A 110864-nucleotide genomic window follows, 5' to 3' on the forward strand; every position below is an offset into this window, starting at 1 on the left:
GAGGTCACTTTTATCAATCTGATGGTATAGATGTGACTTGTATAAACGCATTTTTATACACAACATATCTTAGCTTTAACATTTTTAAATAGGTTTTTTCACGATTCCAAGCCTTTACAGTTAAAAAAAAAATTGGGTTTATGTTAGCAGTTGTTATCAAACAGACGCTCATCTTATATATGTTTATTTGTTGTCCTCTTCAGTTTAATTTCTGGTTCACTGAGATTCATGCTTTACCCAGGCGCTTGTAATTATCACGAAATTTTTAAGCAGCAATTAAATATTAATTTTAAACATCATTTTTAGTTCATATCCAGCCTTCAATTTTATCAATCTGGCGCCCTTCATTTCTTATCGATTCCTTGTTTTAGACACATTGCTTTTAAGGATTAAAAACTTTTTTCATTGTGCTGTTAGAATCTTTGTGTATGTACTCTAGAAGTCATTCTTATCAATCTGGTGGTATATCTTTAATGACTTGTATAAACGTTTTTTTATACATAACAGATCTTAGCTTTAACATTTTTAAGTAGTTATTTCCATGATTCCAAGCCTTTCCACTTAAAATATATATATATATATTTTTTTTTATTTATGTTAGTAGTTGTTATCAATCTGGTGCTCATCTAAAGTTCATATTCAGATTTTGGTTGGAGTTTTTATTGTAACTCAAGTTAATTGTATAGATTTTAAGGATTTTTTTTTTCATCGTGCTGTTTAAATTTTTATTTTCTGTAGAGGTCATTTTTATCATTCTGCTGGTATACGTTTAGTGACTTGTGTAAACGGTTTTTTACACACATCAGCCGATTCCAAGCCTTTCCACTTAAAAAAAATATATTTTTTGGGTTTATGTTAGCAGTTATCATTCTGGTGCTCATCTTATACAAGTTTATTTGTTGTCATCTTCAGCTTAATTTCTGGTTCACTGAAATTCACGCTTTATCCAGGCACGTCACATTAAAAAGTATTTTTCATCGTGCTGTTAAAATTTTTGTGTAAGTCATTCTTATAAATCTGGCGGTATATCTTTAGTGATAAGTTTCTGCAACTTACACATCCTAGAATGCATGTAAGTGGCTACACCCAGCCGTATTTTATTGGCAAAAAGCTGTAAGCATTTATTAATATTTAGCCAAACTTGTATTTTGTATATTATTATTACTTTTATTTAGGCTTATTTTTGTACTGTATCAATTTATCTTCAAAACTTCCACATTTATTTTAGATAGAATTATGATAGAGTGTAACAGTGGATGTTTCCAGCCTGAAATCATTGGGTAAAAGGGCGAAAGGCTAGGAAATATATTTCACGCGATACCTTTTCTGTCTAAAACCACCCCATTGATACAAAATAAATTGTTATCAACACTCGATAGCTCATCCATTCATTTCGCCTAATTCCTTTGACTATGCGGCTCTTTATTTCAGGAAGTGAAAATCCTACCAACGTTGAAATATTCAGCCAATTATTTTGAGAAATTTTACTTTTACGGAAAATTTCATAAATGTTTGGGATTCGTTTGACTGCATATATGCTAAAATTAAAGTTGATTTAGTTACAACCATGGTTTTTTTTAGTCACAATTTATTTAAAGCGTCTTCTTTGAACTGAAAGGATTCAATTCCAATTTTATGATTTATCTTAAAAGAAATATCTATGTTTACTTAAGTCATCGATCTGAAAGGATTGAATTACAATTTTTTTGACTTTTTATCATAACAGAAATATTTATATTTACTTATGTCTTGTTCTTGTATTTATTTTGTTTTTATAATAAATAAAAATAAAGTAACACGATTTGAAAATTTTCTGTGATTTAAGTGAAACTTAAATAAATACAGCCTTGCGTTGGTAAGATTTTGGAATGTGGCCAGATAAATAAAATAAAAGCATTCGACTTTTATGTGTTGTCTAGAGCATAAATAAATCCTCAAACCAGACTCTTCTTTGTGCTCCAATGCATAAAATATATTAAAATATCGGGTTTTAAAAATTAAAAAAAAACCTCCAGCGTGAGTTGTAAAGTAATTATTTCCCTTCCATTCCTTTGTGCACCATTGTATATGTGCCTAAGAGCGTTGCAGGTTCTTATTTCAAAACAGCAATTATTGGTCAAGGCCGGGATTTCGACGTTGAACGATGGTCAGGCAGAAAGAAAAGAAACGAGTCAAAATTACCTCTATAAAGACACCAATGCACAAAACACTACCGGCACACACACCACCGCACTCTTTAACATCCCCGGACGGACTGATAAAAAAAGGACCGGCAGTGATTCTTTTCAACTGGAGGGGTATGTTTTCTCTCGGTTGTGTAATCCTTTGATCCGGCCGGCTCGTATGTCTTTGCAAAGGCCGCATACTTCTAATCTATTCCATACTCACACGAATCTTCTGTAGATTTCAGCTAAATCCAGGTTGATTTTTTTACAGTTATATTGCTAAGTTTTGCCTTCCACCGACCTACACGTAAGTTTTTATTAGGTTTTGTCTCAAAATCCAATTTGGTTTTTTTAATTTTACAAATTTCACCTGAGGTTTATGTCAACCGATTGCAGTCGTAAATCGCACAAACTGCTTATCAGATATTTCATTGTCATATATCTCTTTTCTGTTCCAGTGACGCAACGCAGTTTTAATTTCACAAAATTGCGATATTTTTTGTGTTTGCGTATCACACTCATTCCGTGAAAATACGCCATGGAGGGAGATTATTTCACAATATTCGCCAGAATTCAATACACCGTCATCAATTTACGAATAATGCTAGTTGGCGTTTGTCAGCGAATTAGTAATTAAATTTTAAAACTTAATTGATCTTCGTAACAACAGCCAGACTAAGTTTACAATCTCTGCCTTTGTTTGTTATTGTTCTTACCGCTTGATGAACATTTAGTCTTAAATTATAGCAGTAAGTTTTGTTAATAGAGTGAGAAAAACGTCTGAAGAGTAAGAATAAAATATTTATTTATTATTATCAATAAATTATATCCCATCTTTGAAACATAGCCCATCGTAATCAATGGACGTTTTCATACTTAAACCAAATTCCTTGGGAGGGTTGTTCACTTCTCCCGATGAATTATGTGTCTCTTAAAATCAATGGAACAATGATCGGATAGGTGTGAAGGATTGTGAACTGATCCCGATCTGTGGGGTGATGCACGTGGAAGGTTTTTACACCGATGGAAAAGAAGTCTTCTCCAATTTTCTTTTCTTCCAAAGTACGCATTATTCGGGGAAATTCTCTTCTTAAAAGAAGGTATACGATTAGGTACACCGACGGATGTAGGACACAAGACGGTTAAGGCTTTAAGAACACAAATGAAGACTGCTATCATGTCAGACAAGTCAAGCAGCTTAACTTTTTTAGTTTTAAATTGTAAGGCCATATACATAGAAGCATAAGCACCTTCCACTAGAATGCTACGGGAGCAAAAGGATACTATTACAAGAAAAAAGCGTTCACAGCTGCAGGTGCGGGATAGATAATACATCAAACAAATTTGAACAAAATAACTACAAAATTTTCCAATGCTCTTAAAAGCTACCGCCCCATCAGCCAATTACTTTTGTTCACCAACAACATTCCACAATTTTAAAAACATTAGAAAAAAGAAATCTGTGAAGCTGTATTTGTTGACACGCAGTGGACCTTTCGTAGGGTCTGGCATTCTTGACTTCTATTCAAAATTAAGGTGCCAGAATCTTACTACCGGACTGTGGAATCATATATGAACAATAGAAGATCTATCCGATCCGGGGTTGCGCAGGGAAGCGTTTGTGGGCCCTTTCTATACTTATCTATGCCCATATTTATGAGACATGCCAAGATCTAACTTGACAACGACAGCTATGTTTGCAGATGATCTTGCTGTAGTAAGTAGAGGCAAAGATGGTTTAATAACGTCTAAGCACTTACAAATCACGTTAACAAAATTGTTCACTTGAATCAAAAATGGCGTATGAAAGAAATCACGAAAGTCTACCCTAGTTGCATTCGCCTATCGCAGAAGATTTGAAACGACACCGATAGTCATGGATAAAGTTCGGGTGCTTGAAGTTGATTCCGTCAAATATTTAGGCTTCACACTCAATAAAAGATTAACATATTCAAAACGTATCAATGATCTGGTTAAACGACTTTTGAAGCGAACCCGTCTGCTAAGCCCGTTCTTGACATGAGTTCTTAAGCAAATGGTTGTTATTCCTTACTTCTCCGTCCCATTTGGCAGTATGCGTCACATTTTTTGAGGTTTGCAAGTGCTCAATTAAAAAGACTCCGACCAAAATTAAGTTCTGCGGATTATCACGAATGCGGAATATTCGGAACTCTAGATCTAAATATACCATACGTCTAAGAAGTGGTGAAAGAAGCGTATGTGAAATTGTATCAACGCATAAGCACCCGATTACCATCTTCAGTGATTTTGCCCAGTTGTTGCCGCCGACACGTGAACTTGTTGGGTTGATGCAAAAAAATTCAGGTTTTGATATTCAGAAAAAACAAGCTACAATTTAACTTCAGTAAAATATATTTAATCGAAATAACTTCCATTCCATCCATACCGCACAACCAATCCCAGAGAGTAGAATGTAGGCCTCTGTAATTCACGAACTACCGAAATGCATTTTCAAACAAAGTTGTTAAGATGTTTAAAATAGAGATAATCTGTAGGAAAAAGATACGTGAGTATGATGGATGTGGTAAAGCCTCGTAACCCAACTCATAAGTCGTGCCAGAGTCCGTTGTGTGCGACGTGTGGGCGTGCCTTGTCGTGAAGAAGGATCAACCCCCTTCCGATTGATTAATGCTGGCCATAAATGTCGCAGTTTTCGGTCCATCTCCATTAATTTCATTACAGTGCTTTTCAGCAGTGACGGTATCACCCGGATTGAGGGAGCTGTAATGAATGAGACTTGCATATAACCACCAGACAGTGACCATAATTTTTTTGGATGTAAGCTTGGCTTTGGGAAGTGCCCTGGTTTTACATTCTTATCTGCCACTGTCTAGAACGTTGACTATTGTCGTATAATATCCATTTTTCCTCACGTTATATATACGACTGATAAATGGATCATTTTTGTTGCGTACGGAAAGCATTGAACAGATTTCATACCTGCAATCCTTTTTGCGGACGTTCATGCAGAACACACTTTGGAGCTTCTTTGTTTTCCCAATAGCTTATGGCGAACGACTGTGGATTGGTCAATATCAAGTTCTTCCGCCGAGTCAGCTTCAAGTCTTCTGGTTGTTGTCAACAGCAGAAGGACGGCCACCAACTCCTTTGCTCTTAAGGGCATATTTTTCATTATTTGCCAAATTGTATAAGACTTATGCCCGATAATGTCTACAGATGGCACAGGCAATCCTACGCAAGTTTTGAAAAGAAAAGTTCATATGCATTACAGGGAGGAAGCTCGAAATTTTTGGTTCATGAAAGAGTTGATTTGATCGCGTGTCGGTTATAACTGTACCGGCCATTTTTAAAGGTGACACAGTCCTTATAAGTAAGGTAGAGGATAAAATAGCGTAAATCGCTGATAGGTGGTTCACTCGTCAAACAACTGACCTCGTTTCTTTTATGTTGATCTTGACTTATCTGAAGGAATTGTGTTGACCAGCTTAGAAAGCGAATCTGTACTTTATCTGAAAGTCAAGGACTGTCTTGATTCCCTCGGGACAAAAATTGTTAAAAACTATTTTCAAAAAATGTTTATTTACTTGTTTCACACGGTGCCGTTCATGTCGCAGGCCTTGGTTGAAAATTGCTTCTTATTCATTAATTAATTAAGGAAGGCCGAACGGATAAAGCGTCCTACAATTGTGCCCGTTTCGTTGCCGTTTCTCAGTGCAATTTTTCCCGAATGCATTCATTGTTCAGATGTACGTAATGTATCAAGTTTTCGCAAGAAAAGTAACTTGCGATTTGCTCATTACCTATGTGTTATTTTTCCATTGTCCGCCCAAATGCGATCGAGGTTTTCTAGCGTCATTCTTAGTGGCGTTGGTGATATCCGATTGTAGGGATTGTCAGGAGGAAAAACATATTTTCGCTCTTTATCGCGGTAACACTATTGCAGTGAATTATGTCCGCCCTTGTCAACTTCCTTCCTTCGATCGACAAAGCGGGGAAACGCTTCCCGCGTGTATTGTGACGCCTTTTCAATTCCCAGATAATGCTGCGTCCATTTGAATTCTCAATAGGGTCTCATCTATGTGGGAATTGACTTTCAACCGAGATCCTTCGTCCACGGGAAATCATAATACATATTTCGCGAGCTGAAACGGGTTTTGTTGTGTAGTCGACACTTTTGTGCTGATTCAGCTTAAACAACCAGTCACCAACGCCAGTCGGTATATTTATAAAAAATCAGGTATAAGGCCGATTTAAAAGAAAACAGTTTACCTTTAAGTTTTTGGTTGTTATTTATAAAAATAAATATCCCTTGTGAAGAAAGAGTGCTGCTCGGATGTCACATAGGCTCCCACAGGGTAACTCCTTAGCCCGCTACTCTAGTTACTACTTATAGTACTCTATATATACTGCTGATGACACTGCCATTCTATCCTCTAACTCTGACCCCGTCCTAGCTCACCAAACCGCGTAGACCTTTTATTCCACCGAACAAGATACAGAAAATGGCAAATCAAACTGAACACCACATAGTAGCAAAACACAACTTTAACTCTCCATCGCTCTACATCCAATCTATTATATCCTCACTCTCCTTTCGAAAGCGTAATCCACTACGTAGGAGTGCATCTAGACAAACGACTCACCTAGAATACCATTGCACAACTTAAAGAATACATACCAATATGAACATTATGGCATAGAACTATGAGGTTCAAGCTTCCAATCTCCGCGAAATCCAGACGAATAGATATAAATCTATCAACTAGGCCCCTATCTATGTTTCCCACCGTACCATTCATAATGACGTAAATGTTTCCTTTGTAAATTAACTGTAAGATCCAGCTTCAAAAAAACCCACATTAAACTCCAAATCTAATCCAATCCCCACGTACAACAACTTTCCTCCTGATCTCATCCTAACTATCCTCCTCGACATCTAAAAAGACAGACGTCCTGAGACCTGCTCTCAGATAGGGCAAGCGATTAGGGGATGATTTTTCTCATTTAGGAGTGCTATCACTGTACAGGGTCAGATCAATCCAACTGTCGACGATGATCTTGATAGGCGAGAGCTTCTGTCGATACGGCCCATCGACGCTGCCCCTTTTCTTTTAATCATGTTTTTCGTTTGTTAGCGTCAGAGAGTCGGATCGATGGAAAGTAGCTGGATTGCATGTATATTTTCTGAGTTTAATTAATTAAATTTAAAAAAAGTGTTTATTAATCGTTAAGGATAATCTCTTCCCTATAAGAGTAATTAGAAAAAAACTTGTCTTAGAAAATTGTATCTAAAACAAAGTTTCCTTCAGCACTTATCTTTTGTAGCAAGTGATTTCACGGTCTTTCTCGTGTTTATCATTCCTTGTTGGCAAATAGATTTTGCATATCAAGTCCTTTTATTGCAGAAATGAGAAAAAGAGTTTTAAACTCAACCCGTTGCCAACAGAGAGATTCTGACTGACATTAGCAAATCTTTATAAATAACAATCATCGAGCATTGAGGGAAAAAAGGATGCATAATCAAGCATGTTCTTTTATCGCTCCTAAACGTCAACCAAGCAGAAATCTAATTTTTGTAATAAATATCCTTAGCTTAATATTTTACTAATATTAATTTACAATGCCATTCTGTTAAACGTATTTCGTATGCACGTATTTTTCCTGTATTTTGTACAACAGACTATACTACCGAACCAAAGTACTTAGGTGTTTAGTTCATAAGCATCAGGTATTTATTCTAGATGTACACCTAAAGACAAAAGTAAACGAACACTATTATTTATTTGTTTATTTGAAATAATGATTGGGTGTGAAGGTTAATAGTTGACTTCAAGCGTAAACACAACATTAAAACTATAGAGTATTACTAACCCTTTTACATTCTTTAAATTAAAAAAATAAAGAAAATCAGTTCAATTTCGTCCTTTCTGGAGCCAGCTCGAATTGAGTTGTTTTTTTCTATGATGAAACAAAAAAATTGAGTTAAAAACAGTTCTTAAAAGCTAGTTTTAAGTCGAGAAGATCCGGGCAGATGCTTTGTCAACTACAGACGTAACCCAAGTCCTGGTCCGCGATGGTCTAGGTTTAGGGCCACCGGAAGTTTCGATCTAGGAGACGGTAGTGGTAGGCTGAGATGTACGACGGCTAGGGACAATTGTTTTGTTGATTTTACCATATTAAGTATTTAACGGCTTCCTTGATAGGTAGTCAACTCCAAACGGTCTGTGATGTAAGGGTGAGCTGTAAAACAGCCATCAGCAGGCTTCGGGAGAATAGCCTAGTCTCTACACGTCATCAGATTATCTAAGGAGAGGCATCGAAGAGAAACGGGATTAAGAAGAAAAATAACTTTATTCTGGGACTGGTGTCCCCTAAGAATAATTTACATGAAATAAATAAAGGAAGTTCCTTCTATGAAGTTAAAAGTAAAAAAAAAATAGAAATCTTGACACAATGTATACCAATAAGGCAGGACAGAAGAAAAAATTACGAGAATATTAGACAAAAATAACAAATGTTAATGTGAGGTCTCTGCTTGGAGGGAGAGGAGGTGATTATACAGGTGGGATTTAAAGGAGGAAAAGGAGGTAGCGTGACGAATAGAAAGGGGAAGGGATTTCCAGAGTTTAGGGGCTCGGATCAGAAAGGATCTTTCGAAGGTATGGGTTGTATGTTGCGGAAGGATAAGGTCGATTGGGGATGAGCGGGTCTTACGAGTTCTCATGTGAGGAGTTGAATTGGAGGGATTGGATGATGTAAGGAGGACGACGAGTGTGGATGGACTGGAAAAGAAAGCAACCTAGGAAATACTGTGCACGGAAGAAGGGGAAGAGCCAGGAAAGTTGGGAATCCAACCCCGACACCCGGGATCCCCGTGGGGTGCCGTATACAAACCTTACGCAACAATTCATAATACGCTTCAATCGCGCGTTCTCCCCCTCCGAGAGACCACCGTATGCCAAACAGCAGAAAAACAGAAAAAAAGGATTATTCGCAAATGTGCATCTCGCTTGAACTCTCTTAACAGACGAGTGCTGGTTTGGTTTATGGCAATGACAGGACAGTGTGTGGAGAACATGCCTCATGTGCCATGAGTCGCGGGCTTTTCAAAGACAGTCAGTATGGGATGGCATCAACGCCAGTGCTGTTACCGAACTGATTAACATACAGGATGGATCTTTGACTACATTCCGGTACATTGAGGAAGCTCTTCTGGAAGTTGTGGTTCCATTCGCTCCAATTTACTGAGCGCAACTTCTTGTTAATTTAGAATAATGCTCGAGTTGTCTTCCATTATCAGGAGCATGACGGGATTACCACAATGAATTGAGCAGCACGTTCTGCTGACATGAATCCTTATATAGTTTGAAAAAACGACAAAATACAAATGGCCAGTTTTTGCCTTTGAGTGAATTTCTATATGTGAATATGGTAGTTGTTGCTTGCTTAATAATACCTCATTTTACTAATTGATTATAAAACATTTCCTCTGTGAAAATTAAGAATTGACCAATAATTGTACAATAACCAAATAATTATGAAAATTATGTAGCTTAGAAACACTAATATGTGTGGATGAGGTTGAAAGAAGAGTGCGTACATAAGAACTAGCCGCTCATGCAATGCGACTTTACATAAAATGCAATCAATTTCAATTCGATACCATGTGACCAGCACAAGGTACTAACATTATTAACAAGAAATAATTAGTCAACATAAAATTCTACCATTTTTTTCGTATTTGGTAATGAAAATGGTACTAGTTATGAAGTGTACGAACTTGTCAGAGTGAATATCATTAAATAAAAAGTCCAGCATAAAATCAAGTCCACAGTACGCCGACTATAATTTGTGATCGTTTACAAACCAACAAATTGTGGATGGTTTGTAAGGAGTGCTGCTTCTATCCATTCGTTGCGTTTGCCACTCGTTTAACATCACAGCATCACATCTTTTTTATCAATCATCTCATTACATCATGCCTCGAGTATTAGGAACGGGTCTACGCATTCGCCGCTTCTGAGTTTTCGCTTCATCCATGGTACTATTTTTCCGACCGGTTAATACTAACGGCCCGTCACTTATTTTATCCTTCTCGCGTTATTTTTACGACTCGTCGTAGTTCATTTCAACATATTAAAATGTTGTAAAAAAATGTTTAAAAAGTATCTTCTATTACAATTAATTAAGGTTTTTTAGTTGAGATAAAAAAGTCCATGGCACGAGCGGGATTCGAACCCACGATCTTCGGCTAGATACGCCGCTCCTCTACCACTTGAGCTACGTGACCTCGATCCACTCGGACACTAACTTCCCATCTCAACCCCACCTTTTGAATTTTCCCTCCTTTTTGCCATTTTTCTTCTTTTTTATCTCTAAAAACCTTAATTAATTGTAATATATTAATTGGTCAAGAGGACCACGAAATTAGTGAATTTCTCTTCTATCTTGTATGACTATCGGTGGCTAAAGGACTATTTTCTTTAGACCAAAATAATGGGATAGTTATCTTCCAACACAATACACACACAATTCATGCTTCTAAAAATGTTAACTTAATCGATACTTGCCTGGGTCTCACTGAGGGTCCACACGTACAAATCATTGTAATGGCAATATGTCCATTACCTCGATGACCTCCTTGCATTCACGCCAATAAATACGTTTATACAAGGTAACCTTTTGACATTGCCCGCTGCCCCACCAGCCTTTCATACTCCACGCCATTAAACTAACCTGACTTGTTCGACGAGCCTGTGGTGTACTTGATATTTCTCGATACTCCCACCATACAAATCACTCACGCTGATAAATACATTCAATCCTACCTTATACCACACTAAAAATTAGTTAGACTAAATCGTTGGGCCTTTAATCGTTCGGTTACGACACAATCCACGCATATTTCAAAATTTACGCAAATAAATACGTTCATACAAGTAAAATGAGAGAAGAAAAAAGAATTGCAATAAGATTATCTTTTTAGTCAAGTTAGGCCTCAGTATCCTGTGCTTGTTCATCATCTTTATTTGCTTTTACTCCCAAGAACTGCCAAATATGTCATGTCCTTGTAGTCTCGTCTGGTTTTTTCTTTCTTTTGAAGTTCTTTCTATTTATCTTGTTTAATAACTCTATTGAAGTATTATGGGCTTTTTGGGACCTACAGTCCATGCCTTGTTTATATAATTTTCAATGAACAAAAGAACGGTCTCCCGATCCCAACCCATGTTTAAAAACCGACTTGTATACCACGAGACTTTCTACTATTAGTTGAGGAATATTTTTCACGCTTGAATCAATCCGTTTCAATGAATTTGTATATTTTCCTCTTGATTCATTGTTTTAGGACAGAAAAGACGAGAATACAACTTTAAATGAATTAAGCTTTCGGATGACCTTCGAATCCCTTTCAAAACAACTTCCATCAAACCACTTTCGATTCCGTGAGAATCCTTTTGCGCGTTTTTAATATATTCACATCTCCAATTATCATCCAAGAAAAAAAGATTGCACATATCTTGATGGTTTTATTGAGGAATGAGTCTTATTTACAATTGTAGATAAAGTTTTAAAGTTGATGTTACATAATTCAACAGTGGTTGTACAGATCTGGGTGAAAATAGTATATCATCCATGTTTCTAGAAGTCAGTTTTTATCAATAAAAAAAATTCAGGATTATTGTTCTTCAAATAAAAACAAAATTACACAATTTACAACACATTAAACCGAATCATGCACTCTTTTGTATAAAGAAAAACGTACTTACAGAAAAAATTCGAAAATCTGTAATACTGGTTTTGAATCGAATTTTAGTCAATTTTTATGTAGTTTGCCAGAGTCGAACCACAAACAAAAAATGTTGAAGTAGTGCAATAAAATGGGGCAATTTGAAACTAAATCTACGAATATTTGACGCTTTCACCCCAGGATTCCCGTTTCGCTCTCATAGAATTTCCTCCTCGTTAGGTCTCGTCCCAGGCCCATTTGCACAGGTCGATCTGGGCCAAACGACTTGTACAACATAAGTGAAAGTAAACTACAAAGGTTGAAAATTCAAGTTCCGGACAAGCTAAAATTAATCCGTTAACTCAAAGAGTCAATGATAAGTTAAAAATAATACTTAATACTGCAACTACTTGAAAATTCTGCGGATTTTTTGCTGAAAATGCACGATCTTCCATGTGAACTAGAAAAGAAGCAATAAAAAAATCTAGAACGTAGATGTAGGCCAGATAATAACATTAGCGTTCTTGAGAATGCTAGGAGCCAAGCGAAAAAATTAAGTGAGTAAAGTCCTGCTTAAACAATTCTCCTCATCCTTCATTCCTCTAATCTTACCACTGACTACCAGTTTGGGTTCGGACGTTCTCATTGTTGCCACCGCGTTGTAGACATCATCGCTACCGCTCTTGAGCAAAAGGAGTGCATGCTCCGGTGTTTCCCTAGATGTGAAACAAGCCTTCGATCGGGTATGACACTGGAAGATACCTACCTGATACCTCTAACCGACAGATACTTTAAGTCATCAGTGGCCCCTCTCTAACAGCCGAGATGCAGGGGTACCACAAGGAAGTATCTAAGACCCATTCTCGACACAAACACCGCAGACATTCCTACTCTTCCTGAAACGATCATACCCTATGCGGATGACACCGCCATCCTTTGCTCTCGTAAATCTTGTCATCTCAACCAGAAACCCACAAACCCATGACATATCCCTTGAGCAGTGGTTCAACGGTGTAAGATGATAAATATACAAAAATGTAAACATGTCACTTCAACCCTTTGGAGAATGATCACTACTCCCATCTAATCATCCCGCTTACACTAATGTAATCTCTACCTTGAGCTATACATTGACGAATGACTTACATGGAACCGACACACACTAAACAAACGTTTTAGACTTTTTAAATGCTTGCTAGACAAACGATCCGAACCGACTCTACAAAACAAACGACTCCCTTTATAATACTATTTTGAGACCCATATGGCCATTGTATCCATGGTATCGAACTTTGCAGTTCAGCATAATGTTCCAACCTTCAACCCCATTTCCTACAATCCAAAATCCTCCAAACCATCGTCAACGGTACTTTCTATGTATCCAATCTTACCATTCACAACGACCTTAATATCCAATATGTCCTTGAAGTGGCGAAATACCGTTACGAGAAGTTTAACAAAAAATTACTAGTATTACTCGGCACTGCCCAGGGCACATAATAAAGAATTCTATTTTACACATTATAAATTGTAAATACTCTTATATTTACATCATATTTGAACTCATGTCATATTAATCTCCTAACTAACAACCTAACCAACAGACTTTGTACATATTGATGGCGTAAAAGTCACCTACGCAGTATAAAAGCCAGGGGTCTCCCAGAGGTCTGTTCTTGGAACAACCTTGTTTAATATATTTATAAATGACGTTTACAAGCTAAAACTACAGCTGAAAAGGCTCTCTTTGTTGATAGTACTGCGTTTATAAGACCCTCCTATGGGGTTGATTCTATCTGCAGGGAATTGTCAGTCACTCTAGATAGGTGTTTTAAATATTTTGAAAAATAGAGAATTAGACATAATGGTAGCAAGACTGATGCAATACTGTATACTCGACGCCTACCATACATCATAAATCATGTCAAAATAAATAACTCGCCAGTCCAGGCTTAATTTTAGTTACAACTGAAAAAAGTTTAAAAGCACGGAGCATCTTAATCTTAACCAGGTCTTTATAAGCGTTAGTGTATGGACAGTTAAAAAGCTTAGTTACGAGTTATATATACGTCCAACGACAATCAATGACCTAGTACTTCTTAGAAGAAGAATCGAGTCGATTGCATAAAACTAGGGAACTAGGAAGGTACAATAAACCGGAAGGCTGCAGTGCCTGGGTAGCGGAAACCCCCATTTCCTAGTACCATCATGCGACCATTGATAACTTAGGTGCTCTCATTTGGGGAAATATGTAAAAATCCAATTTTGTTTTCAGTATGAGAAGCATCGACCAGTTTTTCACTTACGAACACTCTGGATCATGGTATGGTCTTAACATTAATCTTAGCTTTCTTCTTCAAGACCATACCTTGATCCATAGCGGTCGTAAATACAATTTTGCTAAACTCCAGATAATAAAAATGCTGCTTTAAGAATTATTGGAGGGCTTCTTCGTTGGGCACGGATAGACTATGCATGTAACCCCAAAACATACTTAGCTTAAAAGCCCACATCTATAGAGAAATTAGATATTTTTATAATTTATGCATAAGTAGGCTAATTGAACATGTAAACAAAATTTTTAATTTATAATAGGGATTTGAACTGTAGTTGTAAATACTGTAAACACAAGAAAATGTGTTAAAAGGAATGTGTGTCTGCCAATGTAACTAATTAACTGCCATTGTAACTGATCTAATCGATTGCTCTGATAAATAATATTTAATTATGGTCACGGTCGCGATAGCGCAGGTGGTAGAGCAGCGGCGTATCTAGCCGAAGGTCGTGGGTTCGAATCCCTCTCGTGCCATTAAATTTTTTTCATCTCAACTAAAAACCTTAATTAATTGCTTAGTCATATGGATTTTTATTAGCGAGATGACTATTTTCACCATGTTAAATGTAGTATGCTGGCCATGTGCTTCATAACCTTAAACCCAAGACGCTTTTACAATAACTTTTCCATGTTAATAGTTTTCTGCACTCTTGGGAAAGCCCTGATGATGGCACTATAAGTTGCCGAAAGCTTGGTAACCGAACAAGTAGTCTTCTTCTTCTTCACCTGTCTAATGACCTCCATGAAGATTAAAACTCCATAAAGATACATAATGTTAAAGATAAATAATGTGTAAATAGACGCTGCCTTTTTCGCTAGTTGATTTGTTGTGTATAGCATATATTTGAATATTATTATTGTCTTATTTACTTATTTTCCTATTACCTAGACTCATGTACCTATCTAATGTGTTTAATATCTTTATTGCTTTGTGTAATGCGGCGGGTTTTTTTATTTCTTCTCCTAAACTATTTTCTGCTTAATGCATATATCAAGTTAAACGCTTCTTATATTCAATGGAAGTGAAAGAGCAATAATGCCCTGGAGTCAACTGAATACAACTATATAAATAAATATGTAAATCCAAAATTATATGCAATAAATTTCATACATACAAACATACATCCACTTTAAGGTAATTGTAACGCTCTTGGATATATAACGTATTTTTGTGATTCCATTAGTCGTATGCAAACAAATCCCTTGGTTTTCCCTATTCGGAATGTCCATGAGAAAAGCTTGGATTCTCCAAATTCAATCCACACAATTTGAATGGTTGACGTTGTGATTTGTTTATCATTATTGCAAAACCAGTTTAATAGGAAATTTCAATCGGCTGAATTGGAACGGCATATCTGCCGGTATCGCCAGTATACATCGTAGCACGACATAAAACTAAATTTGCCAGTGGAATTTGTTGCTTCGATGACATCCTTTAATAATCGGTCAATGCTTCTAAGACGAATGATAGAAACACCAACCTTCAGATTAATCATCTGTGGTGGCAATTCAGATAAATGAAGTCAATTTGAGTATTCAGTTGGATAATTTACAGCTTCATCTTGATCTATAACTTCCATTGATTTGTAAGTAGCTGTTTCTCCTGGTAACATGTGCTCAATATTGAAATTTACATCCACCTTTTATTGCAGCTAATTGCTCGTTCACTTAATGTATGATAGGTTCTGTAATTATGTTGATATCTGTAAATACACATTGAACCAAATTTTCTTGTGAGTGATACTGAAAAAAAGTTTTATAATTTAATCCGGCCTGTTGTTTCTTTATTTGTAACTTTCTCGATTCCAATATAGAACAACTGTATGAAAAATATTCTGGAGAAGGATCGTTTTGTAATCTAACATGTTTTTTGTTAATGAAAATTTCTTAACATGTCTCCACAAATGTTTTAAACACGCATTTAGTTCCATCAGCTGGTGTTAACATGGAATAACAGGTAATGCCTGCCGAAAATCACCTGCTAATAAGCACCGCACCACCTATTGGCAGTTCGTTTCCACATAAATCTTGCAATGTTCGATCCAATACTCTCAAAGTTTTTTTTTATGCTCCATTGTTTCATCCCAAATAATTGCCTTGCGTTGTTGGTGTACTACTCATACCTGATGTTTTTGAAATGTTGCAAGTTGGTGTTTCACTGTTTTTCATTTTAAATTGCCATTTAAGTGCTGAATATGCTGTTCGACATCCAAAAGAATCGACGCAATTCCAGATGATGCGTCACGCGATTGCCGTCCGATATTATTTTGTACACGCATGGTTGCCAATACCATTGAAATAAGACAGTTTTTTCTATTCCACCTGGCTCATGCAAGAAATACATTCCAGCATCGCTAGTCGATTAGGTGATGTCACTCCCAGTTATGACAATGCTTTATTAACAATTACCAAACACTTGTCTTCAATTAAAACCAATATTTCGAAATATTGTGAATTGGATGTCGCGGTCTAAACATCTCAAAAGTAGATGCAGAATGTCTTCCTTCCCATTTGGATTGGACAAGTTGGCTTGATTGGAAATAAATCGTATGGTTTGAATTGTCGCATAAGCTAGTGAACTATCTCGTTGTGCTTGGTTTTCGAGTAAATTCAATTTTGGACATGCTTCTGGGTTGCACACAACGACCATCTTAAATTTGGGAATGTTGTTGAAACATGAAAAATATTTGATTTTCCCCAAAAAGTTTTTTACAGTAATTGGTTCAGAAAACGAATATCAACTTGTTTTTTCATTCTTTCTTTAATAATAATAATAATAATAATAACATTCTAATGTTACACGAGGTTGATAACCACCACCACTCTCTCTTCCCACTCACTCACACTTAACTCTCCTCTCATCATTCGCTCGCTCACGCTCCCTTTCACTAAAAATCTCATTCCTACTCACTCACTTTTTCTTCCATTCACTTAGTCGAAAGTCAAAAGGATTACACAAGACACTAAAGTTGAATAACAGATTGATACCAAACTCTAAAGTGAAGATAAAAACATCAACGTCTAACTTTTTCCAAAATTCGTAATTGTCTGATTTTTGTGTAATTTAAATATTTGGAAAAAGGAACTCAATGAACTAAGAAAGAGTTAGTTGTGTCATATATGCCAAGAAATTATTGTAAGATGCAAAATATATTCATGTTGATAATAATTGCTAAACCCAAAATAATAATAAAACTTTTTTTTTAATCATCGAAGGAATGAAATCATTAAACACGTTAAAACAAACGCCAAAAAAAGGTTCGTAAATAAATACAACAAATAAATATTTATGTCGTAGACTTACAAACAGACATAAAGAGGTTGCGAATGGATGACTAAGTATTTTGACCAGCTTCAAGAATTCCGTTTGTGGATCAAACAATAAAGAATCTAATGATTTGCCCATAGTTTATTCTTCAGTAGTGTTATAACGTTTCTCAACAACACAGGCCAAACTATATTTTTTGTTTTATTTTCTATTAATGATTTATTTCGCCTCCACCTCACTTTTATCAGAGTTATCGCAGAGACCTTTTTTGTTTTCTTTTACAATTCAAATTTCTTGTTTGGGTTGATCCTTCGTCAGCCTGCCGGAGGTTTACACGTTGCAAATCGACCTCGACAAAACTTTCGCAATTCGTCGGCAATATATAATTTTCCCTGCATCCTTTCACTATTTCGCTGCTAACAATTTCGATACGTTGGCCTTGCAAAGGAGATTTATTTTCGAGGGTTTTTTTCGGGGGAAAATTATTCAAAAGAGCATCGGATTTGCCTGTAATTTCTAAGCTCTCTGCAAGGTGATGAACTTGTCTTTTCCGATCATGTTGGTCTGGCATTTCTCGCTGTTTTGATCTGTCAGACGCGATTCGGCGACCAAAATGATCGTGACCGACCAAATTAAATGTCTGTTTAGAGCTTGATTTTCTCGTGTCGTCCCGGTCCGCATAGTTTCGCTGGTCTAGAAGCGATTCTGCAATTCGCTTCAGGGATCACATGCATTTTGCTGATCTCTTAATTCAATTTCTTGTGTGTGGTTTTTGGATATATTTATATTTTCGGAAGCAAAAAATGAACTTGCATTCATTGAACAGCATAAAGATGAAAACGCTAAAACAAATTCTAATTGAGAAAGATTTTGATTTTGTTTTAAAAAATCAGTTAAATTGTTTAGAATGTATTAACTCTTCAAATTTTGATAAACGATTTAAAATTGAAAAGGTTCGTCGAATGTCAACCAGTAAAATCCCATAAATCTGATGGATGAAGGTTCTATAAATACAATGAAACTTTGCCCTTCAGAATAATTAATACTTGTAAAACAAAGATAGAAAGGCCAGATTGTGTCAGTTTGTTACCCGCAGTCGGTTTGCAGACCGGAACAAAAAACGGAACGTGCGTGCGTGCGTGTGCGTGCGTGCGTGTGTGTGTGTGTGTGTGTGTGCGCGTGTGCGCGTGCGTGCGTGCGTGCGTGCGTGCGTGCGTGCGTGCGTGCGTGTGTGTGTNGTGTGTGTGTGTGTGTGTGTGTGTGTGTGTGTGTGTGTGTGTGTGTGTGTGTGTGTGTGTGTGTGTGTGTGTGTGTGAAAGAGAGAATGGTTTAGTAATAACTAATAACTAAATTTTTAGTGTCACAGTGGAGTGTGAAAAATAGCGCCTGAAAGACCGTGAGAGAAGGGGTGATGTAGTGAATGAGTAGAGTGAGAGTGAAATAGAAAGAGAAAGGGTGAGTCTGTGTTCTAGTGAGTTAGTGTGAGAGAGAGGGTGTGAGTAGTTAAGATTTATAATGGCTAATAGAAGATTGTGTACCTCTTGTAATTTGTAGTGCTTGATTTACAAAAATGGAGTGGTTGAAAATTATGTATATGTGTGCATTCCGGATAATATATCTGCCAATGGTTTGTAAATAATATTTTGGGTCATTTATATTGGTAGAACATTTTAATTTTTTTTAAATTTTATTCCTAATGCTTTTACTATTTGTGTTGATCTAGTGAATTTTTGTTGATCTAGTGATTTTTTCAGTGACAATTTCGTCCTCAGTCTAATTAAATATGTAATTTTTTCGTTATTTAACATTGTCTTTATATTCTTATTTTATCAGTTATACCATTTTTAATTATTGAGATAAGTATTGTTAATGTTTATAGTTTTTGTTTTTTAGTCTTTTTCTGCGTCACTGGAGTTGAAAAAAAATGGTCGAGTCTGGATTTTTGAGATAAAAGCGGACCTGATATACGCGACAAAAACATGCAGAGCTTTACAAATGCGATAAAAATTTGAAAATGTTGATATTAGATAGTCGATTCAAATGGTTAGGGAAACTGACCGTTCCCTATTTTTTTTATTTTATTTATTTATTTTTTTTTTTAAATTAACGAGCCGCATAATTAATCGGCACCGCGGTTGGGTCCAACTGTTTTCATTGGTAACGTAATCATCTTTTAAAATTCGTATCGGATTTATTTTCGTTACTCGAGCCTTCAAACGGCCTTCACCTTTTCCATCGCATTCCTCGGTAGACTTCAGATTCCCCATTAACTATTTCTTCTGGGGGAAAGCTCAGATTTACCTCATTTCAGTTGTTTCATATTTCCTCGTGAACGACAGGAGCTTTTATATGAAATAAAGAAAATTTTTCAATATGTTTATATCAGTTCTGGTATTATTTTTTCTATTCATATTTTTTCGTGCGTAAAAATACGTTCCTAAATGTTCATACATTTAATTTGATAAAGTTATCGCTTTATAGTACGTATGGAATGGGAAAGATTAGAAAGTAGAAACACTTCCGGCAAGGTCTGCCGCCCATCTGTCGTTGAATTTCCGAGAAATTGTATATACTTTTTGTTATCTTTATTTATGACCTTCCGACAATAAAACTGTATTTAAGAAATTTCTTTGTTTTATTTAACCTGACAGATAGATTCTCCATGACAAAAATGATTTACAATTTGGTACAATTAAAGGGAAACATTAGGACAAATTATGGGTATGCATAAGCGATATGCAAATGCCTCGAAGATTCGAAGAAATTCGTCGATATCTTGTCCACTTCAACTCACTTACCCTCTCACTCACTCTTCCCATTCACTCACACACTTTCTCTCTCACTCACCCCCTCTTCCTACCGCTCACTTTACTTCCCACTCACATATAAGGAAAGATCCTGCTCACTCACTCTCGCTTTCTAACTACCTCATTCTTTTTTCCACCTACTCACTGATACTCTTAGCTCTCTCTTCTTCTGCCATTTATTAATTCATTTATGATTCTCTCTCTCTCCCTAAAATAAAACGATGTGTATTCATTCATTCTTTTACTCTCATTAATTCACTCACTTAAACCCTCTCACATTCATTCACCCTCTCTTTCCTACCGCTTACTTTACTTCCCACTCACATATTCTTTCCTCCTCACTCACCTTCTCTCTCCTACCGCTTACTTTACCACCCACTCACATATTCTTTCCAGATAACTTAGACTCGCTTTCCAACTAACTCATTATTTTTTCCACTTATCACCTTCCTACTCAATGATTCACTTAGCTCTCTCTTTCTCTCCCATTAATTCATTTATGACTAGCTCACTCTCGCTCTAATTCACTTTCTCTTCCACTCTCTTATTCTTTTCCTATTTCTTACTGTTCTCTTTTGTATCACTCACTTTTTCTTGTTAATTGTAAGTGACCGTTGACGAGATTTTTTAGAAAAAGATGACGCTCATTTACTCTCCCTCCCCTCTCACTCTTTCGATCATTCACTCACATGATCATCGAAAAAGGCCTCTATATGTGTGTTTGTATTGGTTTGTTTACCGTTGTCAAATGTGTTTACATTCAGTCGTAATCTTGAGCGGTTTATTATATACTATTTGCTATCAATAATAAAAACACTACGTCTACTAGTCATCATCTATGACCCTATTTTTAGTAACTAGAAAATTATTTTTTTTTTTTAAACACTTGTTTTTGACATCTAATAAAACACGTTTCTTCTTCTTACTATTCAAAATTAGAAAGTTTCTTTTCTTCTAATTCGAATTCAATTAGTTTTAGAACATGGTCATTCATTGTAAGTCATTATTGAATACCTCCTTCCATTTTGTGAACCACTCAACACCATCAAACCAACCAAAATAATTGTCAATACTCTCTCCGACTCTCCGAAATTTTTTTTTCGCTTTTCACTAGAAAAATTTCTTGACTGAAATAGTCTTTCACATCATCCGACCTCATCGTTTTCTTTTTTCAATAATTTTTCATTGACCACAAATGCGATGCGATTAGAGATGTAACACGTACGAGAGGCCACAATAAGACAATTTTTGTCCCGTCACTGAAATCAAACCAAACATCCTTGTTAAGTAAACCATGATGGAAAACGGGCCAGATTATGACTTATGCAAGCAGGCTTGTCCTTGGTCTAAACTGCCAAGTTCATAATCATACCATGATCCAAAGTTAATGAAGGCCCATTTGTGCCAGTATTTGCCGAAATGTAGCTCCGCATTTCATTCATGTTCGCTAATATTGATTTATATATTGAATCTATGTCCTATATCGAGCCTGGATTGATGGCCAAATGTTTTTGAAAAAAAAAACAAAAATCGCCCTGGTTCTGCGATGTTTAACAACAAATTTTTCTTAAAAGTTTAAAAATCTCGTCACTTACACTCACTCACTAGAGGATTAAACATAGAAAATAGATTGTATTCGATTTGTTGATTTAATAAAAATAGACGTTATTTACAGGTTGCTATGGTGTTCAGTTCGATTTAAAGTCTGGTATAAAATGGACAGGTCCTCTGAGATTTTGGTACTATGCTTTTTTAATAGGATTATAATTATATTCTGAAAGGACTTTTCCTATTATTAACTATAATTTTTAAATAAATTAAATTAATTTAATAAGCTAAATTTAAAAATTTACAATCCCTCCTCCCGTAATTTACGTTATTTTACACGTTTTTACATATAACTAATATTGTTTTATTTAATTCCTTTTAGGATGATTCCATCTCGAAGTTGCTTAACAAGCGCCCGGAGAACAAAGACGATGATATCCCTTGCAAAATGGTCAAACCTTCACCAGGTAATTTAAAATATGTTTGTCAACAAATTTGAAAATCTTGCCAAGAATTTTATTTGTGTATGTTTACATGTGTTTCATTTCATTCATAGTTTGGTTTTACAAACTATGCCATGCCTTCTAGTTTGGTGAAAATATAAATTTTTTAGTCTGTTTAAACTTATAAAAGCGTTGAGTGCCATTACAAGCAATTCGTTGACAATTAAGCGCATTATGCTAATTTTATTAACCATATGAGAGCCACTTAAATTAGGTTAAACACCTAGGAATAATCTTTGATAAGAAGTTAACCTGGAATCCTCACCTTCAGTATATCATAGCAAAAAGTAAAATATCACTAATGACCACATGAAGAACCCTAGGCAAATCTTGGGGATTAAAATGGAAAATGGCCCATTGGCTATACCTGGTAGTAATAAGATCCAAAATAACCTATGGATCTTTAATCTGGTGGACTAAAGCTCAACAAAAAATAGCTGCTTAATCACCAGGCAGCATTCAAAGATTAGCAAACATATGTATCATAAGGGCAATGAGAGCGGACACCCTTGCAAGGAAAGGGGCTGCCACACCGCTGATAGGACCCGAACCCTTCTGTGGCATAGGAATCCACACTATTAACGAATATCTCAGACAGAAGGACAAAAAGAAAATAAAGGAACAATGGAATTCACTCATTGGACATAGACAATCCAAGAATCTTCTAACCGATTTTGGTAAGAAAGAAATCACAGAATGTGTCAAAGGAAGCAGGAACAGACTGCCTAACAGGACACTGTAGATTAAATGGACACCTAAAGAAAATTGGAAGAATCCAAGATGGCACATGCAGATTCTGCAAAGAGGCAGAAGAGACACCAACACATTTACTAACAAACTGCGGAGCTACATTAGCCCGCAGGAGGAAGTGTTTTGGGATGTACAATGTGACCATAAAAGAGCTTCAACCACTGAAACCGGGCCTACTAATCAAGTTTCTTGATGAAATAGGACTCACCGATGTGCTTTAGGCAGAGAACGGGGGATACAATAGCTCTCAAAGGGCGCAGTACCATACCCTGAAATATTACATCTACATCTACAAGGGCAATGAGAACAACCCCTGCAAGTGTACTAGAAACTCTTCTAAACCTACCTCCACTGGAAACATTCGTACAAGGAGAAGGTAGGAAAGCTAATTTAGGCTCCAAAAACGATCAAAATGGATAGAAACTAAACAATTTGGACACACAACAACATCCTATAAAGTCTCAACAGATATTAAGGAGAGGAAGAACTCTAAAGGAGAGCATCAGATACATTGATATGATATGGTATATAGACGGCTTCAAAACAAACGAAGGAACTAGATTGGGTGTTTTCTGTACAAACCAAAAGATATGAGCAATCAAAGTAATTAGAGAATGGGTGTTTTCTTACAAACCAAAAGATATGAGCAATCAAACTCATTAGAGAAGTCCACTTCGGTCTTTCAAGCAGAAATACATGCCGTCAATGCTTGTGCCCAGGAAAATGTTAAAAGAGGTTACATTGGCAAAAAAATCCTCATACGATCTGATACCCAAGCAGCTATTAAAGTATATCATGTAAAACAATCACAGCAAAATTAGTCAGTGAATGCATCCAAAATCTCCAAAACCTGGGTAACACAACAACCTTATCTTGGGTCCAGAAAAAAACCTAGGGATTAAATTCATCTATATTTATTTAGTGGTCATAATTGACCGTATTAATTATTCCAATTAATTATTCTTTTCATCTAAGGTGTTTAGTTGAGGTGAAAAATTAATGTCACGAGTGGGATTCGAACCCAGGTTGTAGGTTGAGCCGAAGTTCGTGGGTTCGAATCCCGCTCGTGACACTAATTTTTCATCTCAACCAAAAACCTTAGATGAAAAGAAATAAAGAATAACTAGGGAATAAAATTCTAGCAACAATAGTCAATGACCTAGTACTTCTGAGAAGAAAGTCGATTGCATTGAACTAGGGAACTAGGAGGGTACTGTAAGCCAGAAGGCTGCAGTACCTGGAATTCTGGGAAGCTGAAACCTCGCTTCCTAGTATCCACATTACCATACCATTCATTTCATTCGTAGTTCGATTTTACAAACTATGGCATGCCTTCTAGTTTGGTGAAAATAGTAATTTTTTAGTCTGTTTAAACTTATAAAAGCGTCGAGTGCTATTACAAGCAATCAATTGACAATTAAGCTCATTAGGCTAGTTTTATTAACTATGAGAGCCACTTAGAAACAGTGAAGTATGAAAATTAACTTGCGTATTTACAGACAACTAAGCAGATTACCAAAATAAATATGTATATTTTGTAAACTTTAATTAATCAAGAACTTGAGATTTTCATTCAGATTATTTAATTTTAAGTTTAATTGTTAGCTTTCACTTCTTTAATGCAAATGTAAGAATAATTATTATTTTAAACATTGATTAAATTTTTTAGCTTTCTTGGCAAAATTGGCAAAGTTGAGTTAAGGGACTGAACAAAACCCAATTTTTTTGCCTGGGGATGTGTACAGTGTCAAGCACTTGAACCAATAGTTTCAGTAATGATGAGTGCAGAGATGATGATGATTCTTGTATGTGTGTACTATGAAGTCAAGTTTCTTAGTTCAGCGCAATCGACTTACTCCTTCTCCTAAAAAGTACAGGTCATTAACTGTCATTGCTGCAATTCCATTCCCTGGGTTTTCTTTTTATCCCAGGTTATGTCTTCATTAAGAGGTTGCTTCACATTTGAAGATTATATGGGTGATTGTTTTCCTCATCATTGCACAACTTACAAACCGGGTCATCATTGAATATACCCATGTTATAGAGATGTCTCAGATGCAAAGGACCAGTTAATAGTTTTATCACTCCTCTGAGTGTAGCCTTTAACTGCAGCAGTGAGTTTGCCCCTTGTTAACCCAAAAATAGGTTCAGGGCCTATTCTTGCAGATACTCACTCCTCTGGCCAGTACTTTTGGCTTTTCATTACCCAAAATTCCTTTGTGTCCTGGCACTCAAGATATCATCACGTTATTGTGCTTCTCCGGGTTTTGGGAATTTTGAATGCATTCACTTACTAAATTCAATGTGATTTTTTACATGCTAATGCTGCTTGGCTCTCCAATCTTAAGGGGATTTTTTGCCAGTGTAGCCTCTTTTAAAATTTTCTATAATTTGAAAATTTTAAAGGCTTGCACAAAAAATGCCTGATCCGGTACCTTCATTTATTTAGAGCCAGATGTATACCACATCATTATTGTATGTGATTTCGTCTGCATTCTTCTTCTCTATAGTCCGTTGAGACTTTATGTGATGCTGGAGAGTGTTTCCGGGTTAATATAGTCAGTCCCCCTTTGTTAAAAATGGGTGTCTGATTTTATTAATTATTGTTGTGTGCCCGAACTGTTTAGTTTACATCCAGTTTTAGTAGGTTGTTATCTTTGAGGAGGTTGTTGTCATTGCCCCTGCATACATAGGTTTGCCAGTCTTTGTATGCTGCCTAATGTTTTGGTAGCTTGTTTTTGCTGAGCTTCGGCCCAACTGATTAGTGAGTCATAGGATAATTCAGGTTTTATTACTGCCATATAATGGGATATATTTGGTTATAATCCCCAAGATAAATATTTCCAATGAATGTAGGATGAGAGCAGTGATGATTTTTTTTCTGTCTTTTTTACTACAATTACAATAATTTATATGTTTTGCAGGTTTCTGTGTCAAAACACATACTTTGGAAGGGGATAAAGTTTTTATGAATATTTGCTATACTGATGACATTCCTGAACCTGAAGATTTGACAGATGCTGAGCTGATAACTATATTAGAATCTGAGGAACCGGCGACCTTTAAAGTTCCAATGAGCCTTGGATCTTTGCACACCGAAGTTGACAAGAGTAAGTTGTAGTATTACATTACTTTGTATTTTATTGATTTATTTTTTAATTCCAGGTGGAAATCTGTGTTCTGCATATGATATCGCTATAAATTCTCGATTCTTCAATAAAATTGTGACTAACCAGCTCTTCCAAACTTTCTTCCTTACGGTCGTCATGGAAGGACTAATGGACAAATATTCATTAGAGTTGACATTAAGAGAACCTAAACGTATTTTTTTATTATTTATTTGTAATATAATGAAATGTTAATATATTTTCTGTTCTAGCATATCACATAATTAAGAACAGGAAATGCCTCGGGACGTTGCAAATGCATAGAATACAACAGAGGCCTGTTAGAAAGAATGTACCTTTAATTCAGGAGCTGCCTTATGTCTCTCCTTATACAAAAGTTGAAACAAAACCGAATCTTAATGAAAACAAAGAACAGCCAAAAAGTATGGACTGCAATCCTACAGTGACTAGAAAGTACGGTGTCAAAAAAACGGATTCCAAACTTCTGTTAAACGATGAGTTAGATGAGTCCCTAGACATCAGATTGACACCTCAGCCAAAGGCTAAGCCTTTAATTGAAGAACTTCCTGAACTTAGCAAACAGAAAAGCATAAAAAAGAAACCCCTAATTGAAGAAATTTCAGATGACGAATATAATAAAATTAAACAACAAAGCAAGAAACAATGTGAAGTTATAGAAACGGATGTAAAAAATTCTTCAAAAGAAGTTAAATCAGATAATTTCCCTGTTAATGAAATTTCTCATCTTGACATAAATGAATGCGATGAATTAAAAGATAATAAATTTGACACATCAAAAGAAAATTTGTTAGCTGTAGATGATAACAACAAAGTACGATTATTCGGAGTCCCAAATAATGAAAGGCCTGAAAAAATTGTGGCTTTTATAAAATTCAAAGCTGTAAGATTATTTTATTTTATTTTTTTAAATCAAAATATTCATATATTTGTTTTCAGCTTTCTGGCCAAGACATTTCACTAGATGTCAGCGAAAAAAGGGTTGTGGCTTGTGGGAAAAAATCCCCAGACCTTGTCGATTTTAACCTTCCGGTACGAATCACACCAGAGAAAGTAACAGCCAATTACTGCGTAAATCTTCAGGTGAATAATTGAATTTTCAATTTGAAAGTGAATTACGCTTAATTGAAAACAGTCGATTACAAACATCTTTTTTATCTAGGTACTTAAATTAATTCTTCCTATCATGCAGTTGCAAGAATCTGTAATGGCAATCGATTGAATTTACAAAAATAAAGATAATTTTTAATATTTGATTGCATTTGATTTTACGCTTTATAACCCTTAACATGGGAAAAACTGCATACAGGATTTTTAATACTTCCCTGAACCTTATCCTTTTCAAGACTTGTGACATATCCTATTCTCGTTTTTTTTTTACATTTTTGGAGCTCTAGCTGGACACACAACATCTATTGGGCTGAGGTTGTATCTAATGTGTACCAGTCTAGCAGACAATTCGATAGTAAACTGATTTTACTGTCTTTTTTGTGAAAGAACCTCACTCTGAAGTTCTGTGGCACATTCCTTTTTTAGGTAAACCCTTCTGTTACTTCTAGTTTCTTTGGCGAATGCCTACTTTTGTTTTCCTCCTGCTCATTATATTTGCCATTCCAAACCTTCTACATTTCCCTTCCATTTATCATGTTTTCTTTTTTATTTTTCGTCTTCTGTGCTAAGTACCCTCATTTTTAGTTTATAGTTTATGTATATATATATATTTTTTAATGCTTTATTAATGTGTATAAATAGAAATAAAAACTATGTGGTTATTTTCATTAATTTTTATTTTTTATAAAATACATTTTTATAAATAAACCTAATAAAATAAATATACAATACAATTTATTTTTACAATATTACAACAATTTTTTCATATTATAAGAAACATTGTTATTTGCAATTTGCCCAATTGACATTTATTCACATAATTTCTTAACCATTAAATTATAAATACTATAATGAATGAATACTGCTATAATACATTACAGACGGATTGCTAGAATAAAGTGCTCGATGGGAAAAGTAATTGTTTTAAAATTATATTTAAAAAAAAGTTAAATAAAATTATTGATTTAAAAACAACTTACACTCTATTTAGTTAACACTGTGATAGCTGATTTTCCCACCCTAAAACTAACTTGCAAGACCAGCATCCTTAGCCATACCGTAAAATATGGATTTTTTATTTTTTAGCAGTTTCTTCGGGTTGTCAAACTCAGCTATGGACCCTTTGTCCAGCACTAGTACCCTGCAGAAAATACGTTAATGGTGTTTAAAGATGAATTTTTTATTTTGGTAAATGATTCTTTTAGCTTTGCGTATTAAGGTTATTTTTATTTACAAATGAATGTGCTATAACTAATTTGGTTCAATTCAAGTTCAGGCTTAATTAAAAGGCTAAGTATTATTAACAGAATAGCCATCTATTTTTATAGCTAGGTGAAGTCAATTACCACATTGGTGGTCCAGAGTATTTAGGATTGCATTTGGACCCTGAGAGTCATTGAGGAAAACAAAAAAATACCCTTGTCTGGGTACCAAGGCACACAGTACTAATGTGTACAGCCACCACTGCTGCCCTGGAGTACTTCTGGATGTACCACCACTACATATCTTTATCCAGGTAGAGGCGAGAGCCAGAAATCATAAGCTGATGCAGGCTCCAAAAGCCTATTTGCAAATTAAAGCTTGAGGGGAAGGGACTTCAGGCAAACAGGGTTTTGGGGTTGCATGTCCCCTAATGAGGATTTGATAAAAATTTCAAATTAAAATACATAAAGACCAGGATGGGAGAAATGGATCCCAGGTAATGCTAACTGTATCTGGTGTACAGGTGGCTCCAAGACCAACTATGGGTCAGGAGCTGGTATTTATGGAAATAAACAATGCACTAAACTTCTTAAAAGGTATCTTTCAAGCAGATTTGTGGCTACTGAACACTGTCCCAAGGAGATATTGAACAGCTAGATTAACACAAGAATTGCCATCTACTCAGAAAACCTGACAGCAATAAGAGCAATTACCGCATCAGTAGTTAAGCACAGAGTTGCTTGGGATTGCATTATGGCCCTATCAGACATTGTGGATAACAATAAAACTACACTTGTGTCGGTACCGAGACACACAGTGCAGACAGCAATAAAGAGACCAACAATTTGCCCACATAACATTCAATGACACCTATTGGCTCTGAACCCTTTTGCATCATACCACACTGCCAAAATTGTTGTTCCATTAATCAAGATTTAAAAATAAGTCAGTTCAATGGAATGTAGCTCAGAACAGAAGCATGCAAAAAAGTTCTTCAAAGGGCCATCACAGAAACTTAACAGAAGAACTACAAAGGCTGGGTTGTCCGAGAGGCTTTTGCGTGTCAAGAGCATGATTCATAGATGGCCCCCTGAGAACCTGAGCCAGAAACAAAGAATCATCCTTACACAATTAAGAATAGGCCATACGCGGTTGACACAAGGGCACCTGCTCTTGGGCCAAAGCCCATGCAGGTGCCCCTTATGCAGAGAAAGGTTGCTCGATGTGTCCCACATACTGGAAACATGCCATGCCTTGGCTCCCTACAGGGAGTATGTAGGCATGCCATCCAATATAAAAATGATACTCGAACACTGCAGTGAGTTTCTAGGTACCCTGTTCCGCTTTTTAGGGGAATTTTTTTATTTATTTATTGTATGTAATATGTCTTATGTGTTGGTGTCTATATGTTTTGTCTGAGTGCATGTATATATTAGCGTGAATGGTGACGGGTGAGGGTGAAATATAATGTCATCATCACTCCTCAAACATTGAGAGTGTATGAGTGTGTGTTCAGGGTCGATGTGTAATATTTATGAAAGTACTCTATCGACCCCAATCTAGATTAGTTTGGGTATAGGTCGGAGGAGAAATATCAAGTACTCCACCGACCAAACAGAATGTGTGTACTATACGGATATTTATTTGTATGAATGTAGTGTTTGAAAGGGTAAATAGAATGTAGACTTAGTTGTGGGCTGAAATGACCTAGATGTCGGAAGCCCCAGTTAAAAAAAGAAAAAAAACTACAAAATGTAGGACGAGTTTGGACTAGAATAATAGTTGGACTGCTAACTGGACACTGTAGGCTCCAGAGGCATATGCATAGACTCGTAGTCACAGATACAAGCCTGTGCAAATGTTGCCAGGAAGTAGAAGAGACAGTGAAACATGTCCTCTGTTTTTGTAGGATGTTCTACTATTAGAAAGCCTTAAAGCTTTCAACGACTAGACAGCAATGGAGATGCAGAATACTGTTTATTGGTCACAGTGCACAGATCGTAAACGGACCAGCTCCTATTTTAATCTTAATCATTATTGTAATTATTAACCAAAAATATCTTAATTTTGTCTGTGTATGAGAATATTATATGAATAAAGATGAATACTACGTACACAAATTTGTTGTAACAACCATTTACAAATAGAAAAGAAAATTACCTGTCCGAATCCATAATTGTGTTTATCCTGTGGGCTATGGTCAAAATGGTGCAGTTAGTAAACTCGGCTCGTATCGTTTCTTGAATTAATTTATCAGTTTCTAAATCAACCGCAGCAGTTGCTTCATCGAGAATGAGCAGTTTGCTTTTACGCAGTAGTGCTCTTGCTAGACAAATCAGTTGTTTTTGCCCAACACTGACAAAAAAAGGTGTTACATACACACACACACACACACACAAAAAGAGAGTTAATTATTAAAATACCTCAAATTATCACCCCCTTCTGTGACGTTGTATTGCAGTTTATTAGGTAGTTTTGTAACATAATTTTTGAGATGGGCAAGCTCGAGCACTTTCCAGATTTGTTCATCATTGTAACTTTCAAACGGATCCAGGTTGAAGCGAAGAGGTCCAGAAAATAAGACAGGATCCTGAATATTTGTAATTTAATGACAAAAAAAATTAACACTTCAATTAACAAACCTGAGGTATAATAGTAATCCTGGATCTTAAAGTATGAAGGCCCACTTTAGAAATGTCAACATTATCAATAAGAATTGTGCCTTCCGCAGCTTCAATAATTCTAAACAGGCTAAGTGTCATTGACGATTTGCCGGCTCCTGTTCGCCCAACGATGCCAACCTACAAGGATGCTGGTCATCAACAGAATAAATTAAATTTTAACAATTTCAAGCACCTTTTCGTTCCCATTAATTTTAAAAGATAATCCTTTCAAAACAAGATCTAGTCCTTCCCTGTAGCGTACTTTGAATTTTCTAAATTCAATGGCACCGTTAATTGGCCAATTTTGATCCACAGGATTGGGTTTGACCTCCCAAGGAGCTTCCTAAAACATTGTGATTAATCATTTATATTACGTCCAATTAAAATAAAATGCCCAATATACTTGGGGTGTTTCTCCATATTCTTTTATCCTTTCAACTGCAACTATGTTCGTCTCAACTTCTGCAGTCATGCGCACTAACCAGTTTAACGTTTGAGTAATCTAGACACAAATTTTTTTAATGTTTGTAAGAATTATTACGATACGATAAGGATAATTATGTCGAACCTGCAGTGCGTAGGTGATAGACAGGCCAACGATGCCAGGATTCATTGTCTCTCTTTCCAGCACGGCAAAAAGAGCGGCAAAGAATATTATAACATTTCCGATAAATTCGAGCCGGACTGCCAACCACCTAGATATCGATTGGAAAACGGACAAAACGTTAATGTGATGTGAGTAAATTGAGAAAATTGTGTTTTACCTGTTCGCTATTATCCCAGGGAAGGCAGCAATTTGGTTGAAATCGACTTTTTCCTCTGACTCTTTCACAAACCTTTGCTGTACGTTATAAGCCCGTATTGACGACGATCCTGTGTGTACAAATGAAATTTTCAATAATAATCTAACACATAAAATTTCAAGCTTTTAAAGAAAATCAATATAGAACAAGTATTTTTATACTTTTAACATGAAAAAAGTAAATGAGGTAAATCACAATAAACATGTCGTATGCCAAAATTATTAATGCAATATTTTTTTAAATGTAATAACATCAAATTTACCATTAACAGTTTCACCAAAATGTGAGTAAATTGGCGATCTTGTCACACTCTCCAACCGTTTCAACTGTCTTGAAGTTGCTATGAAGAATTTCTAAAAAAATTTTAAACAATTTTTTTTTAAACTTATTTTTTTATAAACATTTTCAATACCAACCTGTATAAAGTAGTACAGGAGTCCCACTGGGATAATGACAGTTATAAAAATGGGTGTTGATGCACTGATAACGATTAAAGTTGATATCACCTAAAAGTTGAAAGTATTTTATAGAGATTGGAATCAATATAAGAGTAATGAAAATAGGAAGTAAACTTTAAAAGTTTTTTATTAACTTAAATAAATAATTTATTTGTAGTCTGTACATATAAAAATATATGGTTTTATATACATATGTTTTTATTTTTCTTGGCCACAACACTTACCTATGGCACATGGAGGACACTTGTTAAGGGAATCCAGCTGATGATGGTATAATATGATAGATAAAGGAGTGAGTAGGTCTCAGGACATCATATTTAACAAGATGTGGTTGGTTCTTAGGATAAGAAAGTGTAGAGAATACTTAGGCAGTTTGGTTAGGACGGATTGAGAGTTTGGCATGGAACTTTTGGAAGCCGTATTAAATCAGTTTGTTGAGAAAAGACATGTTAGGGTGGTCAGTGATTTACTAAGAAGCTAAGGTTAGCAATTTGAATGAGAACTTTCAATTAGAAAGCTGGTATGTGCTGGATACTGGTTGGCTTGGCAGAACACCCACAGACCCCCTACCTACTTCATATGTCCAACAGTACGTCTGGCAAAACCAATTTTGTTCCTAAAAGTCTTCGTAGTTGGTCAGGTATTCTGTTATGTTGGTGTCTCTTAAGTGTGGGATTCAAGGTGTTCTTGAATGTTGGAGGTTGCATGGATGCGACGAAGATAAGAAGACAAAATTAGGTGTCATAGGTGATAATGATAGTGTTGAAATGTTTAAGAAAATCAGAAGTATAAAAGGCATACAGGATGGGACCTAGAATGCTCCCATGAGGGACACCGACCAGAGCCTATCAAAAGCCTAGGCTACATTCAAGCTATTGCTTTTTACTCTTTGACCTTTAGAGTAGAGGAAATGGCGACAACTCTGAAACCTTGCTGGATAATGGAAAGATGATGATGGAAGCTGAACTGGTGAGAAGGAATGATTTTATGTGTATCTATGATGGGGATTAAACATATTTTTTAAGTAAAGGTCTAGCAAAACAGAAAGTGATGTGTCACTGTGAAAAGCAATCCAGCAGTTGTTGTAACAGACTGTGATATGAGGCTACCACATAGAACACGATAGTGTTTGTCCAGCCTAATTGTTTTCTTCTAGAAAGCATGTATTGCGATTTTACGTTTTTTATTTTGCTGCACAACAACTGGGGGATCATATCAACTCCCAGGATGCTGGTTTACTTTTTAATTATTACGCAATTAATTTGTTGAATTTTTATTTAGAAATCGTGAGATGCGGTCTGGTGTGATGTAGGTTTCAGAAAAACATTTTCTTTATTGTGCCAACGTTGTGCCAAGAATGGCACAATTACACAGAAGACAAACACTTTGAGCCCTGAAGATGATCTCAATAAAGATCGAAACATTGGCACGATAAAGAAAATGTTTTTCTGAAACCTACATCACACCAGACCGCATCTCACGATTTCTAAATAAATATCGATACGGTCACCAATCACCACACAAATTTGTTGAATGTTTATGTTTGATCACTCATTTTAATCTATAAAGGTAAATTCAATCTGTGCCAACAAGAGCCAAAGATGATTGAGCGAACTATGATTTTGTACCATCAGATCGCATGTCACCATGATTCAGGCTGGATGCTGGCTAAGTCCCAAATTTCATAATGATAATTTTGAAGGTTCATTTCAAATTAATTAATTATCAATATTCAACAAGATTCAAATAAATTAAATATATTAAAAGGTAATTACCCCAAAGAATGTATATATGAAACCTCTGATTATGGGAGGAAGAGCATTGTCAACTATGTCAATGTCTTTAGCAAACCTGTTGACAATCCTACCGATCGGCGTTGTGTCAAAAAATGAAATCGGCGAATGGAGGATGTTGTTCAGCATGTATATATGGAGACCAATAGAAGCGTAAATACATCCCAAAGCCATGGTGAGAGAACTGAGCATTAAAGCTAGCACTAAATAAAAACATGCCAATTAATCTTTCAATAAATAAAATTTGCAAAATTGATGAAGTGTCTAACATTTACTTTTAGTCAACTTTTAAAAACAAGTTATATTGTTTGTTTTAAAAAAAATCTTATGAAAAATACACTAAAAATGTACTTACTCTCGCCAGTACCAAACAACCCGTACACTCCTAAATACATGTCCCTCTTGCTAGTATCCTGGGTACCGTTAATGACTAAAGCTTTGTCACTTGTCCATATCGAAATCCAGAAATTCGATCCGATCGAGAATCCTTGGTTGAGTATGGTCAAGAAGATTGTGGCTATCGCTAGAAACATCCCGGACGACTTGAAATAATGACGGTACACTTGCCATTTCACCTGAAAATTTCAGTTTTTGTCCATGAGGAAAAATAAATACAAGTAGCAGTCGACTATACAAAATACTAACACTTCCTTCTTCTGTCTTTTCTTCTTCTATTAATTTGTCATCAAATTCTTCAGAACTCACTGATCCCAGGCTGCTGTGTGTTGACGGTTTTCGCCTTAAAAATATCAAACAAATGTAAGTTCAAATAGAAACATATACATAGATATATATTAATACAAGTTAATATATATATGCACATATAAGCTTTATGTTTAATCTGAACCTTTCAGAATTGTAAATCTTTTTAAAAATTATTTTATTTGTAACCTATAAATGCGTTGTAACCTATATTAGTACATATTAAAAATGTAATCACAAAACTTTCTTTTACATGGTCACAGCATTAACACTAATGTCGGTGCTGCACCTGGAGAGAGAAGCCAGTCAATGTGTGGTACTCAATTGAGATGTGGCGAGTTCTCAGAATGGGAATGTGTAGAGAGGGCTCAAGCAGTACGGTTATGATGGATCAAGAGATTAGTGTGAAACTTTTGGAATTGGGAACAGATCAGTTCATTCACAAAAGGAATTTTGAAGTTGTGACTTTTGATTGGAAGGATTAGATATGCTGGTTGTTGAATGGCTTGGCTGAACCACACAGTTCCACTCTATATGTCCAACGTAGTCACAGTAAAATCATGTGTAAGGTTAATTTAGTGTTGATGTTCATGATCGAATTTGGTCCTAGAAGTTTTCGTAGTTGTCTTTTTTTAAGTTGTCTTTTAAGTCAGTATGCTGTTTAGGTCCTAAGGCCTAAGCATTTGACTTGCATGCAAATTGATATACATATATATCTTTGTTGTTGAGGTACAGTGGAAGGTAAGAATGGTTTTACAATGTGAACATACACGGAGCAAATTTTTCTTCTTAGTCTTGTCCTCCACTTTTTGGACCAAACTTGGTAACCTGGGGTCTTGTATGTTGGAGGCTGCTTGGATAGGATTCGAGTTAGACAAGGATAAAATTTATCATGATGCAGTGACGGTGGTATTAGGGTGTATGTTGAGAGTATGAAATAAAGGATGGGACCAAGAACGCTCTCTTGTGGGATGCTGATTTGTATCTGTCTGACTTCCTGGAACTCGTTGGCACACCTCACTCTAAAGCAACAGTCAATTAGATAGGAGGATAAGGTAATAAAGAGTGGATAGGAAGCGTAGTTCATAAAGCATGCCTAGGGGCCTGTCAGTAGCCTTCCTAAAACTGGGAATCACCCAAGCAATACTCTTTATTCTCTAGAGCAGAGAAAATAGTGTCGACAACTCGAAAAATGAGGATGGAATCTTAATTGATGAGAAGGAATGATTTTATGAGTATCTATGATGGTATTAAGCGCTTTAAGCATTTTGGGCATTAAAAGAAGAAAACTAGGTAAGTGGATGTATGGTTGGGAGATTTGTGTACTTTGTGAATGAGAATAACAATAGAATATTTTTGATAAATGAGTAAAATAAGTGGTTTGTAGGACGGCACTATATAGTTATTATATTAAGAAAACTATGACTTTTTGTGGAAGGTTTTCAAATATGGTAAAGGTAATTAGATGTAGCCATTGTAAAAAATAAATATTTTTTAATAAAAAATCTCTCTTAAAGGAAAAGTCAACATTGATTTGAAAACATATCACAATGGGCTCAAAAACTTAATGCTTTGTTCAAGGAATTCTATTTTTGCATGTTACAATAGCAAGTCTTTAAAATAATATAATATTAATTTAAAAATCCTCTATGTTTTGAACATCTTTATAAAGCTTTTGTACAACCCATACTAGAATATGCTACACCTGTTTGGAACCCAGTCTATCTAAATTATCAAAAAATTCTTCAATCTGTACAAAACAAATTTTTAAAAAAACTTTCCTACAAACTCAATCTTCCTCCGAATTCTGCCTACCCTGGAATCCGCTCTGAATTTAAACTTTTCGAACTGGCACTAAGAAGGGATTACTTTGATATTGTTTTTATACTTAAATTATTAAACAATCTCATTGATAGTCCTTATCTCCTCTCAACTACAGCTACATGTCCCTTCGTACTCACTTAAAACCTATAAATTATTTTATATTGAATTCCAAAGCTCTAACTACATGCTCTAACTCTTTTCCTCTACACAGAATGTTGATCAAGAGTAACAACATCTGCAATAGGATTGACTTCTTCAATAGTTCTGTGAAAACCTTATCCTACAACCTTAGTTGAATGCTTTTATATTTCATACTGTACAAAATTATTATAATTTATTTCATTTACTGGTTCAACTAATTCTCGCACTCTAGTCTTATTATATATTTACAAAGAGCATTATTTTCATTAAATATGTACCTAATTATTGTTTCAATTGTCTTTCAGCTTTATTTTGTTTTCTCTGCCTTATTTGGTTAGTAATTATGTCTTTCATTTTTGTTGTTCAGTTTTTACTCTTTAATTGTATTTTTACATTTATCGTTTATATTTACGATTTATATTATTACCATGTATATACGTCCTTATTCTTTTTATATATATTATTTGTATTTTTACATATATTATTTATATTTTTTGTTATTGTAAAATGTCTTTTTTATAGTGGATTTCGATCTGTAAATAAATAAATAAATAATTACTATACCTTCTCATAGAACTGGACACACTAATCTGTCTTGAAAGTTCCATCTGTGAAGCACTTGCCATTTCTTCATCCCTTCCTGTTAAGTACCAGGACAATTAGATAATACAAATTATAATTAATATTTTTTGCGTTTTATGAAACACGTACCTTTATTTTTATCAATGTCTTGAGTGTGAGTGGTAAGAAACTCAGAAAAAGCGCCCTTTTTATCTAAAAGCTCTCTATAAGTTCCTGTTTCAGACACAGAGCCGTCCTTGAGTACAATAATAAAATCCACCTCTGGCAAAAATGTAATGCTGTGCGTTACAAGCAGCCTAGTCTAAACAAGTACAAAATAGGTGTAATAAAATAAAAATTGGAAGTACGATTGTGGGTACCTTGTCATGAAGGATGCCATTGGGTCCGATGATATTATCAAAAATATGTTTCCCGACATGACTGTCCACTGCGCTTAAAGGGTCGTCGAGGAAGTAGATGTCAGAATTGTAGTAGACTGCTCGAGCCAAACTCACTCTTTGTTTTTGGCCTCCACTCAAATTAATACCCTTAATTATACAATTATGGAAAAAATAATGAACAATACAAAACAATAATATTAGAAAATTTTGTTTTATTATTTATAAATTATATGTGGAGAGTTAATCTTGAAATGCACTTTGTTAATAACTGAAATTTAACAAAACACACTTTCAGATATAGTAGACTCTCGTTATCTGTGCTTTCACTCATCCATGGTTGCCTCCCTAGATAAGTTCTAGAGGAGAGTGCGAATTCACTGTGGAATAAACCTTTGCACATTACTTTACATAGTAGTTTTCTAATTAAACAAAAAACCTGAAATATCTGTACATAAGTTCATACATTGACAATAGGGATATGCAATACAGAAAGTGTCTGATTGGTATGCAGATGTGGAAGGAAATGCTTCAAAGCCTGAAATTCGAGGTGTTTCCTATTATCCGTGGTGATGCTTGGGACTTATCACAGATAACGAGAGTCAATAGTATTAGATTATTATTTGTGAATTTGTAATACCTTTTCACCGATTTCAGTTCTGTCACCAGCAGGTAGCATCTCAAAATCTGCCTTGAGGGCACAAGCCGTGATGACTTTCTCATAAAGTTTGCTGTTGTATGCATTACCGAATAGGATGTTCTCCCGCAACGTTGCATTCTGTATCCAAGCGATTTGGGGCACGTACGCAATAGAACCCTGAGCCCAAATAATGATTAATATTTGTCGTGTTTGCCCTTTCTACCCGATTACCTTTGTGTTAACCCGTCCGGAAATTTTTTCCATCTCCCCGAGGAAAGCTGAGAGAAGAGAAGACTTGCCGGACCCCACGCTGCCGACAATAGCGACGAGCGATTTCGGTTTGATCTTCATGTTGATATTTTTCAAAATCGTGGAGTCCTCCGCTCCCCATTTGAACGATCCATCTTCCATGAGTAACGCCTCTTCTAAACAAACAATAAATGCCAAATAATAATTTACCAAGAAGCTTTTAATTATTTTTTTTGCACATTTAAGACTTTTTTACTTTACCAAGTGTACCATAATTACTGAGAGTGTGTATATTTTAGTTGTATATAATTATAAATATTTTTGTACAAAAGCAAAAAAATTAATAATAATAATTTCAATACTTTTAACCAAGTCTTGGTTGAGATGAAAAAGCCAATGTGATGAGCGGGATTCGAACGTATTGCTCAATATGCTGCTGCTCTAACCACTTGAGCTATCATGACTTTGATCTACTTGGACACCAACTCTTCATCTCAACCTACAACACCCCGTATCACAGGGGCGATGAGAACAACCCCTAAAAACGCATTAGAAACCTTGCTAAACCTACCTCCACTAGAAATATTCATACAAGGAGAGGCTAGGAAAAGCTCATTTAGGCTCCAAAAACAATTAAATTGGAAAGGAACTAAACAATTCGGGCATACAACCGTAATCAACAAAATCAGACACCCATTATTAGAAATGGGGACTGGCTACATGATCACAGAAACAATCTTCACAACTTCCTATAAAGTCTGAACAGACTATAAAGGAGAGGAAGAACACAGGAGAGCATCAGATACAATGATATGGTACACAGATGGCTCCAAAACAAACGAAGGAACCGGATCAGGCATTTTCTGTACAAGCCCAAGATATGAGCAATCAAACTCATTAGGGAAGAATACTTTGGTCTTTCAAGTGGAAATACATGCCATCAATGCTTGTGCCCTGGAAAATCTTAAAAGAGGTTACACTGACAAAAAAATCCTCATAAGATCAGACAGTCAAACAGCTATTAAAACATTAGCATTTAAAAGAATTACATCAAAACTAGTCAGTGAATGCATCCAAAATCTCCAAAACCTGGGAAAACACAATAACCTGATGATATCTTGGGTGTCAGGGCACAGGGCAATTTTGGGTAACGAGGAAGCAGACAAACTGGCCAGAGGAGGATCTGCAAGACCATACATAGGCCCCGAACCTATCCTTGGGATAACAAAAACAAACATAGAATCCTCCATCGCATAATGGATCCAAGCAAAACACAAAGAGAAGTGGATAAACTCTAGCTGTGCTAGCCATAGTAAACTTATGATGAAACAACCCTCACCAAGATTGGCAAAAACACTGCTACAATTGGAGAGGGCAAAACTCAGAGGAGTGGTGGGACTACTAATAGGTCACTGGTATGTGAGAAAACATCTACACAACTTGGGTATATACAATGATGATCCCATTTGCAGATTATGTACTGAAGAGGAGGAAACAGCCACTCATATCATCTTCGAATGCGAAGCAACAGCTCAATGGAGGTTAAACCTAACGTACGGAAAAGACTTAGGGAATCAAATTGCAGCAACAACAGTCAATGACCTGATACTTCTAAGAAGGATTGAGTCTATTGACTGAACTAAGGAACTAGGAAGGTACAATAAGCCAGAAGGCTGCAGTGCCTGGGAATACAAACCCCGCTTCCTAGTACCCTTTCCACCATACAACCATTCAAATTTTCCCTCTTTCTGCCATATTTTACATAAGTATATATAATCTTATAAGGATTAAAATAATAATAATAATAATAAAAAATATGGGTCTTACCTAGTTTATTGTCATGTGAAACACAACTTGGATCGATTTCCTCACTGTTCATAAATTTGTTAATACGCTTAATAGAAACGCTAGTCTACCATAAACATAAGAAACAAGAAAACAATATTAAAGAATAAGATTAAAATAAACTGAATTATAATATCAATTTAATTAATGATGATTAAGTTAATTACCTGAATCATGCTAGCGATCAGCATTGGAAGCATTGCAAGTGGGAATTTTATCATGTTGAAAAGAGAGAGCGCGACAAAAGCTTTTTGAGCATCTAATATATTTTTTTCATCCGACAAAACATAAACAGTGAAAGTTACTAAAGCAACCTGTGAATAACAATAGATTTTTATAAAGTAAAAAGACAAACAAAAAATTTCAATTGATCAGATTTGTTATATTTAATTACCAAAAAAGGAGCACAAGCCCATAGAAAAGAAGAAAACGCGTTTAAATATGAAGCTTGTTTTAGAACTTTAATTTCCTTTTCTCGTATATTCATCACTTGTTTTTCAAAACTAGGCTCCCACGCATATAATTTTAGCACCTTAATGCCAGACAAGATTTCATTCATCATTTTAATCCTTTCATCTTTGTTTTTCATCTGGATGACCTGAAGTGATCTGACTTTGCTTCCGATCACTCCGTTGATCGGTATCAAGATTATCATAACCGCAAATCCTGCCATCACCGACGGGCCTGTGAAAATTAGAAATTGTCAAAGCTGAACCACACGGGCAAATAATCTCACTGACCGAGTGTCTGCCAAAGAAAGTAAAGTGCAAGGGCAATCGTCAGTGGTACAGTCCACAAAAGGTTGAGAAATGTTACCAAATCCATAAAGCGCTGGGCATCTACAGACATCAAATTTACAATTTCACCAACCGTCGAACCTTTCCTCGCTGCATTTGACAATTTTAAAGCCTTAAAAAATTTTAAATGTTGTATTAACAATGTTTTCAAAAACAATTCCATCTGAGCTCATACAGTAGTATATCATTTCTAGATTGATCTAATGTACAATATATTATATTGCAATTTTTTTAAATGTTTTGATAAAAAATATATACTTTTCTATAAATGATGGATATTAAAGAACTCCTTATCCTTAGACCAATGAGTATCATTTTTTTAAAATATTGTGATAACAAGATACTCTGAATAGTTGCTGTAATTAAAAGTACAGCAGCATACAAGTAGCCTTTCCATTCGGGTTCATCACCTTCGACAAATTCAATAAGCAATCTGAAAATTGTATGTTTGATTATAAATTTTATTATACAAAATTTATATAATATATTAACTTACACATTTATTATCATCAAAAATTTCTAATGTTATTATTAGTTAAACTCACTTTAGAATCAGCGGGCTGACAAATGACAGTAATACTTGGACAAGCCTTAGAAATGCGCCATACAAAAACGTAGGACCAAAACATTTGCAGAGACACGGAAGGATTGAAGTTGGCTTGGGCTCGGCTTTTTCCTTCTTCACAGCTTCATTAGTGCCAACTGCACCTTTAGAAATTGCAGCATTATGTTTATCTGCCAATCTGAAAAGTCATTTACTAAAGAATTTCCTAAACAAAGTCAATTCTTTTAGGCTTCCTTTTGAAATAATTTAAAATATTAAAGTAAATACTCTTGACCAATACCAGTCTTGCAATTATTATTAATTTTTAAATAGAAAATTAATCATTGTTTTTATTTTAATTTAAATAAATTGCACAATTATTTAAAATAATTATCTATCCTCCTTTCGGTAAAATTAAAACATTTACCTTGTTTTCTTTTGAACGGATGCGTTCCAATATTTATCAAACTGGGGTATGACCGCACGTGACATGTCTTCATAATTCATGTTCCAAAGATCAGAATTGGTCAGTGGTTGTCTATAGCCCCGAAATATAAAGCTGTCGAACCAAGTGAAAAACAGTTGTGAAGGGAATGATGCATTGTACTCAGGGCAGGGATTCTGAAAAAAAACCACATTATAATAAAGAAATTCTTTTGTCAGTTAACATTTAAAGGCTTACAGTGACTTCTGGATAATCTGCATGCAGAGGCTCAGCATCAGCGAAAAAATTCAAACCTAATGAGACCAATGCAAATGCAAAATACACAAAAAACGTGATATCGATAAGAATATAGTCATTCTGAAAATTTAACATCAATTGAGGACATTAATTAATATTTATTCATTGTTTTTTTTTCCTTGCCAAGCTTACCAAAATGTATTTTTTAATAACAGAGCCAAGTTGTGGCACAGCTAAAATAACTAAGAGAGTCCACATTAAAAACAAAAGGCCTGACGATCGAATACCTTTTTCCCTATGAACTAAAATTAAAGTTATGCTTACAATCTGAAAAAAAAAAAAAAAATCACTTGCTGATTTATGTAAAAACAGAACTTTAGTTTTATATTGAAGGCTGATACAAATTATATTATTTTTAAAACTACTTACCATTAAAACTATTTTAACTAGGGATGTACATAAGTCCACAGGAAAGACAAATCCCTTGTTTAGTGTTATAACAATGTAAACAAAATCTATGATTCCTAATATTAAAATACCGGAACATAGTAGCTGAGGTAAACAACAAAAAATATAATTATTTTACTTCAAAAAAACAATTAAGTAAAAAAATTTACCAATTTCATTTTATTGAATTGGCTCCATGGTATGTTTCTAGTGTTACTGTATACAATATCGTATATATCTATCCAGATGAATAAAATGACAAACAGAAAAGGAACCAAGATGGATAAAGATTTTTCCAAGCATGGCGTTAATTCCGGTGTATCCGTGTACCACGTTAAATTGGCATCCTGTAAAAAATAAAAAAAATCATAAAAACAGCCACTGAATAAATATATGTGGATATATAGGCTCAATTCTGTTTATATATGAACTTGTGTATATATATATGTGCAGAACCGAGTGTTTCGGTGGCCCGGGGGTCAGACCTTGGTCTTACGGTACCACTGTCTAAGTTAGGCCCAAAGGGTTATTGACAACCAAGACATTTCAGCCCCCAATGCATGCTGTTTTAACTTAAACACACTCACACTATCATTCATTCTTAAATTTGTTCTATCTTACTTAAATATCTTTCACTCAAGTAGGGTGGAGTACTAGATATTCTTCCATTTTCCTTTATCACGCTTATAAAAAACTATACTTACAATACCTAATCTAACTTAAGGTCAATGGGGTATTTGATATACCGAAACTCTTGTACTACACACACTCACACTAATAAATACATGATTGTTTAGAAACCGTGAGATGCGGATCTCTATATAATCATTAACTAACGGTCACTATCACCCATTCAACCAAAATCTTCCAAAATGCATGTAGTAAGATAAACGAATGGACAAAAAAATGGAAAGTCAAACTAAAACAGCATAAATCAGTTCATCTAATCTTTACAAACAAAAAAGTGGACCATGTTCCGTCGCTCTCAATCGATGAAACTACTATACCATACAGCAATACAGCTAGGGAAAGATCTTAGATGCCAAGCTGAAATGGAAAGAACACGCAAAGAAAAAAAGGACAGAAATAGGTTTAAGGTATAGACAACTATACTGGTTGATAGGACGTGGCTCCAACCTAACTATACAAAATAAAATATTATTATATAAACAAGTCATAAAGCCTATGTGGACATATGGTATTCAACTCTGGGGTTGTACCAAACACAGCAATATCAAAATCATACAAACACTCCAAAATAAAATTTTAGTTAAATGGTCAATGCACCCTGGTACATAAGGAATAAGGACTTACATAGGGGTCTTAAGATCCCTGAACTCATGGCGGAAATACAAAGATTTGCTGCCAAACATCGCCTCAGCCAACACGAGAATGTGGAAGCGACCAAACTCTTACATAACCGAAACACGGTCAGAAGATTAAAAAGAACAAAGCCATATGAACTTGCGTAGTTAAAAATGAATAGTTAAGAGTCAAATGTAAATCTTATTGTACCAATGGGTTTATAAGAATGTAAACATTTATTTATTCTATAATATTATTGTAAAATTAATGGTTGGTCTAATAAGACCAGTTTTAATAAATAAATTTAATTTAAAAAAAATCATTTTTCATTCATTTCATTCACTCACAACACACACTAGGACAGAAAACTATCAGTAACAGCCGTTTCCTCAAAAATTGGAACAGAGAATACAGATTCTCGCTGCCCTGTTCAAGCATGATTCTCATCGAGTAGGATTCCTACACTCTCCCCATATAGAACTAAGGAAGTGCACCCTTCAATTAAGTGGGAAACATCGAGCAACCTTTCTCTAAGGGACCCAAGGATGCTGTGCTCAAGTATAATTATTATATTGGACGGCATTCCTGTTGTCGGGAACAATAAAAAGAGCAGTAAAGTGAACAATATTTTAATTATAAAAGGAGCAATACACAAACAGGTGTCAGCGGAATAACTAACAAAGTAACAACTTCCCTGCAAATAATTCCTACTTGCTCCCTATATGGAACAAAGGAATGACACCCACACAATATGGGTCACATTGAACAATCTTTCTCTGCATGCCAGGCATGTATGCTTGCTTTGGCCCAAAAAAAAAATATATTTTTTTTTTTCAAAGAAACATTCTTCTTTATAACATGTAGTGTTGCACCTTTTTAACAAATAATTACTTTTTTGTTAAAAAAATAAAAAAAGGTAGTGTATAATAAATAAATGAGAAACTATTCAGCAAGATTTAAAAATCGCCATTTTGTTGATTTTCCTTAATACTTAAATAATTATTTGTTATCAAAACATTTACACATTTTTACACAACTGACTTCTGTTCAGAATTTGTAGTAAAAAGCACGTAGTTACCCAGAATTTGGACCCACAGAAGTGGTAAAGACCCTCTTCCATTTTGGTTACGCCTGGTTGGTTATGTGTGTCGGCTTTTCTTGCAGCTTACTCGAACTTCTCGCACACCTTCCTGAAATTAATTGCTGTTTACTTGAAGAATTGGTCTTAAAATACTGTGTTGGGTTGTTTTTTTACGTTCTTATAAATTTTACCATACTTTATACATTAGTTTTTGTTATTTTTAATATTTGATTTGATTTTTCTTTAATTTCGCTTGAAGTGCAGAAACGAATAATCACGTTAATCATTGACTTCTAAAACATGTTTATTACACAATAATTGTTGACCCACCCGGTCCTCGTTTTGACTGTCTTTTAAGTAATAAATGCCGATAATAATACTGAATCAGTGGGTTTTCCGCTTGCCCAGAATCTCACCAACCGGAGGCGTATTCTGAATGGATAAACTATAATCGACCAAGTGGACAAATTAAGAGAGAATTGATAAACGCGATGATTCATTCATTTTCTCAGGGATGAGTGGAAGCCTCGATTTGAAAAGAAAAAACTGATAAAACTTAGCAGATTATATTATCTATGCGTATAATATGTAGGTCATTTTTACAGATTGATCAATATTTAACAATAAACGGCACAATTTGTGGCTTTAAAAGTGTCACAGCCCAATTAGTTAAGAGTTTAAAATTAGTTTAAGAATGAACTATTCAATTAATCTTGCCAGCACTCAACTCTTATCTTGACAAGATGGACACATAAGTTCATTACAATAATTGGACGAGCTGATAATTCGAACAGTCATGGAATGAATTTCGCACGTTGCTACATCTGTTTTCGTTCTTATGCCAACAACAAATATACTCGGAGACTACAGATTTTATATTTTTATTACATAATGAAATGTAATGTTATACGACTGAAGTATTCGGGTGAACAATAACGACAAATAAAATCAAGACTTCCCAGGAGAAACAGCCCTTGCATATCATCGTAAAAATCATTTAACCTACAACAGAGAGGAAAAAGAATCAGAAGAAAATCAAATACTACTATAAATGGTCCAAAACCAGTGAAAAACCGGGTCAGGGATTTACTGAGGAAGACAAAAGTACGAGCGATCTTCGTAGGGAAGACCTCGTCTTTCAAGCTGAAATACATGCTTGTGCCAAAGAAAATCTTAAAATAGGTTACACTGACAAAAACTTCGTTAGATAGGCAGCAGCTAATACAGCATTAGCATGTAAAAAAATCATATCAAAATTAGTCAGTCAATGCATCCAAAATCTCCAAAACTTGGTAAAACCCAACAACCTGATATCTTCGGTGCCAGGACGCAAAGGAATTTTGGGTAATAAAAAGGCAGACAGGCCAGAGGAGAATCCAATGCATATGCAAATGGTCAAGAAGGCCGACGTTAAAACTCGAAAAATTACATAAAAAGTCCTTTGCAGAATTTTGGTCTATTTTAACAGCCAAGATTGCTGCTTAAAGGAATTATAAGTTGTATAAACAAGTTATGAAATTTATTTCAATCATTATTATCTTGTCAGGGATGAACAATGGAAAGTATGTGTATTGCTCATTTTGGCATGGAAATAAGGAAAACACTGGATGAGTTTTCATGTTCAAAGAGATTTTGTTCGTAATCTCCTTCCGCAAACAACTTCTACAAAAATAAATGAAGGGTTGAAACGTGCCTGCATCATTGCTTTTTTTTACATTACAATGCAAAATCTTATATTTCATAGCTGACCTAATGGAATTTTTGTAATACTGGCAAGGAAAAAATTATTCAAACAAAAAGGTCTGTTACGAGAATATACGAAAATATAAATTGAACTCGTAAAACAATTTTGGCAATTTTGAAACTAGCAGAAAGGCACATCGAGGGTAAGAAGAGATTAAAGTAGATAAGAAAGGCCGGCCCTGGACCAGCCTACGTCACACTGCCTCCGCCTCACAGACACCTTGTAAAAAAAAATACAAAAATTGTTTTCGCTGAAACCACATATAGAAACTAATGATAACGAGATGCCAAAACTGGTCTGATGTACCCGGGAAGATAGGCGGACAAATTATTCGATTATGACCAAATTACAGCTAGCTAGGCTGAGTATAATGTGATAAAATATGATTCAAGAAACATTGCTTTGACAACAAGATTTCAACATAATATGAACACATGAGCTCAAATAAGAATGCATACGAGTACATACGGCGTACAAACAGTACAAAAAAAAAATAATAAAATAAAGCAGAGATGATGTTGCTTCTATCCACCGAGTGCCCAGAGACCCATGCCAGGGTCAGGCCATTTGTGTCGCTGACTTCCGTCAGGGCCTTCAAGCAGTTCCAACTTCCAAACACTCTTTGCCTTCACCTCGCACGATGCTTCTACCTCAGAGGTTCTGGACATGAACGAAAGATGAAATTATAAAATATTATAATGAAAACACGTTGAGAAAAATGAGCTTGGCGTATAAAGAATATACTAATTCGGGTACAAAGTGGAGATTATATCAATTTTTTACTATTATTTATAGAATTTTTGGTATATCAATTATGTTAATCTATATCATTTTGTGCTCCTTATTCTTTGCTCCATTTATTAGTTGTATTAATAATATTATCAGAAAAAGATATTTATTATTCAGAACAATACCATTGCGTTATCAACAAAAACCCATGAATAATGTATTAGTTTTATGTAACTGTTTTTAAAATTTAATTTTCATAAGGACCCCCACACATAAATATAGTGTGTGCTAAAATGTTATTAAGCAAACGGGGTAAGGAAACATCATGTGTTCATGCCTCGAGAAAATAAGTACAATAAATGGTTGGACTTTGGACGTCAAAGCATTATATTAACCGTAAATGTTTTGTCGAAGTAGTGAGGAGCGGTCAAGGAATGAAATATTTTAAAAAACACTTCTCATTTTATACGGCGTTGCGACCTTTATTCGGGTCATCTTCAGGGCCTGGGTGAATTGCAAAACATATGTTCATTGGGAAAAATAATCGAATAGCGATGTAATTAATATAAATTTTAACCAAATATATCATACTCACATAAAGTATGTTATTCTTGTGGTATCGTGTTTGTTTCGTATGAAATTGTTGTGAAATAGAATTTATATTCTGCTGTTTTTATATAGGAATAAATGGGGATTTTCTGGATTGGATTTGTGATTCGGGATTTATTAAATAGGCACATTTACTAATATTGGGAAGTAAGTTAATTATTACGGACGATAATGATGGAAGGGGAAATATAAAAATAATTATTCAAAAATCATGAGATGCGGTCTGGTGTGATGTTGGTTTCAGAAAAACATTTTCTTTATCGTGCCAACGTTTCGGTCTTTATTGAGATCACTTTCAGGTGACCAGATTGAATATAAAAAATATATTTTTCATTGTATAAATTCACTTTTTTCCACATCCTACATGTATTTGTAACATGTAAACATTGTTTGTAAATTCCAGGCCCTGAAGATGATCTCAATAAAGATCGAAACTTTGGCACGATAAAGAAAATGTTTTTCTGAAACCTACATCACACCAGACCGCATCTCACGATTTCTGAATAATTATCGATTAACGGTCACTAATCACCACACATATAAAAATAATGATTTATTTGCATTATGATGGTGACTAAGGATATGTTTGCATGCATCTGTTCAGTAATTATTGCTGTGTATCTCGATTAATGTAAACCATTTCGATAAAGCTAGTTGGCTTTGTATTTTTCTAAGTTATTAGTATTTGTATTTTGTCGAAATCAAAGTAGCGTTGTTTTTCAAAATGGCATGGTCAATGCTGTAAGATTAGTTTTTGGCGTTATAGTCATAGATGTGATTTTTCCGTTTTTGCAGACATAGCTATTAATTTTATCAATTACATCAGATTTGTAGGCTGTTGGTGTTGGGTTTTTGAATTAATTTGTGTGACAATCTGTGGACGAATTGAAAGGTTTGACTTTGTATGATTACATTGATATGTTGTGTTCTGTGGAGGATGTTGTTTTGTGTAGTGTTGGGTTGTAACGTTTACGATTCTGTTAATTATGCTTTTAGGGTAGTTGTTGTTATATAAGTTTTTGTTATACGTTTGGATTTTTTTTTTTTTCGTGAAAGCATTCATGACTTAGGGACATGATTCTGTGTAATAATCCTTTAGCCGTGTTTGTTATTGTTTACAGGGGTGGTGTGATATACAATTGAGGTAGCGATCAGTATTCATTGGTTTTTGGTACTAATCTGTAATTAGTGTGCCACCCTAAAGTTGTTAAATTGTTTAATGTTGCTAGTATTTGCTCTGTGAGTACTGCTGTTAGAATTTTATCAATGTATTGGTGAGAAAGAGTAACGTAGAAGGTAGTTTTGTAATAACAGTGTTGAGTAATTGTGTCATCACTATATCTGTCTGCTAGAATCGGGCCTAGATTGCTGCCCATGGCTATGCCGAATGCATAAATGGTTGTTGTATCTGAAATAACAGTTTGAGCAGCAGTATCGTAACATTGTTTGTGTGTGGTGTCATGTCGTTCCAGTGGCCTTTGATAATTTCAAGTGTTAGCTCTATTAGGATGTTTGTGAAAAGCGACGAGACGTCTAGAGATATAAGTCTGTAGTTTGTTGATATGATAATTTGGTTTATTGTGTTTTTGTAACGAGACAAGTTCAGCGATATTATTGAATTTGAGGTATTTTGATAGATTCGATTTCATAGATGTTGGGGAATGTACAAACGAGATTATTGACCTCAAAGGATATCCGGGTTTGTGGGTTTTGACATCTCCATACAATTTTGGTGGCCTGGGTGAATTATTCTGGAGAAATTTATATGCGTACATGTCTATTTCTTTGTGTTGAAAAGTCTGCTGTAGGATTTTATTGACCTGCTTGATGAGTGACGGAGAGGGGACAGATTTAATGTCTTTTATGTGTTTGTGACACTTACAATTGTGTTGAGTTTCTGTATATAGTCATCTTTATTAACGGCTACCGTTTGTTTTGTTGTATCAGCTGAAAGATGTTTATCTGGGTTATTTTTATGGAATTTTTTGGTTTTTGTAAATGTTGGCTGTGATTAGGTGTTTTAAGTAATTTTTTATTGTGTTGATGGACTTGACTCGAATTTTCTTATAATCCATTTTAGGCGAATTTTGGGTAGTATAGTCTACATTCGTGTTCAATTTAGAATTTGGAACAGATTGGTTATAGAGTATCGCAAATTTGGGTCCTGGTGATAAGATATTTCGAATATCTGGAGGAATATTGTTTTTTGTGAGATTGAGAAACCAATTACTGTTGTTTGGGTTGTGTTTATTGCGGGTGCTGAATCAGAGGCACGTGGGGGTTAGGTTACCAGATCTTGACTGCATATAGACAGGGGAGGGTGTATAACCATCTGAATGCGGCAGCGAAAAATCGTTCCAAGTCCAGTCCACCTGTGTGGGAATAGACTCGTAGTGGCTTAGTGGTGAGGCTCCTGGCGAGTACTTAGGGAAGAGCCTTTTGTTCGATTGTGCCCTTGTGGGATTCCTTTACCGAAAGCAGTCTCCTTTAGAGGGTGGTTAGAAATTCCAGTTTAAACGAAACCGCGACCGGAGCGGATCCGGTATATAAAAGAGATAGAGTGGGGCGCTTCTATCAAGGGAATGAGTTGGGAGACAGGCTGATGAATTTCAGCCCTTTCGGGTATTCCTTTACGCGCGGCCCACGGTTGAGTCCACAATGTTAACGGACGGAAGGGGCAAGCGGGAGAAGTCACCATGTCTGTTGATTTCTCTGTTGATGTGGCTTCTACCGAAAGCTTCTAGGTTCTAGCCACTTCACGGTGTTCACACTATATACCGTCAGCGGAGGTGAGTCGCTCCTACCTGGAGGATCTAAACGTGTGGTAAGGCCTACGTGCCAGGTGTGCATGTTAAAGAATCACATTTCCTAACGGCATTGTGACCCCAATGGGAAACATGCAGTTATGCACCATATTCTCCGCTGGTGGCAGGCTGTTACTGCAGGTCGTCTAAAAGGGGCATACGATGTGAGGCCATCTTCCCACAAACGATTACGAATCGTTTGAGCCTTGCAAAAACACCTTGTTCTTATTTAGGTCCTGGCGGGCACTATGGAAAGGTTCCGTCTTGCAGCAATGAAGATATTTCGGTCCTTTCTTAGCGTCGTAATTCGCTGAGATTCACTACCAGGCCTCCTATTGGAATGCCCCATCTCTCGGAACCGGGATAACCACGCTCTGAGAATATCAACTGCCTCTGCGATATCCACTTGCCGCTGACCTCGATAACTCATTCTCACAATAATTTGCGAACTTCTGGTTCAAGATGATGTCTTTCCATAGTTACAGAGAATAAAACTGGATTAAAATGGAGACAAGACGAGGAAAGGTGTTTGTTTACAAAGTTAATAATCTTCATGCTTACTATTCTTAGGTAAATCCGTTATTAAAAATGAGGATTAAGATTTGTTTGCTTTTGGTTTGTATTTTCTATTTTGTTTTACCCAACTTACAAGAATGTATCGGTTAATTTAATTAAAATTAATACATTGAGAATATACTACAAATATCCCTATTCATTTTTGAGTAGCTTCTAACCTTGTAGTTGAAATACCCTCGTAAAAACTAATCTATAATATTTGATCAATGTTTATTTATACTTTGTACAGAGTTAATTAACATTTAATTTAATTTAAAAGAAATTTTCCATTACCAATAATTATGTATGTATAAGAATGTAAAAATGTATAAAAGTTAGTACACAAATAAAATTCCTAGTGTTAGGACCAGGGTAAAACACACATTCACAGACAAAAACATTTGCACGGGACTCCTCCATTTCAAGCCGTACATAGGCAAAGAATTTAATGAATAAAAATTCAAACAAATATCACACACGTTCTGTTTGTTGAAAAATTTTAATGACGCGATTTTCTTTTTAATGTTCTTTTAATGAAAAAATGTAGTGCATGAGCAGTTTTTACCTTTGTCAACGAAATATTGTGTTCACGCTAAAACATTTTACAGTGCGAATGTTTTTATTTTCCCCGATTGCTGTTAAAAGGACGTATGTGGATTAAAATTAGCTTACTCTAGCAAAAATTCAGATCGACAGAAGCGCAAAACAAATCCTGCCTTCTCGTCAACATACCCAACACAGACTGATAACGTGACATACAAATGTAATTTTCGTGGACGTTCACGTCGGGGCTTCAGGATGGGGCGAGATAAAGACTTCCACGTTTTATCATTTCGACGGAGTCAACTTTGAATTTAATCGACGATTTTTGGAGATTTTTTCCCTTGGTATAATCGTCTCAAATTTATGCTATAAAAAACCGCAACTTTATCTTGGATAACGATTATCCTTTATTGTATCAATAAATGTTGCTTAAAAAAAGCCAAATTCAATTTTTCGGCATCCATTTTATTTCCATGTACACAGAATTGCCTGTAACAAATGACCAGTATCACTAAACTTAATTTGTTGTAGTATTCAAATCCTATTAAATCCATTAAATATACATGAAACTTTCTATCTTTATTTCATAAAACTCTAATTTTTCTTTTAAGAACGTAGACTTAAAAATACAGTCTAATTAAATCGGAATTTCTAGTATTCGTGCTGTGGCAAAGATATTTTCATGCCTTGTTAAATGTGGCCAAAAAAGTTGCAATACGCTAAACAGACTTTGAGACAACTTGAAGAATATTTTAAGAAGTGTATCTGCATCTTTTTACTGTTCAGAAACGGTTGGAGGCAGGGAAGGATTCCGATTTCTTCAAAATAGGTAGTGGGGTGCCACAGGGTTGCATTCTAAGCCCAGCTTTATTTGCCTTGTTTCTAGACGATCTTTCTTCTTTTAGCCCCAAACGTAATCGGTTTTCTATTCACTCTCACTTACTCTTAAATATACTGCTCATAAAACAAAACCGACCGCCTGGTTTTTCACGAAAAAATGGCCAACTTTGAATATATTTTCTCAGATTTTTAAGTCACAGTTTTGCGCTAGGTCCCATTTTTAGGAAATTTTACACTTAACAAGATGTTTTCCTAGCTTCAGTCATTCATCAGTAAATTCAAAAATTCGGAAAGATGTTAATTTTTGCACTTTTTACGAAAGCTTTAAATTAAGCTGCGGAGCCAGGAAATCGTCCTGGAGCGTCACCCTATAGCAATCGACAGGAAATTTTAATAAGCTTTCAATTGTTCACTTTCTACTTTGCCCGATTTTTCAACCGTTTTCGAGTTATTCGCGATGTTTGAGCAAATAAGATGTATTTTACGTGCTCGTGTAACCATATGGCCGGTTTTTATGATGCGCCGTGTACATGTTTTTCTATTTACATGCCATTCAGTCAGTTGGAGTGGTACAGTACTTGACATGCCTCCATGACTATCCACATAAATTATATAACTACCTAATTGAGGACGATGAGTACTCAATATCCCACTTCAGGAGAAACTGTCAAGGACAGCAGTAAGTCGGTGCAGACTAGGTAGGCAGAATCATCATCGTATTCATATTGTATTCGTTTTGTGATACTATCGACCGATCGGAAAAACATTGCAACCATTGGAATCTTAGAAAATTAAAGATCCTGGTATTCCGAGTGGGAGGTTAGCTGCCTCTGAACTTTGACGAGGGAAAAATAGAAATAGTCAACCAATATATATATGTTGATTTCTCCTAACCCAAAGCTATCAAATCTGTTGCAAGAAACTGGCTCTATAAAATTTAGAAAAACTTTGATGGAAATAAAATTCCATACACAGCTAGATTTTCTTTGTTCAACACCGCATGCCGTTCAATTCTTTGCTACTTGTGGCAATTAGTATTTCAAAGACATAAGGACTTTTATCAATTTTTTGTGCCAAATATATTTGGTTTACGTGATTCAACACCAAATTACATGCCATATTTGGATTATCCTGCTGACTTAATTTTTGTTCATACAATAGAACTACATACAAGGACAGGCAAAAATTCCACCCAATTCATTTTTTATCATTTTCTCGATAAAAGAAAATTCTGCCCTTAATTTGTCTCATTGTTTTTACCAATAAATATTTGTTTATGCTATGTTTTAAATTTGGAATATCAATTAGAGGTAAATACCCTTAATCCTTTATCCAAAACAAGGATAAAGGATTTTTCCATGTTTACTTTTTACGGGAATTAAAATGTTTATGAAGTCTCATTTGTAACATGAGGCAAAAACTGTTTAGTTTTCAGCTTTGTTTTCTTAATTTCAATTTTTAAACTTAAAAATGCCATTTAGTGTTGACGATGTATGTTGCGCGTGGTGGTGGCACTTATTGATGATGGACGTTCCATCAGGTATGCGGGTGTTGCCATCAGAGTTCCCCCACAAAACACTGCGAGACGCCGTTAGACGTTTTCGAGAAACGGGGTCCATAGAAGGCCCGGTTCTGGACGCCCTAGGGTAACACCACAGGTTGAACGTTTTTTGACTTTGAGAATTTTGCGAAACCGGCACCTTACTGTTGTTCAAGCGATTCATCAGCTCCAGGAAGTTCGAGGTGTCCAAATTTCTGAACGCATTGCTCGAAGAAGATTAAATCAGTATGGACTGATTGCTAAGAGTACCAGAATACGTACGTAAGAGGACCAGAACACACAGAGTTGCACAGCATTTGCTGGAGAACACAGCCATTGGCCTTTGGAAGATTGGTCTTCTGTACTTTTAACAGATGGACGTACATTTGCTCTACCATCTCCAGATGGGCGTGAAAGAGTGTGAAGAAGGCGAAATGAAAGGTACGAAGGTTGTAATTTTTCCTTTTCAACGTAGCTTAGAGATGGTGTGGGCGGGAATCTCAATGGAGAGTCACAAGGAGTGACTGTTATTCGTGGAGGGTTTTTGACGGCCACTGGTATGTGGATGAAAATTTGGAACATCATGCGTTACCTATCCTCGATGAAATCAGCGACAATCCTATTCTAACGCACGATAATGCCAGTCCGCATGTCGCTCGCATAGTACAAACCTTCAACAGCATAACTTCAAGGTCTTAACCTGGCCAGCCCGTTCTCTAGACTTGAACCACATCAGCATTTATGGGATAACCTCAAAAGACGAAGCACGTACATCATTTCCTGATCTTGAAAGGACTCTTCATGAAGAATGAGCTAACCTCCAACAAAGAGACATTTCCAGACTGGTAGTAAGTCTTCGAGACATAATTAACGTAAAAGGAGAAATTACGCGATATTGAAATGTTAATTAAAAATTTAAAACAAAATTAAAATAAATTTTTTCTGAACGTCTTTTTTTAAATTTTCATTTTCCTTAGCATTTTACATTTTTTAACTTTTTTAGAGAAAGACTCAATTATTAAACGATAAAAACCGTAAAACTTTGATTAATATATAAAAATATAGTTTTTTGCTTGTCAGTGTATATTATCAAGTCTATCAATGACTATTACAGCTCTTGAAATTATTCACAAAAATAATTTCTGACTAGCCGATGGAATCGTTTAGCATATGATCTAAATTCTAATTTCTATATTTTACAGAATATTTCACAACAATCCTCCAAAGAGTAATGGTTGACCACAGAGAATCTCTATTTTTTTAAATCTCCATAAAGAACTGAGCTAAATTAGCCACATTCTTAATGATCAAGCTACTAGGTTTCGATCTTCGATGGTTGCTAAAACTTTAGTGCGAACAACGGTCAACTGTGAACCGAGGAAAGAGGTCGAAAGGTTGCAATGTTCATTATGCAATTCGAAAAAGAACACCTTAATCCTCTTGGACGTTTTAACTTTTTCGCTTAGTGTTCTGTGATAGCAGAAATTTACGTCTTGCATCAGTTTTCGAAAGGACTGACCGGAACCGGATTGATATGTTTACTTAGCTCATTAAATAAACACATTAGGGCACTTGCCCAGTACACATTGGCTAATTAATGACAGTATTACTATATTAGTTATTAAATCCTAATAACTAAATTATTAAACCGATCGTTGTTAAGGTAGATTTTTGCAAATTAATTTGTCAATTATTCAATTATACGTAATGTCCATTCCATGAACTATGATTCACTCTTTTTATCTTATACTGTTCATCAGTATCCGGCTGATTAGAATGAATTTCGTGGCTATTGTTGGCCTAAGTTCGCAATAATTTCTTGCTCCAATTTTTAACCTGATAAAATTGTAAAGATTTTATTTTAAATGAAAGATAATTACCGAAGGGCAATTTTTCACCGAACATAACCCCAGGATCTGATACATGTGATATTCTACGTAAAGCGAAAGAATTTAGATTCTAAAGCCAGAAACACACTTACCCGATGCTACGCCATGCGACGCTACCCAATGCTACCGACGCAAATCAAAACTCCGATTTTCCATGCATAAGGTTGCATTACCCCCGAGCACATCTACCCGATGCTATACCACGCTAACCTACCGATACCCACTGTCCAGATTTACGTCGGATCGCATCGAGTACAGTCGAAGACAAAAGAACCGGACACTCATATTTTTATTCAAACTACATGTATTATTGTCGTTATATTAATTACAACATACTTATTTTAATATAAACCAAATTAACTGTGATTAAAAATTAATTAGTTTTTATTTAAAAAATTAATTTTAATCGTTTGGTAGAAAATTAATCAAAACACCGAAATACGATTTTTTGATATAATGAATTTAACTAACAATTTATTTTACTCGCTTCGGCGGTACATATACTAAAATTGTAACAATTTATTACACGGTTTTGCTCATAAAATTTAATTAACAATTTATTTCATAGTTTTGCTCGTAAAATTACACCATTTTGTAATGTCGGGTAGCATCAGAACAGGACACTCATATTTTTTGTAGTTTATTTCAAACTAAGTACATGTAATTTTGTCGTTATATTAATTACAACATGCTATTTTAATGTAAACCAAATTAAACGAGATCAAAAATGCATAAGTTTTTATAAACATTGTTTAATTAGATGGTTAGGAGTAACTTTATTTAAAACAATTAAGTTTAACAAACACTTTATTAGATGGTTGTGCTCGTAAAATTTAACTAACAATTTATTACAAGGTTTTGCTCAAAATAGTGCATTAAGATCAAAAGATTGTGATAGTGATTATTGTGATAAACGCTGTGTAGTGTGTACTGTACGCGACGGGTGCTTGCGTCGATAGATGTGCACACCCCACCAAAACGTGGCAAGGCGTCGGGTAGCATCGGGTAAGTGTGTTCCTGGCCTAAGTCTAGGTAAATGTTAATTCGGGTCTGTGTAAATAATGAAGAATGGAAAGACTATGGATTGAAACATTTTTGGCGCATCTGGGAATAAGAGGAACTTTAGTGAAAAAGGGTTTGATATCAATAAGAAAAATATTTTTAAAAATTGGTCCTAAATGAGATCCTCCGGAAGTGTGCAAAATGTCTTTCGGTTTTTATGATTTTAACTGTTTGAGATCTACCGAGAAAAGAACTGTTCAACCATTTTAGTATTTCCAGCCTCATAGGATTCAAGTTTGGACAATAAGAGAGTATGGTAGAGTGGGTCGAATTCATTGGAGAAGTCAATGTAGACACATAAGATTTAAGGCCTTTATTCATAGACTGTAATATGTAATGCTGGAGTGTTAGCAGATTTGTTTTGAGAATGGTAGGACGACCTGCGAAGAATCCAATTTTGCTCGGTATGTTCATCTTTTGAAAATCAAAAGTCAAATAAAAATTGATAGTGGATACAAATACCTTGAGAACGAAGGGTAGCAAAAAAATGGGCCTATATTCAGTTATCACCACTTTTTAAAATTAGCATTAATGTAGCAAGTTGTTTTCATATTGCGGGAAGTAGCCAAGGTTTCTGGAGAGATTGGAAATAATATGTAAATTTCAGAAAAACATTTTCATTATTGTGCCAACGTTTCGATCTTTATTGAGATCATCTTCAGGGCTCAAAGTGTTTGTTTTCTGCGTAATTGTGCCATTCTTGCGTATAGTGCCCACGCAAGAATGGCACAATTAGAAGGCCGATAACAAACGCTTTGAGCCCTGAAGATGATCTCAATAAAGATAGAAACGTAGCACGATAAAGAAAATGTTTTTCTGAAACCTACATCACACCAGACCGCATCTCACGATTTCCGAATAATAATAACTAACGGTCACTAATCACCACACATAATATGTAAGATCTAGATACGCTAGAGATGGATATATACAGGGTGAATTGCTACTCGTGCTACAAACTTCTCCAGTAGATTCTTCACCCTAAAATGAACAAAAAAGTTCATATTGTCCATGGTCCGATTCTCAACCATTTCAGAGTAATTTCGCTTTTTATCGATTTTGAAAGATATCACGTCCTGGCGTCGGAAAATCGTGATATCTTTTAATCTAAACATTTCTCTGAAAATCTAATAGCACCGTTGAAATTCCCGTTAATTTTTCAATAAGAAGATGACGGTGGCAAAATGTTTGGGCTAATTTTTTGTGTTTTATTTCAGCCAGAACTACAAAAAGAGTGGAAAATTGTGTAAATCGGAAAGTGTATAAAGTAATCCAGAGTTTCTAATTTTAGTCTCAGAAGGCAGCAAATTTGAGGAAAACTACCTGATTTAATAACGCTTCCAACGCACTCGTCATTTTCTTATTTAGTGGTTGTGAGACCAAGATGTTGATGACAAAAAGAGAAAAAATGGTGGTTCAAGGATTGCTAATGTTTGAGAGTGACTTGCTACTCGTGCTACAAACTTCACCAGTAGATTCTTGACCCTAAAATGAACAAAAAAGTTCATATTGACCATGGTCCGATTCTCAACCATTTCAGAGTAATTTCGCTTTTTATCGATTTTGAAAGATATCACGTCCTGGCGTCGGAAAATCGTGATATCTTTTAATCTAAACATTTCTCTTAAAATCTATAAGCACCGTTGAAATCCCCGTTAATTTTTCAATAAGAAGATGAAGGTGGCAAAACGTTTGGGTCTTTCTTCCTTGACCTTCTAGCTGTTTGTAAACTTCTTAAGCATTACATACTAAATGGGCATTAAATTAAATTAAAAAATTTCAATGGAATTATGATTTTGATTCTCTCTAAAAATTAACGGGGATTTCAACGGTGCTTATAGATTTTAAGAGAAATGTTTAGATTAAAAGATATCACGATTTTCCGACGCCAGGACGTGATATCTTTCAAAATCGATAAAAAGCGAAATTACTCTGAAATGGTTGAGAATCGGACCATGGACAATATGAACTTTTTTGTTCAATTTAGGGTGAAGAATCTACTGGAGAAGTTTGTAGCACGAGTAGCAATTCACCCTGTATATATATATAAGCTAATGTTCGTATGTGTGTTCACTTTTGTACACTTTAGGTACAAAAACTACTGAATTCTGGACTAAAAAAATTCTGACGACTGAGTTTGCCTGCAAAATGGGAGGAACAAGGATGCTTACTCAGCCCTGTACTGTTCTCACTCTTCCTTAACGACCTGGAGGAGGAACTGTGCGGAAGAGTAATTATTAATAGAAGAAAAATAAGAACATTAATTTATGTAGACGACATAATGCTGTTGGCCCCTACACCCACATCTCTCCAGCTCGTGATAAGGGATTTAGAAGGATAGTTCACTAGATGATGCTACAATTTCTGCTCATCCAAATCACGCCATTTATATGCAATCATAATATCAATTTATTCACCATCAAATCTAAATGAATTCTGGAGACATTCTGCATTGACTTAAAAGAAGTTTAAACAGCGACATGCAATTCACATCAGAAATGCATAATTTGGTTTTGATTGAAAACATGTTTGTTAATTGTTACAACTGGGAGTGACATCACCTAATCGACTAGATGATGACGTATTTCATACTGAATTACAAAAATCGACATCAATGAATTAAATATATTTGTACAAGCTAATGCTCAAATGTTATCTGAAGAACAAAACCATGTTTACGATGCAATCTTATTAACAGGTGATTTTCGACAGTCATTACCTGTTATTCCATGTTCAACATCAGCTGACGAACTAAATGCGTGTTTGAAAATACCGCATTTGTGGTGATATGTTAAGAAATTTTCACTAAAACGTGCGTGTTAATTTACAAAACGATCCTTCTGGATTTTGGATGGAACATTTTGCTATACAATTATTGGATACTGGAAATGGGAGAATTACAATTGAAGAAATGACAACAGCCAGCAAAAACCATTAAATTACCAAACGATTTTTATATCACTCACAAGAAGAATTGTTTCAACGGGTATTTCCAGAAATCAAAGGAAATTACAAAAATCATCACTGGTTAAATGAACGTATTAAATATAATAAAATGTGGGTGACAATTTCATTATTATCAACTTTCAACATATATTACCAGAAGAAACAGTTACTTACAAATCAATAGAAACTGTTATAGATCAAGTTGAGGCCGTAAAGTATCCAACTGAATTCTTAAATTAACTCGATTTATCTAGATTGCCACCACACATGATTAATCTGAAGATTGGTGTTCCTATCAATCTATTTATTGGGTTGTCCGGAAAATAATGCAGGATTTTGGTATTAAACAAAAAAAAAGAAACTAGTTACTTTAAAGCAATGTTCTTTAATCAAAATAATTTCCCATACTCTCAATACATTTCTCCCAACGTGTTGGTAACTTATTAATTCCGTCTGAGTAGAATTCAGAATTTTTAGAATTGATAAAGTCAATAAATGCATTTTCCAGTTCCGTTTGATTTTTGAATATTATGTGTTGTAAGTAGTGGTCCAGGTGTCTAAAAAAATGGTAGTCAGTAGGCGAGAGGTCCGGAGAGTAGGGTGGGTGAGGCAAAGTTTCATAGCCAAGCTCCAATAATTTTTGTGACGTTACACGTAACACATGTGGTCGAGCGTTGTCATGCAACAAAATGGGCCCTTTCCGATTGACCAAAGAGGGCTTCATTACTGCCAATTTCTGATGCATGGTATTAATTTGGTTACAGTATGATTCAGCATTGATGGTTTCGCCAGGATTTAAGAAGCTGTAGTGTATTAAACCAAATGAAGCCCACCATACCGTAACCATTACCTTTTTTTGATGAGTTGGGGGCTTTGGAGCTTCTCCTTTGTCGAGCCACTGTCCAGAACGTCTAGTGTTATCGTAGAGAATCCACTTTTCGTCACATGTAACAATTCTGGCCAGAAATGGGTCATTTTTGTTTCGACAAAGAAGTGATGCACAAACATCAAAGCGCTGATTTTTTGGCGATCGTTTAATGAGTGTGGAACCCAATTTTCGAGTTTTTTCACTTTTCCAATCGCCTTGAGGTGGTCAGCGACGGTCGTTTTACTGACTGTGAGTTGCTCTGCAAGTTCTCGAACAGTTGTTTTGGGGTTTTCTTCCACCACTGATCGCAGAACATCATCATTAAGAGAGGAAGGCCTTCCACGACCTTCTTCATCTTCAAGGCTGAAATCTCCCTCCCGAAATTTTTTAAACCACCTTTGCACAGTGCACTCATTAACACAACCCTCGCCCCAGACTTGGTTAATGTTTCTAGCCGTTTGGGCTCCGCTTCGGCCGAGTTTAAACTCGTAAAAGAAAATCGTACGAAATTCTCGCTTTGACATTATAAGGATGACTGAATTATTTCCAAGTAGCGGAATGCTACAGAGGTAAACAAACAATATCATTTGGAAGAGGATTAATAAGTGTTGACATTCAGTAATCCTGTAAACGTAAACAGAATATTTTATATAGATTTTTTTTAATGAAAACTTAAAATCCTGCATTATTTTCCGGACAACCCAATAGAAACATCGACCACCCTGATTTGGTCATCGAACCAACAATTTTCATAAGCAAATTTAAAGGAGAGGATGTGCTAATATACCAACGATGCCGACAGATATGCCATTCTAATTCAAACTATTGCAATTTATTAAATTGGCTTTTAAAATAAGTAAATTCACTAATTTCGAGGTCCGCTTGACCAATTAAAAAAAGGAAAAATGGCAAAAAGGAGGGAAAATTCAAAAGGTGCGTTGAGATGAGAAGTTGGTGTCCGATTGGATCGAGGTCGCGATAGCTCAAGTTGTAGAGCAGAGGCGTATCAAGCCGAAGATCGTGGGTTCGAATCCCGCTCGTGCCATTGGCTTTTTTATCTCAACTAAAAACCTTAATTAATTTAAAATAAGGATAAACAGGATTAGGTCAATACTTTTCTAATAGGCGATTATATGATATATGCTCACGTGAAGGAAAACCAACTGAATGGTAGTATCTATGCCAAATGAAATCAACAAAAACATATATCTTAGATCATTGCAATGAACTTGAAGCTAAGTAGAACAGTAAACACAATTTATAGAAGAATTGTAGAATAAAAATATAACAAAAATTCTTTATCAACATCCGGTCAACGATGGGTAGTTTTGTTATAAAACTACCCCCTGCAAATCCAAACATAAGGAATTATTTGATTTCAACCTGTCCTAAATTAAAAGTTTATTTTGACAGTCCACCGGCTATTTGTACATTCCTAAGGTCTTATTTATTTTGTAATAATTCTATCCGCGATAAAATCATGAGGAGGTGATAACAGGAAAAAAATATTGCGAAAACAAAACGATGTCAACATATTGGTCACATGTCCCTACGTCGTAGGGATTTCGATTTTCAAAATAAAATATGTTTAAACCTTTAAACATTAGAAAAATCTGGTTTCCTATTGGTAAAAACGACCTAGATTCCAATAACTCATTTTAGATAATTATTAAAGAAGTACAAGATACAATGAATACAAATCCTTTACAATTGTTTTATAAAATTTGCGAAATCTTTTTTTTTCTTGTTGAAGAATTGGGACAAAGATAATACGATAATTATTTTTTTGAACAGCTAGTAGCAAATTAGATTATCTCAGGGAGTTGACTTTATCTTTTACAAAATTGAGAGGGGGAGGCCAAAAAGCTTTTTGATAACAAAACTTGGTAATTTCTCAATGACGTCATGCTGCTGATATCATTAAATCAGATTCTGTCGAATTCTGTTAAATACCATTTTAGCTGTAGACGACACCTTCTTCAAACGATATTGGAATTGACCATTTCAACAGGTAATGTTGTAATTTGTAAGGAAAACTGGCATTTTCCCAAGATTTGGTGGAACTCCGTCGTCAAAGATGAATGTCAATGAATGATATACAATCTTTGAAGAAAAACTGTAAGTGCAAAAAATAATCACCTTAGATTTGACAAGGTTAACAGACAAATTACATTTCTCACATCTTTCTAATATTTTTTGTCAGCTACGAACAGCACATCTTCAGAGGATTATATAACTATATAATCTCTTCTCTCAACTCCTAGCTATATGCTATTTTTAAAGATACCCAAGGACAGCTAGTTAGTAATGTAAACAGCTAGCTACTTTACACCGTCTGGATGCCCTATGCTGTACATGCAACTCTTAAGACTGATAGGCCAAAAAGTGATAAACGGATTCAATTGCCTGAGAGTTGCATACTAAACAGAAAACCAGGTCACTTCTAATCCAAATAAACACACGCAGCTCATATAAACAAAGATCATCTATTGTTTAACATCAAACAATGTCGTTGAAGTTTTTAACTCTTAACATAAGGACAAGTGAGAAGAGGCTAGGCCACCAGAAGCACAATCATTGCGATGTTGGGTGTTCATCTTAGATAAAAGAACAGAAAAATGGATATTCCAGCCTCAGCTGTTTGATATGGAAAAGGAAAAATCAATATCTCACTTTAAGAATAGCAACCTTCAATGGGACAACCCGAAATTCTACTCTTGTCTGATTTTAATCAACATTTGAATCTGGGTGTTTTGCGGTGATTATTTAAAATTAGGAGTTTGACTTCACAACGGACACCTCCCCAGGTGGCGGACCAGAATCATCCAGAGAAGAAGGTAATCTCCAACCCGTCGTGAAGAAAATATCTTTAGGGAAAGATGAACCTGACTAAAAATTCCTGGTGGATGGGGGTTGGGAGTGGGGCCATCACCCCTCCCAGAAAAAGAACAAACGTTACGGAACCAATTAACAGCCAGAAATCACATGTGGCTGAAATAAAGCCGCCTCAGGTCGATTGGTCACTTGGAAAGGATACCAGAGGACAGGAATGTAAAGAAAGTTTGCTCGAGTAAGCCAGGTTGTACACGGCTGCGAGGATTGAGTAGAAAGAATAGTTGGACTACGTCGAGAACTACCTCAGAAAGATGAAGATTGGAGGTGACGCGCGGAGGGCAGAAGAGGCTGGGCCAGCATTGTTGCCGAGGTGAAGGAGTAGTAGTAGCAGTTTTAAAATGACGAATGAGCTGCTTTGCCTAAATTGGATGATGATTTCTGCCCTGTACTCTCTATGTAAAGTTCAGAGAGAACGGTCCATTTCTTAGACGAATGAACACAATTTTAAAAGAAATTCGTATGCTCTACCTATGCCGCAGTCCCCTGTCTAGATACTGGGCTAAACTTTGAACTTACTCTACTGGTAAAATATTGCAGCATGACAATGCAAGTACATTTATGTTAAAAAACTAAATATATACTTAATGTTTGTACAATTTTCTAATTTATTTTTGGATTTACTTTGATGTTCTTTAACTTTTTCTCCTTCTTTTTAATTTTTTTCTATTGTTCTGTTCTTTTGTTGCTTTATGTTTTCATTCACCTCCGGCAGATGGAATTTTCCGTGCCGTTCAGTGCTGTTATTAGCAGAATTGATCGGATAATCACTGAAACGCTATTCAATTCGATTTTAAAGACAAATTTGATAATTAAAAAAAAAATTCTAACTTGATAAAAACCGAAGACGTAGATAGCGACGCTAAACGTTTTTCCGGGAGCTTTTGATCATGACGCAAAGCCCTTGTGTTTTCAACCAAAAACCGATTTTCAACATGTTGGAAAACATTCTTATTAAAAATATTATCACATATTGAAAAGCACGGGACTTAAGTATAATGAAGTAAAGAAAAAATTGATCAATAATTTCCAGTAAATTTGCCCATTTATTACGTACTGAACGCATTTCAATATTTGAATGCCTAAAACAACTTCATCTACACATTAAAATAAATAAACCAAACCAAGCCAAAAATATTTTAAATAAAAAAAGAAAATTTACCTGTCTTAAAATTTATGTACCAAAATATTTTCCATCAGTTGCCAATTTCATTGTAAGCGTCCTACACACCTTATCGTACTGAGCACGTTGTTATCGTTTTTACTTAAATATTGATTTTAATCTTCTTTTATATTGATACACACAGGCGTAATAATGTGAATCGGAACTGTCAGATAAAGAACTAATCGTCAAGTTTACACCTATCAATAACCATTGAAAATAACACGTTAAAAACGAGAGACGTTTTTGCCAGTCATCGTTGCCTGCAGGGCTTATAATTGCTGATAATTTTTCATAAGAGAATCTCAGCGCCTAAACACCTAAACCTAAAGGACAGAAAACTTTTTTTAGCCTAATCTTGTAAAATAATCGGCTATCTTTGTTGGATTTTATAATTCATGTTTTGCTAAAATTATTATTGTTTTCTATTTACATTATATATATGTAATTGACATGAGTTTGCACCAACTCCCTGAGCACAGTTTTTGACTGTCTTGTGTGCTCTTGTTCGAGACAAACCACGAGCTGGAGCGTCTTGACCAGATGGTTGTTTGGGCACTCTGACACAGGTCTGAAGGGTAATGGAAAGGCTTAACCACTGGCCCTCTGATGCTCAAAATGCAATAACAACATGGCTAAAAGAAAGTGACATAAACATTGGGCTGGATTGGCAGAGAAGCTTTCATGTATTAAGAGCACTGTGATAGGTAAACCTCAGAGGACCTGACTTATGGTCATCCTCCACTCGATTAAGAATAGGCCATGTGACAATTTACTTTTAGACCATGTGATATATCAAGTACTCCACTACCTTGAGTGAACTGGTTTGTAAATAAGTAAGAATGCATTTAAGAAAGAATGAGAGAGTAATTTATTGAGGAACTGATTGCGTTCTGAGTTGAAATGACCAAGCCTCAGGAGCCCAACTTCGGCGACTGGTCAGACAAAACAGGTCTGACATCCTCAAGCCTGTTTTTCATATATGTTCAACATGCAGAAAAAGGTTGCTGGATTTGTCCCACCTAATTGAAGAGCAATTCCTTGTCTTTATATAGAAAGTGGTAGGAATGCAACCCAATATTAGAATTGTTCTTGAGAATGGCAGCACGAATCTGGGTCATCTGTTCCAATTCTTGGAGGAAACAGGGTTGTTTTAGTGTATATATTGTTGTCTAACAGTGTGATGAGAGTGAATGTATTTATTAGTGTGAATGTGTAGTGTGAGAAGGCCAGTAATGTTACATGATTTCGACCCTCAATTATAATTAGTTATATAAAAAAAGGATGATAAAGGAATATCAAATAATACACTACCTCAAATGGTAAGTAAATAAGAAAGAATGAATTTCAGAGTGAGTAAGAGTGTAAATGGTTTTACAAAATGATTTCATTGTGTGCTGAAATGACCTACCCATTGATGGCCCTTGGAGAGGATGGAAAAGATCGAGGTCTGACTGGACTACGAACACCCAGGTTGGATGATTCTCAAGGCCTGCTGGTAATTTATTGTAAATTACAAAAGCTGAAATTGCCGGTGGACTGCAAGAAATGATAGGCTCAATTCTGTATATACATGCAGGTACATGCGTATGTAGATTTGAGCTTATATAAATCAGTAACCAACACATGATATACAATAAACACGTTAACATTGGTCTTAACATGTGATCTTACATTTGTAGTTATATGTTAAATACATGCAACTGCAATAATGTGAGATTTCTCCATGCGGTCTGTGGTCTTTATCGATTATTTTGTTCTGCCTTTCCTCGCTGATTCACATATGGTTCAAAAATTGCCTTGACCACAATTTGACCCCAACATATGTACAACTTAACTCATATACAAACAGACAAACTAAATAAGACCTACTTGAGTCACACTTAGAAATAACCAATATGAGAGAAAATATGGTGAGAAAAAAATTAGTGATAGATCTTTTTCCTACAAAACCAGTGTGAATTGACAGACCAAAATGATCGATAACAATCATAATACAATATTGCTTATGCAGAAAACCCTTTTCTTTCAATGCATCACAACATTGCTGATCGATGATCACCAAGAATAAGCAGAGTTGCTTAACCATTTTGGCAAACCGAAGATGGCTCATATTGTTTATAATCGATCTGGTGCTTTTTAATCATAATATCCAATTTGATCTCAACCATTCATTTCGAAATTACGAATGAATAATCATATTATTTGTTAACCTATTAAATTATTAATTTCATTTTCAAAGCCCTGATGAAGAGGATAATTATATTCTTTGAAAGCTTGACAAAGGAACTCAGTGTTTTCTTTCTAACCCCTGATCATTTTTCTAACATATATTTATAATTGAATGACAGTTACGCATTCACTGTTTCTTTAGTAATTACGATAGATTATTGTAAATTAAAGCTTAATGGTTTCTTTTATAGAGAAGAGTAGTCTTATGTAAACTTGCCTGCCACAATTGCCTAGATGCTAGGCCCTAGCATATTCACTGTATACCACATTTTTACATAGGCATGGGGACGCCTACAGTCAAATATTGCTGCAAAATTTTTTAAACAAAATTGAAAATAATTTATGCAATGATAAACTAGTAGAAACTAACAATGATTATTTGTCATTTCTGATAAAATTTCTCAGCACTATTGTTATATTGTGAAATGTTCTGAGATATGCAAAGTCATCAACCCACAATTTGGTTATCTATAATCCTGGTCCTGTACTAGATGTTTTTGTCTGTACAAAAAGTTCAAGCTAATCTATCAATATGATTAAAATTGTTGTTGAATAGAGTAAACATATAAACATTAAGCAATAATAGAGGCTCTCTGAGAACGAGCGACAATCAATTTTTATAAAGTACTCTCAAGCAGAAGGATTTGTATTAGATTATAGGATATTAGATTATACTACATCAGATGTTCTGTTTTATATATAGCTAGAACCCCTCATCAGAATTTAGGTCTTACTTTTGCACAGACCCTATGAAGTGATCAGTGGCGATCAGATTATACACACATCAATTGTTATAAAACTAATACGAAAAAAATTGTCAATTTAAAATCACAAAATTAAATTCTTTTCTTTAAATTATTGACAATATAAAGTTGCATTAAACAGTAAAATAAAATTGTCTATGAATTATTTTCAGTTACATATCATCTGCCTCTGCTCTCTATGGAAAAATTTCACTGAATAATTACTCAACTCTATAACTTGGTCTTAAAATAAAACATTACAAATCAAAAATAGACTGTTTTCTTATTTGGCTTGTTTTCTTGTACAAGATAATTGGAAAAAATTCAAAAACAAACTGTTAAAAACATGTTTTAACTGCATTAAATTCCTTCTGGGGGTGAATTAAAACTAATAATATAATAGATAATTAAAATAAGTAAATAAAATCAGCCTACCAATCAACCCATGAAATCAATAGGTCCGTTAATTTTTTTATATTTCATTATATGTTTTTAAAAAATGATTAGTTTCATTTATTTTGTACATATAATTTTAATAATTATTTTTAATTGAATTAAATTGTTATCAGAGCATGGACATCAAGTAAGCATGGCATGTCAAAGGAAACCTCTGAAAGCCAATTCCTACTGGTATACTGACAACTCAAAAACATGTAAAGACACAGCTAAGTCCTTGAGATGAATCTGAAGACTGAAAATTTGACAACTAATTAATTTTGGCAATCCATGTTGGCAACGGGCTTGTAATTGGAAAAAATCATAAAATCATAATGAATTTTCTTTTAAAACTCAGAAATTAATTCGATATAACATTTGAAAAAGAGCCCAAAGCTTATATTGGAATGGAGTTGAAAAATGAGCCAGAAAATCTGTTTCTCAATCAGCAACAAAATTACATAGACAAAATTCTCACTGAATTTAATATGAACTTGTCAAAAAAGTAAGAACCCCATCTACTCCTGGCTGCGAACATGAGAACCTGACAGAGATTACCCATATCGTGAAGCTGTAGGAAGACTTCTCTACCTTTCAAATCCTACCAGACCAGACATAACTTTCACTGTAAATACTGCCTCTAGGAGAGTAGAAAATCCAAATGAAGGAGATGTTTTGAAGGTAAAAAGAATTTTCAGATACCTTCAAGGCACCAAAGACGTCAAAATAAAATATTCAACTGGACAAGATTATCTACAACTGGATGCTTATTGTGATTCAGACTATGCAAATGATTCAGAATCTTGTCGAAGCACTAGTGGGTTCATCATGCTCTACTGTGGTGGAGCTGTCTCATGGTCAACTAGACGCCAACCAGTTGTTTCAACCAGCACTGCAGAAGCTGAATTTATTAGTGCCAGTGTATGTGTTAAAGAAGTGCTTTTTCTTAAATCTCTGTTCAAAGAGCTCACTAATCAAAATTTAATTGTAAATTTATACATAGATAATTTAAGTATGATCAATATGATCAAAAATTGTTGCGATGATGGAAACATCCAAACATATTGATGTTAGATTTAAGTTTATTCTTTAGAAAGTCAATGAGAATAAGTTTGCTTTAAAGCATTGTCCAACTGAAGTACAATTAGCAGATGCTTTTAAAAAATCATTGACTCCTGCTAACTTTGAAAAATTGAGAATCAAATTTTTTTTTTTTAAATGTTTTTGTTTAATATGTTCAAACACTCTACTAGAAATATTTAATTATTTGTAGATTCAAATTTAAGGGAGAATGTTGGAATGTAAATTTGAATTGTTATGAAAAAAGCGGAACATGCGCACTAACACTTGTTCTCGTACAATGTTATATAATTGTAAGACCTGTAGTCAAGGTAGATATTTCAGAATTCAGACTGTAAAAATAATATCTAATATAAAACACCTTTTCTTTTATTTCTTTATAGTACAATACATTCATGTACAGAGTCCAGCCCACCGGCAATTCCAGCTTTTGTGCAATGTACAATAAATTGCCGGCAGGCCTCAGGTGCCAATCTGCCAATTGCCAAGCCCACCCCTAGTGTTAACAATCTGGGATCAGACCATGGGTCTTGTCCGTCTAGCTGAAAAGGTTAGGCTTCCAGTAATTATCAACAGCTATGTCATTTCAGTTCTTATACACATTACACTCTCATTCTTTCTTAAATACATTCTTACTTACTTACAAATATTATATAATTAACCTAATTGGGGGTCGAAACTCAATATTATGCTATCGGCTTTGTCATACTTCACATTCATGCTAATTCGACACATACTGTTATACAAGAATACATAAGTTAAATTAAAACAACCCTGTTTCGTACTTGAATTGGAACAGAACACCCACATATGGTGGGTGGCACGGACCCATGTTGCCGTGCTTAAGAACAATTCACATGTTCAGTTGCATTCCTATGTGCTCTCTATATGAAGCCAAGGAATTAGGTGGGATAAATCAATCAACTTCTTATGCATTTTGCACATATATGCCTTTAGCCCAAGAGTTAAGGGTCCATGTGTCAACCTCAGGGGGGGTCAGAACTATGTCTTGTCCGTCCAGCTGCTGAGGTTGGGCTCCAGAAACTAATCAACAGCTAGATCATTTCAACTCAGAACGCAATCAATTCCTCAATTTCTTATATGCATCTTTCTTATTTAGAAACCATTCACTCAAGGTAGTGGAGTACTTGATATTCATCTATCACTATTTTCTATGACTAACCTAATTGAAGGTTGGTGGGGTACTCAATATTCCATCATTGGCCCTCTCTCACCACATTCATTCTAATAAATACATTCATTCCCAAAACACACTAGAGGACATAAAAATATCAGTAATATATACAATAATACAACCCTGTTTTCTCCAAAATTGAAACAGTGAACCCAAATACTTGCTACTGTGCTCAAAAACAATTTTCATATTGGGTGGTATTCCTACGCATTCTCTATACGGAACCTAGGAGTTGCTCCCTTCAATTAGACGGGGGAAAACAAACAACCTTTCTCTACATGTACAAAAGTAAGTTCTCACATGGCCTATTCTTAATTGAGTGAGGATGATCATTGTTCTACAAGTCAGGTCCTCAGAGGATCACTTATTGACAGTGCTCTTGAAACGTGAGATCTTATCTGCCGATTGGCAATCTGATAGTATCACATTCTATTATTAATGTTTTTTATTGTGTTGTTAGGGTCAGGGGGATGGACAACGTGGTGAATTTCGGAGATTGGAATGTCCTCCAAACCTATGAGTCTGAGTATCCAGCCAACAACCACAGTTTGTCGAGACACTTCAGCTCGTCATAATTTAATTTTTTATACAACAGTATAACACAGTATTGTTCACAGAAATGTCTATAAATACATAGATGCCTGTTCGTGAAAAAAAATTATTATCATAAATATAATAACTTCATTTTTATTATAGGTTTCATTTCAATAAAAATTATTTTCAACTATAATCAGGATTTCTACTGCTCAATACAGTGGCTTATTAAAAAATAATAATTTTTTTTTAAGTTCCTTTCTGTTTAGAGAACCTTCAACCTAGAGTGTTAAGAGATTACAAAATCAATAAGATTGATATATTTCTGATGATGTCATGTATGAATGATAGACACTTGCAATGCAGTTGTGAATTTACAATTATTTTTTCTAACTTTATTCAATTCTTTAAAATTATTGTGTATTATATGTTGTGTGTATGTACTTTAAATCAAGAGAAAATAAGTTAAATAGATAATTCTTTATTAAAAAAATCCAAATAAAATAAATAAAAAAAATTTAATACCTAATCTTGTATTTCCTAATTCACAAATTTATATTCTATTTTTTTCTTTTTTAAATTATCCCTACTTTATTTTCACCCTCTTCCTACCTATTAGTTTGTTACCCGTTCCTTTTAAATTGTACAAAAAAATAATTTAAAGTAGGGTTTAAAGTATTATCTCAACATTTTACCAGACTGTCAATTTGGCTTTTGAGCTCATCATCCCACTGCTAATCAACTCCACAGAGTTACAGGTTACATTACTTCATGTCTTGAGCAGAAACTGTACACGACTGGAGTGTTTTTAGATGTTTCTCAGACTTTTGTCAAAGTAGCAAGTAATATCCAAGCTAACTGGCATAGTAATACACAATTGTAAATATTAAGCAGAGCTGTGTTTACATAATGATAATGATACATACATAAAATGGATATGAAAATAGTGCATAAACTGATCTGACCATTTATATCTTCAGTGCAGGAATTGATTAAAAAATTTTGTTTAAAGGGTATTTCAACTACGAGGCTATTTGAACCATCGGGGTTCCAGTGTTTTTGAAATTGCTATGGTCCTGGCAAGGTTGTGGCTGAATCGGTCTTCAAGGAAATTTGAGATCTGTAAAAAGTTAAATATGTCAATCTATAGACATATTTAAGGTTGTTCTGCCCTGATGATGATCTTAAAATAAGGCGAAAGCTTGGCAGTAGCAACTAAATTTGCTTTCTTATTCAAGACCATACCTTGATCCAGGGAGTTTGTTTTGAAGAAATATCAAAATCTTCTAATTTAAACCTAATCTGCTGGTTGTATATAATAATATAAACAGTTGTAGGTGAAAATAAATGAAGTAAAAAATATATGAATATATCCCCCTCCTTGCAGGGAATTTCAATTGTTAGAAATTTGATGCCAAATAATGAAAATTATATCAAATGCATGTATATGTAAACACAAAAATGGTGTATTTAATTGTCTCATCACCATTGATTGGAATCAGTTCGACCAAATCAATAGTTTTAAAAGAAAAATTTTCTTTATCTAATTTTTCTTTTCACAAAAATTACAATATGGAAAAGGAAAATTCTCGTTCTACCACAATTCTGAAATAAGTTAATCTACAAGAGTTTAGCCCTTGGAGATTGTAAGCTCAATTAAAGTTTTTTGGATGTAAAACTGCCAACTGGCAGAAACTTGAGAACAGTTTATACCGGGAAATGTACTTAACTCAATCCATTCTACTTACCCTGAGGACTTTGTACATTTCAGGCTTCATGCAGTTGTAGATGAATTTTATCATGCCAACTCTTGTTTTACTTCCTTGTTTATTGTTCAAAGTTCATCAGCAGGTTTTGTCTATTTACGATATACATAAACTTTCACAACATTCAATTAACCACATTGTAAAATTCATTGGTTTTTTAAACAAAGAACAATTAATCTATACTTAATAGAGAATATTTATGTTGTTTAACTTTTATTTATAAATACCTTTTATTGAACAGCTGTTTGTACACCAAGAGGTACCCATGACTGTATATCCTTGTATTAATTTCTTTTGTCCTGCAGTCACATTAATTAATATTGATTAGCATTGAATTAACATTATACAATAAGAAAAAAAGTGCAATACTATCCTTAAGCCATGTGGTCTTTGGAGTTGATCTCTGACTCCATCTCGAACTCTTCCACAGGAGGAAAAAAAGAAAAAAATGACCATAATGGTTTATCATATATTTACATATTATTACATTAAATTGTATATTTAACATGGGAAAAACAATAACTTATTCACACACAAGCAATATATGAAATATACATGCCGAAAGTAATTTTTAAAAATGATACAATTATATAAAACTAGTACAAATGTTAAAAAATTATTTTGTGAGATTTTCTTCTTCGCCATTCTCCTCTTCTGGCAACGGCATGAAGAGCGGCTTAACTAATGGCTTCAGCACTCGTCCTTTTCGTATCGGCATATCGTTTCCAGTCCATGGGCTGTCCTGAGGTGTGTACAATTGTGGTGTCATCGCTGATCTGCATGGTGTGACTGCAGTCATTTTCTTTAATGGTGTCTCTTTATTATCAAGCTCTAAATAGAGGACAGTAGAGGAATAATAAAAAAGGAAAAAGTAAGATATTAAAAAAAAAAAGAAATTACTTATTTCAATTTGTTTTTTGTAATAAGCCCAACGAAGTTCTTCAAAACAGAATTCCCTTCCTCCTGTAAATACCTGCAAAAAGAAAGTCAAAAAATGAACTAGCTAGCTAATAATTTTGCTGGATTTGGCTCTTATATTTTATTGTATGTCATTTGGTCTGCTTATCCTTACTGGTTTGGTGTTAGCAAGATGATTAGAAATGACCAAATTATTTCTCACATCGCCTATAAGAAATGTCACAATTTGTAATTGGTTATTTTCGAATATTTTTGTCTGCTTATCCTTGCCATCATTATTGCTGGGTCTGTGCAGCAATAGTCAAAAATAGTCAAAACCATTTTATAAGTGACGTATATTAAAGTAATTCCTGCCATACAGAATTTGTTAGTTTGTCCAAATAGTCATGAAAACAAGTGACCGATCCAGACAAATATCGATAAGCCAACCCTCATGAACAGTGAACAATTTTTTAAGTTCAAGAGACAGAATGTTTTTTTTTCCTGCATGTTTGACAGATTAAGTAAGATTTTATTCTGTTTGTCGGTGTTTCTGATTATTCTATTCTTTTCATTTTTAAATTTTAGGCTTAAATAGTGTAAATGATGTGTGTTATTTATGTGTAGTTATGAGTTTGTTGTTGGTAAATGAAAAGTGCTTTTTTTGTACAGTTTTAAAATTTATTTATTTTTAAATTTGGATACCAGGAACTGGTGGAGTTCCCATGAGCACTGTAGCTTTACAGCTTATTTTATTCTTTCCTGGTTTCATTTTGACAGCTTGCAACAAAACGAGTGTAAATTGAGTCCTTGATGTGTTGCTGTTCTTCCATAAAAAAACTCATTTTTGAACATGGACAGGATTGAATTAAGGTTCTCTGAGACCCGATCCAATGACGAGTGCCACCTCAGGGTGGTTTTTTAAATTTTATCTTGACAAATAACTAATTTTTAATACATTGGGTTCAAATTCAGGGCTTGTGTATTTCAAACTGAGAGTATTTGGAAATATCAATCGGAATCCCTGGGGTTAGATCGGCCTTGAATTCAGGACCACTGAGATTTGAACCAAAGGCTCGTACAATAATGAAAACGCTGTGCCAAAGCTTTTACACGTTCAATTTGGGAGCTGTTTCGTGTGACGTGTTTACCTCAAATTTTGGTAGATTTCCCTTCGCCCCAGGGTATGGTGATTTGAACAGCATCATTGGGTTTGGCTGTATTTCTGCTTTGCGCAACTTAAGCACTTTTGAAGAAGCTGGTGTCGGGTTGCTGCTAGGAGGTTTTGGAGGAGTCAAGTCTTCATCTGAGTCCACACAAACTGTAGAAATAAAAAATAATAATTAAAATGTATTAGACACCACATTGATGTCAAGTACCCTCAAAAGTAGGTGTAGACGGCACAGGAACTGGGGTGGATAATACGGGAGCTTTCTTTTTCAACCCTTGGTTCCACGGACCGGGTTTCAACGTATTTTCCTTGTGAGTCAATTCACTGTTTACAATATTTAACTTTTGCTTGGAGTTGGATCCAAATAAAGTTTCTCCAATTTCGTCTTCCTTTCAAAAAGTAATTAATTTTGAAAAAATGACTAAAAACACATTAGCATATTTAAAATGAAGTTACAACACAAGCAATGTACTATTTACAACAAAAATCAATTCAATTCAAGAATAAAAAAATAAATCAAAAGGTTTGTTCTGTTAATTTTTCTGATTATTTTTACACTCATTACAAATTCATAAAAATATATGTATTAAAATAAAAAATAATACCTTATAAACAGAAAATGTAGCATTATCTTTTTTAATTTTGTTTGAAGAAGACAAAACTGAAAATTTCCCAGGGGCTGTAGAGGAGGTTCGCATTGAGGTCACCTTTTTAAGCTTCCCCAATACTTGCCTTTGCCTCTCTGAAGTTTCGGCTGAAACTTGTTTTTCTGGGCAAGGCAGTTCACCACCCATCATCCGTCGTCCAACGCTCATCTGAAACTGGCTGAAATATAACACTGATCAGACTGATGTTTTGACATCACAACCGAAGAACCTTACACATGAGCGTTCTGCAGAATATCGTACGGCTCGGCATGGGTCGAAAGGCCTAATTGGTAGATTTGATCGGCCCTTTTTACATCCATATTCCTGTCAAGTGCATCGGCCCAGGCTTTGTAAAACATGGAACACATGGTGCCTAAGCCCTGGCCGTAAACCATTTGAAACAGTTCGATGTCGTTTTCTTGAGATTCGATCTGTTAAAAAGAAAACTCAGGATAAGAATGGAAATATCGATTAAATCCAAGGACTTACGTATTTTATAATTAACCCTATGAATCTAGGATCTTGTTTGTAACGATCATCATCCTTAAATAGCATAATTGTATCTTCGAGAATCGGCACGAGGTTGCTCTCTTTTCCATGTTTCGGATAAGTTTGTTCCAGCCAATGGACATAATTATATCTCGGCTCTAAGGGGTCATCTCCATCATATGTAATTATTTCCAATTCATGCTGACTAAAACAATAAATGAAAAGAACAAAAAATAAAACAAAATGTTTACATTTCAAATTAAAATGTTTACACTTTTTTCTGCTCCCTTGGGGCACCTCTCTGTCTATGGCCTTTACCCAACATATCATATTTAAAAGAAAATTGTTTTTGTATAAGGAGGAGAATGCTGCTGTTTTTGGAAAAAGCCCATTTGAAAGGATGTTGGGTTCGAATCTCAGTAGTCCAGAATTGACTTTTACAGAGATGGTTGCCCTGTGAATATCCTAATATTGAGGCCAACAATGCCCAAGTTTCTGGGTTAGAATCCTGGCACTGCCCTTGTAGTGCTATACACTATTTATGGGCTGACAAACATTTAGTCGCCATCACCTCTAAGCATAAAACATGCATAAATTTCTCTAGGCTCCGCACCATCAATTTTCAAAGCTTAAAACTGCACAAAAATATTTTAAAAAATTATTAAAAGGTATAGGAAGCCAAGCAACACTGCGGGCTCTTATAGACTCTGCCACTTTCAATTCAAAGCTAAGATGCCTAATATATTTTCATCCCCTGAGAAAACGAAATCAAGTAACTCTAAGTATAGGACTACAGCACTATGTCTTATTAGGATACTAGGGAATTGAAGGGAATAAACAGGTTAACAAATGAGAAAAAAACAGCAGCAGCCCTTACACCCTTTGGACCAGAACTGCAAATTAGCAAACCACCAAATCATGCTAAAGGCAGAACTGAACAAATGGATGAAGAAAGAAATGACCACTGGATGATTTACTAGGTGAAAAACAATCAAAGAAGTCCATCAAGATCTTAATAAGGAAACAAAAGCTACCTCACTCTAAGTAAACAGCAACTAAAGAAAATAATAGGCATTGCCCATTTAATTAAAACCTAAAAACATCGGGAGAACTGAGACTGAAACCTGCCGATTCTGCCATGAAAAAGAATAAACATCAGAGAGTACTCCATCTACCAAACAGTATGAGTGGGAACTATTAAAAGTAAGCTAACAGGAACCCTGGAAAGCGTTCAATGCAGTTTTTGGTTTGAATCCTGTCACTGTCTTTGCAATATTATATATTATTTATTGGGCCGACAAACATTGAGTGGTCGTAAACAGCCTGCCTTTCTACACATAAAACACAAATATCTCTTTTTTCCTCACTCATCTTTCTCTCCTGTTTTTTTAACTTTATGTGGTTGACAAATTACTAACAAAAGGACAAGAACAAACATACAAAGTAATGGTTTTTAAGCTCTAGCCTACCACCGATAGGAACCATGCCCCAGCAGACAATGCAGCCGAATGATGATGCAGCTCTTCAGTGGGACCTCATTGCTTTTGTAATCTTATATAAAATATTATTGGGGAAAAATAAGCAAATTTGAAAGTAAACTATAACATGGTCAGTTCATAACTCTCTAAACAGAAATATGATTTTTCAAACATGCTATTATATATTTGACCTTATTTTACCCGAAGGTTCATATAACCTCGTAGTACCATTGTATACCACATGGAAAACCATTGTAAAAAAATCCAACAGAATGCATTTAATCAACAGACACAAGTTTTATTGTTTTTACTGTTCATCAGCTTGTTGATATTTTTAATATTAAACTCATGATCTTCAGATGAGGTTTTCTGGAGGTGGTGACAGAACATTTCTCCACCATGCTAAAATTCTATCTAATGTCATTAGTGTCACCAATTTTCAACCTATTTCCAGTCTTACATAATGGCTAGGAGTATTTAATTGTAAATTAAATATATATTTCTTATATGCAAACTTGATTTTGGCAATTTCTTTAAGATGTGCAATGGTCCAGATATCTTGAAGCATATATAATTAGTAAATCTTTTTTGCATACATTCAGTATTAATGTTAAAAAATGGGGTAAAAAAACAAATGGAAAAATTACATTTCAAAATAAAAGTTAAAAGTAACAAAAATCTGCATATGTAGAAATAATTGATAACAAAAATTACTTTATTAATAAAACAAATCTAACGATATGTAGGACCTTTATTTTTTATTTCCTCTTTAAATGAGGTTTTTTTTTTTGGGGGGGGGGGGTTAAAGCTAAGATCTGTTTTTCACCACTATTAAACACATAGGAGGAGGCAACATAGTTTGATGTTCTATGGGTAACTGGAGCCGGCAGCAGACAACTTAAAAGATAATTGAAGGAATAATGGAACAATACATGTACATTGACACTATAAAAGAAAATTTGCAACCCAGTGCTATCAAGTGAGGTTTAGGATTGAATTCTATTTTTCAAGGAGATAATGATCTGGAAAATCATGCCACAAGTGTCGAGGAATGGTTGCTGTAAAACACGCCTGATATTTACTCCCAATAGAGCACCTCAGACAGGAGGTTAAAAGAGGCTAAAACAGCATGAAGTAAACAATAAACACCAACTTTCTGAGATTAAAAAAAAAAAAGTTTGCATCATGGACAAATATTTATAAAGCTGGGTTTCCATTGTGCGAAAATCATCCGTGCAATTATTTCACAAAATTTCTCTGCATTGTAGATACCTAGCCAGGACTCTGAAACTTTTGGCTGGAGGATGACGGGCTGACAGTTTTTAGTGTGCATCAAAGTGCTTTCTTGTTGTATGTCTTGAAATTCCGAAAGAACCAGAAGGACTGAATTCCAATTATCCAACTTATAGCTGTGATCAGAGCTATCAATATTTGTGGGATGGTAAAGATATGTCATTATAACAAGAACAAGATAGAGGATGGATGAAAGAAAATATTTTTTTTTTCTTTTTAATCTTAACTTAAAATATCGCCATGACAGCAAACTCTGATGCTGCAGTAGGTGTAGAGAAATGGAAACGCAGCTTAAGAGGTGAATAAACAGCAAAGGAGGTCTTATAGATTGTTAATTTTTTTTTGCGAACTACATGTACGATAAAGGGTGAAACTTATTCAAGGCTAACTTCAGGAGGGATTCAAATGGCCACAAACAAAAAGGAGTTTACTGTCTGCCCACTTAAAATTTTATAAATTAATATTAAAAAAAAATCCAAATCATCCATAAATTACTTTATGTTGATAAAACATTTAACTATGTATTAATTAATTTTTATTTTGTAAAATACATGTAATCCTAAAAGGGTATGTGTAAAAAATATACTCCCCCTACAAGAGTACTGTAGTGGAAAAAACAGGATAAGGAAAAATGTACTGGACAGCTCACTATAAATTATACACAAAAATGATTCGAAAAGTTTAAAAATGTACTCCACCAAAACAAAGCATCCTTTTGTTGGTGAATATTCGGTTTTTAGGATATGGTCATTTAGTGACACCCAATGTTGCGACCTTCTACAAAATACATCCATGTGACAATCCAGTCAAAAAATGTTTCTTATTTGTGCTGTAAAAACAATGAATGGCAAGTCTTTAGACGCTGAAGTTTGAAACCGTCGGTCAATTGTGAAGAACCCATTTGCTCAGCTTCTACATTTTCCCAGTCTATGTGAGCTAGAGGTTTCATCGCTTACATTGAACACCTGACATGTTTAACATGAATCAGGTTCGACTACTTCCTTCAATTCGTCACTGTTCAAGACAGAAGATCTTCAATCACCTCATCGAGAAGCAACCTTTTTGTACCACTTTTGGGCAGTGCACTCACTTATTGTTTCATCACTAAATGCTGTGCAAATTTTAAAGGCCTTAGTATCTAAATTGATGCAATAAGTACACATGAATGGTGAATTTTAAGTTCACCTGAGTTATGTAACATAAAATAGAATATGAAAAACTGTATAAACATGAACTCAAGTTCAATCATGTTACATTGAGAAAAAACCCGACACATTTGAATTCCGAGGTTGTTTAACATTTTTTAAATAAAAAAACTCACTCTCTTTCCCTGTCTAGTCTTTCTTTGAGTTCTGAATCGTTCTGTGCTTGGAGGGCGAGACCTAAATGATTCGCCTTTCTCCCCTGCTTCAAAGGCTGGATGTTCTCCTTGCACAAATCTAAAATATCTGCGTCCATTTCGTAAAACGCAACTGAAAATAAGGTTTAAGACGGAGTAGTAAATTTGTGAAAATAATCTGAAAAACAGTGATGCACTAACTCGATGAAAAAAGGGTTAAAAAAAAGTCGAGCCTGGATTTTTATGAAAAGAGGATTAGTCGAACTTAAAGCAGGGAACGGTATAACAGCAATATAAACAGCAAAAGCCCGCCTTAACAGTCGGAACAGGTTGCTGCTAAAGAGCCGGCAATGCGCTGCATTCTGGCGAGCAAGAGCCGAAGCTTCATATACGGGATGTACTTCCCACATTTTTTAAATTAAAAGTATAAAAAATTAAAAATTTATATTATTAAAAAATGTAAATGTACTTAAAAACACAAAAGTGGCCACCCTCCATTTTATTAAAAAGTAAATATTTGCAATCGTTACAACTTTTATTTGTTTTGTTTACCAGACATTAAAAAAAAAATTTAAAAAAAAAGTTAAAGGGTAAAAAAATTTTACCAAAAGATGGGGAGTTGGTGTACGAGTGGAATGAAGTCACGATAGCTTAAGTGGTTAGAGCAGCGGCGTATTGAACCGAAGGTCGTGGGTTCGGATCCCGCTCGTAACACTAATTTTTTCATCTCAACCAACACCTTACATAAAAAGAATAATTAATTGAAATAATTAATTTGGCGATTTAGATCATTAAACATAAATGGATTGACCAAAAATGTTGCTGTGGAACAATGAGGAAATTATTAAGTTCAATACAGAGTATTTCCTCCTCTTCGGTCCGCAAGAGGAGGAAAAACTCCGTACGGGATTTTACATTTTCTTCATTGTTTTCGTAGCAACATTTTCATTTTTAAAATATGACATAGCTAAAGAAAGATTAAATAAAAAATAAAAATGAGTAAGAAAATTTTATCAAAAACAATGAAGAAAATATACAATTGAAGGTAGTGCTGTAGAATATTTCTATACTCCTCCAACTGCGCCATTCTTACTTCCTGCAAATTCTGTATCATCACAGCGCGAAATTTACCCTCTCTGTCAACTCGACCCAAAGGTGTTGGAAAGGGTTTAAGTCGGGACTACATGCTGGCCACTCCAAACATTGAATCGAAGCCCGTTCTGAGTAGTCACCAACAATCGTAGCTGTGTTATGTATAAAAATAAAACCGTCGCCAATTAGTGAAATATAAGGAACAACTTCTTCTCATAACACATCTTCAGTGAACGTGCAGTTATGGAACCCTAGATGAAGATAAAGTTGGTGCCTTCCTAGAAATGCTTGCCCAAACCATAACACCATCACTATCAATGTTTGGGGGGGGGGATATATCGCTCTCGTGTTCTTTTCCAAACCCTCTCTCGGCCGTCAGAAGACATGAAACAAAACCTTGACTTATCCGAAAACAGTATTTTAGCCCATCTTGCTCAGACCGATTTACGTGATTTCTTTTGAAACTTAGCTGAGCTATTCATATTTTTATTTAGGTTTTGGTATTTAGCTATGGTAACTTCAATCCACTCGGACACCAACTTCCCATCTCAACCCCACCTATTTGAATTTTCCCTCCTCAAAAAGGTGGGGTTGAGATGGGAATTTGGTGTCCGAGTGAATCGAGGTCACGATAGCTCAAGTGGTAGAGCAGCGGCGTATTTAGCCGAAGGTCGTGGGTTCGAATCCCGCTTGTGACATTGACTTTTTTATCTCAACCAAAACCTTAATTAATTGAAAATAATTTATTTGACCAAGCGGACCACGAAACCTAATAAATGTAACAACTCCCAATTTCATGCCAAGCTTTCGTTTATTGTATAAATCTCTTCAGGGACTGATACGAATAAACATAAAAATTGGAGTGTGAAAATCTTAATATGAATACTATTTATTTACTGAAAAAAAAATCTATCAATACATCTATTGATGTATTGATCATCATACATGATCAATACATTGTAGTATTTTTGTGCGCTGGGACTACGGCGATCACTTTGTAGTACTTGTAGGTGGAATCTTGGTCAATCCAGTATTCTGACTCGACCGCACTTCATTTCAACACAATCCTCAGTCAAGGCTTGGAAATTTCATGTAGGCTTGAGCGACTTTTTAACTTACCGTACGTACTGGCCTCTTCCTGCCTCCTCTACGGATCTCGATTCGGAAGATAGCATAGCCTTGCTTATTCCTATGTTCCATTCGTCTCGCTTTGTTCCGGTCTGGATGACCTTTGGGACCCTGTGCATTTTAGCCATACGCGAATTCGCAAAAGGTATCTCAAAGCATCGGATTGCTTCTTCAGAACAATTCCTGGATGTACTTGTAACTCCTACTGTTGGATGAGGACTTTAAACACGCCATAATAAAAATTTCACTTTCTCCTCTCTCGATTTACCTGGTAAGAAGCTATATGGAGTTTCTGCTATAATGAAGAAATGAAATAGATACAAATTTTTAATATGATAATTGACCAACTCAATAAACCTCTTAAAGTTCATATTTTAGAAGTTGAAAAAAGTGTCTGTAACTTCAAAAATGTGGAGAAATTTTAAAGTTCAAAAAAGTAGTAAAGTTTCTGAAGTTTAATGTATCTAAGTAATTAAAGCATTTCTCCTTCATGCCGTATGTTTATGTACGACCTCGCACCCTAAGAGTACAACTTATTTCGCCTATTGTTCACATTTTGTTGGTTCAAATTAAAACTGAAAAATAAAACTAATTGTTCAACCCCATGAATATCTGACAGTCTTCCTTATAATTTCAAGTTGAAAAAGTCTGTATGGAGTTGTGAAGTTATTAATGATCAAGGTTGCTAAATAGACAGAAAAATAAAGAAAAACCAACAATATTTATAATTTACACGCATGTAATTAAATGGTATTTGAACTTCTCCCTCATTCTGTAAACTTTCCACGGACTTTGCTCCTTCAGAGTTCTAATTGTTCTCACTCTTGGCTGACGTTTTATTAGGTCAAATATCCAAACTAAAAAAGTAACACGATAAAGTTAAAAAATAATTAATAGATTTTGTAAATTTTCTCTCTCATGCATACGTTTTGTAGTGAAAACGATGCACACGTTGTAAAGTTTTTATACTTTTTTATAGAATAGTTTTACTCTGTAAAATACATTCTCCATATTATTCACAATTAAAAATTCATGGGCTATGTCGGGATTCGAACCTAGGTCAGCGAATGTGGAAAATACGAGTAGGAAGCCCTAGCCACTCGGCCACTGCTGTCCCCGTTTCTATATTTCTGTTATGCGAAATAAACTTAAAAAAATATCTAAAACGAACCAACACTCATACATATTGATAACTTATTCATTTTTAGGTCTAAGGACTAAATTGGAAAAGCTTGAAGCTTAAGTACTTAAAGAACTGCAAAAGATTACGTTCATTCAGATTACGTTTGTTGAATAAAAGGGTGGGTCTAAGACTAATAGAAACTAAATCCAGAAAAGAAGAATAGTTCTTAGTTTAAAAATGCATAGGTAAATTTGTTAAACATCAGATTAATTTTCATGAGAGCCAATTTCACTTTTGAAAACTTGTTGCGAGTTTATTCTTCGTCCTTTGTGTTTGCGAAGGGACTGTGGAGTTTATCATGCCGATTTCGTTCCCTCTCTGGAAAATATGGGATCGTGGGTACTGGATAACTTTTTTATTTGTGAGGACAGGTTGGTCTGGGAAAAAATACAATACTGCCGTGGATCTTCAATCTTTGGTGCAACAATTATTCAACCCCGTTGCTCAAAAACTCCTTGCCGGTTGAACATTAACATAGATAAAATCAGCGAGTGGCTTCAAGAAAATTTATGAACACTATTTCGATAAACAAGTTTGGTGTTTGGTGAAAATAAATTTTACACACGCTATATATAAGGTGTCCCATTTTAGACGCAATTATCTCTTCACAGAGAAAACGATAAAAGTTTGAAGCAAAAGATTTTTCTTCTAAGTTCTAGTTTATAAATATGTTAACTGTGTCATGAAAATGTTAAAAATAATGTGCTTTTTTCATACAAAATACATAATTTTGACCATTACAATTTGGAATTCTGATGTAGTGTAAGATTGACAAACTGTAGTTGAATGGGGATGACATATGATCTAGGCGGGTTTGTTCAGAGAATGATTTCATACGCAGGATAAATGAGACAAGCAATGATTTTGAAGGGTTCATTTTGCTTGCCTGTCACGGATAATTGGCCTACTCTGTCTGAGATGTTTGAAGTATTTCCAGGGCTTTTTCATATGATATTGCTGATTTTAAATGTTTTGAGGATGAAAAAACCTTCCCGTCCCATCAGTTTGCGTTCCACTCATTTGACTTCACTGTGCGATGGGTGCACTGTTGGCTATCCTACACTATCTTCCGATCTTACCTCACAGACTGGTATTGCAGTGTCTGTCAGGGAACATCTCTTTCTTCTTGTATTCCAGTAAAATCTTGAGTCCCCAAGGAAGTATGTTTAGTCCGATACTTTTTACAATATACACTGCTGATATTCTTACTTCCAAAAACTAGGTCTAGATTTGAAATCTTTGAAGGAGAGGACATCACTAAATCACTCCCCGAGATTAAATGGTCCAAAATCTTGGCGTTTGTGAACAGGTCCAAGAGATTTATACAGGACACGTGAGCCTACCAAGTCCCGGACCTAGGGATGGGATACGAGTCTACCCAGGCATTGAACCCCTCGGGTCTTGGTCGCCCACCCTGCATAACATATACTTCCCAAAACAATCATCTGAAGGTTTGCGACGACTCGGCTAACCTCTCTCTCACTTTATCACATCCGTTGTAAGCTCTTGTCTTCAAAGTCACTTCACCTTATTTGGAAGAAACGGGTAACTCCCTACCCAGAGTTGATCACCTGTGCTCTAATTTTGGAGGAGCTACTTGCTTTTCGAAAATAGACCTAAGAAATGCCTATCAACAATTGGAATTAGATGAAGAATCAAAACAAATAACAACAATTAACACACATATGGGGTTGCTGAGATATAAAAGACTGTGCTTTGGGATTTCCATAGCTCCAGCAGTGTTTCAGAGAATCATGGATAAACTATTGACTGGAATCAAAGGCGTGAGCACCCTGCTTGATGATATTTGTGTGACTGGTAAGACAAGGCAGGAGCACAATAAGAAACTAAAATTGGTATTATCAATATTAGAAAAAGCGAATCTAAGAGCAAACCCCACAAAATGTGTTTTTGCCCAAACATCAATTACCTATTTGGGACACGTCATAGATAAAAATGGGTTACACACCACTGATTAGCATGTTGAAGCAGTCCGAAACAGTCCCCGACCAAAAGATGTAACAACATTGAAATCTTTTTTAGGAATGGTAACTTTTTATATCAAATTTATACCTAAAACAGCTGAAATATTACATCCTTTGTACAGCTTACTAAAACAAAATAACAGATGGATCTGGTCAGAGAAATGTGAACAAGCCTTTAAGAAGATAAAACAGGTTTTGACCTCTCGCCCAGTACTTACACATTTTGATCAAAAGCTTCCATTGAGATTAACAGTGGATGCTTCAGCAAAAAGCGGTGGGAGCTGTTTTGTCCCATGTATCGGGTTGTCCGGAAAATAATGCAGGATTTTAAGTTTTCATTACAAAAAAATCTATATAAAATATTCTGTTTACGTTTACAGGATTACTCATTTGTATGAATGTCAACACTTATTAATCCTCTTCCAAATGATATTGTTTGTTTACTNTTATTTTGATTAAAGAACATTGCTTTAAAGTAACTAGTTTCTTTTTTTTTGTTTAATACCAAAATCCTGCATTATTTTCCGGACAACCCAATACTACCTGAAGGGGAACGGCCAATCGCATATGCATCGCAAGTGCTGAATTCAGCCCAACAGAAGTATCCATCGATCGAACGAGAGGCTTATGCCATTATTTATGGATGCACAAAATTTAAGGATTATCTGTTCTGCAAAAAATTTGAGTTGGTGACAGATCACCGTCCACTGATGTACATTTTTGGAGCAAGAAAAAACTCCGTGTCTATGCGGCAAATCGACTTCAACGATGGGCATATCTCATTTCAAATTATAATTATAGTATAAAATGTGTTAAATCAAAAGACTGTGCGGACTACCTATCTCGTATAGACTGGGGTAAACAAACAGCGATAGATCCATTGGATGAAGTGAACTATTTTCATTTTGTGGCAGAAACAGTACCATTTAGATTAGATTGGAAGAAAATAAAACAACGTACAAGAAACGATCCAGAGTTATCAAGAGTGGTTGACAGTGTTGTTCAAGGCTATAGATTACCACGAGAAATAAGTTACGAACCATTCATACGTCGAGATAAAGAACTCACTGTGGAAAAAGGATGTCTGATGTGGAGTTACCGTGTGATCATCCCCCAGAAATTTCGAGAAACAGTGCTACGAGAGCTTCATGCAAATCATTTTGGATCAACAAAGATGAAGAATCTAGTCGCTCATATTTCTGGTGGCCTTCATTGGATAGCGACTTTGAAAATATATCAAAAGATTATGAAGTTTGCTGCAGATTTAGAGAAAACCTTCCAAAATCCATTCTTCAGCCATGGTCATGGCCATCAACAACCTGGACAAGACTTCATGTTGATTTTTTAGGACCGATCAACCGCAACCACTGTTGTCTAGTTATAATGGTTGCAACATCAAAATGGAGTGAGAATTTTTTCGTAGTGTCAATAGTTGCAGGAAAGGAAACAGTAATCCGACACTGCTGACACTATGTCTTCTGATAACTAATCTAAAACCCCTTCCCTTCCTATCCGATTAATATTGTAATCATTCTTGTAATAATCGTTCTCTGATGTAAGCCCCGTCTGAACAGTTGTAGCTCTAACAATAAAATTCTTTTTAAAAAGTAATTTTTATTCGGAGTTCATTTAATTAATGACAGCAGCAGTTGTAAAAGAAAAACTGCAAGGATTATTTGCAAGGTTTGGTGCAAAGTCTTTCACTGGGAAAGAATTTACTTCATTTTTAGACAGTCTGGGAATCATTCATTTATGTGGAGCTCCTTTTCACCCTCAGACAAATGGAGCAGCTGAATCCGCAGTAAAAACCATGAAACGGTGTATTCAGAAAACATTAGCTAGTAAAGAAAATATAAGTTTGAAGACTGCAGTCGTATATCGTAATATGGAACATTATGCAAGAGGGGAGACACCGGCAAGTATGCTACTAAAAAAACAACCAAGAACAATTTTTACTCAAATGCTTCCCTCATCAGAAGGTACATTTAAGTATGAGGCAAAAATGATAAAAAACTCTGGTAGGAGAAATCTCATCCTGAATAAGGAAGATCAAATCTGGGCAAAGGATTTCCGAGAAAAAAATCCTAAATGGACTAAAGGAGTAGTTGACTGAAGAAGGAAAGATTTGGAAACGCCACACAAACCAACTGTGGCCAGGGTCATCAAGAAATTATGAAAAAGAACAACAAGACGTTCAGAAAGAAAGGGTAGATGAAGAAAGGTGGCCGTCAAGTGCAGAAGAAGATGTAACAAACAATCCAGAGGAGAATAGTACCACACAAGAAACTGAAGAGGCAGAGGATAAAGAAACATCATCAGAGAGGCTACCAGAACTAATGATGAAAACACCAAGGTTGCTTCGCCCAAGAGAGAAGTTAAAACCAGCAGTGCGGTATTCTCCCTCGAGTGAGTGAAAGTGAGTGAAGTGAGGATATAAAGATTACATTATATACAAAATTGATTATTAGGGGGAGATGTATATTGTAACAAATAGATAGGTAGGAAGTTTTTTATTGAAACCTGTATGGTTTTTTTCGGAATAAAGTTGTTGTCGGTTACCACGTGTCTTAAATTTTTACATTGAAGGATTTTATCCGATTTAAGTTCGGGATCTTATCCCAAACCGTAACACACTAAGTTCTATTGAGGAAGTTCTTCTAGAAGCTGTGGTCCCGTTAGGTCCATTTATTGGAAAAACGTCATGTTGTCAATTTTTATTAAAACTCATGGATTTTCCGATTTCATTTATTTTGGTTTACATTAAAATAAGTTAACGTAATTAACTTAATGCGTCGGTGGCCGCAACGGGTTAGGTGTTGACACGGCGGTCATCACTGTAAGGTTAAGGTCCCGGGTTCCAATCCAGCGGCCCTCCTTTCGAACCCGACATACTTACAAATGGTGCTTTTTTTCAAAAACACCGGCACCCCGAGGGTTGATATGACCTCTGCTGTTGCGAACCCTAGTAAAAAATAAAAACAAATAAAAAAATAAATAAACAAGCAATACATATAGTTTGAAATAAACAACAAAATAAGAGTGACCGGTTTTTTGTTTTTGTGTGTATATTTGCCATAATATATTGGCATATATATTTTATATATATGTAAAAAAAATTACAAAATGTCTTTTTATGATGTATTGTAAATTTGTATATTTATATGTAAACAAAGATCTATTTTTTAGATTCTAAAGTAAAAATTGAGTGTATAATTAGAGGGTTATATTGGGTGGAATCAATTAATTCAAAAGATATGTTTCTTAATAATGCATTAGCTGGTGGTTTATGAATTCAACGTAGACTTAAGATTACGGAAGTGCTTTTTTAAGTACAACAAAATTTACTTTAGAATGTTTAATTCTATTAACTAATTAATTTAGAAGGTTGTTAGTCAGTAGTAAGTAAATGATGGCTACTATGGCCAGTGGTTTTTCGGAGGCGTGCTTTGTGTTTTGCTCGTCCACACGGTTGAGTGCAATTGTTGACCCTTGCTAAACGGCGATATTTCAAAACGAGATAAAACTGTCCCGCGGGTCACAGGTGTAGAATATAAATGGTCGAGGTGGAGGTGCTAGAAACCGGCACCTTGTTTGATATTCACTCCATCATCCTTTGAACAGTCTTTTACAAATTTTTCAATTTTTCTGGCCAAACTTTCCGCCCCGGGAATCAGGCATTATTCATTTCGAATCGCTTTCGCATGGGAAACGTTCCAACGCCTCCTTCCATTTTGACAACATAAAAAAACAAATCACTTTATGAGTGAATTTCTTAAATGCTGAAAAGAGAATTATTTTCCGTCCTTTCCTCTACACCCGAGAATATTTATGTAACACTAACGAGCGATCAGGTATAGTTACATATTTATAACCAACTGTTTATTAAAACTAACTATTTCTTTAAGAGTCCATCAAAGTTTCAAAAGGAAAATTAAGGACGATCTTCTGAATACAAACTTACAAACTTCTCGGAGACTATTAAAATAAACTATTACCAAACACTAGATGTTAAACACAAAAGCTTACCTAAAGTACATAGGTATACGGATAAACGCCATAGGCCTTCTGAATTTCGACCTGAATAGTTGTATTGCGTTCCTCTGTTTTTATAACTCACTTGCCACCTTAATAGCCTTGCCATCGGCTCGTTAGTGTAGGATCTTACTTGCGGCGTTTTCTCTCCTACGTAGACCTACATAGACCTTCACCAAAAATAAAATGTGTTTTGCGGGTTTCTCTTCTTCCTAGCATTATCTGTACTCCTATCCATATGTCTTCTTAGGCTGCAGTGCTCTGACCCATAAGTGCTCTGACCCTAGGAACCGTAGCCCACTATGTGTGGAACTGCGGCGACGACAGGTGGTATAGTGTGGTTTGAGGCTCGAGACCCCGAAACGGCTCACCTTGAGTTCTCATCCACGGCCCTTTTCTCAATCCGAGTTCCTTCATTCTATCCTGGGACCCCTCCCAACCCTTGGTTGCAAGGGGGGTATCCGGGCACAAAATAATGGTGCAGCCCAGAGGACGTGGCAACCTCCCTGAAGCACAAGCTGTACTCGTGTCGGCCTAGGGTCGGTATGGGCGGCGGGTGCCTTAGCAGAGTCACACGAGGGCCAGTGCACTAGATCCTGTCTGCATAGACGGGGGAGGGTGTATGGCCATTTGTACCACGGGGTAATTGAAAAGTTCCAAAATCAGCCCTAGTTACACAGGGAATGGTTTCGTGGTGGTGCTTGGTGACGCCCCTGGCGGGAACTTAGACAGAGGCTGTCTTCTACTTGCGACCTTCGTGAAGCTTGCGTATGGCCAGCGTAATTATCCCCGGCCTCAAGGGAGACGGTGGACCGGACGACAGCGTATAGGCGTTGAGGACGCGATGATTATGCTGAATAGTCCCTCGAATGCGTGAGTAAGCGAACGGAAACGGGTAGTGAATCGGTTTCTCTGACTCGAGTATGCTTTGCATTGTTGTGCGTATGATCGGCGTAGTACTCTTGCGGAAGCGAAGGATCGGACCACCTAGGTTGAGCCTATGGCGAAAGGGTGCTCATCTAGGGGGTGGTTAGTAATTCCACTTAAAACAAAACCGCGGCCGGGGCGGATCCGGTAGTTTCTACAATATGGGAAGCCCTAATACTCTGGGAGATAGAGTCGCCTTCTCTGTCTAGGGAGCCAGTGGGACGGCCCAGGCTGATGCATTTCAATAATCTGAGGTGCGGCACAAGGTCTGGTGCTTAATGCGCCCCATCCACTCGGAATGGAGAAGCGGAGAGTGAGTCCGTCTTGGCCCCTCGATGCTGTGGCGGCTGTATCACCCATCCACTCGCAAGCAGAGGTGCGTCATCTCTCATCTTGAGAATCGTCCGGTAGGGCCAAAAAGGCTAGGTACGGATGTTAAAGATCCTCATTTTTTTTAAGGGCTCTGAATAAATACGGGAAGCAATGGCCCATCTGTGAATCTCTTGCCTGCCTCATGCCGATGAAAGGTCTGAAATGCAAAATCCGATTGGAAATTTTGATTTTGCAGTAAATTTTTTTTTCGAATTTCCGTATAGATGCAAGGCTTTCTTACGTTCGGTGGTTCGGAAGCAAAGTATAGACTGTTTTAATAAAACTAATTGTATTAATTTTAAAGTCTTAACTTTTGAAATCGGCATCACAATGAAATCTAAAACATCAAAACAAGTAACTTAAATTAATGTTTTCATTTATCGTAAATTATCACTTATGTGTTTACAAACTTGAGAATCAATTTCCTAGTTGTTAGTCATCTAGATAAAACCGTGACGTTAGCTTGTCTCTTCTTAAATAGATAAACTGTTGGCGGTATCTTGATCGAAATTGATCGTCTCTGTTCGACATCACCTAACTCAGACGGTGATTATGCTGAAACTGTAGTTCTGTTAATAACCCTTCTACAGCCAGGCTAGGCGGGCCAGTAATGCTATCAACAGTTTAACAACGTTAACTTAACTGATCCGCAATAAATTTTTAATATTACGTCCATCCGTAAATCTAAATTTGATGATTGTATATATAAATTAATACAATTAATTAGTTCTTCTTTGAATGACTTTCCAGGTTATGTCATTCAAATAATTTTTTTCTTACCTAAAATCCCACTACTTTTATGCCGATATAACAACATAATCTCAAACCATATTACGGCTGGAGTTTCCCAGGGCTTTATTCTGGGACCAACACTTTTACTCTTATTCATAAATCCTATCCTTAAATTACAAATGTGCAATTGTAATTTATGTAGATGATATAGCAATAAACAGTTCTGATTGGTGGCCTGAAACAATTTTTAGTAGACTAATCGAGGCTGCAAATAGATTGTCCCGTTTCTGTAATCGAAGGAAGCTGAAAATAAATTCTTCTTAAAACTTTTACTTATGTAACCAATCTTCAGGAAGAAAGGTACATTAATGGTTTTTCAATTGCTTCGGCTGGAAAAATTACGTACTTAGGAGTAATTGTGGGTAGGAAGCTTAAGTTCTCCAGTCACGTAAATGAGAATATTAAAAAGGTAAAAGTGGCTACATGGATCTTTTTCTAGTTTTTATCTCGCAATTCATGACTGAACTTAAAAAATAAATGTTTTTATGTAAGGTCTTGGTTGAAATGAAAAAGTTATGTTACGAGCGGGATTCGAACCCACGACCTTCGGCTCAATACGCCACTGATCTAACCATTGTAGGATGAGATGGGGCGTTGGTGGCCGAGTGGGTCGAAGTCACGATAGCTCATGTGGTTAGAGCAGCGTCGTATTGAGCTCGTGGGTTTGAATCCCGCTCGTGACACTAACGTTTTCATTTCGATCAAGACCTTACATAAAAACAGTAATTAATTGAAAGAAGTAATTTGGTCAATGAGACCACTAAATATTACAGATTTAAAAAATAAACTCCTTTTTTACAAACTTTTGATAAAGATTATTTGGAGATCGTGAGATGAGGTCTGGTGTAACGTAGGTTTTAGAAAAACATTTTTTTTATCGTGCCAACGTTTCGATCTTTATCGAGATCATCTTCAGGGCCCAAAGTGTTTATTTTCTGTGTAGATGTGTTATTCTTGTGTGTCGTGAGAGTGCCACAACACGAAACACATGACTGACCCATCTACACAGAAAATAAACACTTTGAGTCTTGAAGATGATCTCAATAAAGATCGAAACGTTGGCACGATAAAGAACATGTTTTTCTAAAACCTACGTCACATCAGACCGCATCTGAGGATCTCCAAATAATCATTAACTAACGGTCACTAAACACCACTCACTTTTGGTATAGGCAGCACTTTTGATTGCTTACCATGGTTGGAACTACCCGTGCCAGTCAAATTGGACAAGATTCAGGCAAAATACATGTAAGAGTTTAATTATTTCTTGGAACTGCTGCAGAAAAATTAAACTCTTTCATCATAGTACGAGCTTAGTTTAAAAAATAAATTTCAGCAAATCTTTGTAAAGTTCTTTATTAAACCGATATACCACCGTAATCCTACAGGCCATGTCACCTACCCTATGAATATATAATGTCCGTGTCCAAGAATTAAACATGCACTATTGACATCAACGTAAACACTTTTGATTATGAATGTTGGTCTACGAGTCGGTGAACTCGTGCTGAACCAGCATAGGATCGCTTATTGGGTCCGCCTTCACTCGCGGGTTTATTGAATTACACAATTCGGCATTGCGCCTTCTTCAGTAATGAACTGTCTGTCACTTTGTCCGAGTGGTGTTTATAAGCCATTGGGCCCGTCGGTTGTCTATTATAGGACGTGATCTTGGTGTTCATTGGTCGTTCGTTATATTGTTTTTTTTTCCGTTGTCGGTTATTGTTTGTGCGTTTTTAGTTTTTATTTGTTTTGTTGTAATCGGTTCGGTGTTGTTTTATTCTGAACGTTTGCGTTTTTTTGTTTTGTAGTGTTTTTAATGGTGTAAAAGAAGTGTGGGTATACAAGTTTGTACATGTATAAGTTTTCTGTCTTTTAAATTATTTATTTGTATATCTCTCAGTTCTCCAATTCGTTGCGTTTCCGTCCGTGTTGTACGTTGTGTATTAAAGTCATGCTTATTTCTATCGTGTGGGTACTTGATTGTGATGGTTTAAGTCTGTGGCTTGGGGACCGCGGTAGCCGAGTGGTTAGCATGAGAGACTCTCACGCCGCGGTCGTGGGTTCGATTCCCACCGTCGCCTCTGGCCCTTTTTTCACAATAACCCCCCCAAATTTGAACACACATATATGAATTGTCACATGGCTAATATGCATAGTTCATAACGCAAAAAAAAAAAAAAAAAAAAAAGTCTGTGGCTTAATTTGATTTTTGAGAGAATACTTCACAAAAATTATAGCTGAGAATGGAATAATCTTATAAATTTTACAATTAATTAAGGTTTTTAGTTGAGATAAAAAAGTGAATGGCACGAGCGGGATTCGAGCCCACGTTCTTCGGCTTGATACGCCGCTGCTTTACCACTTGAGCTATCGTGCCATTGACTTTTTTATCTCAACTAAAAACCTTAATTAATAGTAATATGTTAATTGGTCAAGCGGACCACGAAATTAGTGAACTTATAAATTTTGATATTTGTTGGTGTACTTGCGTTTTCAATAATAAGAACACCGATGCTTTTTATAATTCAATTATTTATAAAAAGATTGGTCAGTGTGAAAATAAATATCTCTCAAATTAATTAAGGTTTTTAGTTGAGATGAAAAAAGCTAATGGCACGAGCGGGATTCGAACCCACGATCTTCGTGGGGTTGAGATAGGAAGTTGACGTCCGAGTGGATTGAGGTCACGATAGCTCAAGTGGTAGAGCAGCGGCGTATCTAGCCGAAGATCGTGGGTTCGAATCCCGCTCGTGCCATTAACTATTTTTAACCTTAACTAAAAACCTTAATTAATTGTAATGTATTAATTGGTCAAGCGGACCACGAAATTAGTGAATATCTCTCAAAAATAAAAAATTACTTTTGTGTATGAACATAAAACAAACTTAAAAATCTTTGATAGGGTGTAGTTAACCATGTACCAACCATCATCACGGATGTCATAACACCTTAGAATGGGGCTGGATTGTGACATTACGATTGGGATTGAGGTACGAACAAGGGTAAGGTGTCGGGTGTAGGGTTTAGGAGGTGACAGGTACAAGGTTCCTCCGCACCCCTCTTTCCGGCTGTTTGATTAACCGGGTACACCCGCATAAGCTTCGTGAAGTTGGAAAGTCGGAGTTGAATATTTGAAACTATTAATGGCACTTCGTACCCTGACGAACTATTAAAAACATATTGAACTGGTACTAATGAATGAATGCCTGATAACTGTCTTTTAGGCAAATCTAAAACTCTCGCAGGGTAATGTTGATTTCTTCCATTCTCAACTAGTGCTATGGCACGGGCAACTTGCTCGCTGATTATCGGAATTTTTGTAATCCTTTTGTTTTGTACCACCAGCTCAATAATTAATAAAGGCATTTTTAAACGATTAAATGCTCTTGTTGATGATTTACATTGTGGAGATTTAAATCAAATTGGGAATTAACCGGTTTTGCCACACAATCGGTGACAAAAACAAATTCTTTCCACCTAATTATAATGATTAAATCATTTTTAAAGAAGTAAAGGAAAAAATATGTTCAAAACATTGTCAAATAAAGAAAAAACATTAAAATTTGCAAGTGCGCCAGTTTTTTGTGGTTCAGTGTATTTATATACAACGACGACATGCGTGCAATAACACACAGACAACTTTTCCTTTTGGTCTGTTGTTCCTTGCGTTTTTTCAATCTGCAGACGTCAAGTGTATTGGAAGGAAATTGATCTGAAAATAGATCATTATTTTCCATTTTTTGACTGTAAGGTCTTAAAAGCAAAGAGCCTCCAACCATGTTTTTTCACAATTTGTTTGTCATAAAAAATGATAAAAATAAATGTTTATGTTGTTATAATATTACAAATATCCAACGCTTTTTTGAAGTTTTTAGGCGATTTTTAAGAAAATAAAAGTGATTTTTGCTAATATTGCAACGGAGAATTTCAGCAGAGCAATTTCTGTGGAAATAACTCGTGTCCGTCCGTGTTTTTTTTGGACGCCCCCAGTAACAACAACAGGCCGATTTTTTACTTTCCCGGACCCAATCTAGACTCCGCCGAGACTTCGTATATTCAGAATGTTCACAACTGGACCTCTTTCTCGGACAGAATTTAAAAACGGCGAATAGTCCGATTGACCGCGTCGACCGTATAACCGATGTTTTGTCCAAAGAGAATGATAAAATTCGATCATTCCGCAACCGTTTGAAGTTGATAATTGTGAAACGGTATTCAACAGTGTTACGCCCATTATCATTCTACGGAATTAGAAGACTAGGCGTTTCGCGGTAATGGAGAATACATTTGCAACACCTATCAAATGTGTCTAATGCGAGTCAGGTTAATGTTAATAGCAACAGTCAAAGGGCGGAAAGTGATATCGACCGAGGATCACAAATAAACAGACGGAAAACCAAATAATGACTTTGAAAGTACCATTGTAACTGGAAAAGTCCGTACGGTTTTACATTTGTTATTGTTTTAATAGCGTTAAATCAACATTTCTATTTGTTGTACGTATACAATAGGTTAGGAGAGACAAAAAATGAAGAAAAAATTGACAAGAGAATAGATAATCTATAGTGTATCAAGATAGTTTCTTTCTTAGGTAAAAAGTTGGTATAGTAAGGAATGAACAAGTAGATCAGAGTTGGGAAAAATCTAACTAATTCAATCATGATTAAGAATTTTGATTGAAGTTTAATCATGATTGAATTAGTCATGAGTAAATTAATCATTATATGATTTAGTCATACCTCATGATTGAATTAAATTCTTAATCATGATTGAATTAATTTGATTTTGCCCAACTCTGGCTACAATGACCAACTTACCAAAATCCAACCGACTCCGGATAAAAATTTTGAGATGAGAGTCGTGCTCAAGACCAACCTTCAAAAATTGTTATCATAAACGATAACCAAAGTTACATAACTATTCTACATGTCTATTTTATTACAATCAAGACCCCTAGATGGTGTATTTTTATTTTCCAAATAATGTAGAAATCTCTCCTTTTAAGAGGAATAAATTTTAATTCAAAGAAATATTTTTTACATTGATCGGTTATGTAAACATATTTACTTTTCAAACCGTAGCTTGTTATAGGATTTTTTTATTTTATTTTATTATTATTATTATCATTATCATTATTTTTTGACTTTTCATAACGATGGAGTTTTACATATAATTGGAAGATTGATTTTTGTTAAATAAGGTGGTGAAGGATTTTCGTTTTGATGAAATAAATTTCTGTTAGAAAATTTTTTAAAAGTGATGAAGTGTATTTTTCATTTTTTGAGCACCCATTTGAATATGATTTATCGAAATTTAGTCATGACTAACTATATTGTGACTAAATTAGTCATGCCTCGTATTTAATTACTAGTCATGACTAATTTAGTCATCAATAACATATGGCGACTAATGACTAATTTAGTCACTTACTTCCAATCACGACTAACAGTCTGAGTGATCAATCATTAATCATTAGACATGACTAATTTTTGCCCAACACTGAAGTAGACGAACTTGAAAAATGTGTGGATGCGATTGTTTTAAATACAAGGGAAAGAAATGCTTTCTGTAAGAAATGTAATGTGTAAAAAATGACCGGCCGGATTTAGGAACCTTGGAACTGGGACGCTATTACTTGGCGAAGGATGTATCTCCTGGAAGGACCCTCTCTGAGTCCATGAAGGTGGCAGGCCTCTACAATGCCTTAGTATACGTCCCGGGAGGTTATGCCCGTCAGCCTAAGGCTAATTATCCACCTTGGCCAGTTCGTCTCAACCCAAAACTAGGTGAATTCTCCAAGCTGCAAACAGAGAGTTCTCTTTCAGACAATAGCAATTTTTTTCTCATTTTATCATCTCCTACTGAGCCTAGAAGTTCTATGTTTTAATTAATATAGGTCAAATTAAAAGAATGAGGAATTATTTTTTCTTTCTCCTTTTACTCACATTTTAATTTTTTTCAAAAGGATGTTTTATTTATTTTTTTGTATAAGAGGATTAATGTTTTTAAAAGTTTCTGCCCAAAAGGTTTTTTTACCTATGACCTCGCGAAAAGAAGAGCCGAAAACGAATATTTATAGTCACCTTATTCACAAGTCTCTACAGGCTGTATAACAGAAAAAATCAAAGAACATTACAAAAATGGGAAAAAGAATGGACTATACTACCAATGGTAAAATATCAAAGGAGTATTTTCCATCAGTAAGTAATAGAATTGAGCTACAACTGAAACACCATTTTCACCTTAGCCGACAGAATGTAACACAGTGTTTGACGATTGTATTTTTATTGAAAATGGCAATTCACGATTGTAAAATGACGTGACAAGTGCGGATGCATTTATTTACATCAAGATGTAAAGATATTTTTAACTTTTATGACAGGGCCATGACGTCCCTGATAAATAATTCAGTGGTTTTGACGTAGAGAGGACCCCTATGTATATCATTAAAAACACATCAATCTTCAAGACTGTCGGCAGATTGGACAAAAACTGTTTATATATTTTAGAAAAAGCATATTTTGCGGTTTAGTGTGTTCTAGAGCAATATTATCGGCTTTTATAAATGTATATTAATACATATCGTTGATGCATAACTTTTTAAAAACAATTCATGCAGCTTATGCGCTGAATAGTAATTCATGTTTAACCATTTATTTAAAAGAGCTATAAATTTGATTAATTTGTTTTCTCAGGAAATGTTTTAACCCGCCTCTGTTTTTTCATCAATTTGGCCGAGTTTGCCCCAAGGGTTGTAAACCAACACTAGGAAAATATTTGCCCACTTCCCGTTCTATTTAAAAACCATTATAATTTCATGCCTTTGTACAATTCGATTTCAAACTTCGGCCAATTCAATTTTATTTAAATTAATGTATAAATTAAAATATTTTAAGTGGCTTAAATTAGCTCTCAACCCTTCGGTTCAAATTATTTAGGACCTGAAGAATAATCAACTCGCCAGTTTACTTCTAATTGTTAAACTGTCGAGATTGAATCCGACTGTTCAGTGAATCGGTTTCTGATTATAAATTGTTTTTCACCACAGCTAACTTTAAATTGAACCCAAATAAAACAAATGGTAATTATGAGGCACGAATGAATAAACTATTCAATTGTGATTTCTTCGGGACAGAATTAACATGCAAATGTACTTTAGTACATTTATATAAGTGAAATATATTGTAAATATATCGAGACATTTTACATATTAAATAAAAACAGCCCAATAAAATGTTCCCTGACGGAAAGAAAGCCAGAACAACATATAAGGAACAATCATATACATATAAGGAGAAAGAGTTTGTGGGAGGCAATTTGAAGCTCATAAATTTAGATTTGATAACAATTTTAAAATAAAATCATAAGTGGGAGCAGGATGGGACAAAGGGATCCAAGTAATACCGACCATATCTGGCGTACAGGTGGCTCCAAGAGAGAGATTCTACCGCTCTTGAGATTAAGCAACGGTTTCAACAAAGTAGAAATGTTAATGTTTCCGCACTGTAAGGCAAATACTTTCAAAAGCTGGATCACATGCGCGAAAGCCTGTGACTGTTCCAAAACTTCTGACAAGGTGAGGTTATATTTTGAAAGAAATCACATCATTTGGTCTGAGTAAGATTAGACTAAAATCTTGCTTTCAAATGCGTCAATGCGTCCTAAAGGTTTTGTTTGAGGTCTTCTGACGCCAAATGAAGGTTTGGAAAAGAACAGGAGAGCACTATATCCCCGCAACATTTTTCACTCCAGAGAGTTTATGTAAGCGGTGGTGTTACGGTTTGGGCAGCCATTTCTATTCAGGTGAACTTCATCGACGGTTCCCTACCATCCGCACGAGACGATATAAGATGTGTTATCACAAGGCGTTGTTGCTTATATGTCACTAATTGGCGACGGTTTTATTTTTATGCATGATACTGCAAAGTCCCACATAACTAGGATCATTGGTGACTATTTGGAACGGGCTTTAGAGCAGCTAGCATATAGTCCCGACTTAAACCCTATTGAACACCTTTGGAACGAGTTGTAAAAGAGGGTAAAATATAGCTCAGTTATGCCAGAGAATTTGAAGAATTAGGAATGGCGTTGTTGGAGGAGTAATGAAAATATTCCAAGCACTACATTCAAAACCTCATAAAATCAATGCCACATCGAAAGCAAGTGGTGATCAATGCAAGATTTCATACTGTATTCATACTCTCATTGTTTCCATAGCAACATTTTTATTTATATTATTTTTGAAATTGTTTTATTTTTATTTTTTTATTATTTTATTTAATGGAGAAAGGTAGAAATTAAGTTTTTTACGTTTAAGCACGTTATTTTTTAAATATAACTTCATATAATTTTTGGTTTGAATTTAAAGAATAACTAACTAAAAAAATAATTTGTTTTGTTTTATTGAATTGGTGTCTATTCCTGAAGTTAGAAGGAAAAAGTCACAGCATTCATACTTAATTAGCAACAGGTGAAATTTGAAATACTGGTTTCGGTTTACTAAATCGGACTTTTTTCGTTAAACTTCGTTAAAAACCATCACGGCAATAGTTCTTCATTAAGCGAACAATGTAGACCCTATTTATTCAGATACTGCCAATTCCACCCTTGGTTATTTTTGAAGAGCGACTTTTGAGACCGAAAGTTGTGATCAAGTTTTGCGCTTCAAAATTATCCATCAAAGTAAATTATTTGTTAAGAAAGGGTCAAGTTGTTGAAAACAATGGTCTATATATTGATCGATAGTTTTGAAAAATTATAATTATTTTAATAATAATTGAAGATAATGTATTCAAATGTCATACCATATAATTGTATAAAATACTGACGAGTTTACTTTTTTACACGTAAGCGACAATACAGAAACTTTGAAAGTGCTGTAAAAGAAGAATTATTCATAAAATTTCAGATTATGCTTACAAATACATGAAGGGCGACTTTTCCGATTGATCGGACAAAAGGTTTAAACTGGTTAAACAATAAATTTGTAATTTATATGCAACGACTGTAATGAAACTGATCGCACTGCATTTGCATATTAAAACAAAGTATGCAACCCGCAAGACAGGTCAATCTTGCGTGACTGTATAACTGCAGCGCCGTATTCTAATCTTTCTCGTAGTACTACTTTAAAACTATATCAACTTTATTACATACTAAATTATCATTTATTATTAAATTAAATCAGATTATACGTGTCGAAAAAACCTATTCGAGTAATAAATTTTTAGAACGCCGTTTTTGATCTTCATCCGTTGCCAAGATCTGTTATTTGATATAATTCGTTCGAAAAAAAATGACGTTTTTAAATCGTTTTTCAGTATTAACAATTCAAAATATACGTTGTACGAAATTAAATTCATCGTAAAATGAGACCAACACTATCTCATAGGCACTGGAGCATCGATTTTTGGCCAATTTTTAAAGTTTTAACTTGTTAGTAAATCGCTTGAAAAGAGGAAGACAGGTGAAATGAAGCAAAAACATTCATGAACCATTGTAGCTGAAGTGAAGCACGGAAACGTCATCAGTGTTAACTCATTTGCCGTGAAAATGCCTAGAGTAAACACGAATGAGAGTACGGAGACATTCACTTTGTGAACGGAATGGCTAATGTGAGTGCTTTGGCGGCGGCCAGGATGTATGTTGATCGTTACACTTTACACCGTAAACCACACCTCTACTATTTGTCAACTGCCATCGGAATTTGCTGGGATACGGTTCTTTTTCACGAGTTAATGTGGGACGGGTCTTAGTACGAAGTGTTGAATGTTTAGATGCGGTTGAGGCTTCATTTCATTGAAAATCAAAACTAGACTTTGAATTTATAGGATCAAAATTCCTACTACCCCCGGCCTTCGTTCTTTCAAGTCAATTTTAACAAATCAAAACAAAAAAATGGCCAAAAATTCTGGCATCAGTGCTTGTGAGGTGGAGTTGGACTCATTTTACGTAGTATTTAATTTCCTACAACGTGCATTCAATTGTTAACACTAAACATTTTAAAAAAAAAGTATTATTTGTTCTGGAAAATTATTATTATATAAAAAAAATCATATTTTGGCAACGGATTAAGACAAAAACATGCTGTTTCATTCTACTTAAAAGTTAATGCTCGAACAGGTGTTTTTTTCAATACGTATTTTGAGACATGGAACCATTTGGAAGAAATTCTTGAAAAAACCTAAAAACGACGTTGTTAGAGGTTTTTGCGTCTTTCTCATACAATGCTTCATTTGAGAACCTATGTTTTGACGAACTTTTTTTTACATACATTTTCTATAAATCCTCAATATATCTTTGTTTCGTTTTGGCCCACGCTGTATAAACTTGATATAATGTAGTTTGCAGTTAGTTAAGTTTTTTGAAAGAGATTATCTATCACTCACTGACCTGAATAAGATTAGCCCAAAGTCAGTTTTAAACTTACTTCATATGTGCTTTTAACTGAAGGGATAATTTTGAAGTTTTCTACTTTCCGTCTAAATTAGCCTTTTAAAAAGCCTACTTAAAAAATCCTAGTTCATTAGAATGAAGGACTTATAGGGAAGTTTCTTTAATTAGGTCTCTGTCCCCTCGGTAAAAAGGATTTCCATCCTTAATTCACTTTTAATTACTAATTATAAGGTTTTTAACGAAATTGACTTCAGCCCGCCTTTCTCGCTAGCTGAAATTGAAAAAAAAATTGAATGCAACTTGCTTAAAATATGAATATTAGCCCGAGTTAATTGAATATCGTTGTTCATGAAGTTTCATTTGATAGATTCATATTGCCTTGAGCAAAAATTGACTCTAGAGTTTGAGTGGTATTTAACAATTAGTGAATATAGTTATTTGGATATTTTTTATATCTAGGAAATAATTCGGATATGGATTACTCAAGACCATTCATAGAAGTTATTACTTTGTTTTCGTGTTGTTCTCTGTTGCCACACTTATTCCGTCCGCAAAGCTATCTCTAAAACAGTTTCCAATACGATAAATTATCCCAGTTTTCGAAGTATTAATCAAGTTACTCGACGGTCATATTTAAATGCAAAGTACTAAACAAGGGGTGGGTTCATTTACATTAACACGCCGGAATGGTAATGCATTGGATGTTAATGCGGACCCGTTTGGTGACTCCAACTTGGCGAATCCCGCAAACTCCCAAGGTATCCGTCAGGAAGGAATATATTACGAGCTGCGTTAACTTAATTGCCAGTTAATGAGCATCTAGTTAGGAGCAAATTATGCCGGGGTAATTGTTTATGTAATGGATACACGTCACGTACCGTAAACACATTTACAACGCCTCTCCTTGTGAGCCTGGCGATGGTTTATTCGACGTTATCATTAAGATGATCTTGTTCAAAGAAAAATTATGAGATATTTTTAATTATTTATTACAGATATTTTTAAAATCAAATGTCTTATAATGAATATATGAAAAAAATACTATTGAAGAGTCTCTATATTCTGGTTTGCTAAGCTGTCCTACTATAATCATGGACATCCTCTCGAATACGCGGAGTAGGTAAAATTTTTCGATATAAAATTTGATGAGAAACTGAGTTGGTAGCCACAAAATAGAGAAACTGAATTGAAAGGGAAGACAGGAGCGTCAAATACTGTCTGAGTAATGGCACAAAACCCTTTTTGACCCAAACTACAGTGACAACTATGAACTCTGACCCGAACGAGACCTTTGGTCATCAGGACCAAAGTAATATTTGTGGCAAGTGGAGTAACCTTTGTTAGAGTGGAGGAAGAAAAAACCTTCTGAAACCTCATCATAATTTTCGTTCGATGGGATTAGGAAAAGGCAGATTCACTTCTTTCAAATATATAGGAATAAAACTCCGTTCGCTAATGTAGAAATTTATTGGAGCCAGACATATCTAAATTGATGGGTCCAAAGTGGAAAAGGGTGTAGGAGTCGCCGCTTCCATAGCAAGTGAGGTAGAAACGCTGTCTTCACAGTACACACGACGGAACTGAATTTTCAAATGTCGTCTCGGCATGGGTTCCGATTGGTATAATCGGGGTCGAACTTGCAGATAAGACAGCGAAGCCACGACCATCATTATGTTTTTGAGTATGTGTTTGTTATTTGCGTTATTTTACACATAAATGACGATGCCTTAAGATAGATAGATAGATAGATAGATGTCTGTCCAGCGATTTACAAAGACCTGTTGCTAATGCAATAAAAAACTGAATGGAAATACTCTCAAACGGAAGGAACGCGTCCAAATTATGCAAATGTAAGAAAGGTAAAACCAAGTTGCGCTTATGAGCTCACCTTCTATGGGATAAGACAACACATGACCCGTTGTGTGGAGAACTTATCACAGTAGTCACATAATAACAGACTGAAAAGACCTAAGTCTAAAGAAAGAAATACTTCATCCCGAATGACCAATACCTCAAGGCACGGCAGGAGTCAGATCGCTGATCTAATATATCATTATCATAAATATTTTTAACAGTATATACATTTTTGTATCTTTATGTATGTAATATGTGTTATTTATTGGAGTTAATGTATTTATTTGCGATAGATAGATGGATAGATAGATAGATAGATAGATAGATAGATAGATAGATAGATAGATAGATAGATAGATAGATAGATAGATAGAGATAGATAGATAGATAGATAGATATANGAGAGAGAGAGAGAGAGAGAGAGAGAGAGAGAGAGAGAGAGAGAGAGACTAGCAATAGGATAAAGAAAAGAGAGAGTAGGTTACCGTAACATGCCAGATTTAAAGATTTAAACAAATATAAAATTATTTTACATTAGTAGAGGAAAAACGCCGGTTCTGGGACTGCCTCTCACCTCATACGCTTCACTAGCAAATGTGGAATCTGTAATCTGAACTGAGCTGATTTTTGTAATTGTTTTCGCCACGCAGGTGCATGTGCGAACATGTCTATCCCTACCCTTCAATTTTATCAACTTGTCTGTGCATGTCTCTCCCCTTCCTCTACCTCTCTCCATTGGTACTCTCACTTACATACATTCGATCTGCGAAACTGTGTACACGCCTTTTGCGTTTATAGGCTTGAATCAATTTAATTTGTTTTGATATCGGTTTCGATTCCACACACATTAGTTGGGTCGATATGAAAGATTTAAACATATAAAGCAATCGTTTTTTTGAATATTTTAATCAGTTGCGTGGTGCCTCCAACGAATGAACTTGTCCAAAGACGCAAATCTAAACGGATAATTCCCCTCTGAAGAAAATTGGTGGTTGTAAATTATACCCTTTGTTGAAGAAAGCGAAAGATCTATTATGTACTTTTCCAAAATGTAGCAAAACAAATTTTGACATTTCTCGAATAGCTCGTTCCAAAAAAAATTCGGGTTTTAAGGGTGTCTTTATGAGAGATTGTCTGCCTAACAAACCGCTTACAAACAAATGTGCAAAATTGAATTTGGATAAAATTCCGGCCGAAGCACTCATTGGGTGTGCTATAAAAAAATTGGAAAATGGTCGAGATATTTCGATAGCACAGGTAAAGGAAAACCTCCTCCCCAGCTCGTAAGATATGTAAAAAATGTTCGAATAACTGTGAACAAAACGACATATCAGTCTCCTAATCTTTGCGGCCATCTTTTTTTTTTGTTTTTGTTAGACCTTATAAATTAACGTTTTTCTAAAAGAAAAGTTCAGTATTTTCTTTGACCTTTTGCTACCCGTTGTAATAATAATAATAATGACCGAGAAAAACTTATAAAATAATTGACTTGTTAAAAGGTCGGATGTTGGATAAAAGTTGGGTCTATAAATCCTGTTTTCCTTGGGCATCAAAGAAAAACTTAAAAAGCGATAAGGTTGCGATGATATCTCGCTGACAGGGAATAAATCACTCCTAGATCGTACGATAGATCCACCTTCTAAAGCCGAGTTCAATTTTCTCGTCATTGGCATTTGCCGAATGTTGTAAATCAAAAGGATCATCTTTGTAAGCGAAAACTTCAGCATTTTTATTGGACAGAGTCGGGAGTTGTGCTTTTTTAAAGTTCAGCCCGCGACCCTGGGAACTTTTATCAGACTTTTCCTCCGACAATATGGACACGGAAAAGTTTCCGTTACTACCTTTTATGAACTAACATTACCAGATATCACCCGCTAATTTTCTTTAACCCTATTAACTTTTATTATCTGTCGTTTCACTAATTAAATGAAAGCCGATTTACTCCTGATATGTATGAAAACACTTGGTTTTCCTCTCGCATTTAACCTGTTTATTAATTTAGAGACAATTAAATGATAAAATCTTCCTTCTTTTGCTTCCACTCTTGAACCTGAGTTGTTGACCTCGCGAAAAAAAGTCATTTTTCATTATTTGTTACCAGCTAAGTAGCTTGACGTCAAGTGGTATATATTCATAAGTTGATTCGTTAATCGCGTTTAATGTTTAACCAACGCAATTGGTCCTGTCTGGATGTCAGTAAAAGTAATCCATCCCATCTTTCAACCATACTCGTTGTACTCATTTATATGTACGACCTTTCCTTACAAAATTCCCTTTTTCCAAAATCTTAGAAGCAATCTTTGGTCAATCCTCTAAATGTCTTTAATCCCTCTTCTCCTTATTATTCCATCCCTTTTCTATTCTCTCTAACCTCGCTGAACCTCTTGAAAAATTAGTTAATTCCCAAATCTCCAATTACTTAGAATTCTCAAACTTACTTGTACCTCTTCAATCTGGTTTTCCTCCTAGTTTTTCAACAAACTCGGCTATTTTAAAACTATCTACGTTCAGATGGATCAGGTAAAATTAGAATTCTTGTCCTTATTAATGATTATATATTAATTTTTTAAAGCCTTTCCCACCAGAAACCATCTTGTCTTCTTTCTAAACTTACCATTTTATCTCTTTCACCTTAGATGGTTTCATTCCTTCCTTTCAGCTGGTTCGCAAATAGCCCTCATCCCAGAGCCTCCTTCCTATTCCCTGACCATCATAACTGGTAGTCCTCAAGAATTCAGTTTATTACCTCCCTCTTTTCTTGTTACAACAATAATTTTCCTAATGTACTTAAATATCGCACTTATCTTTTCATCTCATGACCTCAAAAACAGTATCCCACGAATCGAAGATCATATTGGGCCGTTGAAAATGGACTTTTTCTCAATATCAATATCAAATGCCAGGCTACAGTTTTTGGATCCTTGTCTTCTTTTCCTCCGCTCTGCTTAAACAACCAACCGATCTCCTTTTATCCATCTGTCAAAAATCTTGGGGTCATACCTGATCAAACAGTATCCTGGAAACTCCCATTTCCCACTACTGTTTCTCCATCGTGCAAGTCAACATTTTCCAATCAGCTCCCGCAAACCCATGGCCTCCTACAATGAGCTTTCCCATTTCGTTTATGGCTAACTGGACCTCGGTGGAATCACCAGTGAGCTCATTAACAGTCTTAAGATAACAATGAACTTCATTCCCCAGAAAAATCGAATATGTCTAATTTGTATCATGACTATACCCGTCCTGTCGCAAGCTATACTTTCTTAGCTCCTTCCTCTATCAAACAATTTCTTTCCATGCCCTTCATATGTTAACATTTAAGTTGTATATACATTCGTTTCCGCCCTCCTATTATTTACTCTTTCTCGTACAAATCAACACTTTAGTCCCTATTTCCTTATCCGTTCATACAACATTTGGAATACCCTATCCTAACTCAATTTTCTGAGCATCAACCCATTCCTTTAAGTCCCTCTTACCTCCTGGTCCCTTCAATTTAACACAGAGAATGGTTAATTCCCCCCCCCTTTTTTTGTACGCTTATTTTTGCTATTATATTTTTCATTTATTTTTTTCCTATTACATTTTAACCTTTATTTATATTGGGCACTCTCAACATGCCAGACAAGAATGACACATTACATGGAAAACAAACAATTTGAACCCTGAAGATGATCTCAATAAAGATCGAAACGTTGGCACGATAAAGATGTTTTTCTAAAACCTAAGTCACACCGATCGCATCTCACGATCTCTGAAAAATCTTTATTTATATATTCAATTTGACATGAATTGTTCCAAATTTTATAGTTTTTGTTATTAAAATGATATTTATTACAAATGATAATTATAAAATTGATACAGAATTTATTTTCTTCTTTTTCTCAAGGTTGATTTTCCTTGAAAAAATATGTAAGAATTTAAACGTTACTCATTTAATAAAACTCAATTTTTGTACAGAACTACAACAATAAAAAAAAAACTCCAAAAAGGATTTACAGTTTTAGTCGCAATTATTACTTAAATATTACAGACTCTTACTGCAATCAAAATTATGATTTTTTTAATGGGGTACGCACGCAGAGGTCATACCGTCGGGGTGCCAGTGTTTTTGAAAAAAAAAGAAGCCTAATTGTACGTATATCGGGTTCGAACCCGGGACCTTTACCTTACACTGATGAGTGCCGTGTCTACGCCTTAACCCCCGATTTTTTAAAATAAATTTTGTTGTGAACTGTTTCAGGGTCAAACGTGGAGATTAATTACTTACGTATGTTTATACTTACGTAATTATTTTCGTTTATTTTTTTAACAAAAAATAGTAATTGAGACCATAATTTTGAGTAATAATTAAACTGCAAGATTATAGTATGGATAAGTAACTGGTGGCTACTTGTGCTGAATGTCCTTATGAATTTCAATGTGTAAAGATCATTTACATACCTGCAGCATAAAATAGAGAGTTTATTCAAACTAATTGGTTCCATTTATTCAAGAATTCGCTTTTTATGCGTGGCTATGTGTTTTTTCATGAATTACAACATGTCAAATAACTAACCATCACGTTGTGTTAGAAGAAAGGATTACTATTTTATTTAAAACTGTTTGCTATTTTTTAAAATAAATAAATAAATTTAAATCTTTTGTTACTTTCAATTTAAAATCTAAAAACTGTGTATGTGATAAATATAATATGGTATAGAAAGCTTATAATTTCACATTAAGAAACATCAGCGATAATTAGTTAATTATCTTGAGATCGACCTGCAATTAATAATCAAGTTCAAGAGGATCGGAAGGAGGTAAACTGATACACTATAGTTATTCCAAGCTTCATATTACGCCATCGTCATGGCCTGAGTTTATGACAAATTTATATTATACAATATATTAAAAGAATGGTATTAGTTTAAATAATTATACTTTTTACCTAGGCCTTTGTTGAGATGAAAAAGCTAGTGTCACGAGCGGGTTTCGAGCCTACGATGTTCGGCTCAATAAGCCGCTACTTTAACCACTTGAGCTATCGCGACTTATTTTTCTTCTCAACCAAGGCCTACATAAAAAGTATAATTAATACGGTCAATTGTGACTACTAAATACATATCTGAATGATATTACTGATGATGGCGTTGTATTTGTTGAAAACTTGGCATAACATCTAGTGTATTAATTGACTTCCTTTCGATCCCCTTGAAGTCAATCTGCGATAAAAACCATTAGAAAGAAAACACTCATTTCCTTCGAGTTATCTTCTTCATAAAATACATAAAATTATAACAATTGCATATTTTCACGACTTTCGAGCTTCCAGCATCATTAGACTTCTTTGCGCATCCCTACAACTTTCTTTTTTGAAATCTAAGATTACATCTGTGCTTCTCAGATTCGAAAGATTTTTTTGTGATATTTGATTTGGCGGGGATTTGAATGGAGCGAGATTTCTCTTCTTGACGTCTCCTAATTCTTTGGATGAAATCGAAATCAATTTCTCCTAAACTTGACTCGAACTTTTCACGTAATAAATGAAGAACAAACTCTTCTTGCTATCAATAGTTGCTGAATTATTTTTCTATTTCAAAAATGTTATATATTTATTCGGCTTACTCCGTTCAACTTATTCACTTTTATATCTTGTATTGAATGTTTCCTATAATCTGCAACATATAACTTTCTGCATAATAATTTTCTTACTAAATTTGTTTTTAAACTGTAGTGCAATTTTTCTCATATCTTTATTCATGTTAAATTGATCGGCTATTTAGAACACTGACTTTTATTTACGTTCATGCCCAATTATAAAACACAATTACACAATATTAAGCCTAAATCATAACGTTGACTGAAATTTGCGGTCAAAAGTTAAAAATAACTCGCAAAACCTTCAGATCCACAATTTGATGTTAGAACAGTATTCAAGAGCCACTAATTCACCTCTATGCAAGTAGAGGGAAATTGGGGGAGCTGGGACACTTTTTTAGACCAATCAGAGCTCGCCAAACCCCACCACCAATTAGGCCACGCCCCCTTTACCCCCTCCCCTTCCCCCACTCCTCCTTGGCCCGCCCTCTTTACCCCCACTCCTTCCCCCTCCCTTTTTGGCCACGCCCCCTCTGTTTCCCACCCCTAACTTAACCATCCC

The 110864-nt window shown here is 35.2% G+C and overlaps 3 protein-coding genes across 10 annotated transcripts; 1 reads left to right on the top strand and 2 right to left on the bottom strand.

The window, feature by feature from the left end:
• The first annotated feature begins 18921 nt into the window (after positions 1-18921).
• On the top strand, positions 18922-27487 carry LOC106667037 (protein kintoun-like). The gene is made up of 8 exons (XM_024230197.1): positions 18922-18932; positions 21960-22023; positions 22215-22299; positions 26010-26195; positions 26251-26406; positions 26465-27114; positions 27171-27314; positions 27394-27487. The coding sequence occupies exons 2-8, from the start codon at positions 22000-22002 to the stop codon at positions 27451-27453; spliced, it is 1305 nt and encodes a 434-aa protein (XP_024085965.1). The 5' UTR covers positions 18922-18932; positions 21960-21999; the 3' UTR covers positions 27454-27487.
• A 576-nt stretch (positions 27488-28063) lies between these two features.
• Positions 28064-73691, bottom strand: LOC106667059 (multidrug resistance-associated protein 1-like). 7 transcript variants are annotated; one of them, XM_014394711.2, is made up of 31 exons: positions 73628-73691; positions 45475-45586; positions 43262-43438; positions 43074-43196; positions 42837-42971; positions 42645-42764; positions 42390-42583; positions 41964-42161; positions 41677-41851; positions 41362-41530; positions 41016-41305; positions 40789-40935; positions 40604-40688; positions 38759-38952; positions 38528-38704; positions 37870-38037; positions 37640-37811; positions 37493-37568; positions 34907-35000; positions 34617-34836; positions 34244-34464; positions 32427-32516; positions 32273-32363; positions 31972-32080; positions 31776-31902; positions 31611-31709; positions 31401-31550; positions 31187-31345; positions 30968-31134; positions 30705-30899; positions 28064-28482 (listed from the first exon to the last, which is right to left on the bottom strand). In XM_014394711.2, exons 2-31 carry the CDS (start codon positions 45514-45516, stop codon positions 28368-28370), a joined length of 4479 nt encoding a protein of 1492 aa, XP_014250197.1. In that variant the 5' UTR covers positions 45517-45586; positions 73628-73691; the 3' UTR covers positions 28064-28367. The 7 variants fall into 7 exon arrangements, with proteins under 7 accessions (XP_014250197.1, XP_014250192.1, XP_014250196.1 ...); XM_014394706.2 differs by lacking the exon at positions 73628-73691 and adding an exon at positions 65661-65921; XM_014394710.2 differs by lacking the exon at positions 73628-73691 and adding an exon at positions 56823-56844.
• Positions 73692-74100: 409 nt separating this feature from the next.
• LOC106667127 (mitotic checkpoint serine/threonine-protein kinase BUB1 beta-like) lies at positions 74101-81263 on the bottom strand. Of its 2 annotated transcripts, XM_014394847.2 has the most exons (9): positions 81161-81263; positions 80942-81092; positions 76850-77054; positions 76595-76791; positions 76319-76538; positions 75922-76102; positions 75694-75863; positions 74546-74618; positions 74101-74476 (listed from the first exon to the last, which is right to left on the bottom strand). In XM_014394847.2, exons 2-9 carry the CDS (start codon positions 81076-81078, stop codon positions 74262-74264), a joined length of 1398 nt encoding a protein of 465 aa, XP_014250333.1. In that variant the 5' UTR covers positions 81079-81092; positions 81161-81263; the 3' UTR covers positions 74101-74261. The 2 variants fall into 2 exon arrangements, with proteins under 2 accessions (XP_014250333.1, XP_024085966.1); XM_024230198.1 differs by having other exon boundaries at positions 80942-81256.
• Positions 81264-110864: the final 29601 nt, after the last annotated feature.

The sequence above is a fragment of the Cimex lectularius genome, unplaced genomic scaffold (genome assembly GCF_000648675.2).
Source record: "Cimex lectularius strain Harlan isolate CLEC.00 unplaced genomic scaffold, Clec_2.1 scaffold379, whole genome shotgun sequence".
Lineage (NCBI taxonomy): Eukaryota > Metazoa > Arthropoda > Insecta > Hemiptera > Cimicidae > Cimex > Cimex lectularius.

What these genes read in the sequence shown, in the direction of transcription:
- LOC106667037 (XM_024230197.1), top strand. Translation starts at nt 22,000, where the DNA reads ATGGACAGGTCCTCTGAGATTTTG. An exon ending in GACATTAAGAGAACCTAAAC is followed by an intron (nt 26,407 to 26,464) that starts GTATTTTTTTAT and finishes TTTCTGTTCTAG; the next exon opens with CATATCACATAATTAAGAAC. An exon ending in CTTTTATAAAATTCAAAGCT is followed by an intron (nt 27,115 to 27,170) that starts GTAAGATTATTT and finishes ATTTGTTTTCAG; the next exon opens with CTTTCTGGCCAAGACATTTC.
- LOC106667059 (XM_014394711.2), bottom strand. Translation starts at nt 45,516, where the DNA reads ATGGAAGAGGGTCTTTACCACTTCTGTGGGTCCAAATTCTGG. An exon ending in TTTTGGTGAAACTGTTAATG is followed by an intron (nt 32,081 to 32,272) that starts GTAAATTTGATG and finishes TTGTACACACAG; the next exon opens with GATCGTCGTCAATACGGGCT. An exon ending in CCTGGGATAATAGCGAACAG is followed by an intron (nt 31,903 to 31,971) that starts GTAAAACACAAT and finishes ATCGATATCTAG; the next exon opens with GTGGTTGGCAGTCCGGCTCG.
- LOC106667127 (XM_014394847.2), bottom strand. Translation starts at nt 81,078, where the DNA reads ATGGACGCAGATATTTTAGATTTGTGCAAGGAGAACATCCAGCCTTTG. An exon ending in TAGGGTTAATTATAAAATAC is followed by an intron (nt 76,792 to 76,849) that starts GTAAGTCCTTGG and finishes TCTTTTTAACAG; the next exon opens with ATCGAATCTCAAGAAAACGA. An exon ending in GAAATCTACCAAAATTTGAG is followed by an intron (nt 74,619 to 75,693) that starts GTAAACACGTCA and finishes TTCTTTTTGCAG; the next exon opens with GTATTTACAGGAGGAAGGGA.